The following is a 142,768-nucleotide window of genomic DNA, read 5'->3' on the forward strand; positions in this document are numbered from 1 at the left end:
CGGTCCCTATATACCCCACTTATACTATCCACATCTATATCCACCTCTATATACCCCACTATATACTATCCACATCTATATCCACCTCTATATACCCCACTATATACTATACACATCTATATCCACCTCTATATACCCACTATATACTATACACATCTATATCCACCTCTATATACCCCACTATATACTATACACATCTATATCCACCTCTATATACCCCACTATATACTATACACATCTATATCCACCTCTATATACCCCACTATATACTATACACATCTATATCCACCTCTATATACCCCACTATATACTATCCACATCTATATCCACCTCTATATATACCACTATATACTATACACATCTATATCCACCTCTATATACCCCACTATATACTATACACATCTATATCCACCTCTATATACCCCACTATATACTATACACATCTATATCCACCTCTATATACCCCACTATATACTATCCACATCTATATCCACCTCTATATATCCCCACTATATACTATCCACATCTATATCCACCTCTATATACCCCACTATATACTATCCACATCTATATCCACCTCTATATACCCCACTATATACTATCCACATCTATATCCACCTCTATATACCCCACTATATACTATCCACATCTATATCCACCTCTATATACCCCACTATATACTATCCACATCTATATCCACCTCTATATACCCCACTATATACTATCCACATCTATATCCACCTCTATATACCCACTATATACTATCCACATCTATATCCACCTCTATATACCCCACTATATACTATCCACATCTATATCCACCTCTATATACCCCACTATATACTATCCACATCTATATCCACCTCTATATACCCCACTATATACTATCCACATCTATATCCACCTCTATATACCCCACTATATACTATACACATCTATATCCACCTCTATATACCCCACTATATACTATACACATCTATATCCACCTCTATATACCCCACTATATACTATACACATCTATATCCACCTCTATATACCCCACTATATACTATACACATCTATATCCACCTCTATATACCCCACTATATACTATACACATCTATATCCACCTCTATATACCCAAATATATACTATACACATCTAGATCCACCTCTATATACCCCACTGCATACTGTACACACAGGAGAGGATGAGATACACTGCAGACTGTATCACACAGGAGAGGATGAGATACACTGCAGACTGTATCACACAGGAGAGGATGAGATACACAGCAGACTGTATCACACAGGAGAGGATGAGATACACAGCAGACTGTATCACACAGGAGAGGATGAGATACACAGCAGACTGTATCACACAGGAGAGGATGAGATACACAGCAGACTGTATCACACAGGAGAGGATGAAATACACTGCAGACTGTATCACACAGAAGAGGATGAGATACACTACAGCCTGTATCACACAGAAGAGGATGAGATACACGGCAGACTGTATCACACAGAAGAGGATGAGATACACGACAGACTGTATCACACAGGAGAGGATGAGATACACAGCAGCCTGTATCACACAGGAGAGGATGAGATACACTGCAGACTGTATCACACAGAAGAGGATGAGATACACTACAGCCTGTATCACACAGAAGAGGATGAGATACACTGCAGACTGTATCACACAGAAGAGGATGAGATACACGACAGACTGTATCACACAGGAGAGGATGAGATACACTGCAGACTGTATCACACAGGAGAGGATGAGATACACTGCAGACTGTATCACACAGAAGAGGATGAGATACACGGCAGACTGTATCACACAGAAGAGGATGAGATACACGGCAGACTGTATCACACAGAAGAGGATGAGATACACAGCAGACTGTATCACACAGGAGAGGATGAGATACACTTCTGTATCACACAGAGAGGATGAGATACACTGCAGACTGTATCACACAGGAGAGGATGAGATACACTGCAGACTGTATCACACAGGAGAGGATGAGATACACTTCTGTATCACACAGGAGAGGATGAGATACACAGCAGCCTGTATCACACAGGAGAGGATGAGATACACTGCAGACTGTATCACACAGGAAGAGGATGAGATACACTGCAGCCTGTATCACACAGGAGAAGATGAGATACACTTCTGTATCACATAGGAGAGGATGAGATACACAGCAGACTGTATCACACAGGAGAGGATGAGATACACTGCAGACTGTATCACACAGGAAAGGATGAGATACACTGCAGACTGTATCACACAGGAGAGGATGAGATACACTGCAGACTGTATCACACAGGAGAGGATGAGATACACTGCAGCCTGTATCACACAGGAGAGGATGAGATACACAGCAGACTGTATCACACAGGAGAGGATGAGATACACTTCTGTATCACATAGGAGAGGATGAGATACACGGCAGACTGTATCACACAGGAGAGGATGAGATACACGGCAGACTGTATCACACAGGAGAGGATGAGATACACGGCAGACTGTATCACACAGGATTGGATGCGGCAGTCGGTATCACACAGGATTGGATACAGCCGTCAGTGTAGCACAGGATTGGATACAGCAGTCAGTATCACACCGAATTGGATACAGCAGTCAGTATCACACAGGATTGGATACAGCAGTCAGTATCACACAGGATTGGATACAGCAGTCAGTATCACACAGGATTGGATACAGCAGTCAGTATCACACAGAATTGGATACAGCAGTCAGTATCACACAGAATTGGATACAGCAGTCAGTGTAGCACAGGATTGGATACAGCAGTCAGTGTAGCACAGGATTGGATACAGCAGTCAGTGTAGCACAGGATTGGATACAGCAGTCAGTGTAGCACAGGATTGGATACAGCAGTCAGTATAGCACAGGATTGGATACAGCAGTCAGTATCACACAGGATTGGATACAGCAGTCAGTATCACACAGGATTGGATACAGCAGTCAGTATCACACAGGATTGGATACAGCAGTCAGTATCACACAGGATTGGATACAGCAGTCAGTATCACACAGGATTGGATACAGCAGTCAGTATCACACAGGATTGGATACAGCAGTCAGTATCACACAGGATTGGATACAGCAGTCAGTATCACACAGGATTGGATACAGCCGTCAGTATCACACAGGATTGGATACAGCAGTCAGTGTAGCACAGGATTGGATACAGCAGTCAGTATCACACAGGATTGGATACAGCCGTCAGTATCACACAGGATTGGATACAGCCGTCAGTATCACACAGGATTGGATACAGCAGTCAGTATCAAAACAGGATTGGATACAGCAGTCAGTATCACACAGGATTGGATACAGCAGTCAGTGTAGCACAGGATTGGATACAGCAGTCAGTATCACACAGGATTGGATACAGCAGTCAGTATCACACAGGATTGGATACAGCAGTCAGTATCACACAGGATTGGATACAGCAGTCAGTATCACACAGGATTAGGTACAGCAGTCAGTGTAGCACAGGATTGGATACAGCAGTCAGTGTAGCACAGGATTGGATACAGCAGTCAGTATCACACAGGATTGGATACAGCAGTCAGTATCACACAGGATTGGATACAGCAGTCAGTATCACACAGGATTGGATACAGCAGTCAGTGCAGCACAGAATTGGATACAGCAGTCAGTGTAGCACAGGATTGGATACAGCAGTCAGTATCACACAGGATTGGATACAGCAGTCAGTATCACACAGGATTGGATACAGCAGTCAGTATCACACAGGATTGGATACAGCAGTCAGTATCACACAGGATTGGATACAGCAGTCAGTATCACACAGATTGGATACAGCAGTCAGTGCAGCACAGGATTGGATACAGCAGTCAGTGCAGCACAGGATTGGATACAGCAGTCAGTGTAGCACAGGATTTAATACAGCAGTCAGTATCACACAGGATTGGATACAGCAGTCAGTATCACACAGGATTGGATACAGCAGTCTGTAGCACAGGATTGGATACAGCAGTCAGTATCACACAGAATTGGATACAGCAGTCAGTATCACACAGGATTGGATACAGCAGTCAGTGTAGCACAGGATTGGATACAGCAGTCAGTATCACACAGGATTGGATACAGCAGTCAGTATCACACAGGATTGGATACAGCAGTCAGTATCACACAGGATTGGATACAGCAGTCAGTATCACACAGGATTGGATACAGCAGTCAGTATCACACAGGATTGGATACAGCAGTCAGTATCACACAGGATTGGATACAGCAGTCAGTATCACACAGAATTGGATACAGCAGTCAGTGTAGCACAGGATTGGATACAGCAGTCAGTATCACACCGATTGGATACAGCAGTCAGTATCACACAGGATTGGATACAGCAGTCAGTATCACACAGGATTGGATACAGCAGTCAGTATCACACAGGATTGGATACAGCAGTCAGTATCACACAGGATTGGATACAGCAGTCAGTATCACACAGGATTGGATACAGCAGTCAGTATCACACAGAATTGGATACAGCAGTCGGTATCACACAGGATTGGATACAGCAATCAGTATCACACAGGATTGGATAAAGCAGTCAGTATCACACAGGATTGGATACAGCAGTCAGTATCACACAGGATTGGATACAGCAGTCAGTATCACACAGGATTGGATACAGCAATCAGTATCACACAGGATTGGATACAGCAGTCAGTATCACACAGGATTGGATACAGCAGTCAGTATCACACAGGATTGGATACAGCAATCAGTATCACACAGGATTGGATACAGCAGTCAGTATCACACAGGATTGGATACAGCAGTCAGTATCACACAGGATTGGATACAGCAATCAGTATCACACAGGATTGGATACAGCAGTCAGTATCACACAGGATTGGATACAGCAGTCAGTGTAGCACAGGATTGGATACAGCAGTCAGTATCACACAGGATTGGATACAGCAGTCAGTATCACACAGGATTGGATACAGCAATCAGTATCACACAGGATTGGATACAGCAGTCAGTATCACACAGGATTGGATACAGCAGTCAGTATCACACAGGATTGGATACAGCAATCAGTATCACACAGGATTGGATACAGCAGTCAGTATCACACAGAATTGGATACAGCAGTCAGTATCACACAGGATTGGATACAGCAATCAGTATCACACAGGATTGGATACAGCAGTCAGTATCACACAGGATTGGATACAGCAGTCAGTGTAGCACAGGATTGGATACAGCAGTCAGTATCACACAGGATTGGATACAGCAGTCAGTATCACACAGGATTGGATACAGCAGTCAGTGTAGCACAGGATTGGATACAGCAATCAGTATCACACAGGATTGGATACAGCAATCAGTATCACACAGGATTGGATACAGCAGTCAGTATCACACAGGATTGGATACAGCAGTCAGTGTAGCACAGGATTGGATACAGCAGTCAGTATCACACAGGATTGGATACAGCAGTCAGTATCACACAGGATTGGATACAGCAGTCGGTATCGCACAGGATTGGATACAGCAATCAGTATCACACAGGATTGGATACAGCAGTCAGTATCACACAGGATTGGATACAGCAGTCAGTGTAGCACAGGATTGGATACAGCAGTCAGTATCACACAGGATTGGATACAGCAGTCAGTATCACACACATGAAGCAGAGTATTCGGTCATGTGACCTTGTGACGTTGTGACGTGGCGTTGGTGGGCCTGGCGGCCATGTGACGTGGCGTTGGTGGGCGTGGCGGGACACGTGGTACAGATGGCGGCCCGGGGCTCCGGTGATGTCGGGAGGAGCGGGCACCTGGCGGCGCTGGTCCTGGCCCGGGGGCGGGAGTAAGGGGATCCCCCTGAAGAACATCCGGAGACTGGCGGGGAGACCCCTTATAGCCTGGGTGCTGCGCGCCGCCATAGACAGTGGCGCCTTCTCCAGGTGACCCCCGGGACTGCACCACAGAGACCCCCCCAATATATCACACACAGACCCCCTCAATATATCACACAGAGACCCCCCTCAATATATCACACAGAGACCCCCCTCAATATATCACACAGAGACCCCCCTCAATATATCACACAGAGACCCCCCCCGATATATCACACAGAGACCCCCAATATATCACACAGAGACCCCCAATATATCACACAGAGACCCCCTCAATATATCACACAGAGACCCCCCCCCCCCGATATATCACACAGAGACCCCCAATATATCACACAGAGACCCCCAATATATCACACAGAGACCCCCCATATATCACACAGAGACCCCCCCCGATATATCACACAGAGACCCCCCCGATATATCACACAGAGACCCCCCGATATATCACACAGAGACCCCCCCCGATATATCACACAGAGACCCCCCCGATATATCACACAGAGACCCCCAATATATCACACAGAGACCCCCAATATATCACACAGAGACCCCCCCGATATATCACACAGAGACCCCCCGATATATCACACAGAGACCCCCCCGATATATCACACAGAGACCCCCCCCGATATATCACACAGAGACCCCCCCCGATATATCACACAGAGACCCCCCCGATATATCACACAGAGACCCCCCCGATATATCACACAGAGACCCCCCCGATATATCACACAGAGACCCCCCCCGATATATCACACAGAGACCCCCCCGATATATCACACAGAGACCCCCCCGATATATCACACAGAGACCCCCCCGATATATCACACAGAGACCCCCCCCGATATATCACACAGAGACCCCCCCGATATATCACACAGAGACCCCCCCCGATATATCACACAGAGACCCCCCCCCGATATATCACACAGAGACCCCCCCCGATATATCACACAGAGACCCCCCCCGATATATCACACAGAGACCCCCCCGATATATCACACAGAGACCCCCCCCGATATATCACACAGAGACCCCCCCGATATATCACACAGAGACCCCCCCGATATATCACACAGAGACCCCCCCCGATATATCACACAGAGACCCCCCCCGATATATCACACAGAGACCCCCCCCGATATATCACACAGAGACCCCCCGATATATCACACAGAGACCCCCCCGATATATCACACAGAGACCCCCCCCGATATATCACACAGAGACCCCCCCCGATATATCACACAGAGACCCCCCCCGATATATCACACAGAGACCCCCCCGATATATCACACAGAGACCCCCCCCCGATATATCACACAGAGACCCCCCCCGATATATCACACAGAGACCCCCCCGATATATCACACAGAGACCCCCCCCGATATATCACACAGAGACCCCCCCGATATATCACACAGAGACCCCCCCGATATATCACACAGAGACCCCCCCCGATATATCACACAGAGACCCCCCCCGATATATCACACAGAGACCCCCCCGATATATCACACAGAGACCCCCCCCGATATATCACACAGAGACCCCCCCCGATATATCACACAGAGACCCCCCCGATATATCACACAGAGACCCCCCCCGATATATCACACAGAGACCCCCCCCGATATATCACACAGAGACCCCCCCCGATATATCACACAGAGACCCCCGATATATCACACAGAGACCCCCCCCCGATATATCACACAGAGACCCCCCCGATATATCACACAGAGACCCCCCGATATATCACACACAGACCCCCCCGATATATCACACAGAGACCCCCCTCAATATATCACACAGAGACCCCCCTCAATATATCACACAGAGACCCCCCCCGATATATCACACAGAGACCCCCCCGATATATCACACAGAGACCCCCCCCGATATATCACACAGAGACCCCCCCCGATATATCACCCCGATATACTCACAGAACCCCCTCCCCACCGATATATCACTACAGAGACCACCGCCCCGATATATTCACACAGAGACTTATCACACAGAGCCGTATCACACACCACGGATATTCCCCGATATATCACTCAAAACCCCTCCCGATATATCACACAGAGACCCCCCTCGATATATCACACAGAGACCCCCCCCCCGATATATCACACAGAGACCCCCCCGTATATCACACAGAGACCCCCCCCGATATATCACACAGAGACCCCCCCGATATATCACACAGAGACCCCCCCCGATATATCACACACAGAGACACCCCCATAATCACACAGAGACCCCCCCCGATATATCACACAGAGACCCCCCCGATATATCACACAGAGACCCCCCCCCGATATATCACACAGAGACCCCCCCCGATATTTCACACAGAGACCCCCCCGATATATCACACAGAGACCCCTCCCCGATATATCACACAGAGACCCCCCCCGATATATCACACAGAGACCCCCCCCCGATATATCACACAGAGACCCCCCCGATATATCAACAGAGACCCCCCCCATATATCACACAGAGACCCCCCCCGATATATCACACAGAGACCCCCCCCGGATATATCACACAGAGACCCCCCCCGATATATCACACAGAGACCCCCCCCGATATATCACACAGAGACCCCCCGATATATCACACAGAGACCCCCCGATATATCACACAGCAGAACCCCCCCCGATATATCACACAGAGACCCCCCCCGATATATCACACAGAGACCCCCCCCCGATATATCACACAGAGACCCCCCCCGATATATCACACAGAGACCCCCCCCGATATATCACACAGAGACCCCCCCGATATATCACACAGAGACCCCCCGATATATCACACAGAGACCCCCCACGATATATCACACAGAGACCCCCCCGATATATCACACAGAGACCCCCCCCGATATATCACACAGAGACCCCCCCGATATATCACACAGAGACCCCCCCGATATATCACACAGAGACCCACCCCCCGATATATCACACAGAGACCCCCCCCGATATATCACACAGAGAACCCCCCCGATATATCACACAGAGACCCCCCCCGATATATCACACAGAGACCCCCCCCGATATATCACACAGAGACCCCCCCCGATATATCACACAGAGACCCCCCCCGATATATCACACAGAGGACCCCCCCGATATATCACACAGAGACCCCCCCCGATATATCACACAGAGACCCCCCCCGATATATCACACAGAGACCCCCCCGATATATCACACAGAGACCCCCCCCGATATATCACACAGAGACCCCCCCCGATATATCACACAGAGACCCCCCCCCGATATATCACACAGAGACCCCCCGCCCCCCCCGATATATCACACAGAGACCCCCCCCGATATCTCACACAGAGACCCCCCCCGATATATCACACAGAGACCCCCCCCCGATATATCACACAGAGACCCCCCGATATATCACACAGAGAGACCCCCCCCGATATATCACACAGAGACCCCCCCCGATATATCACACAGAGACCCCCCCGATATATCACACAGAGACCCCCCACGATATATCACACAGAGACCCCCCCCGATATATCACACAGAGACCCCCCCCGATATATGCACACAGAGACCCCCCCCGATATATCACACAGAGACCCCCCCCGATATATCACACAGAGGACCCCCCCGATATATCACACAGAGACCCCCCCCGATATATCCCAAAGAGACCCCCCCGATATATCACACAGAGACCCCCCCCGATATATCACACAGAGACCCCCCCGTTATATCACACAGAGACCCCCCCCGATATATCACACAGGAGACCCCCCCCGATATATCACACAGAGACCCCCCCCGATATATCACACAGAGACCCCCCCGAGTATATCACACAGAGACCCCCCCCGATATATCACACAGAGACCCCCCGATATATCACACAGAGACCCCCCCGATATATCACACAGAGACCCCCCCCGATATATCACACAGAGACCCCCCCGATATATCACACAGAGACCCCCCCCGATATATCACACAGAGACCCCCCCGATATATCACACAGAGACCCCCCCCGATATATCACACAGAGACCCCCCCCCGATATATCACACAGAGACCCCCCCCGATATATCACACAGAGACCCCCCCCGATATATCACACAGAGACCCCCCCCGATATATCACACAGAGACCCCCCCCGATATATCACACAGAGACCCCCCCCGATATATCACACAGAGACCCCCCCCGATATATCACACAGAGACCCCCCCCGATATATCACACAGAGACCCCCCCCCGATATATCACACAGAGACCCCCCCCGATATATCACACAGAGACCCCCCCGATATATCACACAGAGACCCCCCCCGATATATCACACAGAGACCCCCCCCGATATATCACACAGAGACCCCCCCCGATATATCACACAGAGACCCCCCCCGATATATCACACAGAGACCCCCCCCCGATATATCACACAGAGACCCCCCCCGATATATCACACAGAGACCCCCCCCGATATATCACACAGAGACCCCCCCGATATATCACACAGAGACCCCCCCCGATATATCACACAGAGACCCCCCCCGATATATCACACAGAGACCCCCCCCGATATATCACACAGAGACCCCCCCCGATATATCACACAGAGACCCCCCCCGATATATCACACAGAGACCCCCCCCGATATATCACACAGAGACCCCCCCCGATATATCACACAGAGACCCCCCCCGATATATCACACAGAGACCCCCCCCGATATATCACACAGAGACCCCCCCCGATATATCACACAGAGACCCCCCCCCGATATATCACACAGAGACCCCCCCCGATATATCACACAGAGACCCCCCCGATATATCACACAGAGACCCCCCCGATATATCACACAGAGACCCCCCCCGATATATCACACAGAGACCCCCCCCCGATATATCACACAGAGACCCCCCCCGATATATCACACAGAGACCCCCCCCGATATATCACACAGAGACCCCCCCCGATATATCACACAGAGACCCCCCCCGATATATCACACAGAGACCCCCCCGATATATCACACAGAGACCCCCCCCGATATATCACACAGAGACCCCCCCGATATATCACACAGAGACCCCCCCCGATATATCACACAGAGACCCCCCCCGATATATCACACAGAGACCCCCCCGATATATCACACAGAGACCCCCCCCGATATATCACACAGAGACCCCCCCCGATATATCACACAGAGACCCCCCCGATATATCACACAGAGACCCCCCCCGATATATCACACAGAGACCCCCCCGATATATCACACAGAGACCCCCCCCGATATATCACACAGAGACCCCCCCCGATATATCACACAGAGACCCCCCCCGATATATCACACAGAGACCCCCCCCGATATATCACACAGAGACCCCCCCCGATATATCACACAGAGACCCCCCCCGATATATCACACAGAGACCCCCCCCGATATATCACACAGAGACCCCCCCGATATATCACACAGAGACCCCCCCCGATATATCACACAGAGACCCCCCCCGATATATCACACAGAGACCCCCCCCGATATATCACACAGAGACCCCCCCCGATATATCACACAGAGACCCCCCCCGATATATCACACAGAGACCCCCCCCCGATATATCACACAGAGACCCCCCCCGATATATCACACAGAGACCCCCCCTGATATATCACACAGAGACCCCCCCCGATATATCACACAGAGACCCCCCCCGATATATCACACAGAGACCCCCCCCGATATATCACACAGAGACCCCCCCCGATATATCACACAGAGACCCCCCCGATATATCACACAGAGACCCCCCCCGATATATCACACAGAGACCCCCCCCGATATATCACACAGAGACCCCCCCCGATATATCACACAGAGACCCCCCCCCGATATATCACACAGAGACCCCCCGATATATCACACAGAGACCCCCCCCGATATATCACACAGAGACCCCCCCCGATATATCACGAGACAAGACCCCCCGATATATCACACAGAGACCCCCCCCGATATATCACACAGAGACCCCCCCCGATATATCACACAGAGACCCCCCCCGATATATCACACAGAGACCCCCCCGATATATCACACAGAGACCCCCCCCGATATATCACACAGAGACCCCCCCCGATATATCACACAGAGACCCCCCCCGATATATCACACAGAGACCCCCCCCCGATATATCACACAGAGACCCCCCCCGATATATCACACAGAGACCCCCCCCGATATATCACACAGAGACCCCCCCGATATATCACACAGAGACCCCCCCCGATATATCACACAGAGACCCCCCCCGATATATCACACAGAGACCCCCCCCGATATATCACACAGAGACCCCCCCCGATATATCACACAGAGACCCCCCCCGATATATCACACAGAGACCCCCCCCGATATATCACACAGAGACCCCCCCCGATATATCACACAGAGACCCCCCCCGATATATCACACAGAGACCCCCCCCGATATATCACACAGAGACCCCCCCGATATATCACACAGAGACCCCCCCCGATATATCACACAGAGACCCCCCCCGATATATCACACAGAGACCCCCCCGATATATCACACAGAGACCCCCCCCGATATATCACACAGAGACCCCCCCCGATATATCACACAGAGACCCCCCCCCGATATATCACACAGAGACCCCCCCCGATATATCACACAGAGACCCCCCCGATATATCACACAGAGACCCCCCCCGATATATCACACAGAGACCCCCCCGATATATCACACAGAGACCCCCCCCGATATATCACACAGAGACCCCCCCCGATATATCACACAGAGACCCCCCCGATATATCACACAGAGACCCCCCCCGATATATCACACAGAGACCCCCCCCGATATATCACACAGAGACCCCCCCCCGATATATCACACAGAGACCCCCCCCGATATATCACACAGAGACCCCCCCCGATATATCACACAGAGACCCCCCCCGATATATCACACAGAGACCCCCCCCGATATATCACACAGAGACCCCCCCCGATATATCACACAGAGACCCCCCCGATATATCACACAGAGACCCCCCCCGATATATCACACAGAGACCCCCCCCGATATATCACACAGAGACCCCCCCCGATATATCACACAGAGACCCCCCCCGATATATCACACAGAGACCCCCCCGATATATCACACAGAGACCCCCCCCGATATATCACACAGAGACCCCCCCCGATATATCACACAGAGACCCCCCCCGATATATCACACAGAGACCCCCCCCGATATATCACACAGAGACCCCCCCCGATATATCACACAGAGACCCCCCCGATATATCACACAGAGACCCCCCCCGATATATCACACAGAGACCCCCCCCGATATATCACACAGAGACCCCCCCCGATATATCACACAGAGACCCCCCCCGATATATCACACAGAGACCCCCCCCGATATATCACACAGAGACCCCCCCCGATATATCACACAGAGACCCCCCCGATATATCACACAGAGACCCCCCCCGATATATCACACAGAGACCCCCCCCGATATATCACACAGAGACCCCCCCCGATATATCACACAGAGACCCCCCCCGATATATCACACAGAGACCCCCCCCGATATATCACACAGAGACCCCCCCCGATATATCACACAGAGACCCCCCCCGATATATCACACAGAGACCCCCCCCGATATATCACACAGAGACCCCCCCCGATATATCACACAGAGACCCCCCCCGATATATCACACAGAGACCCCCCCGATATATCACACAGAGACCCCCCCGATATATCACACAGAGACCCCCCCCGATATATCACACAGAGACCCCCCCCGATATATCACACAGAGACCCCCCCCGATATATCACACAGAGACCCCCCCCGATATATCACACAGAGACCCCCCCCGATATATCACACAGAGACCCCCCCCGATATATCACACAGAGACCCCCCCCGATATATCACACAGAGACCCCCCCCGATATATCACACAGAGACCCCCCCCGATATATCACACAGAGACCCCCCCCGATATATCACACAGAGACCCCCCCCGATATATCACACAGAGACCCCCCCCGATATATCACACAGAGACCCCCCCCGATATATCACACAGAGACCCCCCCCGATATATCACACAGAGACCCCCCCCGATATATCACACAGAGACCCCCCCCGATATATCACACAGAGACCCCCCCCGATATATCACACAGAGACCCCCCCCGATATATCACACAGAGACCCACCCCGATATATCACACAGAGACCCCCCCCGATATATCACACAGAGACCCCCCCCGATATATCACACAGAGACCCCCCCCGATATATCACACAGAGACCCCCCCCGATATATCACACAGAGACCCCCCCCGATATATCACACAGAGACCCCCCCCGATATATCACACAGAGACCCCCCCCGATATATCACACAGAGACCCCCCCGATATATCACACAGAGACCCCCCCCGATATATCACACAGAGACCCCCCCCGATATATCACACAGAGACCCCCCCCGATATATCACACAGAGACCCCCCCCCGATATATCACACAGAGACCCCCCCCGATATATCACACAGAGACCCCCCCCGATATATCACACAGAGACCCCCCCCGATATATCACACAGAGACCCCCCCCGATATATCACACAGAGACCCCCCCCGATATATCACACAGAGACCCCCCCCGATATATCACACAGAGACCCCCCCCGATATATCACACAGAGACCCCCCCCGATATATCACACAGAGACCCCCCCCGATATATCACACAGAGACCCCCCCCCGATATATCACACAGAGACCCCCCCCGATATATCACACAGAGACCCCCCCCGATATATCACACAGAGACCCCCCCCGATATATCACACAGAGACCCCCCCCCGATATATCACACAGAGACCCCCCCCGATATATCACACAGAGACCCCCCCGATATATCACACAGAGACCCCCCCCGATATATCACACAGAGACCCCCCCCCCGATATATCACACAGAGACCCCCCCCGATATATCACACAGAGACCCCCCCCCGATATATCACACAGAGACCCCCCCCCCGATATATCACACAGAGACCCCCCCCCGATATATCACACAGAGACCCCCCCCGATATATCACACAGAGACCCCCCCCCGATATATCACACAGAGACCCCCCCCCGATATATCACACAGAGACCCCCCCCCGATATATCACACAGAGACCCCCCCCGATATATCACACAGAGACCCCCCCCCGATATATCACACAGAGACCCCCCCCGATATATCACACAGAGACCCCCCCCCGATATATCACACAGAGACCCCCCCCCGATATATCACACAGAGACCCCCCCCCGATATATCACACAGAGACCCCCCCCCGATATATCACACAGAGACCCCCCCCCGATATATCACACAGAGACCCCCCCCCGATATATCACACAGAGACCCCCCCCGATATATCACACAGAGACCCCCCCCCGATATATCACACAGAGACCCCCCCCCGATATATCACACAGAGACCCCCCCCGATATATCACACAGAGACCCCCCCCCGATATATCACACAGAGACCCCCCCCCGATATATCACACAGAGACCCCCCCCCGATATATCACACAGAGACCCCCCCCCGATATATCACACAGAGACCCCCCCCCGATATATCACACAGAGACCCCCCCCCGATATATCACACAGAGACCCCCCCCGATATATCACACAGAGACCCCCCCCCGATATATCACACAGAGACCCCCCCCCGATATATCACACAGAGACCCCCCCCCGATATATCACACAGAGACCCCCCCCGATATATCACACAGAGACCCCCCCCCGATATATCACACAGAGACCCCCCCCCGATATATCACACAGAGACCCCCCCCCGATATATCACACAGAGACCCCCCCCCGATATATCACACAGAGACCCCCCCCCGATATATCACACAGAGACCCCCCCCCGATATATCACACAGAGACCCCCCCCCGATATATCACACAGAGACCCCCCCCCGATATATCACACAGAGACCCCCCCCGATATATCACACAGAGACCCCCCCCCGATATATCACACAGAGACCCCCCCCGATATATCACACAGAGACCCCCCCCCGATATATCACACAGAGACCCCCCCCCGATATATCACACAGAGACCCCCCCCCGATATATCACACAGAGACCCCCCCCCGATATATCACACAGAGACCCCCCCCGATATATCACACAGAGACCCCCCCCCGATATATCACACAGAGACCCCCCCCCGATATATCACACAGAGACCCCCCCCGATATATTCACACAGAGACCCCCCCCCCGATATATCACACAGAGACCCCCCCCCGATATATCACACAGAGACCCCCCCCCGATATATCACACAGAGACCCCCCCCCGATATATCACACAGAGACCCCCCCCCGATATATCACACAGAGACCCCCCCCCGATATATCACACAGAGACCCCCCCCCGATATATCACACAGAGACCCCCCCCCGATATATCACACAGAGACCCCCCCCCGATATATCACACAGAGACCCCCCCCCGATATATCACACAGAGACCCCCCCCGATATATCACACAGAGACCCCCCCCCGATATATCACACAGAGACCCCCCCCCGATATATCACACAGAGACCCCCCCCCGATATATCACACAGAGACCCCCCCCGATATATCACACAGAGACCCCCCCCCGATATATCACACAGAGACCCCCCCCCGATATATCACACAGAGACCCCCCCCGATATATCACACAGAGACCCCCCCCCGATATATCACACAGAGACCCCCCCCCGATATATCACACAGAGACCCCCCCCCGATATATCACACAGAGACCCCCCCCCGATATATCACACAGAGACCCCCCCCCGATATATCACACAGAGACCCCCCCCCGATATATCACACAGAGACCCCCCCCCGATATATCACACAGAGACCCCCCCCCGATATATCACACAGAGACCCCCCCCCGATATATCACACAGAGACCCCCCCCCGATATATCACACAGAGACCCCCCCCCGATATATCACACAGAGACCCCCCCCCGATATATCACACAGAGACCCCCCCCCGATATATCACACAGAGACCCCCCCCCGATATATCACACAGAGACCCCCCCCCGATATATCACACAGAGACCCCCCCCCGATATATCACACAGAGACCCCCCCCCGATATATCACACAGAGACCCCCCCCCGATATATCACACAGAGACCCCCCCCCGATATATCACACAGAGACCCCCCCCCGATATATCACACAGAGACCCCCCCCCGATATATCACACAGAGACCCCCCCCCGATATATCACACAGAGACCCCCCCCCGATATATCACACAGAGACCCCCCCCCCGATATATCACACAGAGACCCCCCCCCGATATATCACACAGAGACCCCCCCCGATATATCACACAGAGACCCCCCCCCGATATATCACACAGAGACCCCCCCCCCGATATATCACACAGAGACCCCCCCCCGATATATCACACAGAGACCCCCCCCCGATATATCACACAGAGACCCCCCCCCGATATATCACACAGAGACCCCCCCCCGATATATCACACAGAGACCCCCCCCCGATATATCACACAGAGACCCCCCCCCGATATATCACACAGAGACCCCCCCCCGATATATCACACAGAGACCCCCCCCCGATATATCACACAGAGACCCCCCCCCGATATATCACACAGAGACCCCCCCCCGATATATCACACAGAGACCCCCCCCCGATATATCACACAGAGACCCCCCCCCGATATATCACACAGAGACCCCCCCCCGATATATCACACAGAGACCCCCCCCCGATATATCACACAGAGACCCCCCCCCGATATATCACACAGAGACCCCCCCCCGATATATCACACAGAGACCCCCCCCCGATATATCACACAGAGACCCCCCCCCGATATATCACACAGAGACCCCCCCCCGATATATCACACAGAGACCCCCCCCGATATATCACACAGAGACCCCCCCCCGATATATCACACAGAGACCCCCCCCCGATATATCACACAGAGACCCCCCCCCGATATATCACACAGAGACCCCCCCCCGATATATCACACAGAGACCCCCCCCCGATATATCACACAGAGACCCCCCCCCGATATATCACACAGAGACCCCCCCCCGATATATCACACAGAGACCCCCCCCCGATATATCACACAGAGACCCCCCCCCGATATATCACACAGAGACCCCCCCCCGATATATCACACAGAGACCCCCCCCCGATATATCACACAGAGACCCCCCCCCGATATATCACACAGAGACCCCCCCCCGATATATCACACAGAGACCCCCCCCCGATATATCACACAGAGACCCCCCCCCGATATATCACACAGAGACCCCCCCCCGATATATCACACAGAGACCCCCCCCGATATATCACACAGAGACCCCCCCCCGATATATCACACAGAGACCCCCCCCCGATATATCACACAGAGACCCCCCCCCGATATATCACACAGAGACCCCCCCCCGATATATCACACAGAGACCCCCCCCGATATATCACACAGAGACCCCCCCCCGATATATCACACAGAGACCCCCCCCCGATATATCACACAGAGACCCCCCCCCGATATATCACACAGAGACCCCCCCCCGATATATCACACAGAGACCCCCCCCCGATATATCACACAGAGACCCCCCCCCGATATATCACACAGAGACCCCCCCCCGATATATCACACAGAGACCCCCCCCCGATATATCACACAGAGACCCCCCCCCGATATATCACACAGAGACCCCCCCCCGATATATCACACAGAGACCCCCCCCCGATATATCACACAGAGACCCCCCCCCGATATATCACACAGAGACCCCCCCCCGATATATCACACAGAGACCCCCCCCGATATATCACACAGAGACCCCCCCCCCGATATATCACACAGAGACCCCCCCCCGATATATCACACAGAGACCCCCCCCCGATATATCACACAGAGACCCCCCCCGATATATCACACAGAGACCCCCCCCGATATATCACACAGAGACCCCCCCCCGATATATCACACAGAGACCCCCCCCCGATATATCACACAGAGACCCCCCCCCGATATATCACACAGAGACCCCCCCCCGATATATCACACAGAGACCCCCCCCCGATATATCACACAGAGACCCCCCCGATATATCACACAGAGACCCCCCCGATATATCACACAGAGACCCCCCCCCGATATATCACACAGAGACCCCCCCCCGATATATCACACAGAGACCCCCCCCCGATATATCACACAGAGACCCCCCCCCGATATATCACACAGAGACCCCCCCCCGATATATCACACAGAGACCCCCCCCCGATATATCACACAGAGACCCCCCCCCGATATATCACACAGAGACCCCCCCCCGATATATCACACAGAGACCCCCCCCCGATATATCACACAGAGACCCCCCCCCGATATATCACACAGAGACCCCCCCCCGATATATCACACAGAGACCCCCCCCCGATATATCACACAGAGACCCCCCCCCCGATATATCACACAGAGACCCCCCCCGATATATCACACAGAGACCCCCCCCCCGATATATCACACAGAGACCCCCCCCCGATATATCACACAGAGACCCCCCCCCGATATATCACACAGAGACCCCCCCCCGATATATCACACAGAGACCCCCCCCCCGATATATCACACAGAGACCCCCCCCCCGATATATCACACAGAGACCCCCCCCCGATATATCACACAGAGACCCCCCCCCGATATATCACACAGAGACCCCCCCCCGATATATCACACAGAGACCCCCCCCCCGATATATCACACAGAGACCCCCCCCCGATATATCACACAGAGACCCCCCCCGATATATCACACAGAGACCCCCCCCCGATATATCACACAGAGACCCCCCCCCGATATATCACACAGAGACCCCCCCCCGATATATCACACAGAGACCCCCCCTATATATCCCCCCCCCGATATATCACACAGAGACCCCCCCCCGTATATATCACACAGAGACCCCCCCCCGATATATCACACAGAGACCCCCCCCGATATATATCACACAGAGACCCCCCCCGATATATATCACACAGAGACCCCCCCCCGATATATATCACACAGAGACCCCCCCCCGATATATATCACACAGAGACCCCCCCCGATATATATCACACAGAGACCCCCCCCGATATATATCACACAGAGACCCCCCCCCGATATATATCACACAGAGACCCCCCCCGATATATATCACACAGAGACCCCCCCCCGATATATATCACATTATACAGACCCCCCCCGAATATATCACATTATACACACCCCCCCCCCCGATATATCACATTATACACACCCCCCCCCGATATATCACATTATACACACCCCCCCCCCCGATATATCACATTATACACACCCCCCCCCCGATATATCACATTATACACACCCCCCCCCGATATATCACATTTATACACACCCCCCCCCGATATATCACATTATACACACACCCCCCCCCGATATATCACATTATACACACCCCCCCCCCCCCCCGATATATCACATTATACACACCCCCCCCCCCGATATATCACATTATACACACCCCCCCGATATATCACATTATACACACCCCCCCCCGATATATCACATTATACACCCCCCCCCCCGATATATCACATTATACACACCCCCCCCCCCGATATATCACATTATACACACCCCCCCCCGATATATCACATTATACACACCCCCCCCCCCGATATATCACATTATATTACCCCCCCCCCATATTACATCACACAGACCCCCCCCCCCCCTCTCGCTGTGACTCCTCCTCCTGTCTCTTCCTCAGTGTTTGGGTTTCCACGGATAACGATGAGATAGAGAAGGTGGCGCAGGAGTGCGGGGCGCAGGTGCACCGGAGGAGCGCGGAGGTCTCCAGAGACTCGTCCTCCTCCCTGGAGACCATCCAGGAGTTCCTGCAGCATCACCCAGGTCTGTCACATCGGCGCTCGGCTTATCAGCCTGTGCCCCCTGCACCTTGTATCGGCGCTCGGCTTATCAGCCTGTGCCCCCTGCACCTTGTATCGGCGCTCGGCTTATCAGCCTGTGCCCCCTGCACCTTGTATCGGCGCTCGGCTTATCAGCCTGTGCCCCTGCACCTTGTAGCATCCTCTACGGTCAGCATCAGCGCTCGGCTTATAATCCTGTGCCCCCTGCAACTTGTATCGGCGCTCGGCTTATATTCCTGTGCCCCTGCACCTTGTAGCATCCTCTACGGTCAGCATCGGCGCTCGGCTTATAATCCTATGCCCCCTGCACCTTGTATCGGCGCTCGGCTTATCACCCTGTGCCCCCTGCACTTTGTATCGGCGCTCGGCTTATCACCCTGTGCCCCCTGCACCTTGTATCCCCGCTCGGCTCATCACCCTGTGCCCCCTGCAGCTTGTATCGGCGCTCGGCTTATCCCCCTGTGCCCCCTGCACCTAGTATCGGCGCTCGGCTTATCACCCTGTGCCCCCTGCACCTTTTTATCGGCGCTCACCTTATCCTCCTGTGCCCCCTGCACTTTGTATCGACGCTCGGCTTATCACCCTGTGCCCCCTGCACCTAGTATCGGCGCTCGGCTTATCCCCCTGTGCCCCCTGCAGCTTGTATCGGCGCTCGGCTTATCCCCCTGTGCCCCCTGCACCTAGTATCGGCGCTCGGCTTATCACCCTGTGCCCCCTGCACCTTTTTATCGGCGCTCACCTTATCCTCCTGTGCCCCCTGCACTTTGTATCGGCGCTCGGCTTATCCCCCTGTGCCCCCTGCACTTTGTATCGGCGCTCGGCTTATCCCCCTGTGCCCCCGGCACCTTGTATCGGCGCTCGGCTTATCACCCTGTGCCCCCGGCACCTTGTATCGGCGCTCGGCTTATCACCCTGTGCCCCCGGCACCTTGTATCGGCGCTAGGCTTATCACCCTGTGCCCCCTGCACCTTGTTATAGCGCCCTCTAGTGTGGGCTGTGTGTGATTACGGATCTGTGTGTCGCCATGTGGTGCCCTGACGCTCTTCTCCTCCCTAGAGGTGGACATTGTGGGGAACATCCAGGCCACGTCCCCGTGTCTCCACCCCAGGGACCTCATCCAGGTGGTGGACATGATCCGCTCTCAGGGCTACGACTCGGTTTTCTCCGTGGTGCGACATCACCTCTTCCGGTGGCGGGAGATGAAGGCGCCAGGTGAGGGGGTGGAGTTATGTTGCAGAGGGGCGGTCCTGGGTGAGTGGGAGGTGACGTTGTAGGTGACCCCTGATGTCCCCCAGGTGAGGATACGGTGCCGGAGAACCTGGACCCCGCTCATCGACCGCGCCGCCAGGACTGGAGGGGGGAGCTGTACGAGAACGGATCCTTCTACTTCGCCACCCGAGAGCTGATTGTGCGCGGCCTCCTGCAGGTAGGTGCCTCCCCTGTCCCCGGGCCTCCTGCAGGTAGGTGCCTCCCCTGTCCGCGGCCCTCCTGCAGGTAGGTGCCTCCCCTGTCCGCGGCCCTCCTGCAGGTAGGTGCCTCCCCTGTCCGCGGCCCTCCTGCAGGTAGGTGCCTCCCCTGTCCGCGTCCCTCCTGCAGGTAGGTGCCTCCCCTGTCCGCGGCCCTCCTGCAGGTAGGTGCCTCCCCTGTCCGCGGCCCTCCTGCAGGTAGGTGCCTCCCCTGTCCGCGGCCCTCCTGCAGGTAGGTGCCTCCCCTGTCCGCGGCCCTCCTGCAGGTAGGTGCCTCCCCTGTCCGCGGCCCTCCTGCAGGTAGGTGCCTCCCCTGTCCGCGGCCCTCCTGCAGGTAGGTGCCTCCCCTGTCCGCGGCCCTCCTGCAGGTAGGTGCCTCCCCTGTCCGCGGCCTCCTGCAGGTAGGTGCCTCCCCTGTCCCCGGCCCTCCTGCAGGTAGGTGCCTCCCCTGTCCGCGGCCTCCTGCAGGTAGGTGCCTCCCCTGTCCCCGGCCCTCCTGCAGGTAGGTGCCTCCCCTGTCCGCGGCCCTCCTGCAGGTAGGTGCCTCCCCTGTCCGCGGCCCTCCTGCAGGTAGGTGCCTCCCCTGTCCGCGGCCCTCCTGCAGGTAGGTGCCTCCCCTGTCCGCGGCCCTCCTGCAGGTAGGTGCCTCCCCTGTCCGCGGCCCTCCTGCAGGTAGGTGCCTCCCCTGTCCGCGGCCCTCCTGCAGGTAGGTGCCTCCCCTGTCCGCGGCCCTCCTGCAGGTAGGTGCCTCCCCTGTCCGCGGCCCTCCTGCAGGTAGGTGCCTCCCCTGTCCGCGGCCCTCCTGCAGGTAGGTGCCTCCCCTGTCCGCGGCCCTCCTGCAGGTAGGTGCCTCCCCTGTCCGCGGCCCTCCTGCAGGTAGGTGCCTCCCCTGTCCGCGGCCTCCTGCAGGTAGGTGCCTCCCCTGTCCGCGGCCCTCCTGCAGGTAGGTGCCTCCCCTGTCCCCGGCCCTCCTGCAGGTAGGTGCCTCCCCTGTCCCCGGCCCTCCTGCAGGTAGGTGCCTCCCCTGTCCCCGGCCCTCCTGCAGGTAGGTGCCTCCCCTGTCCCCGGCCCTCCTGCAGGTAGGTGCCTCCCCTGTCCCCGGCCCTCCTGCAGGTAGGTGCCTCCCCTGACCCCGGGCCTCCTGCAGGTAGGTGCCTCCCATGTGCGCGGCCTCCTGCAGGTAGGTGCCTCCCCTGTCCCCGGGCCTCCTGCAGGTAGGTGCCTCCCATGTGCGCGGCCTCCTGCAGGTAGGTGCCTCCCCTGTCCCCGGGCCTCCTGCAGGTAGGTGCCTCCCATGTGCGCGGCCTCCTGCAGGTAGGTGCCTCCCCTGTCCCCGGCCCTCCTGCAGGTAGGTGCCTCCCCTGTCCCCGGGCCTCCTGCAGGTAGGTGCCTCCCCTGTCCCCGGGCCTCCTGCAGGTAGGTGCCTCCCCTGTCCCCGGGCCTCCTGCAGGTAGGTGCCTCCCCTGTCCCCGGGCCTCCTGCAGGTAGGTGCCTCCCCTGTCCCCGGGCCTCCTGCAGGTAGGTGCCTCCCCTGTCCCCGGGCCTCCTGCAGGTAGGTGCCTCCCCTGTCCCCGGGCCTCCTGCAGGTAGGTGCCTCCCCTGTCCCCGGCCCTCCTGCAGGTAGGTGCCTCCCCTGTCCCCGGGCCTCCTGCAGGTAGGTGCCTCCCCTGTCCCCGGCCCTCCTGCAGGTAGGTGCCTCCCCTGTCCCCGGCCCTCCTGCAGGTAGGTGCCTCCCCTGTCCGCGGCCCTCCTGCAGGTAGGTGCCTCCCCTGTCCGCGGGCCTCCTGCAGGTAGGTGCCTCCCCTGTCCGCGGCCCTCCTGCAGGTAGGTGCCTCCCCTGTCCGCGGCCCTCCTGCAGGTAGGTGCCTCCCCTGTCCGCGGCCCTCCTGCAGGTAGGTGCCTCCCCTGTCCGCGGCCCTCCTGCAGGTAGGTGCCTCCCCTGTCCGCGGCCCTCCTGCAGGTAGGTGCCTCCCCTGTCCGCGGCCCTCCTGCAGGTAGGTGCCTCCCCTGTCCGCGGCCCTCCTGCAGGTAGGTGCCTCCCCTGTCCGCGGCCCTCCTGCAGGTAGGTGCCTCCCCTGTCCCCGCCCTCTGATGGTGCCCCCTGCCGGACCCCAGGAGTCTCGTCTCTTACAGGGCGGGAAGATGGCGTACTACGAGATGAAGCCGGAGCACAGCATAGACATCGACATCGATCTGGACTGGCCCATCGCAGAACAAAAGGGTTAAAAGGTCAGCAGAGACCACGCCCCCCCCCCTGACATGATGGGAGAGGAGACCACGCCCACCACCCCCCCTGACATGATGGGAGAGGAGACCACGCCCCCCCCCTGACATGATGGGAGAGGAGACCACGCCCCCCCCCCCCCTGACATGATGGGAGAGGAGACCACGCCCCCCCCCCCCCCCTGACATGATGGGAGAGGAGACCACGCCCACCACCCCCCCTGACATGATGGGAGAGGAGACCACGCCCCCCCCCTGACATGATGGGAGAGGAGACCACGCCCCCCCCCCTGACATGATGGGAGAGGAGACCACGCCCCCCCCCCCCCCTGACATGATGGGAGAGGAGACCACGCCCCCCCCCCCCCTGACATGATGGGAGAGGAGACCACGCCCCCCCCCCCTGACCTGATGGGAGAGGAGACCACGCCCCCCCCCCCCCTGACATGATGGGAGAGGAGACCACGCCCCCCCCTGACATGATGGGAGAGGAGACCACGCCCCCCCCCCCTGACATGATGGGAGAGGAGACCACGCCCCCCCCCCCTGACATGATGGGAGAGGAGACCACGCCCCCCCCCCCCCCCCCCCTGACATGATGGGAGAGGAGACCACGCGCCCCCCCCCCCCCTGACATGATGGGAGAGGAGACCACGCCCCCCCTGACATGATGGGAGAGGAGACCACGCCCCCCCCCCTGACATGATGGGAGAGGAGACCACGCCCCCCCCCTGACATGATGGGAGAGGAGACCACGCCCCCCCCCTGACATGATGGAGAGGAGACCACGCCCCCCCCCCCCCCTGACATGATGGGAGAGGAGACCACGCCCCCCCCCCCCCTGACATGATGATAGATCGGGGCCCCCTGGTGATGAGATGACCCCTCTGGCTTCCTGCTCCCCAGGTTCGGGTATTTCGGTAGAGGGGCGCCCACCGTGGTGAAGCTGCTGGTGTGTAACATCGATGGCTGCCTCACCGACGGCCGCGTCTACGTCAACCGGGACCACGAGCTCCTGTCCTACAGCCTGCGGGACCTGGACGGGATCCGGAGGCTGCTGGAGCGTGGGGTCAAGGTCAGTGCCGGGCCTAGGGGGAGGGGTCATCTCCTAGTGCTGGAGCGCGGGTCAAGGTCAGTGCGGGGCCTAGGGGGAGGGGTCAGCTCCTAGTGCTGGAGCGCGGGGTCAAGGTCAGTGCCGGGCCTAGGGGGAGGGGTCAGCTCCTAGTGCTGGAGCGTGGGGTCAAGGTCAGTGCCGGGCCTAGGGGGAGGGGTCATCTCCTAGTGCTGGAGCGCGGGGTCAAGGTCAGTGCGGGGCCTAGGGGGAGGGGTCATCTCCTAGTGCTGGAGCGCGGGGTCAAGGTCAGTGCGGGGCCTAGGGGGAGGGGTCAGCTCCTAGTGCTGGAGCGCGGGGTCAAGGTCAGTGCCGGGCCTAGGGGGAGGGGTCATCTCCTAGTGCTGGAGCGCGGGGTCAAGGTCAGTGCGGGGCCTAGGGGAAGGGGTCAGCTCCTAGTGCCGGAGTGCGGGGTCAAGGTCAGTGCCGGGCCTAGGGGGAGGGGTCAGCTCCTAGTGCTGGAGCGCGGGGTCAAGGTCAGTGCCGGCTTAGGGGGAGGGGCCATCTCCAAGTGCTGGAGCGTGGGGTCAAGGTCAGTGCCGGCCTAGGGGGAGGGGTCAGCTCCTAGTGCTGGAGTGCGGGGTCAAGGTCAGTGCGGGGCCTAGGGGGAGGGGTCAGCTCCTAGTGCTGGAGCGCGGGGTCAAGGTCAGTGCCGGGCCCTAGGGTCAGGGGTCCTAGTGCTGGAGTGCGGGGTCACGGGTTAGGGGTCAGCTCTTAGGTTGTCCTCACTGTCTCTTTGTGTCTCTTTGTCCTCGCTGTCTCTCTGACTGTCTCGCCGCCCTCCTCTTTGCCGTCTCTCTGACTGTCTCGCCGCCCTCCTCTTTGCCGTCTCTCTGACTGTCTCGCCGCCCTCCTCTTTGCCGTCTCTCTGACTGTCTCTCTCTCTCCTCTTTGCTGTCTCTCTGACTGTCTCGCCGCCCTCCTCTTTGCTGTCTCTCTGACTGTCTCGCCGCCCTCCTCTTTGCTGTCTCTCTGACCGTCTCTCTCTCCTCTTTGCCGTCTCTCTGACTGTCTCGCCGCCCTCCTCTTTGCCGTCTCTCTGACTGTCTCGCCGCCCTCCTCTTTGCCGTCTCTCTGACTGTCTCGCCGCCCTCCTCTTTGCCGTCTCTCTGACTGTCTCGCCGCCCTCCTCTTTGCCGTCTCTCTGACTGTCTCGCCGCCCTCCTCTTTGCCGTCTCTCTGACTGTCTCGCCGCCCTCCTCTTTGCCGTCTCTCTGACTGTCTCGCCGCCCTCCTCTTTGCCGTCTCTCTGACTGTCTCGCCGCCCTCCTCTTTGCCGTCTCTCTGACTGTCTCGCCGCCCTCCTCTTTGCCGTCTCTCTGACTGTCTCGCCGCCCTCCTCTTTGCCGTCTCTCTGACTGTCTCGCCGCCCTCCTCTTTGCCGTCTCTCTGACTGTCTCGCCGCCCTCCTCTTTGCTGTCTCTCTGACCGTCTCTCTCTCCTCTTTGCCGTCTCTCTGACTGTCTCGCCGCCCTCCTCTTTGCTGTCTCTCTGACCGTCTCTCTCTCCTCTTTGCCGTCTCTCTGACTGTCTCGCCGCCCTCCTCTTTGCTGTCTCTCTGCCCTCCTCTTTGCCGTCTCTCTGACTGTCTCGCCGCCCTCCTCTTTGCCGTCTCTCTGGCTGTCTCTCTCTCCTCTTTGCCGTCTCTCTGACTGTCTCGCCGCCCTCCTCTTTGCCGTCTCTCTGACTGTCTCGCCGCCCTCCTCTTTGCTGTCTCTCTGACTGTCTCGCCGCCCTCCTCTTTGCTGTCTCTCTGACCGTCTCTCTCTCCTCTTTGCCGTCTCTCTGGCTGTCTCTCTCTCCTCTTTGCCGTCTCTCTGACTGTCTCGCCGCCCTCCTCTTTGCCGTCTCTCTGACTGTCTCGCCGCCCTCCTCTTTGCCGTCTCTCTGACTGTCTCGCCGCCCTCCTCTTTGCCGTCTCTCTGACTGTCTCGCCGCCCTCCTCTTTGCCGTCTCTCTGACTGTCTCGCCGCCCTCCTCTTTGCCGTCTCTCTGACTGTCTCGCCGCCGTCTCTCTGACTGTCTCTCTGTGTCTCAGGTTGTGCTGATCTCGGAGAGGGCCATCGGGGCGGCGCTGATCTCCACCCTGAATCTTCCGTGTGAGGTGGAGGCGAATGTCACCAACAAGAGGGAGGCGCTGCAGCGGCGGATGAGCGTCCTGGGGCTGTCCTGGAGCCAGACCGCATACATGGGTCAGTGTCACATCATGGGGGGGGGGGGTGGAAGTGACCCCGACCCTTCTCTGGGCCCCCTGACCCCTTTTCTCTCCTCTCTGGGCCCCCCTGACCCCTTTCTCTTCTCTGGGCCCCCCTGACCCCTTTCTCTCTCCTCTCTGGGCCCCCCTGACCCCTTTTCTCTCCTCTGGGCCCCCCTGACCCCTCTCTCTCTCCTCTGGGCCCCCCTGACCCCTCTCTCTGCCCCCGCAGGATGTGGTGACTCTGACGTGGAGTGCCTGAAGCTGGCGGGAACGTGTGGGGTCCCTGCGGACGCATCCACCGCCGCCAAGATGACGGACAGCTTCCCCTGCAGCCTGGCCGGGGGCTACGGCGCCATCCAGGAATTCGCTGAACACGTTATATCCCTGATGGAGAGCGGGAGGTAACCGGGCCCCCCCCCCCCCCCTCCGGGCCCCCATGAGATGTTTACATTCCCTTACGGCGTCTCCTGCGCTGCAGAATTTTTCTTTTTAGGTTCTTTGTCTTTTAAGCGGAGGCCGCGCGGCGATTGGCGTCCGGCGGTTTTTATCAGGAAGGAGGCGGGAAGTTTTATGTGATGTTTTACCCTATAGGATGATGGGATGATGGGATGATGGGGGTTGTGGCTGGTAATTTGTCGCCCTGTCACTTTTATGTTTACAGATTTGGGGTAAATCGGGTTATTTATACGATTTCTTGAGATTTTTATTTATCTGTTTCTGTCGGCCGAGACCTGATGTCGCCGAAATAAAAGTCACATGATCATGATGATGTCACGTGTGGGCGGGGCTTATGTCCATATAGGGTGGAACTCATTCCTCTATTGGTGTGTGATGTCACTGTGATGTCATATGTGGCCTCACTGGAGGGAGGAGCATTGGGGTGATGGCGCCCCCAGGTTATTCAGCGCCCCCCGATATAGATGAGGGGTCGGAGGCAGATTACAGCAGAAAGAGTTTATTCACAGTGGATATATATATATATATACAGAGAGGCCTAGGGTAGGGGGCAGAGTACAGGAGCCAGGAGGAGCCCCCCCCAGGTGCGATGCTCTTCAGGAGTGTGACCCCATCACACCGCCATCATGGAAGATCTCATCCCTGGAGCGTCCTCTATGGCATTGTCTTGTACTGACGCGTTTCAAGCTTTATTCTCCAAAGCGGCAGAAGAGCAGACACGTGCTGCAACGCCCCAAGCAGACATAACGCTCTCACCAACGCGTTTCAGAGCTACAAGTGTCCTGACCGGGGGCTGATTGTGTAAGGTAAGTGTCCTGCAGCTTGTACTGACGCGTTTCGGTGCACTGTATTGGTTGTGTTGGGGTAAGGTAAGTGTCTATCGTGTATGTATCCCTGTGTCCAGCAGGTTGCACTGACGCGTTTCGTGTACTCTATTGATTATGTTATTGTACGTATTCCGGTGTGGGGTCCCTGCAGGTTGCACTGACGCGTTTCGGTGCACTGTATTGGTTGTGTTGGTGTAAGGTAAGTGTCTAGCGTGTGTGTATCCCTGTGTCCTGCAGGTCGCACTGACGCGTTTCGGTGCACTGTATTGGTTGTGTTGGTGTAAGGTAAGTGTCTAGCGTGTATGTATCCCTGTGTCCTGCAGGTCGCACTGACGCGTTTCGGTGCACTGTATTGGTTGTGTTGGTGTAAGGTAAGTGTCTAGCGTGTATGTATCCCTGTGTGGGCTCTTGCAGGTTGTACTGACGCGTTTCGGTGCACTGTATTGGTTGTGTTGGTGTAAGGTAAGTGTCTAGCGTGTATGTATCCCTGTGTCCTGCAGGTCGCATTGACGCGTTTCGGTGCACTGTATTGGTTGTGTTGGTGTAAGGTAAGTGTCTAGCGTGTATGTATCCCTGTGTCCTGCAGGTCGCATTGACGCGTTTCGGTGCACTGTATTGGTTGTGTTGGTGTAAGGTAAGTGTCTAGCGTGTGTGTATCCCTGTGTCCTGCAGGTGGCACTGACGCGTTTCGGTGCACTGTATTGGTTGTGTTGGTGTAAGGTAAGTGTCTATAGTGTATGTATCCCAGTGTCCTGCAGGTCGCACTGACGCGTTTCGGTGCACTGTATTGCTTGTGTTGGTGTAAGGTAAGTGTCTAGCGTGTGTGTATCCCTGTGTCCTGCAGGTCGCACTGACGCGTTTCGGTGCACTGTATTGCTTGTGTTGGTGTAAGGTAAGTGTCTAGCGTGTGTGTATCCCTGTGTGGGCTCTTGCAGGTCGCACTGACGCGTTTCGGTGCACTGTATTGGTTGTGTTGGTGTAAGGTAAGTGTCTAGCGTGTATGTATCCCTGTGTGGGGTCCTGCAGGTCGCACTGACGCGTTTCAGAGCTGTAAGTACACATTATGCAGCTCGCTCCAGTGTTTACAGCTGTGGACGGCTCATAATGCGTCAGCACATGGAGTGTAGTAATGGAAGGACATGGAAGATGCTGGATTGTGCCTGCGCCCTCTCGAGGGCACAGTGACCCCTGAGCCCCCCCACTAAGTGCCCCCCAGAATTGGCTTGTCCTGCAGTGAACCCCCCGTACATCCCCCTGGGGGGCAGTGGGGCGGCTGTGCACCCTCCGTGGTGTATGTAACATTGATCCAGGGCGCGGCGTGGGCTCAGTTTTCGTAGTGGATGTGTTTGGCGAGGCCGCTGGCGTCCATCTTGGTCCGGTACATCTCGTCGAAGAGGCGGTTCTGCTTGTTGGTGAAGTAATGTTTCCAGTCACCCACAGTCCCTGCAGAGGAGAAGGGGAGACCTGTCAGCGCACGGCGGGGGCCCTCCCTGTTACCACTAACCCCACAACCAAATCCAGCCCCCCAAACATGGCCGCCGCTGGAGGTGACAGCAGGATCGGGGGCACTTACCCCATAACCCCACAACCAAATCCAGCCCCCCAAACATGGCCGCCGCTGGAGGTGACAGCAGGATCGGGGTGTACCACCCTGGGGGGGGCACTTACCTTTGCGGAATACCAGCTTCCTGTTGGAGGTGAGGGAGCAGACGGTGTGGCTCGGCTCGTACTTCTCCTTCTCCACGTTACTCTTCATCTCGGAGAACGACGTCTTCTTGCAGATCTCGTGGATCTCGTTTTCGCTGATGTTGATCCCTAAATAATTGCAGATCCTCCGCACTGACTGGAAGGGATCCTGCAGGGAGAAGGAGCAGCACAGCGGGTGTCACTACTACTCCCAGCATCCCCTGGTACAGGGTGTCACTACTACTCCCAGCATCCCCTGGTACAGGGTGTCACTACTACTCCCAGCATCCCCTGGTACAGGGTGTGACTACTGCTCCCAGCAGGCCCCGGTACAGGGTGTCACTACTACTCCCAGCATCCCCTGGTACAGGGTGTGACTACTGCTCCCAGCAGGCCCCGGTACAGGGTGTCACTACTACTCCCAGCATCCCCTGGTACAGGGTGTGACTACTGCTCCCAGCATGGCCCTGGTACAGGGTGCGACTACTACTCCCAGCATGGCCCTGGTACAGGGTGCGACTACTACTCCCAGCATCCCCCTGGTACAGGGTGTGACTACTACTCCCAGCAGGCTCTGGTACAGGGTGTGACTACTACTCCCAGCATCCCCTGGTACAGGGTGTGACTACTACTCCCAGCATCCCCCGGTAGAGGGTGCGACTACTGCTCCCAGCATCCCCCGGTAGAGGGTGCGACTACTACTCCCAGCATGGCTCTGGTACAGGGTGCGACTACTACTCCCAGCATCCCCCTGGTACAGGGTGTGACTACTGCTCCCAGCATCCCCCTGGTACAGGGTGTGACTACTGCTCCCAGCATCCCCCGGTAGAGGGTGCGACTACTGCTCCCAGCATCCCCCGGTAGAGGGTGCGACTACTGCTCCCAGCATCCCCCGGTAGAGGGTGCGACTACTACTCCCAGCATGGCTCTGGTACAGGGTGCGACTACTACTCCCAGCATCCCCCTGGTACAGGGTGTGACTACTGCTCCCAGCATCCCCCGGTAGAGGGTGCGACTACTGCTCCCAGCATCCCCCGGTAGAGGGTGCGACTACTACTCCCAGCATGGCTCTGGTACAGGGTGCGACTACTACTCCCAGCATCCCCTGGTACAGGGTGTGACTACTACTCCCAGCATGGCCCTGGTACAGGGTGTGACTACTGCTCCCAGCATGGCCCTGGTACAGGGTGCGACTACTACTCCCAGCATGGCCCTGGTACAGGGTGCGACTACAACTCCCAGCATGGCCCTGGTACAGGGTGCGACTACAACTCCCAGCATGGCCCTGGTACAGGGTGCGACTACTACTCCCAGCAGGCCCTGGTACAGGGTGCGACTACTACTCCCAGCATGGCCCTGGTACAGGGTGTAACTACTGCTCCCAGCAGGCTCTGGTACAGGGTGTGACTACTACTCCCAGCATGGCCCTGGTACAGGGTGTGACTACTACTCCCAGCATGGCCCTGGTACAGGGTGTAACTACTGCTCCCAGCAGGCTCTGGTACAGGGTGTGACTACTACTCCCAGCATGGCCCTGGTACAGGGTGTGACTACTACTCCCAGCAGGCCCTGGTACAGGGTGTAACTACTGCTTCCAGCAGGCCCTGGTACAGGGTGTGACTACTACTCCCAGCAGGCCCCGGTACAGGGTGCGACTACTGCTTCCAGCAGGCCCTGGTACAGGGTGCGACTACTGCTTCCAGCAGGCCCTGGTACAGGGTGCGACTACTACTCCCAGCATCCCCTGGCAGCAGGAGGCGACTACTACTCCCAGCATCCCCTGGCAGCAGGAGTGCTGGAGCCTATGAGCCGGGTCTCACCTTTTTCATGGCTTCGTAGTAGAGGAAGAGCGTCCCCATCTCATTGCGATGCTTCTCCCAACTCAGGATGTGATCGAACCAAGAGCCGCAGACAACTGCGCACAGAGGATTATCACAGAGAGACATCAGCAGGGTGCACAGAGACATCAGCAGGGTGCACAGAGACATCAGCAGGGTGCACAGAGACATCAGCAGGGTGCACAGAGACATCAGCAGGGTGTACAGAGACATCAGCAGGGTGTACAGAGACATCAGCAGGGTGTACAGAGACATCAGCAGGGTGTACAGAGACATCAGCAGGGTGTACAGAGACATCAGCAGGGTGTACAGAGACATCAGCAGGGTGTACAGAGACATCAGCAGGGTGTACAGAGACATCAGCAGGGTGTACAGAGACATCAGCAGGGTGTACAGAGACATCAGCAGGGTGTACAGAGACATCAGCAGGGTGTACAGAGACATCAGCAGGGTGTACAGAGACATCAGCAGGGTGTACAGAGACATCAGCAGGGTGTACAGAGACATCAGCAGGGTGTACAGAGACATCAGCAGGGTGTACAGAGACATCAGCAGGGTGTACAGAGACATCAGCAGGGTGTACAGAGATACAGAGAGACATCAGCAGGGTGTACAGAGACATCAGCAGGGTGTACAGAGACATCAGCAGGGTGTACAGAGACATCAGCAGGGTGTACAGAGACATCAGCAGGGTGTACAGAGACATCAGCAGGGTGTACAGAGACATCAGCAGGGTGTACAGAGACATCAGCAGGGTGTACAGAGACATCAGCAGGGTGTACAGAGACATCAGCAGGGTGTACAGAGACATCAGCAGGGTGTACAGAGACATCAGCAGGGTGTACAGAGACATCAGCAGGGTGTACAGAGACATCAGCAGGGTGTACAGAGACATCAGCAGGGTGTACAGAGACATCAGCAGGGTGTACAGAGACAGCAGGGTGTACAGAGACAGCAGGGTGTACAGAGACATCAGCAGGGTGTACAGAGACATCAGCAGGGTGTACAGAGACATCAGCAGGGTGTACAGAGACATCAGCAGGGTGTACAGAGACATCAGCAGGGTGTACAGAGACATCAGCAGGGTGTACAGAGACATCAGCAGGGTGTACAGAGATACAGAGACATCAGCACGGTGTACAGAGACATCAGGAGGGTGTACAGAGACATCAGCAGGGTGTACAGAGACATCAGCAGGGTGTACAGAGATACAGAGACATCAGCAGGGTGTACAGAGACATCAGCAGGGTGTACAGAGACATCAGCAGGGTGTACAGAGACATCAGCAGGGTGTACAAGAGATACAGAGAGACTGGAAGAGTCACACGGAGACATCAGCAGGTTGTACCAGAGATACAGAGACTGGAAGAATCACAGAGAGACATCAGCAGGTTGTATCAGAGATACAGAGACTGGAAGAGTCACAGAGAGACATCAGCAGGGTGTACAGAGACATCAGCAGGGTGTACAGAGACATCAGCAGGTTGTACCAGAGATTCAGAGACTGGACGAGTCACAGAGAGACATCAGCAGGTTGTACCAGAGATACAGAGACTGGAAGAATCACAGAGAGACATCAGCAGGTTGTATCAGAGATACAGAGACTGGACGAGTCACACAGAGACATCAGCAGTTTGTACCAGAGATACAGAGACTGGAAGAGTCACAGAGAGACATCAGCAGGTTGTACCGGAGATTACAGAGACTGGAGGAGTCACAGAGACATCAGCAGGTTGTACCAGAGATACAGAGACTGGAAGAGTCACACAGAGAGACATCAGCAGGTTGTACCAGAGATACAGAGACTGGACGAGTCACACAGAGACATCAGCAGGTTGTATCAGAGATACAGAGACTGGAAGAGTCACAGAGAGACATCAGCAGGGTGTACAGAGACATCAGCAGGGTGTACAGAGACATCAGCAGGTTGTACCAGAGATTCAGAGACTGGACGAGTCACACAGAGACATCAGCAGGTTGTACCAGAGATTCAGAGACTGGACGAGTCACACAGAGACATCAGCAGGTTGTACCAGAGATTCAGAGACTGGACGAGTCACACAGAGACATCAGCAGGTTGTACCGGAGATACAGAGACTGGAAGAGTCACAGAGACATCAGCAGGTTGTACCAGAGATACAGAGACTGGAAGAGTCACACAGAGACATCAGCAGGTTGTACCAGAGATACAGAGACTGGATGTAGCGGGAGGCAGAGATACAGAGACTGGATGTAGCGGGAGGCAGAGATACTGATGTTGATCTCCTGTTCTGTTACAATGTATCAGCCACAAGTGTTATGTAACCAGAGACAGGCACAGGAGCAGCCTCGTCTCTTCTCTACTACTCTCTGTTATCAGCCCTGCTTTATGTCACCTTCTCCGTGCAGGAACATGTCCAGGTAGGTGTTCCAGCCCTCGATGGTCGGCAGGTTGGGGTTCTCCCTGTAGTAGTGATATAACGATACGGCCGTGTCCTTAGGATTGCGGATGATGTAGATCGCCTGTGGGGAGGTGGCATGAGCTTAGATACACCGTATCCACCAGTTTTTGAGATACAATCCCACTGTTCCTAAGATCTCTGCCTGCTGTCAGTGAATGGAAACTCAGCAGAAATGAGAGATTAGTGATTCTGCTGTTTGGACCCATCCTTGGAGAGACCCCTCGTCCCCTGTCTGGTTCAGCCGTGGTGCTCCCCCCCCTCCCCTCCCCGCCACGCCCTTCGTCTTCACGGCCGTGCCCCCTTGACCCCCCGCCGCCTCCCCCTGTCTCCTGGTCACGCCCCCCTGCCTCTGTCTCCCGCCGGGCCCCCACCTTGCACTTCTTGGCCTTGAAGTCCTTGGGTAGCATGTGGTAGTTGAGGTGGGTGGGGATGATCCTCTTCGTCGTCAGGTTGTTCAGTTCCTCCAGTTTGGTCGTTTCTCCAAACTCGATGGCGGAGGTGAGGGTGACCTTGGAGGAGTACAGAAGCTTCATAATCTCTGCCAACCAGTGCGTTCCTACAGAGGGGCGACAGATGAGAGGGGTGAGGGGCACAGAAGGGGCTGACGGACCCTATTCCCCCCCCCCCCGCCCCTTCATCTCTGCTGGATCCCACTGACAACCCCACCCTCATCTCTGCTGGATCCTGCTGACACCCCCCCCCCCCCCCGCCTCATCTCTGCTGGATCCCGCTGACACCCCCCGCCCCCTCATCTCTGCTGGATCCCACTGAAGCCCCCCTTAATATCTGCTGGATCCCGCTGACACCCCCCCACCTCATCTCTGCTGGATCCTGCTGACACCGCCCCCCCCCCTCATCTCTGCTGGATCCCGCTGACACCCCCGCCTCATCTCTGCTGGATCCCACCGCCACCCTCTGCTTCACCTGTGCTGGATCCCACCAGCACCCCCCTCCTCATCACTGACTATCAGGTTGCTTATAGCTGCACCTAGTGAGGGTTTGCAGATGCTCCACTTACCGGATTTTGGATAAGATACGAGCAGCAGATCGTCGTCCCGGGCCTGGAATTGGTCCAGAGATTGGAGCAGGTCTGCGGAGGAGCGGGTGGTGAAGGGGATCCCATTGTAGATGTGAATGAGGTTGCTCTGCTGAGACATGGCGGGTGGGTCTGGGTGCTGTTGGGTGCCTGTGGGGATGCAGCAGTGAAGGTGGCACAGATGCCAAGGTTTATATAGCCAGGAGGGGGCGGAGCTCTCGGCTCCTTGGATCCAATTGATTATAAACAGAAGTTTTATCATTGAGGATTTTATGGCCTGTAATGACTGATACATTGTTACAGTGATTGATTATGTAACGAGTTGTCCGAATACAGTAAACCCGCTGACACCACGGGACACCCTTATCACCCTCTCGTGATGCTGAGGGTCACTGATAGCGAAGACTAATCAATAAGATTATATAAGTATCGGAAGCCAATAATAATGTTATGATGATGCTGTGTCACCGTGACTCCTCACATTGTGGACACTTATTAGGCCCCTTCCCATGGGGGTCGTAAATCTGAAAAATACTGCAGCTCCCGGGGGGGATTAGTCCTGAAGGGACCCTTAGCAGCACTTAGGACCAGCTCTAAGGGCAGTGGTTGGTCCAAGGGAAACTCTCATGAAGTCTATATTCTGGAGAAACCAGGAGAAAACCTGCTTCTGGTGCCTTACAGAAAGAGATGTGGTCATTCACACCAGTGAGAAAGATAAGGGGAATCAAAAAAGGGGATGGCATGACTGGGTCATGAAGGATCAGAAACTGGGTCACGAGGAACCAGAAACTGCATCACTGGATCATGAGGGTCCGGAAACTGCATCACTGGATCATGAGGGTCCGGAAACTGCATCACTGGGTCACGAGCGACCAGAATCTGGATCACTGGGTCACGAGGGTTCGGAAACTGCATCACTGGGTCATGAGGGACCGGAAACTGCATCACTGGATCGTGAGGGTCCGGAAACTGCATCACTGGGTCATGAGGGTCCGGAAACTGCATCACTGGGTCACGAGCGACCAGAATCTGGGTCACGAGGGTCCGGAAACTGCATCACTGGGTCATGAGGGTCCAGAAACTGAATCACTGGGTCACGAGGGGCTGTATACTGCATCACTGGGTCATGAGGGTTCAGAAACTGCATCACTGGGTCATGAGGGACCAGAAACTGCATCCCTGGGTCATGAGGGACCAGAAACTGCATCACTGGGTCATGAGGGTCCAGAAACTGCATCACTGGGTCACAAGGGGCTGTATACTGCATCACTGGGTCATGAGGGTTCAGAAACGGCATCCGTGGGTCACGAGGGTCCGGAAACTGCATCACTGGGTCACAAGGGACCAGAAACTTCATCACTGGGTCACGACGGGCTGTATACTGCATCACTGGGTCATGAGGTTCCGGAAACTGCGTCACTGTGTCATGAGGATCTGAAAACTGGGTCACGAGGGTCCAGAAACTGCATCACTGCCACTGCTGTGGGGGTCTTCTGGGGGTCCCAGAGGGGATCTGCTATGACACAGGAGGACCTTTATTATATATTGTAGTGACACATCCCGGAGCGCGGGGGGGGGGGGGGGCAGGTTACATCACACCGGAAAATATCATCCAGGAAACAAGGAATGCTCCAGACGGTAATAAAGTGTCCAACACAAATAATCAGGATCTAATATGCAAATATCCCGCAAGGACGAGGGGCGGAGCCCGTCACCATGGATCAATACATCACCCATTGTCCACAACTACCCCCAGGCGGGGGCTACCCCCCCCCCCCCCCCCCCGAGGGTAGACAAGGCAGGACATAGAGAGTAATACAGAGAGAGGCTGTGTCACACAATGCACACGGCGACGCATCCAGCAGCTTAGGACGACGCATTTCATACTCTAAAGTCCAGGATTCTCCTGTGATAGGAGGATGCACTGCCATATACTGAACTTACTGGGTCACGAGGGTCCAGAAACTGCATCACTGGGTCATGGGGGTCCAGAAACTGCATCTGTGGGTCACGAAGGACTGGAAACTGCATCACTGGGTCACGAGGGACCAGAAACTGCGCCACTGGGTCACGGGGTCCAGAAACAGCATCACTGGGTCACAAGGGACCAGAAACTGGATCACTGGGTCATGAGGGTCCAGAAACTGCATCACTGGGTCACGAGGGACCGGAAACTGCATCACTGGGTCATGAGGGGCCAGAAACTGCATCCGTGGGTCACGAGGGTCCGGAAACTGCATCACTGGGTCATGAGGGTCCAGAAACTGCAACACTGGGTCACAAGGGACCAGAAACTGCATCACTGTGTCATGAGCATCAAGAAACTGCAAAACTGGGTCACAAGGATCCGGAAACTGCATCACTGGGTCATGAGAGACCGGAAACTGCATCACTGGGTCACGAGGGACAAGAAACTGGGTTACAAGGGACCAGAAACTGCATCACTGGGTCACAGGGGACCCGAAACTGCATCACTGGGTCATGAGGGTCCAGAAACTGCATCACTGGGTCAAAAGGGTTCAGAAACTGCATAACTGGGTCATGAGGGACCAGAATCTGCATCACTGGGTCATGAGGGTCCAGAAACTGCATTACTGGGTCATGAGGGACCAGAAACTGCATCCCTGGGTCACAAGGGACCAGAAACTGCATCACTGGGTCACGAGGGTCCGGAAACTGCATCACTGGGTCAAGAGGGACCAGAAAATGCATCCCTCGGTCACGAGGGTCCGGAAACTTCATCCCTGGGTCACGAGGGACCAGAAACTGCATAACTGGGTCACAAGGGACCAGAAATTGTATCACTGGGTCATGAGGGACCAGGAACAGCATCACTGGGTCATGAGGGTCCAGAAACTGCATCACTGGGTCACAAGGGTCCGGAAACTGCATCACTGGGTCATGAGGGACCAGAAACTGCATCACTGGGTCACGAGGGACCAGAAACTGCATCACTGGATCATGAGGGTCCGGAAACTGCATCACTGGGTCACAAGGGACCAGAAACAGCATCACTGCGTCATGAAGGTCCAGAAACTGCATCACTGGGTCATGAGCGTCAAGAAACTGCAACACTGGGTCACAAGGGACCAGAAACTGCATCACTGGTTCACAAGGATCCGAAAACTGCATCACTGGGTCATGAGGGACCAGAAACTGCATCCCTGGGTCACGAGGGACCAGAAACTGGGTTACAAGGGACCAGAAACTGGGTCACAGGGGACCAGAAACTGCATCACTGCGTCATGAGGGTCCAGAAACTGCATCACTGGGTCAAAAGGGTTCAGAAACTGCATAACTGGGTCATGAGGGACCAGAATCTGCATCACTGGGTCATGAGGGTCCAGAAACTGCATTACTGGGTCATGAGGGACCAGAAACTGCATCCTTTGGTCACAAGGGACCAGAAACTGCATCACTGGGTCACGAGGGTCTGGAAACTGCATCACTGGGTCACGAGGGACCAGAAACTGGGTTACAAGGGACCAGAAACTGCATCACTGGGTCACAGGGGACCCGAAACTGCATCACTGGGTCATGAGGGTCCAGAAACTGCATCACTGGGTCAAAAGGGTTCAGAAACTGCATAACTGGGTCATGAGGGACCAGATTCTGAATCACTGGGTCATGAGGGTCCAGAAACTGCATTACTGGGTCATGAGGGACCAGAAACTGCATCCCTGGGTCACAAGGGACCAGAAACTGCATCACTGGGTCACGAGGGTCCGGAAACTGCATCACTGGGTCAAGAGGGACCAGAAATTGCATCCCTTGGTCATGAGGGTCCGGAAACTTCATCCCTGGGTCATGAGGGACCAGAAACTGCATCACTGGGTCACGGGGTCCAGAAACAGCATCACTGGGTCACAAGGGACCAGGAACTGTATCACTGGGTCACGAGGGACCAGTAACAGCATCACTGGGTCATGAGGGTCCAGAAACTGCATCACTGGGTCACAAGGGTCCGGAAACTGCATCACTGGGTCACAAGGGACCAGAAACTGCATCACTGGGTCATGAGGGACCAGAAACAGCTTCACTGGGTCATGAGGGTCCAGAAACTGCAACACTGGGTCACAAGGGACCAGAAACTGCATCACTGCGTCATGAAGGTCCAGAAACTGCATCACTGGGTCATGAGCGTCAAGAAACTGCAACACTGGGTCACAAGGGACCAGAAACTGCATCACTGGGTCACAAGGATCCGAAAACTGCATCACTGGGTCATGAGGGACCAAAAACTGCATCCCTGGGTCACGAGGGACCAGAAACTGGGTTACAAGGGACGAGAAACTGCATCACTGGGTCACAGGGGACCAGAAACTGCATCACTGGGTCATGAGGGTCCAGAAACTGCATTACTGGGTCATGAGGGACCAGAAACTGCATCCCTTGGTCACAAGGGACCAGAAACTGCATCACTGGGTCACGAGGGTCTGGAAACTGCATCACTGGGTCACGAGGGACCAGAAACTGGGTTACAAGGGACCAGAAACTGCATCACTGGGTCACAGGGGACCAGAAACAGCATCACTGCGTCATGAAGGTCCAGAAACTGCATCACTGGGTCACAGGGGACCAGAAACAGCATCACTGCGTCATGAAGGTCAAGAAACTGCAACACTGGGTCACAAGGAACCAGAAACTGCATCACTGGTTCACAAGGATCCGAAAACTGCATCACTGGGTCATGAGGGACCAGAAACTGCATCCCTGGGTCACGAGGGACCAGAAACTGGGTTACAAGGGACCAGAAACTGGGTCACAGGGGACCAGAAACTGCATCACTGCGTCATGAGGGTCCGGAAACTGCATCACTGGGTCACAAGGGACCAGAAACAGCATCACTGCGTCATGAAGGTCCAGAAACTGCATCACTGGGTCATGAGCGTCAAGAAACTGCAACACTGGGTCACAAGGGACCAGAAACTACATCACTGGTTCACAAGGATCCGAAAACTGCATCACTGGGTCATGAGGGACCAGAAACTGCATCCCTGGGTCACGAGGGACCAGAAACTGGGTTACAAGGGACCAGAAACTGGGTCACAGGGGACCAGAAACTGCATCACTGCGTCATGAGGGTCCAGAAACTGCATCACTGGGTCAAAAGGGTTCAGAAACTGCATAACTGGGTCATGAGGGACCAGAATCTGCATCACTGGGTCATGAGGGTCCAGAAACTGCATTACTGGGTCATGAGGGACCAGAAACTGCATCCCTTGGTCACAAGGGACCAGAAACTGCATCACTGGGTCACGAGGGTCTGGAAACTGCATCACTGGGTCACGAGGGACCAGAAACTGGGTTACAAGGGACCAGAAACTGCATCACTGGGTCACAGGGGACCCGAAACTGCATCACTGGGTCATGAGGGTCCAGAAACTGCATCACTGGGTCAAAAGGGTTCAGAAACTGCATAACTGGGTCATGAGGGACCAGATTCTGAATCACTGGGTCATGAGGGTCCAGAAACTGCATTACTGGGTCATGAGGGACCAGAAACTGCATCCCTGGGTCACAAGGGACCAGAAACTGCATCACTGGGTCACGAGGGTCCGGAAACTGCATCACTGGGTCAAGAGGGACCAGAAATTGCATCCCTTGGTCATGAGGGTCCGGAAACTTCATCCCTGGGTCACGAGGGACCAGAAACTGCATCACTGGGTCACGGGGTCCAGAAACAGCATCACTGGGTCACAAGGGACCAGGAACAGCATCACTGGGTCATGAGGGTCCAGAAACTGCATCACTGGGTCACAAGGGTCCGGAAACTGCATCACTGGGTCACAAGGGACCAGAAACTGCATCACTGGGTCATGAGGGACCAGAAACAGCTTCACTGGGTCATGAGGGTCCAGAAACTGCAACACTGGGTCACAAGGGACCAGAAACTGCATCACTGCGTCATGAAGGTCCAGAAACTGCATCACTGGGTCATGAGCGTCAAGAAACTGCAACACTGGGTCACAAGGGACCAGAAACTGCATCACTGGGTCACAAGGATCCGAAAACTGCATCACTGGGTCATGAGGGACCAAAAACTGCATCCCTGGGTCACGAGGGACCAGAAACTGGGTTACAAGGGACGAGAAACTGCATCACTGGGTCACAGGGGACCAGAAACTGCATCACTGGGTCATGAGGGTCCAGAAACTGCATCACTGGGTCATGAGGGTCCAGAAACTGCATTACTGGGTCATGAGGGACCAGAAACTGCATCCCTTGGTCACAAGGGACCAGAAACTGCATCACTGGGTCACGAGGGTCTGGAAACTGCATCACTGGGTCACGAGGGACCAGAAACTGGGTTACAAGGGACCAGAAACTGCATCACTGGGTCACAGGGGACCCGAAACTGCATCACTGGGTCATGAGGGTCCAGAAACTGCATCACTGGGTCAAAAGGGTTCAGAAACTGCATAACTGGGTCATGAGGGACCAGATTCTGAATCACTGGGTCATGAGGGTCCAGAAACTGCATTACTGGGTCATGAGGGACCAGAAACTGCATCCCTGGGTCACAAGGGACCAGAAACTGCATCACTGGGTCACGAGGGTCCGGAAACTGCATCACTGGGTCAAGAGGGACCAGAAATTGCATTCCTTGGTCATGAGGGTCCGGAAACTTCATCCCTGGGTCACGAGGGACCAGAAACTGCATCACTGGGTCACGGGGTCCAGAAACAGCATCACTGGGTCACAAGGGACCAGGAACTGTATCACTGGGTCACGAGGGACCAGGAACAGCATCACTGGGTCATGAGGGTCCAGAAACTGCATCACTGGGTCACAAGGGTCCGGAAACTGCATCACTGGGTCACAAGGGACCAGAAACTGCATTACTGGGTCATGAAGGTCCAGAAACTGCATAACTGGGTCATGAGCGTCAAGAAACTGCAACACTGGGTCACAAGGGACCAGAAACTGCATCACTGCGTCATGAAGGTCCAGAAACTGCATAACTGGGTCATGAGCGTCAAGAAACTGCAACACTGGGTCACAAGGGACCAGAAACTGCATCACTGGGTCACAAGGATCCGAAAACTGCATCACTGGGTCATGAGGGACCAAAAACTGCATCCCTGGGTCACGAGGGACCAGAAACTGGGTTACAAGGGACGAGAAACTGCATCACTGGGTCACAGGGGACCAGAAACTGCATCACTGGGTCATGAGGGTCCAGAAACTGCATCACTGGGTCAAAAGGGTTCAGAAACTGCATAACTGGGTCATGAGGGACCAGAATCTGCATCACTGGGTCATGAGGTTCCAGAAACTGCATTACTGGGTCATGAGGGACCAGAAACTGTATCCCTGGGTCACAAGGGTCCAGAAACTGCATCACTGGGTCACGAGGGTCTGGAAACTGCATCACTGGGTCAAGAGGGACCAGAAAATGCATCCCTCGGTCATGAGGGTCTGGAAACTTCATCCCTGGGTCACGAGGGACCGGAAACTGCATCACTGGGTCACGGGGTCCAGAAACAGCATCACTGGGTCACAAGGGACCAGAAACTGTATCACTGGGTAACGAGGGAACAGAAACAGCATAACAGGGTCAAGAGGGACCAGAAAATGCATCCCTCGGTCATGAGGGTCCGGAAACTTCATCCCTGGGTCACGAGGGACTAGAAACTGCATCACTTGGTCACGGGGTCCAGAAACAGCATCACTGGGTCACAAGGGGCCAGAAATTGCATCACTGGGTCACAAGGGTCCAGAAACAGCATAACTGGGTCAAGAGGATCCAGAAACTGCAACACTGGGTCACAAGGGACCAGAAACAGCATCACTGGGTCATGAAGGTCCAGAAACTGCATCACTGGGCATGAGCGGCAAGAAACTGCAACACTGGGTCACAAGGGACCAGAAACTGCATCACTGGGTCACAAGGATCTGGAAACTGCATCACTGGGTCATGAGGGACCGGAAACTGCATCACTGGGTCACGAGGGACCAGAGACTGGGTTACAAGGGACCAGAAACTGCATCAATGGGTCACAGGGCACCCGAAACTGCATCACTGGGTCATGAGGGTCCAAAAACTGCATTACTGGGTCATGAGGGACCAGAAACTGCATCCCTGGGTCACAAGGGACCAGAAAATGCATCACTGGGTCACAAGGGTCCGGAAACTTCATCACTCGGTCAAGAGGGTCCAGAAAATGCATCCCTCGGTCATGAGGGTCCGGAAACTTCATCCCTGGGTCACGAGGGACCAGAAACTGCATCACTGGGTCACGGGGTCCAGAAACAGCATCACTGGGTCACAAGGGTCCAGAAACTGCATCACTGGGCATGAGCGGCAAGAAACTGCAACAATGGGTCACAAGGGACCAGAAACTGCATCACTGGGTCACAAGGATCTGGAAACTGCATCACTGGGGACCCGAAACTGCATCACTGGGTCATGAGGGTCCAGAAACTGCATCACTGGGTCAAAAGGGTTCAGAAACTGCATAAGTGGGTCATGAGGGACCAGAATCTGAATCACTGGGTCATGAGGGTCCAGAAACTGCATTACTGGGTCATGAGGGACCAGAAACTGCATCCCTGGGTCACAAGGGACCACAAACTGCATCACTGGGTCACGAGGGTCTGGAAACTGCATCACTGGGTCACGAGGGACCAGAAACTGGGTTACAAGGGACCAGAAACTGCATCACTGGGTCACAGGGGACCTGAAACTGCATCACTGGGTCATGAGGGTCCAGAAACTGCATCACTGGGTCAAAAGGGTTCAGAAACTGCATAACTGGGTCATGAGGGACCAGATTCTGAATCACTGGGTCATGAGGGTCCAGAAACTGCATTACTGGGTCATGAGGGACCAGAAACTGCATCCCTGGGTCACAAGGGACCAGAAACTGCATCACTGGGTCACGAGGGTCCGGAAACTGCATCACTGGGTCAAGAGGGACCAGAAATTGCATTCCTTGGTCATGAGGGTCCGGAAACTTCATCCCTGGGTCACGAGGGACCAGAAACTGCATCACTGGGTCACGGGGTCCAGAAACAGCATCACTGGGTCACAAGGGACCAGGAACTGTATCACTGGGTCACGAGGGACCAGGAACAGCATCACTGGGTCATGAGGGTCCAGAAACTGCATCACTGGGTCACAAGGGTCCGGAAACTGCATCACTGGGTCACAAGGGACCAGAAACTGCATTACTGAGTCATGAAGGTCCAGAAACTGCATAACTGGGTCATGAGCGTCAAGAAACTGCAACACTGGGTCACAAGGGACCAGAAACTGCATCACTGCGTCATGAAGGTCCAGAAACTGCATAACTGGGTCATGAGCGTCAAGAAACTGCAACACTGGGTCACAAGGGACCAGAAACTGCATCACTGGGTCACAAGGATCCGAAAACTGCATCACTGGGTCATGAGGGACCAAAAACTGCATCCCTGGGTCACGAGGGACCAGAAACTGGGTTACAAGGGACGAGAAACTGCATCACTGGGTCACAGGGGACCAGAAACTGCATTACTGGGTCATGAGGGTCCAGAAACTGCATCACTGGGTCAAAAGGGTTCAGAAACTGCATAACTGGGTCATGAGGGACCAGAATCTGCATCACTGGGTCATGAGGTTCCAGAAACTGCATTACTGGGTCATGAGGGACCAGAAACTGTATCCCTGGGTCACAAGGGTCCAGAAACTGCATCACTGGGTCACGAGGGTCTGGAAACTGCATCACTGGGTCAAGAGGGACCAGAAAATGCATCCCTCGGTCATGAGGGTCCGGAAACTTCATCCCTGGGTCACGAGGGACCGGAAACTGCATCACTGGGTCACGGGGTCCAGAAACAGCATCACTGGGTCACAAGGGACCAGAAACTGTATCACTGGGTCACGAGGGACCAGAAACAGCATAACTGGGTCAAGAGGGACCAGAAAATGCATCCCTCGGTCATTAGGGTCCGGAAACTTCATCCCTGGGTCACGAGGGACTAGAAACTGCATCACTTGGTCACGGGGTCCAGAAACAGCATCACTGGGTCACAAGGGACCAGAAATTGCATCACTGGGTCACAAGGGTCCAGAAAACGCATCACTGGGTCAAGAGGATCCAGAAACTGCAACACTGGGTCACAAGGGACCAGAAACAGCATCACTGGGTCATGAAGGTCCAGAAACTGCATCACTGGGCATGAGCGGCAAGAAACTGCAACACTGGGTCACAAGGGACCAGAAACTGCATCACTGGGTCACAAGGATCTGGAAACTGCATCACTGGGTCATGAGGGACCGGAAACTGCATCACTGGGTCACGAGGGACCAGAAACTGGGTTACAAGGGACCAGAAACTGCATCAATGGGTCACAGGGCACCCGAAACTGCATCACTGGGTCATGAGGGTCCAAAAACTGCATTACTGGGTCATGAGGGACCAGAAACTGCATCCCTGGGTCACAAGGGACCAGAAAATGCATCACTGGGTCACAAGGGTCCGGAAACTTCATCACTGGGTCAAGAGGGACCAGAAAATGCATCCCTCGGTCATGAGGGTCCGGAAACTTCATCCCTGGGTCACAAGGGACCAGAAACTGCATCACTGGGTCACGGGGTCCAGAAACAGCATCACTGGGTCACAAGGGTCCAGAAACTGCATCACTGGGCAAGAGCGGCAAGAAACTGCAACAATGGGTCACAAGGGACCAGAAACTGCATCACTGGGTCACAAGGATCTGGAAACTGCATCACTGGGGACCCGAAACTGCATCACTGGGTCATGAGGGTCCAGAAACTGCATCACTGGGTCAAAAGGGTTCAGAAACTGCATAAGTGGGTCATGAGGGACCAGAATCTGAATCACTGGGTCATGAGGGTCCAGAAACTGCATTACTGGGTCATGAGGGACCAGAAACTGCATCCCTGGGTCACAAGGGACCAGAAACTGCATCACTGGGTCACGAGGGTCCGGAAACTTCATCACTGGGTCAAGAGGGACCAGAAAATGCATCCCTCGGTCATGAGGGTCCGGAAACTTCATCCCTGGGTCACGAGGAACCAGAAACTGCATCACTGGGTCACGGGGTCCAGAAACAGCATCACTGGGTCACAAGGGACCAGAAACTGCATTACTGGGTCACGAGGGACCAGAAACAGCATCACTGCGTCAAGAGGGACCAGAAAATGCATCCCTCGGTCATGAGGGTCCGGAAACTTCTTCCCTGGGTCACGAGGGACTAGAAACTGCATCACTTGGTCACGGGGTCCAGAAACAGCATCACTGGGTCACAAGGGACCAGAAACTGCATCACTGGGTCACGAGGGTCTAGAAACTGCATCACTGGGTCATGAGGATCCAGAAACTGCAACACTGGGTCACAAGGGACCAGAAACAGCATCACTGGGTCATGAAGGTCCAGAAACTGCATCACTGGGTCATGAGCGTCAAGAAACTGCAACAATGGGTCACAAGGGACCAGAAACTGCATCACTGGGTCACAAGGATCCGGAAACTGCATCACTGGGTCATGAGGGACCAGAAACTGCATCCCTGGGTCACGAGGGACCAGAAACTGGGTTACAAGGGACCAGAAACTGCATCACTGGGTCACAGTGGACCAGAAACTGCATCACTGGGTCATGAGGGTCCAGAAACTGCATAACTGGGTCAAAAGGGTTCAGAAACTGCATAACTGGGTCATGAGGGACCAGAATCTGCATCACTGGGTCATGAGGGTCCAGAAACTGCATTACTAGGTCATGAGGGACCAGAAACTGTATCCCTGGGTCACAAGGAACCAGAAACTGCATCACTGGGTCACGAGGGTCCGGAAACTGCATCACTGGGTCAAGAGGGACCAGAAAATGCATCCCTCGGTCATGAGGGACCAGAAACTGCATCACTGGGTCATAGGGTCCAGAAACAGCATTACTGGGTCACAAGGGACCAGAAACTGTATCACTGGGTCACGAGGGACCAGAAACAGCATCACGGGGTCAATAGGGACCAGAAAATGCATCCCTCAGTCATGAGGGACCAGAAACTGCATCACTGGGTCATGGGGTCCAGAAACAGCATTACTGGGTCACAAGGGACCAGAAACTGTATCACTGGGTCACGAGGGACCAGAAACAGCATCACGGGGTCAATAGGGACCAGAAAATGCATCCCTCGGTCATGAGGGTCCGGAAACTTCATCCCTGGGTCACGAGGGACCAGAAACTGCATCACTGTGTCACGGGGTCTAGAAACAGCATCACTGGGTCACAAGGGACCAGAAACTGTATCACTGGGTCACGAGGGACCAGAAACAGCATCACTGGGTCATGAGGGACCAGAAACTGCATCACTGGGTCACAAGGGTCCGGAAACTGCATCACTGGGTCATGAGGGACCAGAAACTGCATCACTGGGTCACGAGGGACCAGAAACTGCATCACTGGGTCACGGGGTCCAGAAACAGCATCACTGGGTCACAAGGGACCAGAAACTGCATCACTGGGTCACGAGGGTCCAGAAACTGCATCACTGGGTCTAGAGGATCCAGAAACTGCAACAGTGGGTCACAAGGGACCAGAAACAGCATCACTGGGTCATGAAGGTCCGGAAACTGCATCACTGGGTCTTGAGCGTCAAGAAACTGCAACACTGGGTCACAAGGGACCAGAAACTGCATCACTGGGTCACAAGGATCTGGAAACTGCATCACTGGGTCATGAGGGACCGGAAACTGGGTTACAAGGGACCAGAAACTGCATCACTGGGTCACAGGGGACCCCAAACTGCATCACTGGGTCATGAGGGTCCAGAAACTGCATCACTGGGTCAAAAGGGTTCAGAAACTGCATCACTGGGTCATGAGGGTCCAGAAACTGTATTACTGGGTCATGAGGGACCAGAAACTGCATCCCTGGGTCACAAGGGACCAGAAACTGCATCACTGGGTCACGAGGGTCCGGAAACTGCATCACTGGGTCAAGAGGGACCAGAAAATGCATCCCTCGGTCATGAGGGTCCGGAAACTTCATCCCTGGGTCACGAGGGACCAGAAACTGCATCACTGGGTCACGGGGTCCAGAAACAGCATCACTGGGTCACAAGGGACCAGAAACTGTATCACTGGGTCATGAGGGACCAGAAACAGAATCACTGGGTCACGAGGGACCAGAAACTGCATCACTGGGTCACGGGGTCCAGAAACAGCATCACTGGGTCACAAGGGACCAGAAACTGCATCACTGGGTCACGAGGGTCCAGAAACTGCATCACTGGGTCAAGAGGATCCAGAAACTGCAACAGTGGGTCACAAGGGACCAGAAACAGCATCACTGGGTCATGAAGGTCCAGAAACTGCATCACTGGGTCTTGAGCGTCAAGAAACTGCAACACTGGGTCACAAGGGACCAGAAACTGCATCACTGGGTCACAAGGATCTGGAAACTGCATCACTGGGTCATGAGGGACCGGAAACTGGGTTACAAGGGACCAGAAACTGCATCACTGGGTCACAGGGGACCCCAAACTGCATCACTGGGTCATGAGGGTCCAGAAACTGCATCACTGGGTCAAAAGGGTTCAGAAACTGCATCATTGGGTCATGAGGGTCCAGAAACGGTATTACTGGGTCATGAGGGACCAGAAACTGCATCCCTGGGTCACAAGGGACCAGAAACTGCATCACTGGGTCACGAGGGTCCGGAAACTGCATCACTGGGTCAAGAGGGACCAGAAAATGCATCCCTCGGTCATGAGGGTCCGGAAACTTCATCCCTGGGTCACGAGGGACCAGAAACTGCATCACTGGGTCACGGGGTCCAGAAACAGCATCACTGGGTCACAAGGGACCAGAAACTGTATCACTGGGTCATGAGGGACCAGAAACAGAATCACTGGGTCATGAGGGTCCAGAAACTGCATCACTGGGTCACAAGGGTCCGAAAACTGCATCACTGGGTCATGAGGGACCAGAAACTGCATCACTGGGTCACGAGGGACCAGAAACAGCATCACTGGGTCATGAGGGTCCAGAAACTGCAACACTGGGTCACAAGGGACCAGAAACTGCATCACTGGGTCACGAGGATCCAGAAACTGCAACATTGGGTCACAAGGGACCAGAAACAGCATCACTGGGTCATGAAGGTCCAGAAACTGCATCACTGGGTCATGAGCGTCAAGAAACTGCAACACTGGGTCACAAGGGACCAGAAACTGCATCACTGGTCATGAGGGTCCAGAAACTGCATCACTGGGTCAAAAGGGTTCAGAAACTGCATAACTGGGTCATGAGGGACCAGAATCTGCATCACTGGGTCATGAGGGTCCAGAAACTGTATTACTGGGTCATGAGGGACCAGAAACTGCATCCCTGGATCACAAGGGACCAGAAACTGCATCACTGGGTCACGAGGGTCCGGAAACTGCATCACTGGGTCAAGAGGGACCAGAAAATGCATCCCTCGGTCATGAGGGTCCGGAAACTTCATCCCTGGGTCACGAGGGACCAGAAACTGCATCACTGGGTCACGGGGTCCAGAAACAGCATCACTGGGTCACAAGGGACCAGAAACTGTATCACTGGGTCATGAGGGACCAGAAAAAGAATCACTGGGTCATGAGGGTCCAGAAACTGCATCACTGGGTCACAAGGGTCCGAAAACTGCATCACTGGGTCATGAGGGACCAGAAACTGCATCACTGGGTCACGAGGGATTAGAAACAGCATCACTGGGTCATGAGGGTCCAGAAACTGCAACACTGGGTCACAAGGGACCAGAAACAGCATCACTGCGTCATGAAGGTCCAGAAACTGCATCACTGGGTTATGAGCGTCAAGAAACTGCAACACTGGGTCACAAGGGACCAGAAACTGCATCACTGGGTCACAAGGATCCGAAAACTGCATCACTGGGACATGAGGGACCAGAAACTGCATCACTGGGTCACGAGTGATGCAGTTTCCAGATCCTTGTGACCCAGTGATGCAGTTTCTGGTCCCTTATGACCCAGTGATGCAGTTTCTGGTCCCTCATGACCCAGTGATGCAGTTTCCGGACCCTTGTGACCCAGTGATGCAGTTTCTGGTCCCTCATGACCCAGTGATGCTGTTTCTGGTCCCTCGTGACCCAGTGATACAGTTTCTGGTCCCTTGTGACCCAGTGATGCTGTTTCTGGACCCCGTGACCCAGTGATGCAGTTTCTGGTCCCTCGTGACCCAGGGATGAAGTTTCCGGACCCTCATGACCGAGGGATGCTGTTTCTGGACCCCTTGACACAGTGATGTAGTTTCTGGTACCTCGTGACCCAGTAATGCAGTTTCTGGAACCTCATGACCCAGTGATGCAGATTCTGGTCCCTCATGACCCAGTTATGCAGTTTCTGAACCCTTTTGACCCAGTTATGCCGTTTCTGGACCCTCATGACCCAGTGATGCAGTTTCCGGACCCTTGTGACCCAGTGATGCAGTTTCTGGTCCCTCATGACCCAGTGATGCTGTTTCTGGTCCCTCTTGACCCAGGGATGCAGTTTCTGGTCCCACATGACCCAGTGATGCAGTTTCCGGATCCTTGTGACCCAGTGATGCAGTTTCTGGTCCCTTGTGACCCAGTGTTGAAGTTTCTTGACGCTCATGACCCAGTGATGCAGTTTCTGGACCTTCATGACCCAGGAATGCTGTTTCTGGTCCCTTGTGACCCAGTGTTGCAGTTTCTGGATCCTCATGACCCAGTGATGCAGTTTCTGGTCCCCTGTGACCCAGTGATGCCGTTTCTGGTCCCTTGTATCCCAGTTTCTGGTCCCTCGTGACCCAGTGGTGCAGTTTGGGGTCCCCTGTGACCCAGTGATGCAGTTTCTGGTCCTTTGTAACCCAGTTTCCGGTCCCTCATGACCCAGTGATGCAGTTTCCGGTCCCTCATGACCCAGTGATGCAGTTTCCAGATCCTTGTGACCCAGTGATGCAGTTTCTGGTCCCTCATGACCCAGTGATGCAGTTACTGGTCCCTCATGACCCAGTGATGCAGTTTCCGGACCCTTGTGACCCAGTGATGCAGTTTCTGGTCCCTCATGACCCAGTGATGCTGTTTCTGGTCCCTCGTGACCCAGGGATGCAGTTTCTGGTCCCTCATGACCCAGTGATGCAGTTTCCGGATCCTTGTGACCCAGTGATGCAGTTTCTGGTCCCTCATGACCCAGTGATGCAGTTTCCGGATCCTTGTGACCCAGTGATGCAGTTTCTGGTCTCTTGTGACCCAGTGTTGCAGTTTCTTGACGCTCATGACCCAGTGATGCAGTTTCTGGTCCCTTGTGACCCAGTGTTGCAGTTTCTGGATCCTCATGACCCAGTGATGCAGTTTCTGGACCCTAGTGACCTAGTGATGCAGGTTCTGGTCCCCTGTGACCCAGTGATGCAGTTTCTGGTCCCTTGTATTCCAGTTTCTGGTCCCTCATGACCCAGTGATGCAGTTTGGGGTCCCCTGTGACCCAGTGATGCAGTTTCTGGTCCCTTGTAACCCAGTTTCCGGTCCCTCATGACCCAGTGATGCAGTTTCCAGATCCTTGTGACCCAGTGATGCAGTTTCTGGTCCCTCGTGACCCAGTGATGCAGTTTCTGGTCCCTCATGACCCAGTGATGCAGTTTCTGGTCCCTCATGACCCAGTGATGCTGTTTCTGGTCCCACTTGACCCAGTGATACAGTTTCTGGTCCCTTGTGACCCAGTGATGCTGTTTCTGGACCCCGTGACACAGTGATGCAGTTTCTGATCCCTCGTGACCCAGGGATGAAGTTTCCAGACCCTCATGACCGAGGGATGCATTTTCTGGTCCCTATTGACCCCGTGATGCTGTTTCTGGTCCCTCGTGACCCAGTGATACAGTTTCTGGTCCCTTGTGACCCAGTGATGCTGTTTCTGGACCCCATGACCCAGTGATGCAGTTTCTGGTCCCTCATGACCGAGGGATGCATTTTCTGGTCCCTCTTAACCCAGTGATGCAGTTTCCGGACCCTCGTGACCCAGTGATGCAGTTTCTGGTCCCTTGTGACACAGGGATGCAGTTTCTGGTCCCTTGTAACCCAGTTTCCGGTCCCTCATGACCCAGTGATGCAGTTTCCAGATCCTTGTGACCCAGTGATGCAGTTTCTGGTCCCTCGTGACTCAGTGATGCAGTTTCTGGTCCCTCGTGACCCAGAAACTGCATCACTGGGTCACAGGGGACCCGAAACTGCATCACTGGGTCATGAGGGTCCAGAAACTGCATCACTGGGTCAAAAGGGTCCAGAAACTGCATCACTGGGTCAAAAGGGTTCAGAAACTGCATAACTGGGTCATGAGGGACCAGAATCTGCATCACTGGGTCACAAGGGACCAGAAACTGCATCACTGGGTCACGAGGGTCCGAAAACTGTATCACTGGGTCAAGAGGGACCAGAAAATGCATCCCTCGATCATGAGGGTCCGGAAACTTCATCACAGGGTCACGAGGGACCAGAAACTGCATCACTGGGTCACAGGGGTCCGGAAACTGCATCACTGGGTCATGAGGGACCAGAAACTGCATCACTGGGTCACGAGGGACCAGAAACAGCATCACTGGGTCATAAGGGTCCAGAAATTGCAACACTGGGTCACAAGGGACCAGAAACAGCATCACTGGGTCATGAAGGTCCAGAAACTGCATCACTGGGTCATGAGCGGCAAGAAACTGCAACACTAGGTTACAAGGGACCAGAAACTGCATCACTGGGTCACAAGGATCCGGAAACTGCATCACTGGGTCATGAGGGACGGGAAACTGCATCACTGGGTCACAAGGATCCGGAAACTGCATCACTGGGTCATGAGGGACGGGAAACTGCATCACTGGGTCATGAGGGACCAGAAACTGCATCCCTGGGTCACAAGGGACCAGAATCTGCATCACTGGGTCATGAGGGTCCAGAAACTGCATTACTGGGTCATGAGGGACCAGAAAATGCATCACTGGGTCACGAGGGTCCGGAAACTGCATCACTGGGTCACAAGGGACCAGAAACTGCATTACTGGGTCACAAGGGACCGGAAACTGCATCACTGGGTCATGAGGGTCCAGAAACTACATTACTGGGTCATGAGGGTGCGGAAACTGCATCACTGGGTCATGAGGGTCCGGAAACTGCAACACTGGGTCATGAGGGTCCGGAAACTGCATCACTGGGTCATGAGGGACCAGAAACTGCATCCCTGGGTCATGAGGGACCAGAAACTGCATCACTGGGTCATGAGGGACCAGAAACTGCATCCCTGGGTCATGAGGGACCAGAAACTGCATCACTGGGTCACGAGGGTCCGGAAACTGCATCACTGGGTCAAGAGGGACCAGAAACTGCATCACTAGGTCATGAGGGTTCAGAAACTGCATCACTGGGTCATGAGGGACCAGAAACTGCATCCCTGGGTCATGAGGGACCAGAAACTGCATCACTGGGTCACGAGGGTCCGGAAACTGCATCACTGGGTCAAGAGGGACCAGAAACTGCATCACTAGGTCATGAGGGTTCAGAAACTGCATCACTGGGTCATGAGGGACCAGAAACTGCATCACTGGGTCATGAGGGTCCAGAAACTGCATCACTGGGTCATGAGGGTCCAGAAACTGCATCACTGGGTCATGAGGGACCAGAAACTGCATCACTGGGTCATGAGGGACCAGAAACTGCATCACTAGGTCATGAGGGTCCAGAAACTGCATCACTGGGTCACATAGGACCAGAAACTGCATCACTGGGTCACGAGGGTCCGGAAACTGCATCACTGGGTCACAAGGGACCAGAAACTGCATCACTGGGTCACGAGGGTCCGGAAACTGCAACACTGGGTCATGAGGGTCCGGAAACTGCAACACTGGGTCATGAGGGACCAGAAACTGCATCACTGGGTCATGAGGGACCTGAAACTGCATCACTGGGTCATGAGGGACCTGAAACTGCATCACTGGGTCACAAGGGACCAGAAACTGCATCACTGGGTCACGAGGGTCCGGAAACTGCATCCCTGGGTCATGAGGGACCAGAAACTGCATCCCAGGGTTATGGAGGGGCCGATATTGGGTCATGATGGACTGTGCATCACTGGGTCATATGGTTCCGGGCACTCCATCACTGCCACTGCTCTGGGGGTCTTCTGGGGGTCCCAGAGGGATGACACAGGAGGACCTTTATTATTATATATTGTAGTGACACATCCCGGAGCGCGGGGGGGCAGGGGGGGGGGCAGGTTACATCACACCGGAAAATATCATCCAGGAAACAAGGAATGTATTATACTCCAGACCGTAATAAAGTGTCCAACACAAATAATCAGGATCTAATATGCAAATATCCCGCAAGGACAGGGGGCGGAGCCTGTCACCAGGGATCAATACATCACCCATTGTCCACAACTACCCCCCAGAGGGTAGACAAGGCAGGACATAGAGCGGCTGCATCACACAATGCACATAGCGCCGCGTCCAGCAGTTTAGGACGACGCATTTCAGACTCTAAAGTCCAGGATTCTCCTGTGATAGGAGGATGCGCTGCCAGATACTGCACAGATTGTGACCTGAAGTGTGAACTGTTACTTATCACTTCCTTCCTGTGCACCTTGAGCCCTCACTGACACTGCAGCTCCTCTAATTGCTATGACACAGTGACCATGAGATAACCCGGGGTGTGATAGTCATGCTGCAGGGCGAGGGGGGCCCCAATAATGGAACCAGCGGGGTCCACATCAGCAGTCATCACAGAACCTCAGCACATAAGAAACTGCACAAAGTGACCTCACCATCTCATTAACCCTCTAGCCCACCAGGGGTGTCATATAAAAGCCCTGTACATCACCAGAAGTGCCATGTATTAACCCTCTATCCCTCCAGGGGTATCATGTATTAACCCTGTATCCCACCAGGGGTGTCATGTATTAATAACCCTCTAGCCCACCAGGGGTGTCATATATCCACCCTCTATCCCACCAGGGGTGCCATGTATTAGCCCTCTTGTCCACCAGGGGTGCCATGTATTAGCCCTCTAGTCCACCAGGGGTGCCATGTATTAGCCCTCTAGCCCACCAGGGGTGCCATGTATTAACCCTCTAGCCCACCAGGGGTGCCATGTGTTAGCCCTCTAGTCTGGTCCTGCACTATAGCGGCTTATGAATAGCATCATGCAGACCTCTACAGTGCCCTAAAAAGGCAATTATTTCAGATTTCCACCTGTCCTTCTGTCCTTACCCAAGTGCCCTGAAAAGGGCAATGATTGCTATGAGAGGAGCCCTCATGAAGAGCAGGAACCTCTCGCTAGCTCTGTCTCCTGTGTGTAATGACATGGGGCCCCGCTCTTACACCCCAGAGTCACATGTCCAGCCTGACCAATCACAGGACACGCCTGTACTTGTTAGGGGGTTGTTTGGTTTCAGGGTCAGGGGTGCAGTTTGCGTTGCTGACCACAGATACATATAGATATATGGGTAACACATGTCAGGGGGGATGACATAAGGGGATGTATTCCATGTTTATGATATATTTTTTTTTGGCACAATAAATTTTTGCATCAGTTTCATTTATTTTTGAGCACTTTTTTCAATGGTATCGAGCTGTAGGGTTTCCGCCCGAACTCTCGGGGTATCTCCGCCCACATTTTTTTTCGGGTCACTTCACTGTAATTTTCATTTTTCATAGATTTTTGTATTTTTTTTCTTAGTGATGTATTTATAAACTAATTGCTGTACTAATATCATGTAATGATGCTTCTGCAATGACCACATATATCCCACGTATATATTCTCCACCCGCTGCTACCACTCATGTCATCTAGACGCGTCCAATGATGGATTTTGTCCCATCCAAGATGGCCGCTCTGTACCATTGAATGGGCTTCTAAAAAATGGCCGCCGCAAGGTGCCGTGCGCATGTCTGGAGTCCTGTGGTCCCTTCCGCTTCCGGCGGGTGTCAATCAGGACCTCGCGATACCCTCTTGGAGTCGCGGATTCGGTGACGCTGACGGCCGGAGGCGGGACAGCCGTGGTCTCCGCACATGCGCCGGCTTAGCACTAATTGCGGTTTGTAGTTCGCCTGTCCACTTTAGATTTAAGGTTGAGGGCGCGGTCACACGTGGCGTTTACTGCATGCGTTTAAAAAACGGATTGCTACAACTGAAGGGAGATTTGCCTAATTAAACAGCTGTTAACACCTGCGTTTACTAAATGTTAACACGTGTGTTAACAGCTGTTTAATTAGGGAAATCTCCCTTCAGCTGTAGCAATGCGTTTTTAAACGCATGCAGTAAACGCGACATGTGACCGCGCGCTGAGTGTTACACACGTGACCGCGCGCTGAGTGTTACACACGTGACCGCGCGCTGAGTGTTACACACGTGACCGCGCGCTGAGTGTTACACACGTGACCGCGCGCTGAGTGTTACACACGTGACCGCGCGCTGAGTGTTACACACGGACCGCGCCCCCCCTGATGAAGCCGGTGCGGCGCGTGCGTTGGGGCGTGGGACAGGGTGCACTGCTGGGGCTGTCATGGCGTCTGGTGGCTGCTGATACATTGTATAACATTAATCTTGTGCATTGGTGTATGTGGCAGTAGCCGCGCCTGTCGGGATAGCCACGTATATACCCCCCCTGATGAAGCCGGTGCGGCGCGTGCGCTGGGGCGTGGGACAGGGTGCACTGCTGGGGCTGTCATGGCGTCTGGTGGCTGCTGATACATTGTATAACATTAATCTTGTGCATTGGTGTATGTGGCAGTAGCCGCGCCTGTCGGGATAGCCTCGTATATACCCCCCCTGATGAAGCCGGTGCGGCGCGTGCGTTGGGGCGTGGGACAGGGTGCACTGCTGGGGCTGTCATGGCGTCTGGTGGCTGCTGATACATTGTATTACATTAATCTTGTGCATTGGTGTATGTGGCAGTAGCCGCGCCTGTCGGGATAGCCTCGTATATACCCCCCCTGATGAAGCCGGTGCGGCGCGTGCGTTGGGGCGTGGGACAGGGTGCACTGCTGGGGCTGTCATGGCGTCTGGTGGCTGCTGATACATTGTATTACATTAATCTTGTGCATTGGTGTATGTGGCAGTAGCCGCGCCTGTCGGGATAGCCTCGTATATACCCCCCCTGATGAAGCCGGTGCGGCGCGTGCGTTGGGGCGTGGGACAGGGTGCACTGCTGGGGCTGTCATGGCGTCTGGTGGCTGCTGATACATTGTATAACATTAATCTTGTGCATTGGTGTATGTGGCAGTAGCCGCGCCTGTCGGGATAGCCTCGTATATACCCCCCCTGATGAAGCCGGTGCGGCGCGTGCGTTGGGGCGTGGGACAGGGTGCACTGCTGGGGCTGTCATGGCGTCTGGTGGCTGCTGATACATTGTATAACATTAATCTTGTGCATTGGTGTATGTGGCAGTAGCCGCGCCTGTCGGGATAGCCTCGTATATACCCCCCCTGATGAAGCCGGTGCGGCGCGTGCGTTGGGGCGTGGGACAGGGTGCACTCCTGGGGCTGTCATGGCGTCTGGTGGCTGCTGATACATTGTATAACATTAATCTTGTGCACTGGTGTATGTGGCAGTAGCCGCGCCTGTCGGGATAGCCTCGTATATACCCCCCCTGATGAAGCCGGTGCGGCGCGTGCGTTGGGGCGTGGGACAGGGTGCACTGCTGGGGCTGTCATGGCGTCTGGTGGCTGCTGATACATTGTATAACATTAATCTTGTGCATTGGTGTATGTGGCAGTAGCCGCGCCTGTCGGGATAGCCTCGTATATACCCCCCCTGATGAAGCCGGTGCGGCGCGTGCGTTGGGGCGTGGGACAGGGTGCACTCCTGGGGCTGTCATGGCGTCTGGTGGCTGCTGATACATTGTATTACATTAATCTTGTGCATTGGTGTATGTGGCAGTAGCCGCGCCTGTCGGGATAGCCTCGTATATACCCCCCCTGATGAAGCCGGTGCGGCGCGTGCGTTGGGGCGTGGGACAGGGTGCACTGCTGGGGCTGTCATGGCGTCTGGTGGCTGCTGATACATTGTATAACATTAATCTTGTGCATTGGTGTATGTGGCAGTAGCCGCGCCTGTCGGGATAGCCTCGTATATACCCCCCCTGATGAAGCCGGTGCGGCGCGTGCGCTGGGGCGTGGGACAGGGTGCACTCCTGGGGCTGTCATGGCGTCTGGTGGCTGCTGATACATTGTATTACATTAATCTTGTGCATTGGTGTATGTGGCAGTAGCCGCGCCTGTCGGGAGAGCCTCGTATATACCCCCCCTGATGAAGCCGGTGCGGCGCGTGCGCTGGGGCGTGGGACAGGGTGCACTGCTGGGGCTGTCATGGCGTCTGGTGGCTGCTGATACATTGTATAACATTAATCTTGTGCATTGGTGTATGTGGCAGTAGCCGCGCCTGTCGGGATAGCCTCGTATATACCCCCCCTGATGAAGCCGGTGCGGCGCGTGCGTTGGGGCGTGGGACAGGGTGCACTGCTGGGGCTGTCATGGCGTCTGGTGGCTGCTGATACATTGTATAACATTAATCTTGTGCATTGGTGTATGTGGCAGTAGCCGCGCCTGTCGGGATAGCCTCGTATATACCCCCCCTGATGAAGCCGGTGCGGCGCGTGCGCTGGGGCGTGGGACAGGGTGCACTGCTGGGGCTGTCATGGCGTCTGGTGGCTGCTGATACATTGTATTACATTAATCTTGTGCATTGGTGTATGTGGCAGTAGCCGCGCCTGTCGGGATAGCCTCGTATATACCCCCCCTGATGAAGCCGGTGCGGCGCGTGCGCTGGGGCGTGGGACAGGGTGCACTGCTGGGGCTGTCATGGCGTCTGGTGGCTGCTGATACATTGTATTACATTAATCTTGTGCATTGGTGACTGTGGCAGTAGCCGCGCCTGTCGGGATAGCCTCGTATATACCCCCCCTGATGAAGCCGGTGCGGCGCGTGCGTTGGGGCGTGGGACAGGGTGCACTCCTGGGGCTGTCATGGCGTCTGGTGGCTGCTGATACATTGTATTACATTAATCTTGTGCATTGGTGTATGTGGCAGTAGCCGCGCCTGTCGGGAGAGCCTCGTATATACCCCCCCTGATGAAGCCGGTGCGGCGCGTGCGTTGGGGCGTGGGACAGGGTGCACTGCTGGGGCTGTCATGGCGTCTGGTGGCTGCTGATACATTGTATAACATTAATCTTGTGCATTGGTATATGTGGCAGTAGCCGCGCCTGTCGGGATAGCCTCGTATATACCCCCCCTGATGAAGCCGGTGCGGCGCGTGCGCTGGGGCGTGGGACAGGGTGCACTCCTGGGGCTGTCATGGCGTCTGGTGGCTGCTGATACATTGTATTACATTAATCTTGTGCATTGGTGTATGTGGCAGTAGCCGCGCCTGTCGGGAGAGCCTCGTATATACCCCCCCTGATGAAGCCGGTGCGGCGCGTGCGCTGGGGCGTGGGACAGGGTGCACTGCTGGGGCTGTCATGGCGTCTGGTGGCTGCTGATACATTGTATAACATTAATCTTGTGCATTGGTGTATGTGGCAGTAGCCGCGCCTGTCGGGATAGCCTCGTATATACCCCCCCTGATGAAGCCGGTGCGGCGCGTGCGTTGGGGCGTGGGACAGGGTGCACTGCTGGGGCTGTCATGGCGTCTGGTGGCTGCTGATACATTGTATAACATTAATCTTGTGCATTGGTGTATGTGGCAGTAGCCGCGCCTGTCGGGATAGCCTCGTATATACCCCCCCTGATGAAGCCGGTGCGGCGCGTGCGCTGGGGCGTGGGACAGGGTGCACTGCTGGGGCTGTCATGGCGTCTGGTGGCTGCTGATACATTGTATAACATTAATCTTGTGCATTGGTGTATGTGGCAGTAGCCGCGCCTGTCGGGATAGCCTCGTATATACCCCCCCTGATGAAGCCGGTGCGGCGCGTGCGCTGGGGCGTGGGACAGGGTGCACTGCTGGGGCTGTCATGGCGTCTGGTGGCTGCTGATACATTGTATTACATTAATCTTGTGCATTGGTGTATGTGGCAGTAGCCGCGCCTGTCGGGAGAGCCTCGTATATACCCCCCCTGATGAAGCCGGTGCGGCGCGTGCGCTGGGGCGTGGGACAGGGTGCACTGCTGGGGCTGTCATGGCGTCTGGTGGCTGCTGATACATTGTATTACATTAATCTTGTGCATTGGTGTATGTGGCAGTAGCCGCGCCTGTCGGGATAGCCTCGTATATACCCCCCCTGATGAAGCCGGTGCGGCGCGTGCGCTGGGGCGTGGGACAGGGTGCACTGCTGGGGCTGTCATGGCGTCTGGTGGCTGCTGATACATTGTATAACATTAATCTTGTGCATTGGTGTATGTGGCAGTAGCCGCGCCTGTCGGGAGAGCCTCGTATATACCCCCCCTGATGAAGCCGGTGCGGCGCGTGCGCTGGGGCGTGGGACAGGGTGCACTGCTGGGGCTGTCATGGCGTCTGGTGGCTGCTGATACATTGTATTACATTAATCTTGTGCATTGGTGTATGTGGCAGTAGCCGCGCCTGTCGGGATAGCCTCGTATATACCCCCCCTGATGAAGCCGGTGCGGCGCGTGCGCTGGGGCGTGGGACAGGGTGCACTGCTGGGGCTGTCATGGCGTCTGGTGGCTGCTGATACATTGTATAACATTAATCTTGTGCATTGGTGTATGTGGCAGTAGCCGCGCCTGTCGGGAGAGCCTCGTATATACCCCTCCGGCTGCCCCACACTGTCCGTATTTGCGTTTGTTTTTAGGTGTCCTTTTTTTTAATGGGGTTTTTTTTTAGTATTTATGTATTTGCTGTAATATACCGCCGATGGAAATTACAATAAAGATTCTGATTTATTTATGGATTGAGGCATATCTGTGCTCTTCTATGGAAGCTTGAGAGGGGCTATTTCTGTTACAGTGTGTCAGGGCAGGAGGGCTGTAGCAGGTTCTGTATTGCGCTGTGTATAGTCAGTGTAGACCTATTTCTGTTACAGTGTGTCAGTGCAGAAGGACTGTAGCAGGTTCTGTATTGCGCTGTGTATAGTCAGTGTAGACCTATTTCTGTTACAGTGTGTCAGTGCAGAAGGACTGTAGCAGGTTCTGTATTGCGCTGTGTATAGTCAGTGTAGACCTATTTCTGTTACAGTGTGTCAGTGCAGAAGGACTGTAGCAGGTTCTGTATTGTGCTGTGTATAGTCAGTGTATATCTATTTCTGTTACAGTGTGTCAGTGCAGAAGGACTGTAGCAGGTTCTGTGTCGTGCTGTGCATAGTCAGTGTAGACCTATTTCTGTTACAGTGTGTTAGTGCAGGAGGGCTGTAGCAGGTTCTGTCTGTACACACTATGCATAGTCAGTGTAGGCCTCTTTCTGTTACAGTGTGTTAGTGCAGGAGGGCTGTAGCAGGTTCTGTCTGTACACACTGTGCATAGTCAGTGTAGGCCTCTTTCTGTTACAGTGTGTTAGTGCAGGAGGGCTGTAGCAGGTTCTGTCTGTACACACTGTGCATAGTCAGTGTAGGCCTCTTTCTGTTACAGTGTGTCAGTGCAGAAGGGCTGTAGCAGGTTCTGTGTCAGTACATGCTGTGCATAGTCAGTGTAGGCCTCTTTCTGTTTCAGTGTGTTAGTGCAGAAGGGCTGTAGCAGGTTCTGTGTCGCGCTGTGCATAGTCAGTGTAGGCCTCTTTCTGTTACAATGTGTCAATGCAGGAGGGCTGTAGCAGGTTCTGTGTCGCGCTGTGCATAGTCAGCGTAGGCTTCTTTCTGTTACAGTGTGTCAGTGCAGGAGGGCTGTAGCAGGTTCTGTGTCAGTACATGCTGTGCATAGTCAGTGTAGGCCTCTTTCTGTTACAGTGTGTCAGTGCAGAAGGGCTGTAGCAGGTCCTGTGTCGCGCTGTGCATTGTCAGTGTAGGCTTCTTTCTGTTACAGTGTGTCAGTGTGCACTGTGCATAATCTGGGACAATTTCCTCTCCATGAATTCACTTTCTCAGAAGAGTTTTATGGCGGCAGATTATTGGTATCAGCGATCGATGCGCTAATCTCTGGGCGCGTCTTATCATCAGACCCACAGGACTGTTATATAAACTTTACTTTCTGCAGGGGGAGGGGCTACAAGCAGAGAGGCGGGGCCTCCAGGACTGTCTGCTCTGGGGTCTGTTTGGTTTCAGGGGTCTTTAGTTATTAAGGAGTCGGGTCTATGGTCCATTTATGGATCTGTACTGGGGTCTTCATTATTTTCAGGGGTCTCTAGTTATTTTGTAGTTTTTAGGGGTCTGGTGAATCCCCTCACATGTAAATCTAGTAGAAATAACAAAGGTTTCTGCCTCCGGATGATTGATTTCATGTGGGAGAATAAAAGGACCTGCTGGTATATATTATATATGAAGAGTGAGGTTAGTAAACCTTACAGGAATCGGCATAGTGTGGGGTGGAGCTGGTGCCCATGGCGGTACCTGAGCCCTGGAGGTAAAAGGACCTGCTGGTATATATTATATATGAAGAGTGAGGTTAGTAAACCTTACAGGAATCGGCATAGTGTGGGGTGGAGCTGGTGCCCATGGCGGTACCTGAGCCCTGGAGGTAAAAGGACCTGCTGGTATATATTATATATCAAGAGTGAGATTAGTAAACCTTACAGGCATCGGCATAGTGTGGGGTGGAGCTGGTGCGCATGGAAGTACCTGAGCCCTGGAGGTAAAAGGACCTGCTGGTATATATTATATATGAAGAGTGAGGTTAGTAAACCTTACAGGAATCGGCATAGTGTGGGGTGGAGCTGGTGCCCATGGCGGTACCTGAGCACGGGAGGTAAAAGGACCTGCTGGTATATATTATTATATATGAAGAGTGAGGTTAGTAAACCTTACAGGAATCGGCATAGCGTGGGGTGGAGCTGGTGCCCATGGCAGTACCTGAGCCCTGGAGGTAAAAGGACCTGCTGGTATATATTATATATGAAGAGTGAGGTTAGTAAACCTTACAGGAATCGGCATAGTGTGGGGTGGAGCTGGTGCCCATGGCAGTACCTGACCACGGGAGGTATAAGGACCTGCTGGTATATATTATATATTATATATGAAGAGTGAGGTTAGTAAACCTTACAGGAATCGGCATAGTGTGGGGTGTAGCTGGTGCCCATGGCGGTACCTGAGGACGGGAGGTAAAAGGACCTGCTGGTATATATTATATATGAAGAGTGAGGTTAGTAAACCTTACAGGAATGGGCATAGTGTGGGGTGGAGCTGGTGCCCATGGCGGTACCTGACCACGGGAGGTATAAGGACCTGCTGGTATATATTATATATGAAGAGTGAGGTTAGTAAACCTTACAGGAATCGGCATAGTGTGGGGTGGAGCTGGTGCCCATGGCGGTACCTGACCACGGGAGGTATAAGGACCTGCTGGTATATATTATATATGAAGAGTGAGGTTAGTAAACCTTACAGGAATCGGCATAGTGTGGGGTGCAGCTGGTGCCCATGGCAGTACCTGAGCATGGGAGGTAAAAGGACCTGCTGGTATATATTATATATGAAGAGTGAGGTTAGTAAACCTTACAGGAATCGGCATAGTGTGGGGTGGAGCTGGTGCCCATGGCGGTACCTGAGCACGAGAGGTAAAAGGACCTGCTGGTATATATTATATATGAAGAGTGAGGTTAGTAAACCTTACAGGAATGGGCATAGTGTGGGGTGGAGCTGGTGCCCATGGCGGTACCTGACCACGGGAGGTATAAGGACCTGCTGGTATATATTATATATGAAGAGTGAGGTTAGTAAACCTTACAGGAATCGGCATAGTGTGGGGTGGAGCTGGTGCCCATGGCAGTACCTGAGCACGGGAGGTAAAAGGACCTGCTGGTATATATTATATATGAAGAGTGCGGTTAGTAAACCTTACAGGAATCGGCATAGTGTGGGGTGCAGCTGGTGCCCATGGCGGTACCTGAGGACGGGAGGTAAAAGGACCTGCTGGTATATATTATATATGAAGAGTGAGGTTAGTAAACCTTACAGGAATCGGCATAGTGTGGGGTGGAGCTGGTGCCCATGGCGGTACCTGAGGACGGGAGGTAAAAGGACCTGCTGGTATATATTATATATGAAGAGTGAGGTTAGTAAACCTTACAGGAATCAGCATAGTGTGGGGTGGAGCTGGTGCCCATGGCAGTACCTGAGCCCTGGAGGTAAAAGGACCTGCTGGTATATATTATATATGAAGAGTGAGGTTAGTAAACCTTACAGGAATCGGCATAGTGTGGGGTGGAGCTGGTGCCCATGGCGGTACCTGAGCACGGGAGGTAAAAGGACCTGCTGGTATATATTATATATGAAGAGTGAGATTAGTAAACCTTACAGGAATCGGCATAGTGTGGGGTGGAGCTGGTGCCCATGGCGGTACCTGAGCACGGGAGGTAAAAGGACCTGCTGGTATATATTATATATGAAGAGTGAGGTTAGTAAACCTTACAGGAATCGGCATAGTGTGGGGTGGAGCTGGTGCCCATGGCGGTACCTGACCAGGGAGGTAAAAGGACCTGCTGGTATATATTATATATGAAGAGTGAGACTAGTAAGCCTTACAGGAATCGGCATAGTGTGGGGTGGAGCTGGTGCCCATGGCGGTACCTGAGGACGGGAGGTAAAAGGACCTGCTGGTATATATTATATATGAAGAGTGAGGTTAGTAAACCTTACAGGAATCGGCATAGTGTGGGGTGGAGCTGATGCCCATGGCAGTACCTGACCATGGGAGGTATAAGGACCTGCTGGTATATATTATATATGAATAGTGAGGCTAGTAAACCTTACAGGAATCGGCATAGCGTGGGGTGGAGCTGGTGCCCATGGCGCTACCTGAGCACGGGAGGTAAAAGGACCTGCTGGTATATATTATATATGAAGAGTGAGGTTAGTAAACCTTACAGGAATCGGCATAGTGTGGGGTGGAGCTGGTGCCCATGGCGGTACCTGAGGACGGGAGGTAAAAGGACCTGCTGGTATATATTATATATGAAGAGTGAGGTAGGGGGAGTGCAGAGAGAGGATCAGGAGAGGTAGGGGGAGTGCAGAGAGCAGCTCAGGAGAGGGTAGGGGGAGTGCAGAGAGAGGATCAGGAGAGGGAGGGGGAGTGCAGAGAGAGGATCAGGAGAGGTAGGGGGAGTGCAGAGAGCAGCTCAGGAGAGGGTAGGGGGAGTGCAGAGAGAGGATCAGGAGAGGTAGGGGGAGTGCAGAGAGAGGATCAGGAGATGTAGGGGGAGTGCAGAGAGCAGCTCAGGAGAGGGTAGGGGGAGTGCAGAGAGAGGATCAGGAGATGTAGGGGGAGTGCAGAGAGCAGCTCAGGAGAGGGTAGGGGGAGTGCAGAGAGCAGCTCAGGAGAGGGAGGGGGAGTGCAGAGAGAGGATCAGGAGATGTAGGGGGAGTGCAGAGAGCAGCTCAGGAGAGGGTAGGGGGAGTGCAGAGAGAGGATCAGGAGAGGTAGGGGGAGTGCAGAGAGCAGCTCAGGAGATGTAGGGGGAGTGCAGAGAGCAGCTCAGGAGAGGGAGGGGGAGTGCAGAGAGCGGCTAAGGAGAGGGTAGGGGGAGTGCAGAGAGCGGCTCAGGAGAGGGTAGGGGGAGTGCAGAGAGCGGCTCAGGAGAGGGTAGGGGGAGTGCAGAGAGAGGCTCAGGAGAGGGTAGGGGGAGTGCAGAGAGAGGATCAGGAGATGTAGGGGGAGTGCAGAGAGCAGCTCAGGAGAGGTAGGGGGAGTGCAGAGAGAGGATCAGGAGATGTAGGGGGAGTGCAGAGAGCAGCTCAGGAGATGTAGGGGGAGTGCAGAGAGCAGCTCAGGAGAGGGTAGGGGGAGTGGAGAGAGCAGCTCAGGAGAGGGAGGGGGAGTGCAGAGAGCAGCTCAGGAGAGGGAGGGGGAGTGCAGAGAGAGGCTCAGGAGAGGGTAGGGGGAGTGCAGAGAGCAGCTCAGGAGAGGGAGGGGGAGTGCAGAGAGCAGCTCAGGAGAGGGAGGGGGAGTGCAGAGAGCAGCTCAGGAGAGGGAGGGGGAGTGCAGAGAGAGGCTCAGGAGAGGGTAGGGGGAGTGCAGAGAGCAGCTCAGGAGAGGGAGGGGGAGTGCAGAGAGAGGCTCAGGAGATGTAGGGGGAGTGCAGAGGAGCTGAGGTTGCAGTGTGCGATGTGTGGGGTGTAGCTGTACTTCTATATTGGTGTATGTGCGCTCTTTTCAGTAAGACCCCTCCCCCAAGTCTGGACCCTCTGTGTCTGTGTCTGGGGGTCCGCACAGTAATTACATCTCATTAACCCTTATAAGTGTAGGACGTACATTTAACACAAATCAGCCCCCAAGGTATCAATGTCAGGACTACAAGACCACCACTAGGGGGAGCTGAGAACCTATACAATGGGGCAGATTTACTTACCCGGCCCATTCGCGATCCAGCGGCGCGTTCTCTGCACTGGATTCGGGTCCGGCCGGGATTCATCAAAGCAGTTCCTCCGATGTCCACCAGGTGGCGCTGCTGCGCTGAAGTCCGCTGGAATGCCTCGAAATACACCGGCCTATCCAGGATGAAGGTGAGTGAAATTTTCGCGACACAATTTTTTTAAAAATGTGGTGGTTTTTCTGAATACGTCGGGTTTTCGTTCGGCCACGCCCCCCGATTTCCGTCGCGTGCATGCCGGCGCCGATGCGCCACAATCCGATCGCGTGCACCAAAAACCCGGGGCAATTCAGGTACAATCGGCGCAAATCGGAAATATTCGGGTAACACGGCGGGAAAACGCGAATCGGGCCCTTAGTAAATGACCCCCAATGTGTCAGGACCTACTCCTGCAGAGTATTACACCCCTGCCTTCTCTAGAGATCTGCAGAGCATCGCTCCTCTACCTCCTCACTGATATATAGTGATATATCCTGCAGATTGCTCCGCTGCAGGGCTCTCTGCAGAGCGTTGCTCTGCCCCTTTGGCCTTTGTGATTACTCAGCAGTGGATGATGGGGGTTGTGTTCCTCTGGGGTCTCATATATCACCCTGCTGATGTTATTGGCTTCCTGACTGATCATTGATGTGGGAGACATCCGGATTTATAGGGATTCGATGTCGGATGCTGCGCTCCCTGCACTTCATGTGATCACATCCGACCTGCACTAACAACAGCGTCAGGTGACCCCCATGACCCTAATGACCCCTATGACTTCTGTGACCCCTGTGATCTGCATATTCTTATTCCTGCCCCTGTCAGTAGGGGGCGAGCCCTTAAAAATGTTTTGCTCTTTGTTTCTTTGCAGCCAGGTGGTCAGACCAATAAAGTTTGAGCCCAGGAACTACTTATTAACAGCGTCATTCCTCACTACCGGTCCCTGTATACCAACAGGAAGTGTCCCCAGAAGTTTGATCGCATCTGGTCCAGATGGTGCGCGACTCCCCATACAGCCTTATAATCACATGTGATTTATATTCCTCTCCATGATGAAGGAGACTGAGCGTGCTGGTGTGTGTGTGTGTGTGACTGATTGTCTATGTGTCAATAGTTGTTTGTGTTGTATCAAGATGTCTGGCTGCAGTATCCTGCTGTTATCTATTGTGTAATATCCCTCAGGTAGTTTTGTAACACAGCAAGAACCTGATTGTTACCATGGCTGTTGTATAATAATCCTGTAATGGGGGGAAGGAAATATGTGGCAGACAATCTTGTTTTCTGGTTTTGTTTATTGTAATTGTATAAAATTTCAAAAATTGCAAAAATAAATACTTTTAAAAAAAAAAAGTTTGAGCCCAGGAATAAGCCCCCTGCCCCCCCAGTAATGGGCACTCAGCCCCCCAGTAATATACCCTCTGCCCCCCCCCCCCCAGTAATGGGCACTCAGCCCCCCAGTAATATACCCTCTGCCCCCCCAGTAATGTGCACTCTGCCTCCCAGTAATGTGCCCTCCCCCCAGTAATGTGCACTCTGCCCCCCAGTAATGGGCCCTCTACTCCCCCAGTAATGGGCCCTCTACTCCCCCAGTAATGGGCCCTCTACTCCCCCAGTAATGGACCCTCTGCTCCCCCAGTAATGTGCCCTCTGCCCCCCAGTAATGTGCCCTCTGCCCTCCCCCAGTAATGTGCCCTCCCCCCAGTAATGTGCCCTCTGTCCCCCCCAGGTAATGTGCCCTGTGCCCCCCAGTAATGTGCCCTCTGCCCCCCAGTAATGTGCCCTCTGCCCCCCCAGTAATGTGCCCTCTGCCCCCCCAGTAATGTGCCCTCTGTCCCCCCCAGGTAATGTGCCCTCTGTCCCCCCCAGGTAATGTGCCTCTGTCCCCCCCAGGTAATGTGCCTCTGCCCCCCCCAGTAATGTGCCCTCTGTCCCCCCCAGTAATGTGCCCTCTGTCCCCCCCAGGTAATGTGCCTCTGCCCCCTCAGTAATGTGCCCTCTGCCCCTCCAGTAATGAGCCCTCTGCCCCCCAGTAATGTGCCCCCTGCCCCCCCAGTAATGGGCACTCTGCCCCCCAGTAATGTGCCCTCTGCCCTCCCCCAGTAATGTGCCCTCTGCCCTCCCCCAGTGATGTGCCCTCTGCCCTCCCCCAGTGATGTGCCCTCTGCCCTCCCCCAGTAATGTGCCATCTGCCCCCTACCCCAGTAATGTGCCCTCTGCCCCCTAGTAATGTGCCCTCTGCCTCCCTCCCCAATAATGTGCTCTCTGCCCCCCCAGTAATGTGCACTCTGCCTCCCTCCCCAGTAATGTGCTCTCTGCCCCCCCAGTAATGTGCTCTCTGCCCCCCCAGTAATGTGTACTCTGCCCCCCCAGTAATGTGCACTCTGTCCCCCCAGTAATGTGCCTCTGCCCCCCCCCCCAGTAATGTGCCCTCTGTCCCCCCAGTAATGTGTACTCTGCCCCCCCCCCCCAGTAATGTGCCTCTGCCCCCCCAGTAATGTGCCCTCTGTCCCCCCAGTAATGTGTACTCTGCCCCCTCCCCAGTAATGTGCCCTCTGTCCCCCCAGTAATGTGCAGATGGTCTCTTCTTCTAATGATGGTCTCCGGTTGCAGTGGTGGTGGAAGCTTGGGGCCTGCAAGGAGCATAGGGTGTAGGCCTGGGGGGATGGAGGAGGCCTGGGGCCTAGGAAGGGGGGGAAGCCTGGGGGGATGGAGGAGGCCTGGGGCCTAGGAAGGGGGGGAAGCCTGGGGGGATGGAGGAGGCCTGGGGCCTAGGAAGGGGGGGAAGCCTGGGGGGATGGAGGAGGCCTGGGGCCTAGGGGGGGAGGCCTGGGGGGATGGAGGAGGCCTGGGGCCTAGGGGGGGAGGCCTGGGGGGGTGGAGGAGGCCTAGGGCCTAGGGGGGGGGCTATGGGGGGGGGGCCTGGGGCCTGAGGGGGGGGGGGGTGGAGGCCTGGAGCCTGCTGATGGCCTGGGTGGGTGTAGGCCTGGGGATTGCTGGTTAGGGGCTAGGGGACCACGGGGGGCATGGGGGGAGGTGCTGCACTACTTACCAAGGTGAGGGGCGTCAGTCCCTGTCCCACGCTGCTCCTCCGCTGCAGGAACCGACAGAGTAATCCGGCGTCGTGGTGATATCCGGGGAGCGCCGCCCATTAACTGACGGGGGCTGGGCCTAATCGCGGGGCCCACGGCCTTCTGGGACGTACAGGGGGTGAGCGGGCGGGGAAGCTGGAGGTAGGGGGGGGGGGGGGGTTCAGGGCCTGATGAAGGCCCGAGGCCTACAATGGCATACTGGGATGAGCGGCGGGGGAGCGATGCGCATGGAGCGAGAGGAGGGTCTGAGGCCTGTTGAAGGCCCGGGGCCTACAGGAAGCCCGAGGCCTACTATAGGCCGCGGAGGACGTCTTCTTCTGCCCAGGGAAGCAGGAGAACCAGGGTTGAGGTGGTCCGGTGGGAAGTCTTCTTGCTGGCCTGCCATGCTCGGCCTCCAGCTCGGCCTCCAGCTGCTCTCCTGCTGGACCGGACTTCTGGAGCTCTCCGGTCAGGTGAGGAGCACTGGCTCGGGGGAGGGTATGTAGTGGCGTCTCAGTGGCCGGACGCTTCAGGTGAGACCTCCTGAGTGGGTTGCAGTGGGGGGTCTGATGTAGCAGTGCTCCAGCTCCTCTGCAGCACCTGAGCCTCAAGAGAGGACATTATGATGGTAGGTGGCGGACAGTAGCAAGGAGGGGGCCCCTCTGATGGCAGAAGGGAAACAGGCCCCTCCACGTGCCCCAATAGCTTTTAAAACCACGGGACGGGCCCCAATAAGCCTGCCCAATCCAGACCCTTCTCTATGCGATTTGGGGCTAATGATTCTTCCAGCTGTTATGGCGGAATAGGCTGAACCTTATCAGGAGGGAGGTTACTTACCGCACGAGGAGACAAGGAGGGTTGTGTATGGTCAACCCTGTGGTGTTCCTAGTGAATACCTTTCTTAAGATCAATGTAGCAAACCTCTGGAAAGAGAGGGCTCCTACCGTGGGTATACTCCTGCAGGGGATGGGCTCCTCCGTGGGTATACTCCTGTAGGGGATGGGCTCCTCCGTGGGTATACTCCTGTAGGGGATGGGCTCCTCCGTGGGTATACTCCTGCAGGGGATGGGCTCCTCCGTGGGTATACTCCTGCAGGGGATGGGGTCCTCCGTGGGTATACCCCTGTAGGGGATGGGCTCCTCCGTGGGTATACTCCTGTAGGGGATGGGCTCCTCCGTGGGTATACTCCTGTAAGGGATGGGCTCCTCCGTGGGTATACTCCTGTAGGGGATGGGCTCCTCCGTGGGTATACTCCTGTAGGGGATGGGCTCCTCCGTGGGTATACTCCTGCAGGGGATGGGCTCCTCCGTGGGTATACTCCTGCAGGGGATGGGCTCCTCCGTGGGTATACCCCTGTAGGGGATGGGCTCCTCCGTGGGTATACTCCTGTAGGGGATGGGCTCCTCCGTGGGTATACTCCTGTAGGGGATGGGCTCCTCCGTGGGTATACTCCTGTAGGGGATGGGCTCCTCCGTGGGTATACTCCTGCAGGGGATGGTTTCGGCCTTTCTTCCAGGAATGGGAGACAGGAGGACAAGTGAAGGATCTTCGTACACCGCATGGGCATCTTCCGGCTTACGCTACCCCGGTTCTGAAGGTGATTCACCGGTGGGGTCTGGGAATGTGGGAGATCAGGACCATGTCGAGGAAAGTCCTTGACAAGAGGGTTCTGTTGACCCATTTCCAGAAGCCTCTGGCCCTCAGGGATTGCCCAAGTCGGGATCTGGGGGTGGGTTTGAGTTTATTGAATTCCATCAGGATCCCCTTGAAGTTTTGGGACTTGACTTGGCGCTGCTTCCATGGAAAGCTGTGTGTGAGGGACAATCTGAAGTGTAGGAGCTCTGAGGAAAGGGGTTGTCCCCGGGAGGAGTGCGGTGGCCTGCTGGAGAGCATGGACCACTTCCTGCTTCAATGCCCCTTTAACATAGAGGTGTACAACCGGGTGGGCGCTTCCATCCATTGGCCCGGGTTGGCCGGTCTCTCCTATGCGGAGTGGGCCTATGGAGCATTCAGAGGCCTGGGTGGCCGGGACGTTATTCCTAGTTAGCCTAGTGGTCAGGTACCACACGTGGAACGCACGGTGTTTAGTATCGACGCAGCGTAAAATCCTCCCGGTGGATGAGGTGGTTAGGAACATTCTGGGTGACCTGGTGAAGGTGCGCTCTCTGGAGTATGAGAGGCTGGGCACGGGGAGGGCCTCTCTCCTTAGTGTCCCTTAGTCTGTCCTCTCCCCTCCTGGTGAAGGTGCGCTCTCTGGAGTATGAGAGGCTGGGCACGGGGAGGGCCTATCTCCTTAGTGTCCCTTAGTCTGTCCTCTCCCTCTGGTGAAGGTGTGCTCTCTGGAGTATGAGAGGCTGGGCACGGGGAGGACCTCTCTCCTTAGTGTCCCTTAGTCTCTCCTTTCCCCCCCTGGTAAAGGTGCGCTCTCTGGAGTATGAGAGGCTGGGCACGGGGAGGGCCTCTCTCCTTAGTGTCCCTTAGTCTGTCCTCTCCCTCCTGGTGAAGGTGTGCTCTCTGGAGTATGAGAGGCTGGGCACGGGAGGGCCTCTCTCCTTAGTGTCCCTTAGTCTGTCCTCTCCCCTCCTGGTGAAGGTGCGCTCTCTGGAGTATGAGAGGCTGGGCACGGGAGGGCCTCTCTCCTTAGTGTCCCTTAGTCTGTCCTCTCCCCTCCTGGTGAAGGTGCGCTCTCTGGAGTATGAGAGGCTGGGCACAGGAGGGCCTCTCTCCTTAGTTTCCCTTAGTCTGTCCTCTCCCTCTGGTGAAGGTGCGCTCTCTTAAGTATGAGGGGCTGGGCACGGGGAGGGCCTCTCTCCTTAGTGTCCCTTAGTCTGTCCTTTCCCTCCTGGTGAAGGTGCGCTCTCTGGAGTATGAGAGGCTGGGCACAGGGAGGGCCTCTCTCCTTAGTGTCCCTTAGTCTGTCCTTTCCCCCCCTGGTGAAGGTGCGCTCTCTGGAGTATGAGAGGCTGGGCACGGGGAGGACCTCTCTCCTTAGTGCCCCTTAGTCTGTCCTCTACCTCCTGGTGAAGGTGCGCTCTCTGGAGTATGAGAGGCTGGGCACGGGGAGGGCCTCTCTCATTAGTGTCTCTTAGTCTGTCCTCTCCTGGTGAAGGTGTGCTCTCTGGAGTATGAGAGGCTGGGCACGGGGAGGACCTCTCTCCTTAGTGCCCCTTAGTCTGTCCTCTCCCTCCTGGTGAAGGTGCGCTCTCTGGAGTATGAGAGGCTGAGCACGGGGAGGACCTCTCTCCTTAGTGTCCCTTAGTCTGTCCTCTCCCCTCCTGGTGAAGGTGCGCTCTCTGGAGTATGAAAGGCTGGGCACGGGGAGGACCTCTCTCCTTAGTGCCCCTTAGTCTGTCCTCTCCCCTCCTGGTGAAGGTGCGCTCTCTGGAGTATGAGAGGCTGGGCATGGGGAGGGCCTCTCTCCTTAGTGTCCCTTAGTCTGTCCTCTCCCTTGTGGTGAAGGTGCATTCTTTTGAGTATGAGAGGCTGAGCACGGGGAGGACCTCTCTCCTTAGTGTCCCTTAGTCTCTCCTCTCCCTCCTGGTGAAGGTGTGCTCTCTGGAGTATGAGAGGCTGGGCACGGGGAGGGCCTCTCTCCTTAGTGTCCCTTAGTCTGTCCTCTCCTCTCCTGGTGAAGGTGTTCTCTCTGGAGTATGAGAGGCTGGGCACGGGGAGGGCCTCTCTCCTTCGTATCCCTTAGTCTGTCCTCTCCCTCCTCGTGAAGGTGCACTCTCTGGAGTATGAGAGGCTGGGCATGGGGAGGGTCTCTCTCCTTAGTGCCCCTTAGTCTCTCCTCTCCCCCCTGGTGAAGGTGCGCTCTCTGGAGTATGAGAGGCTGGGCATGGGGAGGACCTCTCTCCTTTGTGTCCCTTAGTCTGTCCTCTCCCCTCCTGGTGAAGGTGCGCTCTCTGGAGTATGAGGGGCTGGGCACAGGGAGGGCCTCTCTCCTTAGTGTCCCTTAGTCTGTCCTCTCCTCCTGGTGAAGGTGCGCTCTCTGGAGTATGAGAGGCTGGGCACGGGGAGGACCTCTCTCCTTAGTGTCCCTTAGTCTGTCCTCTCCTGGTGAAGGTGTTCTCTCTGGAGTATGAGAGGCTGGGCACGGGCAGGGCCTCTCTCTTTAGTGCCCCTTAGTCTGTCCTCTCCCTCCTGGTGAAGGTGCACTCTCTGGAGTATGAGAGGCTGGGCACGGGGAGGACCTCTCTCCTTAGTGTCCCTTAGTCTGTCCTCTCCTGGTGAAGGTGTTCTCTCTGGAGTATGAGAGGCTGGGCACGGGCAGGGCCTCTCTCTTTAGTGCCCCTTAGTCTGTCCTCTCCCTCCTGGTGAAGGTGCACTCTCTGGAGTATGAGAGGCTGGGCACGGGGAGGACCTCTCTCCTTAGTGTCCCTTAGTCTGTCCTCTCCCCCCTGGTGAAGGTGCGCTCTCTGGAGTATGAGAGGATGGGCACGGGGAGGACCTCTCTCCTTAGTGTCCCTTAGTCTGTCCTCTCCTGGTGAAGGTGTTCTCTCTGGAGTATGAGAGGCTGGGCACGGGCAGGGCCTCTTTCTTTAGTGCCCCTTAGTCTGTCCTCTCCCTCCTGGTGAAGGTGCACTCTCTGGAGTATGAGAGGCTGGGCACGGGGAGGACCTCTCTCCTTAGTGTCCCTTAGTCTGTCCTCTCCCCCCTGGTGAAGGTGCGCTCTCTGGAGTATGAGAGGATGGGCACGGGGAGGACCTCTCTCCTTAGTGTCCCTTAGTCTGTCCTCTCCCCCCTGGTGAAGGTGCGCTCTCTGGAGTATGAGAGGCTGGGCACGGGGAGGACCTCTCTCCTTAGTGTCCCTTAGTCTGTCCTCTCCCTCCTGGTGAAGGTGCACTCTCTGGAGTATGAGAGGCTGGGCACGGGGAGGACCTCTCTCCTTAGTGTCCCTTAGTCTGTCCTCTCCCTCCTGGTGAAGGTGCGCTCTCTGGAGTATGAGAGGCTGAGCACAGGGAGGGCCTCTCTCCTTCGTGTCCCTTAGTCTGTCCTCTCCTCTCCTGGTGAAGGTGCGCTCTTTGGAGTATGAGAGGCTGGGCACAGGGAGGACCTCTCTCCTTAGTGTCCCTTAGTCTGTCCTCTCCCCCCCTGGTGAAGGTGCGCTCTCTGGAGTATGAGGGGCTGGGCACGGGGAGGGCCTCTCTCCTTAGTGTTCCTTAGTCTGTCCTCTCCCCCCTGGTGAAGGTGCGCTCTCAGGAGTATGAGGGGTTGGACACGGGGAGGGCCTCTCTCCTTAGTGTCCCTTAGTCTGTCCTCTCCCCCTGGTGAAGGTGCGCTTTCTGGAGTATGAGAGGCTGGGCACGGGGAGGGCCTCTCTCCTTAGTGCCCCTTAGTCTGTCCTCTCCCCTCCTGGTGAAGGTGCGCTCTCTGGAGTATGAGAGGCTGGGCACGGGAGGGCCTCTCTCCTTAGTGTCCCTTAGTCTGTCCTCTCCCCTCCTGGTGAAGGTGCGCTCTCTGGAGTATGAGAGGCTGGGCACGGGAGGGCCTCTCTCCTTAGTTTCCCTTAGTCTGTCCTTTCCCTCCTGGTGAAGGTGCGCTCTCTGGAGTATGAGAGGCTGGGCACAGGGAGGGCCTCTCTCCTTAGTGTCCCTTAGTCTGTCCTTTCCCCCCCTGGTGAAGGTGCGCTCTCTGGAGTATGAGAGGCTGGGCACGGGGAGGACCTCTCTCCTTAGTGTCCCTTAGTCTGTCCTCTCCCTCCTGGTGAAGGTGCGCTCTCTGGAGTATGAGAGGCTGGGCACGGGGAGGACCTCTCTCCTTAGTGTCCCTTAGTCTGTCCTCTCCCCCCTGGTGAAGGTGCGCTATCTGGAGTATGAGAGGCTGGGCACAGGGAGGGCCTCTCTCCTTAGTGTCCCTTAGTCTGTCCTTTCCCCCCCTGGTGAAGGTGCGCTCTCTGGAGTATGAGAGGCTGGGCACGGGGAGGACCTCTCTCCTTAGTGTCCTTTAGTCTGTCCTCTCCCTCCTTGTGAAGGTGCGCTCTCTGGAGTATGAGAGGCTGGGCACAGGGAGGACCTCTCTCCTTAGTGTCCCTTAGTCTGTCCTCTCCCCCTTGGTGAAGGTGCGCTATCTGGAGTATGAGAGGCTGGGCACGGGGAGGACCTCTCTCCTTAGTGTCCCTTAGTCTGTCCTCTCCCTCCTGGTGAAGGTGCGCTCTCTGGAGTATGAGAGGCTGGGCACAGGGAGGGCCTCTCTCCTTAGTGTCCCTTAGTCTGTCCTCTCCCCTCCTGGTGAAGGTGCGCTCTCTGGAGTATGAGAGGCTGGGCATGGGGAGGGCCTCTCTCCTTAGTGTCCCTTAGTCTGTCCTCTCCTCTCCTGGTGAAGGTGTTCTCTCTGGAGTATGAGAGGCTGGGCACAGGGAGGGCCTCTCTCCTTCATATCCCTTAGTCTGTCCTCTCCCTCCTCGTGAAGGTGCACTCTCTGGAGTATGAGAGGCTGGGCACGGGGAGGGTCTCTCTCCTTAGTGCCCCTTAGTCTCTTCTCTCCCCCCTGGTGAAGGTGCGCTCTCTGGAGTATGAGAGGCTGGGCATGGGGAGGACCTCTCTCCTTTGTGTCCCTTAGTCTGTCCTCTCCCCCCTGGTGAAGGTGCGCTCTCTGGAGTATGAGGGGCTGGGCACGGGGAGGACCTCTCTCCTTAGTGTCCCTTAGTCTGTCCTCTCCCCTCCTGGTGAAGGTGCGCTCTCTGGAGTATGAGAGGCTGGGCACGGGAGGGCCTCTCTCCTTAGTGTCCCTTAGTCTGTCCTCTCCTCTCCTGGTGAAGGTGCGCTCTCTGGAGTATGAGAGGCTGGGCACGGGAGGGCCTCTCTCCTTAGTGTCCCTTAGTCTGTCCTCTCCCCTCCTGGTGAAGGTGCGCTCTCTGGAGTATGAGAGGCTGGGCACGGGAGGGCCTCTCTCCTTAGTTTCCCTTAGTCTGTCCTCTCCCTCTGGTGAAGGTGCGCTCTTTTAAGTATGAGGGGCTGGGCACGGGGAGGGCCTCTCTCCTTAGTGTCCCTTAGTCTGTCCTTTCCCTCCTGGTGAAGGTGCGCTCTCTGGAGTATGAGAGGCTGGGCACAGGGAGGGCCTCTCTCCTTAGTGTCCCTTAGTCTGTCCTTTCCCCCCCTGGTGAAGGTGCGCTCTCTGGAGTATGAGAGGCTGGGCACGAGGAGGACCTCTCTCCTTAGTGCCCCTTAGTCTGTCCTCTACCTCCTGGTGAAGGTGCGCTCTCTGGAGTATGAGAGGCTGGGCACGGGGAGGGCCTCTCTCATTAGTGTCTCTTAGTCTGTCCTCTCCTGGTGAAGGTGCACTCTCTGGAGTATGAGAGGCTGGGCACGGGGAGGACCTCTCTCCTTAGTGCCCCTTAGTCTGTCCTCTCCCTCCTGGTGAAGGTGCGCTCTCTGGAGTATGAGAGGCTGAGCACGGGGAGGACCTCTCTCCTTAGTGTCCCTTAGTCTGTCCTCTCCCCTCCTGGTGAAGGTGCGCTCTCTGGAGTATGAGAGGCTGGGCACGGGGAGGACCTCTCTCCTTAGTGCCCCTTAGTCTGTCCTCTCCCCTCCTGGTGAAGGTGCGCTCTCTGGAGTATGAGAGGCTGGGCATGGGGAGGGCCTCTCTCCTTAGTGTCCCTTAGTCTGTCCTCTCCTCTCCTGGTGAAGGTGTTCTCTCTGGAGTATGAGAGGCTGGGCACGGGGAGGGCCTCTCTCCTTCGTATCCCTTAGTCTGTCCTCTCCCTCCTCGTGAAGGTGCACTCTCTGGAGTATGAGAGGCTGGGCACGGGGAGGGTCTCTCTCCTTAGTGCCCCTTAGTCTGTCCTCTCCCCCCTGGTGAAGGTGCGCTCTCTGGAGTATGAGAGGCTGGGCATGGGGAGGACCTCTCTCCTTTGTGTCCCTTAGTCTGTCCTCTCCCCCCTGGTGAAGGTGCGCTCTCTGGAGTATGAGGGGCTGGGCACGGGGAGGACCTCTCTCCTTAGTGTCCCTTAGTCTGTCCTCTCCCCTCCTGGTGAAGGTGCGCTCTCTGGAGTATGAGAGGCTGGGCACGGGGAGGACCTCTCTCCTTAGTGTCCCTTAGTCTGTCCTCTCCTGGTGAAGGTGTTCTCTCTGGAGTATGAGAGGCTGGGCACGGGCAGGGCCTCTCTCTTTAGTGTCCCTTAGTCTGTCCTCTCCCTCCTGGTGAAGGTGCACTCTCTGGAGTATGAGAGGCTGGGCACGGGGAGGACCTCTCTCCTTAGTGTCCCTTAGTCTGTCCTCTCCCCCCTGGTGAAGGTGCACTCTCTGGAGTATGAGAGGCTGGGCACGGGGAGGACCTCTCTCCTTAGTGTCCCTTAGTCTGTCCTCTCCCTCCTGGTGAAGGTGCGCTCTCTGGAGTATGAGAGGCTGAGCACAGGGAGGGCCTCTCTCCTTCGTGTCCCTTAGTCTGTCCTCTCCTCTCCTGGTGAAGGTGCGCTCTTTGGAGTATGAGAGGCTGGGCACAGGGAGGACCTCTCTCCTTAGTGTCCCTTAGTCTGTCCTCTCCCCCCCTGGTGAAGGTGCGCACCTCTCCCCCGTGGTGAAGGTGCGCTCTCAGGAGTATGAGGGGCTGGGCACGGGGAGGGCCTCTCCTTAGTGTTCCTTAGTCTGTCCTCTCCCCTCCTGGTGAAGGTGCGCTCTCAGGAGTATGAGGGGTTGGACACGGGGAGGGCCTCTCTCCTTAGTGTCCCTTAGTCTGTCCTCTACTTCTGGTGAAGGTGCGCTCTCTGGAGTATGAGAGGCTGGGCACGGGGAAGGACCTCTCTCCTTAGTGTCCCTTAGCCTGTCTTCTCCCCCCTGGTGAAGGTGCGCTCTCTGGAGTATATGAGGCTGGGCACGGGGAGGACCTCTCTCCATAGTGTCCCTTAGTCTGTCCTCTCACTCCTGGTGAAGGTGCGCTCTCTGGAGTATGAGAGGCTGGGTACGGGAGGGCCTCTCTCCTTAGTTTCCCTTAGTCTGTCTTCTCCCCCCTGGTGAAGGTGCGCTCTCTGGAGTATATGAGACTGGGCACGGGGAGGACCTCTCTCCTTAGTGTCCCTTAGTCTGTCCTCTCACTCCTGGTGAAGGTGCGCTCTCTGGAGTATGAGAGGCTGGGTACGGGGAGGGCCTCTCTCCTTAGTGTCCCTTAGTCTGTCCTCTCCCCCCTGGTGAAGGTGCACTCTCTGGAGTATGAGAGGCTGGGCACGGGGAGGGCCTCTCTCCTTAATGTCCCTTAGTCTGTCCTCTCCTCTCCGGGTGAAGGTGCGCTCTCTGGAGTATGAGAGGATGGGCACAGGGAGGACCTCTCTCCTTAGTGTCCCTTAGTCTGTCCTCTCCCTCCTGGTTAAGGTGCGCTCTCTGGAGTATGAGAGGCTGGGCATGGGGAGGACCTCTCTCCTTAGTGTCCCTTAGTCTGTCCTCTCCTCTCCTGGTGAAGGTGCGCTCTCTGGAGTATGAGAGGCTGGGCACAGGGAGGACCTCTCTCCTTAGTGTCCCTTAGTCTGTCCTCTCCCCCCCTGGTGAAGGTGCGCTCTCTGGAGTATGAGGGGCTGGGCACGGGGAGGGCCTCTCTCCTTAGTGTCCCTTAGTCTGTCCTCTCCCCACCTGGTGAAGGTGCGCTCTCTGGAGTATGAGAGGCTGGGCACAGGGAGGACCTCTCTCCTTAGTGTCCCTTAGTCTGTCCTCTCCCCCCTGGTGAAGGTGCGCTCTCTGGAGTATGAGAGGCTGGGCACAGGGAGGACCTCTCTCCTTAGTGTCCCTTAGTCTGTCCTCTCCCCCCCTGGTGAAGGTGCGCTCTCTGGAGTATGAGAGGCTGGGCACGGGGAGGACCTCTCTCCTTAGTGTCCCTTAGTCTGTCCTCTCCCCCCTGGTGAAGGTGCGCTCTCTGGAGTATGAGAGGCTGGGCACAGGGAGGACCTCTCTCCTTAGTTTCCTTTAGTCTGTCCTCTCTCCTCCTAGTGAAGGTGCGCTCTCTGGAGTATGAGAGGCTGGGCATGGGGAGGACCTCTCTCCTTAGTGTCCCTTAGTCTGTCCTCTCCTCTCCTGGTGAAGGTGCGCTCTCTGGAGTATAAGAGGCTGGGCACAGGGAGGACCTCTCTCCTTAGTGTCCCTTAGTCTGTCCTTTCCCCCCCTGGTGAAGGTGCGCTCTCTGGAGTATGAGGGGCTGGGCACGGGGAGGGCCTCTCTCCTTAGTGTCCCTTAGTCTGTCCTCTCCCCCCCTGGTGAAGGTGCGCTCTCTGGAGTATGAGAGGCTGGGCACGGGGAGGACCTCTCTCCTTAGTGTCCCTTAGTCTGTCCTCTCCCTCTGGTGAAGGTGCGCTCTCTGGAGTATGAGAGGCTGAGCACAGGGAGGGCCTCTCTCCTTCGTGTCCCTTAGTCTGTCCTCTCCTCTCCTGGTGAAGGTGCGCTCTTTGGAGTATGAGAGGCTGGGCACAGGGAGGACCTCTTTCCTTAGTGTCCCTTAGTCTGTCCTCTCCCCCCCTGGTGAAGGTGCGCTCTCTGGAGTATGAGGGGCTGGGCACGGGGAGGGCCTCTCTCCTTAGTGTTCCTTAGTCTGTCCTCTCCCCCCTGGTGAAGGTGCGCTCTCAGGAGTATGAGGGGTTGGACACGGGGAGGGCCTCTCTGCTTAGTGTCCCTTAGTCTGTCCTCTCCCCCTGGTGAAGGTGCGCTCTCTGGAGTATGAGAGGCTGGGCACGGGGAGGGCCTCTCTCCTTAGTGCCCCTTAGTCTGTCCTCTCCCCTCCTGGTGAAGGTGCGCTCTCTGGAGTATGAGAGGCTGGGCATGGGAGGGCCTCTCTCCTTAGTGTCCCTTAGTCTGTCCTCTCCCCTCCTGGTGAAGGTGCGCTCTATGGAGTATGAGAGGCTGGGCACGGGAGGGCCTCTCTCCTTAGTTTCCCTTAGTCTGTCCTCTCCCCTCCTGGTGAAGGTGCGCTCTCTGGAGTATGAGGGGCTGGGCACGGGGAGGGCCTCTCTCCTTAGTGTCCCTTAGTCTGTCCTTTCCCTCCTGGTGAAGGTGCGCTCTCTGGAGTATGAGAGGCTGGGCACGGGGAGGACCTCTCTCCTTAGTGTCCCTTAGTCTGTCCTCTCCCCCCTGGTGAAGGTGCGCTCTCTGGAGTATGAGAGGCTTGGCACGGGGAGGACCTCTCTCCTTAGTGTCCCTTAGTCTGTCCTCTCCCTCCTGGTGAAGGTGCGCTCTCTGGAGTATGAGAGGCTGGGCACGGGGAGGACCTCTCTCCTTAGTGTCCCTTAGTCTGTCCTCTCCCCCCTGGTGAAGGTGCGCTATCTGGAGTATGAGAGGCTGGGCACAGGGAGGGCCTCTCTCCTTAGTGTCCCTTAGTCTGTCCTTTCCCCCCCTGGTGAAGGTGCGCTCTCTGGAGTATGAGAGTCTGGGCACAGGGAGGGCCTCTCTCCTTAGTGTCCTTTAGTCTGTCCTCTCCCTCCTGGTGAAGGTGCGCTCTCTGGAGTATGAGAGGCTTGGCACAGGGAGGACCTCTCTCCTTAGTGTCCCTTAGTCTGTCCTCTCCCCCTTGGTTAAGGTGCGCTATCTGGAGTATGAGAGGCTGGGCACGGGGAGGACCTTTCTCCTTAGTGTCCCTTAGTCTGTCCTCTCCCTCCTGGTGAAGGTGCGCTCTCTGGAGTATGAGAGGCTGGGCACAGGGAGGGCCTCTCTCCTTAGTGTCCCTTAGTCTGTCCTCTCCCCTCCTGGTGAAGGTGCGCTCTCTGGAGTATGAGAGGCTGGGCATGGGGAGGGCCTCTCTCCTTAGTGTCCCTTAGTCTGTCCTCTCCTCTCCTGGTGAAGGTGTTCTCTCTGGAGTATGAGAGGCTGGGCATGGGGAGAGCCTCTCTCCTTAGTGTCCCTTAGTCTGTCCTCTCCTCTCCTGGTGAAGGTGTTCTCTCTGGAGTATGAGAGGCTTGGCACAGGGAGGGCCTCTCTCCTTCATATCCCTTAGTCTGTCCTCTCCCTCCTCGTGAAGGTGCACTCTCTGGAGTATGAGAGGCTGGGCATGGGGAGGACCTCTCTCCTTTGTGTCCCTTAGTCTGTCCTCTCCCCCCTGGTGAAGGTGCGCTCTCTGGAGTATGAGGGGCTGGGCACGGGGAGGACCTCTCTCCTTAGTGTCCCTTAGTCTGTCCTCTCCCCTCCTGGTGAAGGTGCGCTCTCTGGAGTATGAGAGGCTGAGCACAGGGAGGGCCTCTCTCCTTCGTGTCCCTTAGTCTGTCCTCTCCTCTCCTGGTGAAGGTGCGCTCTTTGGAGTATGAGAGGCTGGGCACAGGGAGGACCTCTCTCCTTAGTGTCCCTTAGTCTGTCCTCTCCCCCCCTGGTGAAGGTGCGCTCTCTGGAGTATGAGGGGCTGGGCTCGGGGAGGGCCTCTCCTTAGTGTTCCTTAGTCTGTCCTCTCCCCCGTGGTGAAGGTGCGCTCTCAGGAGTATGAGGGGTTGGACACGGGGAGGGCCTCTCTCCTTAGTGTCCCTTAGTCTGTCCTCTACTTCTGGTGAAGGTGCGCTCTCTGGAGTATGAGAGGCTGGGCACGGGGAAGGACCTCTCTCCTTAGTGTCCCTTAGCCTGTCTTCTCCCCCCTGGTGAAGGTGCGCTCTCTGGAGTATATGAGGCTGGGCACGGGGAGGACCTCTCTCCATAGTGTCCCTTAGTCTGTCCTCTCACTCCTGGTGAAGGTGCGCTCTCTGGAGTATGAGAGGCTGGGTACGTGGAGGGCCTCTCTCCTTAGTGTCCCTTAGTCTGTCCTCTCCCCCCTGGTGAAGGTGCGCTCTCTGGAGTATGAGAGGCTGGGCACGGGGAGGGCCTCTCTCCTTAATGTCCCTTAGTCTGTCCTCTCCTCTCCTGGTGAAGGTGCGCTCTCTGGAGTATGAGAGGATGGGCACAGGGAGGACCTCTCTCCTTAGTGTCCCTTAGTCTGTCCTATCCCTCCTGGTTAAGGTGCGCTCTCTGGAGTATGAGAGGCTGGGCATGGGGAGGACCTCTCTCCTTAGTGTCCCTTAGTCTGTCCTCTCCTCTCCTGGTGAAGGTGCGCTCTCTGGAGTATGAGGGGCTGGGCACGGGGAGGGCCTCTCTCCTTAGTGTCCCTTAGTCTGTCCTATCCCTCCTGGTTAAGGTGCGCTCTCTGGAGTATGAGAGGCTGGGCACAGGGAGGACCTCTCTCCTTAGTGTCCCTTAGTCTGTCCTCTCCCCCCCTGGTGAAGGTGCGCTCTCTGGAGTATGAGGGGCTGGGCACGGGGAGGGCCTCTCTCCTTAGTGTCCCTTAGTCTGTCCTCTCCCCCCCTGGTGAAGGTGCGCTCTCTGGAGTATGAGAGGCTGGGCACGGGGAGGACCTCTCTCCTTAGTGTCCCTTAATCTGTCCTCTCCCCCCTGGTGAAGGTGCGCTCTCTGGAGTATGAGAGGCTGGGCACAGGGAGGACCTCTCTCCTTAGTTTCCTTTAGTCTGTCCTCTCTCCTCCTAGTGAAGGTGCGCTCTCTGGAGTATGAGAGGCTGGGCATGGGGAGGACCTCTCTCCTTAGTGTCCCTTAGTCTGTCCTCTCCTCTCCTGGTGAAGGTGCGCTCTCTGGAGTATGAGAGGCTGGGCACAGGGAGGACCTCTCTCCTTAGTGTCCCTTAGTCTGTCCTTTCCCTCCCTGGTGAAGGTGCGCTCTCTGGAGTATGAGGGGCTTGGCACGGGGAGGGCCTCTCTCCTTAGTGTCCCTTAGTCTGTCCTCTCCCCCCCTGGTGAAGGTGCGCTCTCTGGAGTATGAGAGGCTGGGCACGGGGAGGACCTCTCTCCTTAGTGTCCCTTAGTCTGTCCTCTCCCCCCTGGTGAAGGTGCGCTCTCTGGAGTATGAGAGGCTGGGCACAGGGAGGACCTCTCTCCTTAGTTTCCTTTAGTCTGTCCTCTCTCCTCCTAGTGAAGATGCGCTCTCTGGAGTATGAGAGGCTGGGCACGGGGAGGACCTCTCTCCTTAGTGTCCCTTAGTCTGTCCTCTCCTCCTGGTGAAGGTGCGCTCTCTGGAGTATGAGAGGCTGGGCACGGGGAGGACCTCTCTCCTTAGTGTCCCTTAGTCTGTCCTCTCCCCCCTGGTGAAGGTGCGCTCTCTGGAGTATGAGAGGCTGGGCACAGGGAGGACCTCTCTCCTTAGTGTCCCTTAGTCTGTCCTCTCCCCCCCTGGTGAAGGTGCGCTCTCTGGAGTATGAGAGGCTGGGCACGGGGAGGACCTCTCTCCTTAGTGTCCCTTAGTCTGTCCTCTCCCCCCTGGTGAAGGTGCGCTCTCTGGAGTATGAGAGGCTGGGCACAGGGAGGACCTCTCTCCTTAGTTTCCTTTAGTCTGTCCTCTCTCCTCCTAGTGAAGGTGCGCTCTCTGGAGTATGAGAGGCTGGGCACGGGGAGGACCTCTCTCCTTAGTGTCCCTTAGTCTGTCCTCTCCCTCCTGGTGAAGGTGCGCTCTCTGGAGTATGAGAGGCTGGGCACGGGGAGGACCTCTCTCCTTAGTGTCCCTTAGTCTGTCCTCTCCTCCTGGTGAAGGTGCGCTCTCTGGAGTATGAGAGGCTGGGCACGGGGAGGACCTCTCTCCTTAGTGTCCCTTAGTCTGTCCTCTCCCCCCTGGTGAAGGTGCGCTCTCTGGAGTATGAGAGGCTGGGCACAGGGAGGACCTCTCTCCTTAGTTTCCTTTAGTCTGTCCTCTCCTTCCTGGTGAAGGTGCGCTCTCTGGAGTATGAGAGGCTGGGCACGGGGAGGACCTCTCTCCTTAGTTTCCTTTAGTCTGTCCTCTCCCTCCTGGTGAAGGTGCTCTCTCTGGAGTATGAGAGGCTGGGCACGGGGAGGGCCTCTCTCCTTAGTGTCCCTTAGTCTGTCCTCTCCCCTCCTGGTGAAAGTGCGCTCTCTGGAGTATGAGAGGCTGGGCACGGGGAGGGCCTCTCTCCTTAGTGTCCCTTAGTCTGTCCTCTCCCCCTGGTGAAGGTGCACTCTCTGGAGTATGAGAGGTTGGGCACGGGGAGGACCTCTCTCCTTAGTGTCCCTTAGTCTGTCCTCTCCCCCCTGGTGAAGATGCGCTCTCTGGAGTATGAGAGGCTGGGCACGGGGAGGGCCTCTCTCCTTAGTGTCCCTTAGTCTGTCCTCTCCCTCCTGGTGAAGGTGCACTCTCTGGAGTATGAGAGGTTGGGCACGGGGAGGACCTCTCTCCTTAGTGTCCCTTAGTCTGTCCTCTCCCCCTGGTGAAGGAGCACTCTCTGGAGTATGAGAGGTTGGGCACGGGGAGGACCTCTCTCCTTAGTGTCCCTTAGTCTGTCCTCTCCCCCCTGGTGAAGGTGCGCTCTCTGGAGTATGAGAGGCTGGGCACGGGGAGGACCTCTCTCCGTAGTGTCCCTTAGCCTGTCTTCTCCCCCCTGGTGAAGGTGCGCTCTCTGGAGTATATGAGGCTGGGCACGGGGAGGACCTCTCTCCTTAGTGTCCCTTAGTCTGTCCTCTCACTCCTGGTGAAGGTGCGCTCTCTGGAGTATGAGAGGCTGGGCACGGGGAGGGCCTCTCTCCTTAGTGTCCCTTAGTCTGTCCTCTCCCCCCTGGTGAAGGTGCACTCTCTGGAGTATGAGAGGCTGGGCACGGGGAGGGCCTCTCTCCTTAATGTCCCTTAGTCTGTCCTCTCCTCTCCTGGTGAAGGTGCGCTCTCTGGAGTATGAGAGGCTGGGCACGGGGAGGACCTCTCTCCTTAGTGTCCCTTAGTCTGTCCTCTCCCTCCTGGTGAAGGTGCGCTCTCTGGAGTATAAGAGGCTGGGCACGGGGAGGACCTCTCCCCTTAGTGTCCCTTAGTCTGTCCTCTCCCTCCTGGTTAAGGTGCGCTCTCTGGAGTATGAGAGGCTGGGCATGGGGAGGACCTCTCTCCTTAGTGTCCCTTAGTCTGTCCTCTCCTCTCCTGTTGAAGGTGCGCTCTCTGGAGTATGAGAGGCTGGGCACAGGGAGGACCTCTCTCCTTAGTGTCCCTTAGTCTGTCCTCTCCCCCCCTGGTGAAGGTGCGCTCTCTGGAGTATGAGGGGCTGGGCATGGGGAGGGCCTCTCTCCTTAGTGTCCCTTAGTCTGTCCTCTCCCCCCCTGGTGAAGGTGCGCTCTCTGGAGTATGAGAGGCTGGGCACGGGGAGGACCTCTCTCCTTAGTGTCCCTTAGTCTGTCCTCTCCCCCCTGGTGAAGGTGCGCTCTCTGGAGTATGAGAGGCTGGGCACAGGGAGGACCTCTCTCCTTAGTTTCCTTTAGTCTGTCCTCTCTCCTCCTGGTGAAGGTGCGCTCTCTGGAGTATGAGAGGCTGGGCACGGGGAGGACCTCTCTCCTTAGTGTCCCTTAGTCTGTCCTCTCCTCCTGGTGAAGGTGCGCTCTCTGGAGTATGAGAGGCTGGGCACGGGAAGGACCTCTCTCCTTAGTGTCCCTTAGTCTGTCCTCTCCCCCCTGGTGAAGGTGCGCTCTCTGGAGTATGAGAGGCTGGGCACAGGGAGGACCTCTCTCCTTAGTTTCCCTTAGTCTGTCCTCTCCTTCCTGGTGAAGGTGCGCTCTCTGGAGTATGAGAGGCTGGGCACGGGGAGGACCTCTCTCCTTAGTGCCCCTTAGTCTGTCCTCTCCCTCCTGGTGAAGGTGCGCTCTCTGGAGTATGAGAGGCTGGGCACGGGGAGGACCTCTCTCCTTAGTGTCCCTTAGTCTGTCCTCTCCCTCCTGGTGAAGGTGCGCTCTCTGGAGTATGAGAGGCTGGGCACGGGGAGGGCCTCTCTCCTTAGTGTCTCTTAGTCTGTCCTCTCCCTCCTGGTGAAGGTGCGCTCTCTGGAGTATGAGAGGCTGGGCACGGGGAGGACCTCTCTCCTTAGTGTCACTTAGTCTGTCCTCTCCCCCCTGGTGAAGGTGCGCTCTCTGGAGTATGAGAGGCTGGGCACGGGGAGGGCTTCTCTCCTTAGTGTCCCTTAGTCTGTCCTCTCCCCCCTGGTGAAAGTGCCCTCTCTGGAGTATGAGAGGCTGGGCACGGGGAGGACCTCTCTCCTTAGTGTCCCTTAGTCTGTCCTCTCCCTCCTGGTGAAGGTGCGCTCTCTGGAGTATGAGAGGCTGGGCACGGGGAGGACCTCTCTCCTTAGTGTCCCTTAGTCTGTCCTCTCCCCCCTGGTGAAGGTGCGCTCTCTGGAGTATGAGAGGCTGGGCACGGGGAGGGCCTCTCTCCTTAGTGTCCCTTAGTCTGTCCTCTCCCCCCTGGTGAAGGTGCGCTCTCTGGAGTATGAGAGGCTGGGCACGGGGAGGGCCTCTCTCCTTAGTGTCCTTTAGTCTGTCCTCTCCCTCCTGGTGAAGGTGCGCTCTCTGGAGTATGAGAGGCAGGGCACGGGGAGGGCCTCTCTCCTTAGTGTCTCTTAGTCTGTCCTCTCCCCTCCTGGTGAAGGTGCGCTCTCTGGAGTATGAGGGGCTGGGCACGGGGAGGACCTCTCTCCTTAGTGTCCCTTAGTCTGTCCTCTCCCTCCTGGTGAAGGTGCGCTCTCTGGAGTATGAGAGGCTGGGCACGGGGAGGACCTCTCTCCTTAGTGTCCCTTAGTCTGTCCTCTCCCCCCTGGTGAAGGTGCGCTCTCTGGAGTATGAGAGGCTGGGCACGGGGAGGACCTCTCTCCTTAGTATCCCTTAGTCTGTCCTCTCCCTCCTGGTGAAAGTGCGCTCTCTGGAGTATGAGAGGCTAAGCACGGGGAGGACCTCTCTCCTTAGTGTCCCTTAGTCCGTCCTCTCCCTCCTGGTGAAAGTGCGCTCTCTGGAGTATGAGAGGCTGGGCACGGGGAGGACCTCTCTCCTTAGTGTCCCTTAGTCTGTCCTCTCCCTCCTGGTGAAGGTGCGCTCTTTGGAGTATGAGAGGCTGGGCACGGGGAGGGCCTCTCTCCTTAGTGTCCCTTAGTCTGTCCTCTCTCCTCCTGGTGAAGGTGCGCTCTCTGGAGTATGAGAGGCTGGGCACGGGGAGGGCCTCTCTCCTTAGTGTCCCTTAGTCTGTCCTCTCCCTCCTGGTGAAGGTGCCCTCTCTGGAGTATGAGAGGCTGGGCACGGGGAGAACCTCTCTCCTTAGTATCCCTTAGTCTGTCCTCTCCCTCCTGGTGAAAGTGCGCTCTCTGGAGTATGAGAGGCTAAGCACGGGGAGGACCTCTCTCCTTAGTGTCCCTTAGTCTGTCCTCTCCCTCCTGGTGAAGGTGCGCTCTCTGGAGTATGAGAGGCTGGGCACGGGGAGGGCCTCTCTCCTTAGTGTCCCTTAGTCTCTCCTCTCCCTCCTGGTGAAGGTGCGCTCTCTGGAGTATGAGAGGCTGGGCACGGGGAGGGCCTCTCTCCTTAGTGTTCCTTAGTCTGTCCTCTCCCTCCTGGTGAAGGTGCGCTCTCTGGAGTATGAGAGGCTGGGCACGGGGAGGACCTCTCTCCTTAGTGTCCCTTAGTCTGTCCTCTCCTCTCCTGGTGAAGGTGCGCTCTCTGGAGTATGAGAGGCTGGGCACGGGGAGGGCCTCTCTCCTTAGTGCCCCTTAGTCTGTCCTCCCCCCTCTGGTGAAGGTGCGCTCTCTGGAGTATGAGAGGCTGGGCACGGGGAGGGCCTCTCTCCTTAGTGTCCCTTAGTCTGTCCTCTTCCCTCCTGGTGAAGGTGCGCTCTCTGGAGTATGAGAGGCTGGGCACGGGGAGGGCCTCTCTCCTCAGCGTCACTTAGTCTGTCCTCTCTCCTCCTGGTGAAGGTGCACTCTCTGGAGTATGGGAGGCTGGGCACGGGGAGGACCTCTCTCCTTAGTGTCCCTTAGTCTGTCCTCTCCTCCTGGTGAAGGTGCGCTCTCTGGAGTATGAGAGGCTGGGCACAGGGAGGACCTCTCTCCTTAGTGTCCCTTAGTCTGTCCCCTCCCCTCCTGGTGAAGGTGCTCTCTCTGGAGTATGAGAGGCTGGGCACGGGGAGGACCTCTCTCCTTAGTGTCCCTTAGTCTGTCCTCTCACTCCTGGTGAAGGTGCGCTCTCTGGAGTATGAGAGGCTGGGTACGGGGAGGGCCTCTCTCCTTAGTGTCCCTTAGTCTGTCCTCTCCCCCCTGGTGAAGGTGCGCTCTCTGGAGTATGAGAGGCTGGGCACGGGGAGGGCCTCTCTCCTTAATGTCCCTTAGTCTGTCCTCTCCTCTCCTGGTGAAGGTGCGCTCTCTGGAGTATGAGAGGATGGGCACAGGGAGGACCTCTCTCCTTAGTGTCCCTTAGTCTGTCCTCTCCCCCCCTGGTGAAGGTGCCCTCTCTGGAGTATGAGGGGCTGGGCACGGGGAGGGCCTCTCTCCTTAGTGTCCCTTAGTCTGTCCTCTCCCCCCCTGGTGAAGGTGCGCTCTCTGGAGTATGAGAGGCTGGGCACGGGGAGGACCTCTCTCCTTAGTGTCCCTTTATCTGTCCTCTCCCCCCTGGTGAAGGTGCGCTCTCTGGAGTATGAGAGGCTGGGCACGGGGAGGACCTCTCTCCTTAGTGTCCCTTAGTCTGTCCTCTCCTCTCCTGGTGAAGGTGCGCTCTCTGGAGTATGAGAGGCTGGGCACGGGGAGGACCTCTCTCCTTAGTGTCCCTTAGTCTGTCCCCTCCCCTCCTGGTGAAGGTGCGCTCTCTGGAGTATGAGGGGCTGGGCACAGGGAGGACCTCTCTCCTTAGTTTCCTTTAGTCTGTCCTCTCTCCTCCTAGTGAAGGTGCGCTCTCTGGAGTATGAGAGGCTGGGCATGGGGAGGACCTCTCTCCTTAGTGTCCCTTAGTCTGTCCTCTCCTCTCCTGGTGAAGGTGCGCTCTCTGGAGTATGAGAGGCTGGGCACAGGGAGGACCTCTCTCCTTAGTGTCCCTTAGTCTGTCCTCTCCCCCCCTGGTGAAGGTGCGCTCTCTGGAGTATGAGAGGCTGGGCACGGGGAGGACCTCTCTCCTTAGTGTCCCTTAGTCTGTCCTCTCCCCCCTGGTGAAGGTGCGCTCTCTGGAGTATGAGAGGCTGGGCACAGGGAGGACCTCTCTCCTTAGTTTCCTTTAGTCTGTCCTCTCTCCTCCTAGTGAAGGTGCGCTCTCTGGAGTATGAGAGGCTGGGCATGGGGAGGACCTCTCTCCTTAGTGTCCCTTAGTCTGTCCTCTCCTCTCCTGGTGAAGGTGCGCTCTCTGGAGTATAAGAGGCTGGGCACAGGGAGGACCTCTCTCCTTAGTGTCCCTTAGTCTGTCCTTTCCCCCCCTGGTGAAGGTGCGCTCTCTGGAGTATGAGGGGCTGGGCACGGGGAGGGCCTCTCTCCTTAGTGTCCCTTAGTCTGTCCTCTCCCCCCCTGGTGAAGGTGCGCTCTCTGGAGTATGAGAGGCTGGGCACGGGGAGGACCTCTCTCCTTAGTGTCCCTTAGTCTGTCCTCTCCCTCTGGTGAAGGTGCGCTCTCTGGAGTATGAGAGGCTGAGCACAGGGAGGGCCTCTCTCCTTCGTGTCCCTTAGTCTGTCCTCTCCTCTCCTGGTGAAGGTGCGCTCTTTGGAGTATGAGAGGCTGGGCACAGGGAGGACCTCTTTCCTTAGTGTCCCTTAGTCTGTCCTCTCCCCCCCTGGTGAAGGTGCGCTCTCTGGAGTATGAGGGGCTGGGCACGGGGAGGGCCTCTCTCCTTAGTGTTCCTTAGTCTGTCCTCTCCCCCCTGGTGAAGGTGCGCTCTCAGGAGTATGAGGGGTTGGACACGGGGAGGGCCTCTCTGCTTAGTGTCCCTTAGTCTGTCCTCTCCCCCTGGTGAAGGTGCGCTCTCTGGAGTATGAGAGGCTGGGCACGGGGAGGGCCTCTCTCCTTAGTGCCCCTTAGTCTGTCCTCTCCCCTCCTGGTGAAGGTGCGCTCTCTGGAGTATGAGAGGCTGGGCATGGGAGGGCCTCTCTCCTTAGTGTCCCTTAGTCTGTCCTTTCCCTCCCTGGTGAAGGTGCGCTCTCTGGAGTATGAGGGGCTTGGCACGGGGAGGGCCTCTCTCCTTAGTGTCCCTTAGTCTGTCCTCTCCCCCCCTGGTGAAGGTGCGCTCTCTGGAGTATGAGAGGCTGGGCACGGGGAGGACCTCTCTCCTTAGTGTCCCTTAGTCTGTCCTCTCCCCCCTGGTGAAGGTGCGCTCTCTGGAGTATGAGAGGCTGGGCACAGGGAGGACCTCTCTCCTTAGTTTCCTTTAGTCTGTCCTCTCTCCTCCTAGTGAAGATGCGCTCTCTGGAGTATGAGAGGCTGGGCACGGGGAGGACCTCTCTCCTTAGTGTCCCTTAGTCTGTCCTCTCCTCCTGGTGAAGGTGCGCTCTCTGGAGTATGAGAGGCTGGGCACGGGGAGGACCTCTCTCCTTAGTGTCCCTTAGTCTGTCCTCTCCCCCCTGGTGAAGGTGCGCTCTCTGGAGTATGAGAGGCTGGGCACAGGGAGGACCTCTCTCCTTAGTGTCCCTTAGTCTGTCCTCTCCCCCCCTGGTGAAGGTGCGCTCTCTGGAGTATGAGAGGCTGGGCACGGGGAGGACCTCTCTCCTTAGTGTCCCTTAGTCTGTCCTCTCCCCCCTGGTGAAGGTGCGCTCTCTGGAGTATGAGAGGCTGGGCACAGGGAGGACCTCTCTCCTTAGTTTCCTTTAGTCTGTCCTCTCTCCTCCTAGTGAAGGTGCGCTCTCTGGAGTATGAGAGGCTGGGCACGGGGAGGACCTCTCTCCTTAGTGTCCCTTAGTCTGTCCTCTCCCTCCTGGTGAAGGTGCGCTCTCTGGAGTATGAGAGGCTGGGCACGGGGAGGACCTCTCTCCTTAGTGTCCCTTAGTCTGTCCTCTCCTCCTGGTGAAGGTGCGCTCTCTGGAGTATGAGAGGCTGGGCACGGGGAGGACCTCTCTCCTTAGTGTCCCTTAGTCTGTCCTCTCCCCCCTGGTGAAGGTGCGCTCTCTGGAGTATGAGAGGCTGGGCACAGGGAGGACCTCTCTCCTTAGTTTCCTTTAGTCTGTCCTCTCCTTCCTGGTGAAGGTGCGCTCTCTGGAGTATGAGAGGCTGGGCACGGGGAGGACCTCTCTCCTTAGTTTCCTTTAGTCTGTCCTCTCCCTCCTGGTGAAGGTGCTCTCTCTGGAGTATGAGAGGCTGGGCACGGGGAGGGCCTCTCTCCTTAGTGTCCCTTAGTCTGTCCTCTCCCCTCCTGGTGAAAGTGCGCTCTCTGGAGTATGAGAGGCTGGGCACGGGGAGGGCCTCTCTCCTTAGTGTCCCTTAGTCTGTCCTCTCCCCCTGGTGAAGGTGCACTCTCTGGAGTATGAGAGGTTGGGCACGGGGAGGACCTCTCTCCTTAGTGTCCCTTAGTCTGTCCTCTCCCCCCTGGTGAAGATGCGCTCTCTGGAGTATGAGAGGCTGGGCACGGGGAGGGCCTCTCTCCTTAGTGTCCCTTAGTCTGTCCTCTCCCTCCTGGTGAAGGTGCACTCTCTGGAGTATGAGAGGTTGGGCACGGGGAGGACCTCTCTCCTTAGTGTCCCTTAGTCTGTCCTCTCCCCCTGGTGAAGGAGCACTCTCTGGAGTATGAGAGGTTGGGCACGGGGAGGACCTCTCTCCTTAGTGTCCCTTAGTCTGTCCTCTCCCCCCTGGTGAAGGTGCGCTCTCTGGAGTATGAGAGGCTGGGCACGGGGAGGACCTCTCTCCGTAGTGTCCCTTAGCCTGTCTTCTCCCCCCTGGTGAAGGTGCGCTCTCTGGAGTATATGAGGCTGGGCACGGGGAGGACCTCTCTCCTTAGTGTCCCTTAGTCTGTCCTCTCACTCCTGGTGAAGGTGCGCTCTCTGGAGTATGAGAGGCTGGGCACGGGGAGGGCCTCTCTCCTTAGTGTCCCTTAGTCTGTCCTCTCCCCCCTGGTGAAGGTGCACTCTCTGGAGTATGAGAGGCTGGGCACGGGGAGGGCCTCTCTCCTTAATGTCCCTTAGTCTGTCCTCTCCTCTCCTGGTGAAGGTGCGCTCTCTGGAGTATGAGAGGCTGGGCACGGGGAGGACCTCTCTCCTTAGTGTCCCTTAGTCTGTCCTCTCCCTCCTGGTGAAGGTGCGCTCTCTGGAGTATAAGAGGCTGGGCACGGGGAGGACCTCTCCCCTTAGTGTCCCTTAGTCTGTCCTCTCCCTCCTGGTTAAGGTGCGCTCTCTGGAGTATGAGAGGCTGGGCATGGGGAGGACCTCTCTCCTTAGTGTCCCTTAGTCTGTCCTCTCCTCTCCTGTTGAAGGTGCGCTCTCTGGAGTATGAGAGGCTGGGCACAGGGAGGACCTCTCTCCTTAGTGTCCTTTAGTCTGTCCTCTCCCCCCCTGGTGAAGGTGCGCTCTCTGGAGTATGAGGGGCTGGGCATGGGGAGGGCCTCTCTCCTTAGTGTCCCTTAGTCTGTCCTCTCCCCCCCTGGTGAAGGTGCGCTCTCTGGAGTATGAGAGGCTGGGCACGGGGAGGACCTCTCTCCTTAGTGTCCCTTAGTCTGTCCTCTCCCCCCTGGTGAAGGTGCGCTCTCTGGAGTATGAGAGGCTGGGCACAGGGAGGACCTCTCTCCTTAGTTTCCTTTAGTCTGTCCTCTCTCCTCCTGGTGAAGGTGCGCTCTCTGGAGTATGAGAGGCTGGGCACGGGGAGGACCTCTCTCCTTAGTGTCCCTTAGTCTGTCCTCTCCTCCTGGTGAAGGTGCGCTCTCTGGAGTATGAGAGGCTGGGCACGGGAAGGACCTCTCTCCTTAGTGTCCCTTAGTCTGTCCTCTCCCCCCTGGTGAAGGTGCGCTCTCTGGAGTATGAGAGGCTGGGCACAGGGAGGACCTCTCTCCTTAGTTTCCCTTAGTCTGTCCTCTCCTTCCTGGTGAAGGTGCGCTCTCTGGAGTATGAGAGGCTGGGCACGGGGAGGACCTCTCTCCTTAGTGCCCCTTAGTCTGTCCTCTCCCTCCTGGTGAAGGTGCGCTCTCTGGAGTATGAGAGGCTGGGCACGGGGAGGACCTCTCTCCTTAGTGTCCCTTAGTCTGTCCTCTCCCTCCTGGTGAAGGTGCGCTCTCTGGAGTATGAGAGGCTGGGCACGGGGAGGGCCTCTCTCCTTAGTGTCTCTTAGTCTGTCCTCTCCCTCCTGGTGAAGGTGCGCTCTCTGGAGTATGAGAGGCTGGGCACGGGGAGGACCTCTCTCCTTAGTGTCACTTAGTCTGTCCTCTCCCCCCTGGTGAAGGTGCGCTCTCTGGAGTATGAGAGGCTGGGCACGGGGAGGGCTTCTCTCCTTAGTGTCCCTTAGTCTGTCCTTTCCCTCCTGGTGAAGGTGCGCTCTCTGGAGTATGAGAGGCTGGGCACGGGGAGGGCTTCTCTCCTTAGTGCCCCTTAGTCTGTCCTCTCCCCCCTGGTGAAAGTGCCCTCTCTGGAGTATGAGAGGCTGGGCACGGGGAGGACCTCTCTCCTTAGTGTCCCTTAGTCTGTCCTCTCCCTCCTGGTGAAGGTGCGCTCTCTGGAGTATGAGAGGCTGGGCACGGGGAGGACCTCTCTCCTTAGTGTCCCTTAGTCTGTCCTCTCCCCCCTGGTGAAGGTGCGCTCTCTGGAGTATGAGAGGCTGGGCACGGGGAGGGCCTCTCTCCTTAGTGTCCCTTAGTCTGTCCTCTCCCCCCTGGTGAAGGTGCGCTCTCTGGAGTATGAGAGGCTGGGCACGGGGAGGGCCTCTCTCCTTAGTGTCCTTTAGTCTGTCCTCTCCCTCCTGGTGAAGGTGCGCTCTCTGGAGTATGAGAGGCAGGGCACGGGGAGGGCCTCTCTCCTTAGTGTCTCTTAGTCTGTCCTCTCCCCTCCTGGTGAAGGTGCGCTCTCTGGAGTATGAGGGGCTGGGCACGGGGAGGACCTCTCTCCTTAGTGTCCCTTAGTCTGTCCTCTCCCTCCTGGTGAAGGTGCGCTCTCTGGAGTATGAGAGGCTGGGCACGGGGAGGACCTCTCTCCTTAGTGTCCCTTAGTCTGTCCTCTCCCCCCTGGTGAAGGTGCGCTCTCTGGAGTATGAGAGGCTGGGCACGGGGAGGACCTCTCTCCTTAGTATCCCTTAGTCTGTCCTCTCCCTCCTGGTGAAAGTGCGCTCTCTGGAGTATGAGAGGCTAAGCACGGGGAGGACCTCTCTCCTTAGTGTCCCTTAGTCCGTCCTCTCCCTCCTGGTGAAAGTGCGCTCTCTGGAGTATGAGAGGCTGGGCACGGGGAGGACCTCTCTCCTTAGTGTCCCTTAGTCTGTCCTCTCCCTCCTGGTGAAGGTGCGCTCTTTGGAGTATGAGAGGCTGGGCATGGGGAGGGCCTCTCTCCTTAGTGTCCCTTAGTCTGTCCTCTCTCCTCCTGGTGAAGGTGCGCTCTCTGGAGTATGAGAGGCTGGGCACGGGGAGGGCCTCTCTCCTTAGTGTCCCTTAGTCTGTCCTCTCCCTCCTGGTGAAGGTGCCCTCTCTGGAGTATGAGAGGCTGGGCACGGGGAGAACCTCTCTCCTTAGTATCCCTTAGTCTGTCCTCTCCCTCCTGGTGAAAGTGCGCTCTCTGGAGTATGAGAGGCTAAGCACGGGGAGGACCTCTCTCCTTAGTGTCCCTTAGTCTGTCCTCTCCCTCCTGGTGAAGGTGCGCTCTCTGGAGTATGAGAGGCTGGGCACGGGGAGGGCCTCTCTCCTTAGTGTCCCTTAGTCTCTCCTCTCCCTCCTGGTGAAGGTGCGCTCTCTGGAGTATGAGAGGCTGGGCACGGGGAGGGCCTCTCTCCTTAGTGTTCCTTAGTCTGTCCTCTCCCTCCTGGTGAAGGTGCGCTCTCTGGAGTATGAGAGGCTGGGCACGGGGAGGACCTCTCTCCTTAGTGTCCCTTAGTCTGTCCTCTCCTCTCCTGGTGAAGGTGCGCTCTCTGGAGTATGAGAGGCTGGGCACGGGGAGGGCCTCTCTCCTTAGTGCCCCTTAGTCTGTCCTCCCCCCTCTGGTGAAGGTGCGCTCTCTGGAGTATGAGAGGCTGGGCACGGGGAGGGCCTCTCTCCTTAGTGTCCCTTAGTCTGTCCTCTTCCCTCCTGGTGAAGGTGCGCTCTCTGGAGTATGAGAGGCTGGGCACGGGGAGGGCCTCTCTCCTCAGCGTCACTTAGTCTGTCCTCTCTCCTCCTGGTGAAGGTGCACTCTCTGGAGTATGGGAGGCTTGGCACGGGGAGGACCTCTCTCCTTAGTGTCCCTTAGTCTGTCCTCTCCTGGTGAAGGTGCTCTCTCTGGAGTATGAGAGGCTGGGCACGGGGAGGGCCTCTCTCCTTAGTGTCCCTTAGTCTGTCCTCTCCTCCTGGTGAAGGTGCGCTCTCTGGAGTATGAGAGGCTGGGCACAGGGAGGACCTCTCTCCTTAGTGTCCCTTAGTCTGTCCCCTCCCCTCCTGGTGAAGGTGCTCTCTCTGGAGTATGAGAGGCTGGGCACGGGGAGGACCTCTCTCCTTAGTGTCCCTTAGTCTGTCCTCTCACTCCTGGTGAAGGTGCGCTCTCTGGAGTATGAGAGGCTGGGTACGGGGAGGGCCTCTCTCCTTAGTGTCCCTTAGTCTGTCCTCTCCCCCCTGGTGAAGGTGCGCTCTCTGGAGTATGAGAGGCTGGGCACGGGGAGGGCCTCTCTCCTTAATGTCCCTTAGTCTGTCCTCTCCTCTCCTGGTGAAGGTGCGCTCTCTGGAGTATGAGAGGATGGGCACAGGGAGGACCTCTCTCCTTAGTGTCCCTTAGTCTGTCCTCTCCCCCCCTGGTGAAGGTGCCCTCTCTGGAGTATGAGGGGCTGGGCACGGGGAGGGCCTCTCTCCTTAGTGTCCCTTAGTCTGTCCTCTCCCCCCCTGGTGAAGGTGCGCTCTCTGGAGTATGAGAGGCTGGGCACGGGGAGGACCTCTCTCCTTAGTGTCCCTTTATCTGTCCTCTCCCCCCTGGTGAAGGTGCGCTCTCTGGAGTATGAGAGGCTGGGCACGGGGAGGACCTCTCTCCTTAGTGTCCCTTAGTCTGTCCTCTCCTCTCCTGGTGAAGGTGCGCTCTCTGGAGTATGAGAGGCTGGGCACGGGGAGGACCTCTCTCCTTAGTGTCCCTTAGTCTGTCCCCTCCCCTCCTGGTGAAGGTGCGCTCTCTGGAGTATGAGAGGCTGGGCACAGGGAGGACCTCTCTCCTTAGTTTCCTTTAGTCTGTCCTCTCTCCTCCTAGTGAAGGTGCGCTCTCTGGAGTATGAGAGGCTGGGCATGGGGAGGACCTCTCTCCTTAGTGTCCCTTAGTCTGTCCTCTCCTCTCCTGGTGAAGGTGCGCTCTCTGGAGTATGAGAGGCTGGGCACAGGGAGGACCTCTCTCCTTAGTGTCCCTTAGTCTGTCCTTTCCCTCCCTGGTGAAGGTGCGCTCTCTGGAGTATGAGGGGCTGGGCACGGGGAGGGCCTCTCTCCTTAGTGTCCCTTAGTCTGTCCTCTCCCCCCCTGGTGAAGGTGCGCTCTCTGGAGTATGAGAGGCTGGGCACGGGGAGGACCTCTCTCCTTAGTGTCCCTTAGTCTGTCCTCTCCCTCCTGGTGAAGGTGCGCTCTCTGGAGTATGAGAGGCTGGGCACGGGGAGGACCTCTCTCCTTAGTGTCTCTTAGTCTGTCCTCTCACTCCTGGTGAAGGTGCGCTCTCTGGAGTATGAGAGGCTGGGCACGGGGAGGGCCTCTCTCCTTAGTGTCCCTTAGTCTGTCCTCTCCCCCCTGGTGAAGGTGCACTCTCTGGAGTATGAGAGGCTGGGCACGGGGAGGGCCTCTCTCCTTAATGTCCCTTAGTCTGTCCTCTCCTCTCCTGGTGAAGGTGCGCTCTCTGGAGTATGAGAGGCTGGGCACGGGGAGGACCTCTCTCCTTAGTGTCCCTTAGTCTGTCCTCTCCCTCCTGGTGAAGGTGCGCTCTCTGGAGTATAAGAGGCTGGGCACGGGGAGGACCTCTCTCCTTAGTGTCCCTTAGTGTGTCCTCTCCCTCCTGGTGAAGGTGTTCTCTCTGGAGTATGAGAGGCTGAGCACGGGGAGGGCCTCTCTCCTTAGTGTCCCTTAGTCTGTCCTCTCCCTCCTGGTGAAGGTGCGCTCTCTGGAGTATCATAGTATATAAGGCTGGAAGGAGACGCAAGTCCATCAAGTCCAACCTTCAAGAATTAAATAAATGTTTTATCCCCATAACCCGTGATATTTTTTCTCTCCAGAAAGTCATCCAGGCCTCTCTTGAACATGTACATAGAGTCGGCCATAACAACCTCCTGCGGCAGAGAGTTCCATAGTCTCACTGCTCTTACAGTAAAGAACCTTTGTCTATGGTGATGGTAGAACCTCCTCTCCTCTAGGCGTAGAGGATGTCCCCTTGTCCTGGTCACAGGCCTAGGTATAAAAAGATCTTTGGAGAGATCCTTGTACTGTCCGTTCAGGTATTTGTACATTGTAATGAGGTCTCCCCTCAGTCGTCTTTTTTCTAAACTGAATAATCCCAAATTTTGTAATCTGTCAGTGTATTCTAATCCCCCCATTCCCCTAATAATCCTGGTTGCTCTCCTTTGCACCCGTTCCAGCTCTATTATATCCTTTTTATACACTGGTGCCCAAAACTGTACACAATATTCCATGTGTGGTCTGACCAGGGATTTGTATAAGGGCAAAACTATGTCTTTATCATGAGAATCTATTCCTCTCTTGATACATCCCATTATTTTATTTGCTTTAGCAGCAGCCGCCTGGCTCTGGTCACTAAAATTAAGTTTACCATCCACCAATACCCCCAAGTCCTTTTCAGCTTCAGTTTTACTAAGTAATTGACCGTTTAGAACATAATTATACTTTTTGTTTCCATGGCCCAAGTGCATAACTTTACATTTATCTACATTAAACCTCATCAACCATTTCTCTGCCCATCCCTCAAGCTTCCACAAATCCCTCTGTAATGCTAAACTATCGACCTCAGTATTTATTACTTTACACAGCTTAGTATCATCTGCAAATATTGAAACTTGACTGTGTAAACCCACTACAAGGTCATTAATAAAAATATTAAAAAGAAGTGGCCCCAATACTGACCCCTGTGGCCTCCTCTGGTAACATCAACCCAATCTGAGAATGTGCCATTAATGACCACCCTCTGTTTTCTATCACTAAGCCAATTACTTACCCAGATACACAGATTTTCTCCTATTCCCAGCAGTCTCATTTTATATACCAACCTTTTATGTGGCACGGTGTCAAATGCCTTTGAGAAGTCCAGATATACAACATCCACAGCGTCCCCCAGATCCAGTCTTGAACTTACCTCCTCGTAGAAACCAATCAGGTTAGTCTGACAGGAGCGATCTCTCATAAACCCGATGCTGACGCTGGGTTATAAGGTTGTGCACAGTGAGATACTCCAGGATAGCATCTCTAACAAACCCCTCAAATATTTTCCCCACCACAGCAGTTAGACTTACGGGTCTGTAGTTTCCAGGATCGCTATCTGATCCTTTTTTGTATATTGGTACCACATTTGCTATGCGCCATTCCTGTGGAACATAACCAGTCCTCAGTGAATCTTCAAATATTAAAAATAACGGTCTGTCTATCACCGTACATAATTCATGCAGAACCCGGGGGTGTATGCCATCTGGCCCAGGTGATTTATCTATCTTAGTGGTTGCGAGGCGGCGCCGTACCTCTTCCTGGTTTAAACTGTTGACATTATAAAAAGAATTAACATTATTCCTCATTGTGTCTTCCACCAGGGGATTTTCCTGGGTAAAGACAGTTGAGAAGGCGACATTCAGTAGATTGGCCCTTTCCTCATCTCCTTCCACCATGACCCCCATGTTATTTCTAAGGGGACCCACACTCTCTGTTTTTAGTTTCTTATCATTTATATACTTGAAAAATAATTTGGGATTATTTTTGCTCTCCCTGGCAATATTTCTCTCAGTCTCTATTTTTGCGGCCTTTATCTGCTTTTTACAGGATTTATTTTTCTCTCTATAATCCTGTAATGCCTCATCACTACCATCACGTTTTAGCACCTTAAACGCTTTATCTTTCTCGCTTATTGCTTTCCTTACAAGACTAGTTAGCCACATAGGGTTTTTCTTGTTCCTTTTATGCTTTTTCCCATAAGGTATGTGTTTCTCACAGGACTTTTTCAGAATATATGAGAAAAAGTCCCATTTTTGGGGGGGGCTTTTGTCCTTGAGAGCATTATCCCAGTCTATGCCTTTAAGGTCTTCCCTTAGTTGCTGAAAATTTGCCCTCCTGAAGTTTAGAGTGTTGGTTGCCCCTTCACTAACGTGCTTAGTAAAGCGTAATACAAAATCAATGATATTATGATCACTATTCCCCAGGTTCCCCCCAACCTGTAGTTTTGATACCCTATCAGGTCTGTTGGTAAGGATAAGGTCCAGCAGTGCCCCCCCTCTTGTTGGCTCCAGGACTAGTTGCGACAGGTAATTGTCTTTTGTTGTTGACAAGAACCTGCTACCTTTGAAGGACCTGCAGGTTTCTGCCCCCCAGTCAATATCTGGGTAATTGAAGTCCCCCATGATAAGTCCTTCCCTGTGCTTTGAAGCCGCATCCATTTCACTTATCAGCATTTCCTCTGCTGCCTCCATTATATTTGGAGCCTTATAACAAACCCCTAGTAATATTTTATTATTCTTTTTCCCTCCTCTTATCTCCACCCATAGGGACTCCACATTTGCATTTGCGTTACTGATGTCATCTCGCAGGACGGGAATTCACATATAAACAAACCCCTCCCCCTTTTTTATTTATACGATCCTTTCTAAAAAGACTATAACCATCTATAGTAACAGCCCAGTCATAGCTACTGTCCAGCCATGTCTCGCTGATACCCACTATATCAGATTTCCGTTCCAACATCAAGAGTTCCAGTTCCTCCATTGTGTTTGTGAGGCTTCTGGCATTTGTGTACATACACTTTATATGGTTTTCCCTGTCCCTATTCCTTTTGTCCTTATTCCCCAATCTCATTCCAGCCCCCCTTCCTCCCCCATGGACTATGACTCTTCCCAGCTCTCTATGTACACCGTCTATTTGCCCTGCACAAGTGTAATTGCCCTCCCCCCAGGTCTCTAGTTTAAACACTCCTCCAACCTTCTAGCCATTTTTTCCCCTAAAACAGCGGCCCCCTCCCCATTGAGGTGCAGCCCATCCCTACTGTAGAGCCTGTAGCCCACAGAAAAGTCATCCCAGTTCTCCATGAACCCAAACCCCTCCTTCCTACACCAACTTTTGAGCCACTTATTTACCTCCTTGATCTCCCGCTGCCTTTCTGGTGTGGCACGTGGTACAGGCAGTATTTCGGAGAAAATAACCTTTGAGGTCCTTGCCCTGAGCTTATGGCCTAAATCTCTGAAGTCATTTTTAAGGACCTTCCACCTACCTGTTACTTTGTCATTAGTGCCAATGTGGACCATGACCGCTGGTTCCTCACCAGCCCCTCCCAGTAATCCGTCAACCCGATCCGCAACATGCCGAACCCGAGCACCCGGCAAACAACACACTGTTCGGTATGCACGGTCTTTGTGACAGATTGCCCTGTGTGTTCCCCTAATAATGGAATCTCCCACTACCAGCACCTGTCTGACCTTGCCTGTGCTCCCATTACCCTTCTTACTGGAGCAGACATTCCCCTGGTTGCTAGCGGCCACGTCTTTCTGCAGCATTGCTACCCCAGAGCTGATATCCCCCTCATCCGCCAGCCTGGCAAACTTATTGGGGTGCACCAGATCAGGACTAGACTCTCTACAACTCTTCCCTCTACCCCGCCTTCTACATGTTACCCAACTAGCTGCCCCCTCATTCTGCACCTCCATACTTCCCTCCCCACAACCATCTTCCCCAGAGAGTTTGTGCTCCAGGAGCAGCAAACTTCGTTCCATATTATCAATTGCCCGCAGCCTTGAAACTTGCTCATTTAGATCCAGAATCTGGGCTTCCAGATGAGCAATTTTCACACACCCCACACAGCAGTATTCCCCCTCGAACGGCTGTTCAAGGAAAGCATACATGGCACAGGATGTACACCTTGTAGCAATGCCACTTATGGAGTCCATAATTCTAATGGGGATTACAATATAAATATGCACAGAAAGAAGAATCTACAGTCAGAGTAACACAAAACACAGCAGTTACCTGCTAAAGCCCCTCAAACTTAAGTCCCTTAAACCTAAGTCACACTTATGACACTGCACACACTTGGGATCAGTGCACACTCGCTTTGCTAATGCTTTTTTTTTAAAGTTATCGGCCACAAAAATCTGCAGAGCTCACTGCACAAGATCTGGCTGCAAAACCAGTGTGAGAGGATGGGCACAGGGAGGACCTCTCTCCTTAGTGTCCCTTAGTCTGTCCTCTCCCTCCTGGTTAAGGTGCGCTCTCTGGAGTATGAGAGGCTGGGCATGGGGAGGACCTCTCTCCTTAGTGTCCCTTAGTCTGTCCTCTCCTCTCCTGGTGAAGGTGCGCTCTCTGGAGTATGAGAGGCTGGGCACAGGGAGGACCTCTCTCCTTAGTGTCCCTTAGTCTGTCCTCTCCCCCCCTGGTGAAGGTGCGCTCTCTGGAGTATGAGGGGCTGGGCACGGGGAGGACCTCTCTCCTTAGTGTCCCTTAGTCTGTCCTCTCCCCCCTGGTGAAGGTGCGCTCTCTGGAGTATGAGAGGCTGGGCACAGGGAGGACCTCTCTCCTTAGTTTCCTTTAGTCTGTCCTCTCTCCTCCTGGTGAAGGTGCGCTCTCTGGAGTATGAGAGGCTGGGCACGGGGAGGACCTCTCTCCTTAGTGTCCCTTAGTCTGTCCTCTCCTCCTGGTGAAGGTGCGCTCTCTGGAGTATGAGAGGCTGGGCACGGGGAGGACCTCTCTCCTTAGTGTCCCTTAGTCTGTCCTCTCCCCCCTGGTGAAGGTGCGCTCTCTGGAGTATGAGAGGCTGGGCACAGGGAGGACCTCTCTCCTTAGTTTCCTTTAGTCTGTCCTCTCTCCTCCTGGTGAAGGTGCGCTCTCTGGAGTATGAGAGGCTGGGCACGGGGAGGACCTCTCTCCTTAGTGCCCCTTAGTCTGTCCTCTCCCCTCCTGGTGAAGGTGCGCTCTCTGGAGTATGAGAGGCTGGGCACGGGGAGGGCCTCTCTCCTTAGTGTCCCTTAGTCTCTCCTCTCCCTCCTGGTGAAGGTGCGCTCTCTGGAGTATGAGAGGCTGGGCACGGGGAGGACCTCTCTCCTTAGTGTCCCTTAGTCTGTCCTCTCCCTCCTGGTGAAGGTGCGCTCTCTGGAGTATGAGAGGCTGGGCACGGGGAGGGCCTCTCTCCTTAGTGTCTCTTAGTCTGTCCTCTCCCTCCTGGTGAAGGTGCGCTCTCTGGAGTATGAGAGGCTGGGCACGGGGAGGACCTCTCTCCTTAGTGTCCCTTAGTCTGTCCTCTCCCCCCTGGTGAAGGTGCGCTCTCTGGAGTATGAGAGGCTGGGCACGGGGAGGGCTTCTCTCCTTAGTGTCCCTTAGTCTGTCCTCTCCCCCCTGGTGAAAGTGCCCTCTCTGGAGTATGAGAGGCTGGGCACGGGGAGGACCTCTCTCCTTAGTGTCCCTTAGTCTGTCCTCTCCCTCCTGGTGAAGGTGCGCTCTCTGGAGTATGAGAGGCTGGGCACGGGGAGGACCTCTCTCCTTAGTGTCCCTTAGTCTGTCCTCTCCCCCCTGGTGAAGGTGCGCTCTCTGGAGTATGAGAGGCTGGGCACGGGGAGGACCTCTCTCCTTAGTGTCCCTTAGTCTGTCCTCTCCCTCCTGGTGAAGGTGCGCTCTCTGGAGTATGAGAGGCTGGGCACGGGGAGGGCCTCTCTCCTTAGTGTCCCTTAGTCTGTCCTCTCCCTCCTGGTGAAGGTGCGCTCTCTGGAGTATGAGAGGCTGGGCACGGGAGGGCCTCTCTCCTTAGTGTCCCTTAGTCTGTCCTCTCCCCCCTGGTGAAGGTGCGCTCTCTGGAGTATGAGAGGCTGGGCACGGGGAGGGCCTCTCTCCTTAGTGTCCTTTAGTCTGTCCTCTCCCTCCTGGTGAAGGTGCGCTCTCTGGAGTATGAGAGGCTGGGCACGGGGAGGGCCTCTCTCCTTCGTGTCTCTTAGTCTGTCCTCTCCCCTCCTGGTGAAGGTGCGCTCTCTGGAGTATGAGGGGCTGGGCACGGGGAGGACCTCTCTCCTTAGTGTCCCTTAGTCTGTCCTCTCCCTCCTGGTGAAGGTGCGCTCTCTGGAGTATGAGAGGCTGGGCACGGGGAGGACCTCTCTCCTTAGTGTCCCTTAGTCTGTCCTCTCCCCCCTGGTGAAGGTGCGCTCTCTGGAGTATGAGAGGCTGGGCACGGGGAGGACCTCTCTCCTTAGTATCCCTTAGTCTGTCCTCTCCCTCCTGGTGAAAGTGCGCTCTCTGGAGTATGAGAGGCTAAGCACGGGGAGGACCTCTCTCCTTAGTGTCCCTTAGTCTGTCCTCTCCCTCCTGGTGAAAGTGCGCTCTCTGGAGTATGAGAGGCTGGGCACGGGGAGGACCTCTCTCCTTAGTGTCCCTTAGTCTGTCCTCTCCCTCCTGGTGAAGGTGCGCTCTTTGGAGTATCAGAGGCTGGGCACGGGGAGGGCCTCTCTCCTTAGTGTCCCTTAGTCTGTCCTCTCTCCTCCTGGTGAAGGTGCGCTCTCTGGAGTATGAGAGGCTGGGCACGGGGAGGGCCTCTCTCCTTAGTGTCCCTTAGTCTGTCCTCTCCCTCCTGGTGAAGGTGCCCTCTCTGGAGTATGAGAGGCTGGGCACGGGGAGGGCCTCTCTCCTTAGTGTCCCTTAGTCTGTCCTCTCCCTCCTGGTGAAAGTGCGCTCTCTGGAGTATGAGAGGCTAAGCACGGGGAGGACCTCTCTCCTTAGTGTCCCTTAGTCTGTCCCCTCCCTCCTGGTGAAGGTGCGCTCTCTGGAGTATGAGAGGCTGGGCACGGGGAGGGCCTCTCTCCTTAGTGTCCCGTAGTCTCTCCTCTCCCTCCTGGTGAAGGTGCGCTCTCTGGAGTATGAGAGGCTGGGCACGGGGAGGGCCTCTCTCCTTAGTGTTCCTTAGTCTGTCCTCTCCCTCCTGGTGAAGGTGCGCTCTCTGGAGTATGAGAGGCTGGGCACGGGGAGGACCTCTCTCCTTAGTGTCCCTTAGTCTGTCCTCTCCTCTCCTGGTGAAGGTGCGCTCTCTGGAGTATGAGAGGCTGGGCACGGGGAGGACCTCTCTCCTTAGTGTCCCTTAGTCTGTCCTCTCTCCTCCTGGTGAAGGTGCTCTCTCTGGAGTATGAGAGGCTGGGCACGGGGAGGGCCTCTCTCCTTAGTGTCCCTTAGTCTGTCCTCTCCTCCTGGTGAAGGTGCGCTCTCTGGAGTATGAGAGGCTGGGCACAGGGAGGACCTCTCTCCTTAGTGTCCCTTAGTCTGTCCCCTCCCCTCCTGGTGAAGGTGCTCTCTCTGGAGTATGAGAGGCTGGGCACGGGGAGGGCCTCTCTCCTTAGTGTCCCTTAGTCTGTCCCCTCCCCTCCTGGTGAAGGTGCGCTCTCTGGAGTATGAGAGGCTGGGCACGGTGAGGACCTCTCTCCTTAGTGTCCCTTAGTCTGTCCTCTCTCCCCTGGTGAAGGTGCGCTCTCTGGAGTATGAGAGGCTGGGCACGGGGAGGACCTCTCTCCTTAGTGTCCCTTAGTCTGTCCTCTCCCCTCCTGGTGAAGGTGCGCTCTCTGGAGTATGAGAGGCTGGGCACGGGGAGGACCTCTCTCCTTAGTGTCCCTTAGTCTGTCCTCTCCCCTCCTGGTGAAGGTGCGCTCTCTGGAGTATGAGAGGCTGGGCACGGGGAGGGCCTCTCTCCTTAGTGTCCCTTAGTCTGTCCTCTCCCCTCCTGGTGAAGGTGCTCTCTCTGGAGTATGAGAGGCTGGGCACGGGGAGGACCTCTCTCCTTAGTATCCCTTAGTCTGTCCTCTCCCTCCTGGTGAAAGTGCGCTCTCTGGAGTATGAGAGGCTAAGCACGGGGAGGACCTCTCTCCTTAGTGTCCCTTAGTCTGTCCTCTCCCTCCTGGTGAAGGTGCGCTCTCTGGAGTATGAGAGGCTGGGCACGGGGAGGGCCTCTCTCCTTAGTGTCCCTTAGTCTCTCCTCTCCCTCCTGGTGAAGGTGCGCTCTCTGGAGTATGAGAGGCTGGGCACGGGGAGGGCCTCTCTCCTTAGTGTTCCTTAGTCTGTCCTCTCCCTCCTGGTGAAGGTGCGCTCTCTGGAGTATGAGAGGCTGGGCACGGGGAGGACCTCTCTCCTTAGTGTCCCTTAGTCTGTCCTCTCCTCTCCTGGTGAAGGTGCGCTCTCTGGAGTATGAGAGGCTGGGCACGGGGAGGGCCTCTCTCCTTAGTGCCCCTTAGTCTGTCCTCCCCCCTCTGGTGAAGGTGAGCACTCTGGAGTATGAGAGGCTGGGCACGGGGAGGGCCTCTCTCCTTAGTGTCCCTTAGTCTGTCCTCTTCCCTCCTGGTGAAGGTGCGCTCTCTGGAGTATGAGAGGCTGGGCACGGGGAGGGCCTCTCTCCTCAGCGTCACTTAGTCTGTCCTCTCTCCTCCTGGTGAAGGTGCACTCTCTGGAGTATGGGAGGCTTGGCACGGGGAGGACCTCTCTCCTTAGTGTCCCTTAGTCTGTCCTCTCCTGGTGAAGGTGCTCTCTCTGGAGTATGAGAGGCTGGGCACGGGGAGGGCCTCTCTCCTTAGTGTCCCTTAGTCTGTCCTCTCCTCCTGGTGAAGGTGCGCTCTCTGGAGTATGAGAGGCTGGGCACAGGGAGGACCTCTCTCCTTAGTGTCCCTTAGTCTGTCCCCTCCCCTCCTGGTGAAGGTGCTCTCTCTGGAGTATGAGAGGCTGGGCACGGGGAGGACCTCTCTCCTTAGTGTCCCTTAGTCTGTCCTCTCACTCCTGGTGAAGGTGCGCTCTCTGGAGTATGAGAGGCTGGGTACGGGGAGGGCCTCTCTCCTTAGTGTCCCTTAGTCTGTCCTCTCCCCCCTGGTGAAGGTGCGCTCTCTGGAGTATGAGAGGCTGGGCACGGGGAGGGCCTCTCTCCTTAATGTCCCTTAGTCTGTCCTCTCCTCTCCTGGTGAAGGTGCGCTCTCTGGAGTATGAGAGGATGGGCACAGGGAGGACCTCTCTCCTTAGTGTCCCTTAGTCTGTCCTATCCCTCCTGGTTAAGGTGCGCTCTCTGGAGTATGAGAGGCTGGGCATGGGGAGGACCTCTCTCCTTAGTGTCCCTTAGTCTGTCCTCTCCTCTCCTGGTGAAGGTGCCCTCTCTGGAGTATGAGAGGCTGGGCACAGGGAGGACCTCTCTCCTTAGTGTCCCTTAGTCTGTCCTCTCCCCCCCTGGTGAAGGTGCGCTCTCTGGAGTATGAGGGGCTGGGCACGGGGAGGGCCTCTCTCCTTAGTGTCCCTTAGTCTGTCCTCTCCCCCCCTGGTGAAGGTGCGCTCTCTGGAGTATGAGAGGCTGGGCACGGGGAGGACCTCTCTCCTTAGTGTCCCTTAATCTGTCCTCTCCCCCTTGGTGAAGGTGCGCTCTCTGGAGTATGAGAGGCTGGGCACAGGGAGGACCTCTCTCCTTAGTTTCCTTTAGTCTGTCCTCTCTCCTCCTAGTGAAGGTGCGCTCTCTGGAGTATGAGAGGCTGGGCATGGGGAGGACCTCTCTCCTTAGTGTCCCTTAGTCTGTCCTCTCCTCTCCTGGTGAAGGTGCGCTCTCTGGAGTATGAGAGGCTGGGCACAGGGAGGACCTCTCTCCTTAGTGTCCCTTAGTCTGTCCTTTCCCTCCCTGGTGAAGGTGCGCTCTCTGGAGTATGAGGGGCTGGGCACGGGGAGGACCTCTCTCCTTAGTGTCCCTTAGTCTGTCCTCTCACTCCTGGTGAAGGTGCGCTCTCTGGAGTATGAGAGGCTGGGCACGGGGAGGGCCTCTCTCCTTAGTGTCCCTTAGTCTGTCCTCTCCCCCCTGGTGAAGGTGCACTCTCTGGAGTATGAGAGGCTGGGCACGGGGAGGGCCTCTCTCCTTAATGTCCCTTAGTCTGTCCTCTCCTCTCCTGGTGAAGGTGCGCTCTCTGGAGTATGAGAGGCTGGGCACGGGGAGGACCTCTCTCCTTAGTGTCCCTTAGTCTGTCCTCTCCCTCCTGGTGAAGGTGCGCTCTCTGGAGTATAAGAGGCTGGGCACGGGGAGGACCTCTCTCCTTAGTGTCCCTTAGTCTGTCCTCTCCCTCCTGGTGAAGGTGCGCTCTCTGGAGTATGAGAGGATGGGCACAGGGAGGACCTCTCTCCTTAGTGTCCCTTAGTCTGTCCTCTCCCTCCTGGTTAAGGTGCGCTCTCTGGAGTATGAGAGGCTGGGCATGGGGAGGACCTCTCTCCTTAGTGTCCCTTAGTCTGTCCTCTCCTCTCCTGGTGAAGGTGCGCTCTCTGGAGTATGAGAGGCTGGGCACAGGGAGGACCTCTCTCCTTAGTGTCCCTTAGTCTGTCCTCTCCCCCCCTGGTGAAGGTGCGCTCTCTGGAGTATGAGGGGCTGGGCACGGGGAGGGCCTCTCTCCTTAGTGTCCCTTAGTCTGTCCTCTCCCCCCCTGGTGAAGGTGCGCTCTCTGGAGTATGAGAGGCTGGGCACGGGGAGGACCTCTCTCCTTAGTGTCCCTTAGTCTGTCCTCTCCCCCCTGGTGAAGGTGCGCTCTCTGGAGTATGAGAGGCTGGGCACAGGGAGGACCTCTCTCCTTAGTTTCCTTTAGTCTGTCCTCTCTCCTCCTGGTGAAGGTGCGCTCTCTGGAGTATGAGAGGCTGGGCACAGGGAGGACCTCTCTCCTTAGTGTCCCTTAGTCTGTCCTCTCCCCTCCTGGTGAAGGTGCGCTCTCTGGAGTATGAGAGGCTGGGCACGGGGAGGACCTCTCTCCTTAGTGTCCCTTAGTCTGTCCTCTCCCCCCTGGTGAAGGTGCGCTCTCTGGAGTATGAGAGGCTGGGCACGGGGAGGACCTCTCTCCTTAGTATCCCTTAGTCTGTCCTCTCCCTCCTGGTGAAAGTGCGCTCTCTGGAGTATGAGAGGCTAAGCACGGGGAGGACCTCTCTCCTTAGTGTCCCTTAGTCTGTCCTCTCCCTCCTGGTGAAAGTGCGCTCTCTGGAGTATGAGAGGCTGGGCACGGGGAGGACCTCTCTCCTTAGTGTCCCTTAGTCTGTCCTCTCCCTCCTGGTGAAGGTGCGCTCTTTGGAGTATGAGAGGCTGGGCACGGGGAGGGCCTCTCTCCTTAGTGTCCCTTAGTCTGTCCTCTCTCCTCCTGGTGAAGGTGCGCTCTCTGGAGTATGAGAGGCTGGGCACGGGGAGGGCCTCTCTCCTTAGTGTCCCTTAGTCTGTCCTCTCCCTCCTGGTGAAGGTGCCCTCTCTGGAGTATGAGAGGCTGGGCACGGGGAGGGCCTCTCTCCTTAGTGTCCCTTAGTCTGTCCTCTCCCTCCTGGTGAAAGTGCGCTCTCTGGAGTATGAGAGGCTAAGCACGGGGAGGACCTCTCTCCTTAGTGTCCCTTAGTCTGTCCCCTCCCTCCTGGTGAAGGTGCGCTCTCTGGAGTATGAGAGGCTGGGCACGGGGAGGGCCTCTCTCCTTAGTGTCCCGTAGTCTCTCCTCTCCCTCCTGGTGAAGGTGCGCTCTCTGGAGTATGAGAGGCTGGGCACGGGGAGGGCCTCTCTCCTTAGTGTTCCTTAGTCTGTCCTCTCCCTCCTGGTGAAGGTGCGCTCTCTGGAGTATGAGAGGCTGGGCACGGGGAGGACCTCTCTCCTTAGTGTCCCTTAGTCTGTCCTCTCCTCTCCTGGTGAAGGTGCGCTCTCTGGAGTATGAGAGGCTGGGCACGGGGAGGGCCTCTCTCCTTAGTGCCCCTTAGTCTGTCCTCCCCCCTCTGGTGAAGGTGAGCACTCTGGAGTATGAGAGGCTGGGCACGGGGAGGACCTCTCTCCTTAGTGTCCCTTAGTCTGTCCTCTTCCCTCCTGGTGAAGGTGCGCTCTCTGGAGTATGAGAGGCTGGGCACGGGGAGGGCCTCTCTCCTCAGCGTCACTTAGTCTGTCCTCTCTCCTCCTGGTGAAGGTGCTCTCTCTGGAGTATGAGAGGCTGGGCACGGGGAGGGCCTCTCTCCTTAGTGTCCCTTAGTCTGTCCTCTCCTCCTGGTGAAGGTGCGCTCTCTGGAGTATGAGAGGCTGGGCACAGGGAGGACCTCTCTCCTTAGTGTCCCTTAGTCTGTCCCCTCCCCTCCTGGTGAAGGTGCTCTCTCTGGAGTATGAGAGGCTGGGCACGGGGAGGGCCTCTCTCCTTAGTGTCCCTTAGTCTGTCCCCTCCCCTCCTGGTGAAGGTGCGCTCTCTGGAGTATGAGAGGCTGGGCACGGTGAGGACCTCTCTCCTTAGTGTCCCTTAGTCTGTCCTCTCTCCCCTGGTGAAGGTGCGCTCTCTGGAGTATGAGAGGCTGGGCACGGGGAGGACCTCTCTCCTTAGTGTCCCTTAGTCTGTCCTCTCCCCTCCTGGTGAAGGTGCGCTCTCTGGAGTATGAGAGGCTGGGCACGGGGAGGACCTCTTTCCTTAGTGTCCCTTAGTCTGTCCTCTCCCCTCCTGGTGAAGGTGCGCTCTCTGGAGTATGAGAGGCTGGGCACGGGGAGGACCTCTCTCCTTAGTGTCCCTTAGTCTGTCCTCTCCCCTCCTGGTGAAGGTGCGCTCTCTGGAGTATGAGAGGCTGGGCACGGGGAGGGCCTCTCTCCTTAGTGTCCCTTAGTCTGTCCTCTCCCCTCCTGGTGAAGGTGCTCTCTCTGGAGTATGAGAGGCTGGGCACGGGGAGGGCCTCTCTCCTTAGTGTCCCTTAGTCTGTCCTCTCCTCCTGGTGAAGGTGCACTCTCTGGAGTATGAGAGGCTGGGAACGGGGAGGACCTCTCTCCTTAGTGTCCCTTAGTCTGTCCTCTCCCTCCTGGTGAAGGTGCGCTCTCTGGAGTATGAGAGGCTGGGCACGGGGAGGGCCTCTCTCCTTAGTGTCCCTTAGTCTGTCCCCTCATCCCTGGTGAAGGTGCGCTCTCTGGAGTATGAGAGGCTGGGCACGGGGAGGACCTCTCTCCTTAGTGTCCCTTAGTCTGTCCTCTCCCTCCTGGTGAAGGTGCCCGCTCTGGAGTATGAGGGGTTGGACACGGGGAGGGCCTCTCTCCTTAGTGTCCCTTAGTCTGTCCTCTCCTCCTGGTGAAGGTGCACTCTCTGGAGTATGAGAGGCTGGGAACGGGGAGGACCTCTCTCCTTAGTGTCCCTTAGTCTGTCCTCTCCCTCCTGGTGAAGGTGCGCTCTCTGGAGTATGAGAGGCTGGGCACGGGGAGGGCCTCTCTCCTTAGTGTCCCTTAGTCTGTCCCCTCATCCCTGGTGAAGGTGCGCTCTCTGGAGTATGAGAGGCTGGGCACGGGGAGGGCCTCTCTCCTTAGTGTCCCTTAGTCTGTCCTCTCCCTCCGGGTGAAGGTGAGCTCTCTGGAGTATGAGAGGCTGGGCACGGGGAGGGCCTCTCTCCTTAGTGTCCCTTAGTCTCTCCTCTCCCTCCTGGTGAAGGTGCGCTCTCTGGAGTATGAGAGGCTGGGCACGGGGAGGACCTCTCTCCTTAGTGTCCCTTAGTCTCTCCTCTCCCCCCTGGTGAAGGTGCGCTCTCTGGAGTATGAGAGGCTGGGCACGGGGAGGACCTCTCTCCTTAGTGTCCCTTAGTCTGTCCTCTCCCCTCCTGGTGAAGGTGCGCTCTCTGGAGTATGAGAGGCTGGGCACGGGGAGGACCTCTTTCCTTAGTGTCCCTTAGTCTGTCCTCTCCCCTCCTGGTGAAGGTGCGCTCTCTGGAGTATGAGAGGCTGGGCACGGGGAGGACCTCTCTCCTTAGTGTCCCTTAGTCTGTCCTCTCCCCTCCTGGTGAAGGTGCGCTCTCTGGAGTATGAGAGGCTGGGCACGGGGAGGGCCTCTCTCCTTAGTGTCCCTTAGTCTGTCCTCTCCCCTCCTGGTGAAGGTGCTCTCTCTGGAGTATGAGAGGCTGGGCACGGGGAGGGCCTCTCTCCTTAGTGTCCCTTAGTCTGTCCTCTCCTCCTGGTGAAGGTGCACTCTCTGGAGTATGAGAGGCTGGGAACGGGGAGGACCTCTCTCCTTAGTGTCCCTTAGTCTGTCCTCTCCCTCCTGGTGAAGGTGCGCTCTCTGGAGTATGAGAGGCTGGGCACGGGGAGGGCCTCTCTCCTTAGTGTCCCTTAGTCTGTCCCCTCATCCCTGGTGAAGGTGCGCTCTCTGGAGTATGAGAGGCTGGGCACGGGGAGGACCTCTCTCCTTAGTGTCCCTTAGTCTGTCCTCTCCCTCCTGGTGAAGGTGCCCGCTCTGGAGTATGAGGGGTTGGACACGGGGAGGGCCTCTCTCCTTAGTGTCCCTTAGTCTGTCCTCTCCTCCTGGTGAAGGTGCACTCTCTGGAGTATGAGAGGCTGGGAACGGGGAGGACCTCTCTCCTTAGTGTCCCTTAGTCTGTCCTCTCCCTCCTGGTGAAGGTGCGCTCTCTGGAGTATGAGAGGCTGGGCACGGGGAGGGCCTCTCTCCTTAGTGTCCCTTAGTCTGTCCCCTCATCCCTGGTGAAGGTGCGCTCTCTGGAGTATGAGAGGCTGGGCACGGGGAGGGCCTCTCTCCTTAGTGCCCCTTAGTCTGTCCTCTCCCCTCCTGGTGAAGGTGCGCTCTCTGGAGTATGAGAGGCTGGGCACGGGGAGGGCCTCTCTCCTTAGTGTCCCTTAGTCTGTCCTCTCCCTCCGGGTGAAGGTGAGCTCTCTGGAGTATGAGAGGCTGGGCACGGGGAGGGCCTCTCTCCTTAGTGTCCCTTAGTCTCTCCTCTCCCTCCTGGTGAAGGTGCGCTCTCTGGAGTATGAGAGGCTGGGCACGGGGAGGACCTCTCTCCTTAGTGTCCCTTAGTCTCTCCTCTCCCCCCTGGTGAAGGTGCGCTCTCTGGAGTATGAGAGGCTGGGCACGGGGAGGACCTCTCTCCTTTGGAGGTTCTCCTTTAATGTCTGTCGTCTCCGTTCCTGGTGTTGGGCTGATGCTGCACTGTAGATGTTTTGTATAGTGAGTATATAGAGATGTGGGACTTGCAGGCGCTGGACTTGGGCTTTATGGTATTGATGTCTTTTAGTTTATCTTGTGCTTTTTATTATGTCTTGTTTGTATATAATGTGGTGTTGGGGGTCACCTGTATTTGGCAGTGGTTTTGGTCTATGTGACGTTATATCAGGTGAGATATTGATGGACTTGCGTCTCCTTCCAGCCTTATATACTATGATACTATGAGATATTGTATATAATAGGGGAGGGACGAGCCGTGTTTTTTGTGTATTTTCGGATTGTTGTGTTTTCTGTGCTGCAGGATGTGATGTGTACATGAGGATTTCCTCGCAGTTACACGGACACTTGTATTGTTCTCCTGTATCCGCAGTCGTGTGGTTGTATCTCTGGACACTTTCCTTGTGTGTAAGAAATCACTGCTGATACATTCGAGGTTGACAATGAATTCACATTTTAATATTCACATTGCCGCAGCTCTGGTTTGCGCCTAAATCCAGCTGAAGATTTTGGATTATTGCAGGATGAAGGCGGCGGAGTTACGTCTGCGAGGGATAGCGCTGATTATACTGTCATGCTGCGCACAATACACATCTCGTGCAGTAAGACCTAGGAGCTGCGAGTCCACGGCTGAGGAACCGTTACATTGTATCAGTGCATGGGAAGAGAGATGTAGCAGTAGCCACCAGTCGCTGTCCGCCCCCAGCCGCCCCCGTAGCGCGGACGCACCCAGCCGCCCCCGTAGCGCGGACGCACCCAGCCGCCCCCGTAGCGCGGACGCACCCAGCCGCCCCCGTAGCGCGGACGCACCCAGCCGCCCCCGTAGCGCGGACGCACCCAGCCGCCCCCGTAGCGCGGACGCACCCAACCGCCCCCGTAGCGCGGACGCACCCAACCGCCCCCGTAGCGCGGACGCACCAAGCCGCCCCCGTAGCGCGGACGCACCCAGCCGCCATCGCCCTGCGGCCTCAATAACCCTTCACAGTCGTCAGACACATAGGACACACATGCGGAGAAGAGGGATGCAGACGTGCAGTGACCGCAGACCCAACACACAACAAGACGAACAACCAACGCGGCGTCATGCAGCGCCTCGCTCGCCTCCCTCCCGGGTGTGCATGAGGTCTAAAAATGATCAGCTGGTTTGGTCAGAGGCCGCTTAAGGCATTGCAAATCATAGTCCCAGCGTCTGTACAGGAAATAAAAAAGCTGGTGTCGGACGCTCGCATCTCCACGATTTGTAAAAAAATTCTACATTCATCTCTAAAACAATCTAATCAGCAGCCAAAAAAATTGTTTAAAAAAGTTTGGCTCCCTCCCGGGGAGTCCTGGAGGCGGGAGGGGGCGGGGTTTGGCACTTTAGTCACCAGTCTTTGCATCCAGTGTGGAGGGTCGGGGGTCCCCGCAGTCACATTCATTGAGGTTCATTGGGGTCACACTGTCCCAGCTGCACCCGCAGGATCCCCGATTTGTGCAGTAACCAGAGCTGCAGGAACTCCTCGGGCATGGAGTGGAAGCCGCGGAGCGGTGGGACATCGTCGTAGTAGTGGTGCCGGATGGGGCTCCCCTTCAGGTCTATCTGGAAGGGCCAGAATCCGTAGACGGTGACCTCCTCGCACAGGCTCAGGGCGGCACTGACCATGAAGAGGCCGGTGGACAGCCGCTTGGAGTGGACTCCCTTGTTCTTCCAGAACTTGCCCACATTGCGCAGGAAGTTGGGGTTGGCAAAGAGCACGGACTGGTTGGCTCTGAAGTCGGTCAGGGTGTAGTAAGCCCTCAGCGACGGCCCGGTGCCGTGACGCATGGAGAACGCTGGCATGTACACAAAGCTGGACTTGTAGACCTTCAGACTCTCCACAAAGGACCTCCGCGACCACAGAAGATTCTGGAACCTAGAGAGAAGAAGAAAGTTACAATGTATCAGTCACAGCTGTGCTCACAGCGCCAGGGTGGGGGCTACAAGGATCTGCACTGTGAGGAGCAGAGGCCACGGGGATCTGCACTGTGAGGAGCAGAGGCCACGGGGATCTGTACCGGGAGGAGCGGAGGCCACGGGGATCTGTACCGGGAGGAGCGGAGGCCACGGGGATCTGTACCGGGAGGAGCGGAGACCACGGGGATCTGTACCGGGAGGAGCGGAGACCACGGGATCTGTACCGGGAGGAGCGGAGACCACGGGGATAACCACTATGATGACCTCTCTGTGCTCCCCTCTGTATGATGACCTCTCTGTGCTCCCTCTGTATGATGACCTCTCTGTGCTCCCCCCTGTATGATGACCTCTCTGAGCCCCCCATGTATGATGACCTCTCTGTGCTCCCCCCCTGTATGATGACCTCTGTGCCCCCCCCTGTATGATGACCTCTCTGTGCTCCCTCTGTATGATGACCTCTCTGTGCTCCCCCCCCCTGTATGATGACCTCTGTGCCCCCCCCTGTATGATGACCTCTCTGTGCTCCCCCCTGTATGATGACCTCTCTGTGCTCCCCCCTGTATGATGACCTCTCTGTGCCCTCCCCTGTATGATGACCTCTCTGTGCTCCCCCCTGTATGATGACCTCTCTGTGCTCCCCCCTGTATGATGACCTCTCTGTGCTCCCCCCTGTATGATGACCTCTCTGTGCTCCCCCCTGTATGATGACCTCTCTGTGCTCCCCCCTGTATGATGACCTCTCTGTGCCCTCCCCTGTATGATGACCTCTCTGTGCTCCCCCCTGTATGATGACCTCTCTGTGCTCCCCCCTGTATGATGACCTCTCTGTGCTCCCCCCCTGTATGATGACCTCTCTGTGCTCCCCCCTGTATGATGACCTCTCTGTGCTCCCCCCTGTATGATGACCTCTCTGTGCTCCCCCCCTGTATGATGACCTCTCTGTGCTCCCCCCTGTATGATGACCTCTCTGTGCTCCCCCCCTGTATGATGACCTCTCTGTGCTCCCCCCCTGTATGATGACCTCTCTGTGCTCCCCCCCTGTATGATGACCTCTCTGTGCTCCCCCCTGTATGATGATCTCTCTGTGCTCCCCCCTGTATGATGACCTCTCTGTGCCCCCCCTGTATGATGACCTCTCTGTGCTCCCCCCTGTATGATGACCTCTCTGTGCTCCCCCCTGTATGATGATCTCTCTGTGCTCCCCCCTGTATAATGACCTCTCTGTGCTCCCCCCTGTATGATGACCTCTCTGTGCTCCCCCCCTGTATGATGACCTCTCTGTGCTCCCCCCTGTATGATGACCTCTCTGTGCTCCCCCTGTATGATGACCTCTCTGTGACCCTGGTTATCGCCTCCTTCCTCCTTCATCTCCATTCTCTCCTTGGCTGCAGTTAACACCCGATCACCCCGAAACCCTGCACCCGTATCTGATGTCACCTTCCTGTTCTGCACCGATCATCCTCCTGATACACTGTGACGGAGACTCAGCTCTGCTCTCCCTGCAGTGCAGAGCAAGTAACACAAGCTGCAGCCCCACAGCCGTCATACAGAAGAAGGGGCCGAGGGGTGCGGGGGGACAACCTACCACTGACCCCAGAGCCCCCAGTACAGAGGAGAAGGGGACAGGACCTACCTCTTATCTATGATGGACGGATTCACAGTCACCAACTGCGTCTGTGTCCCCACATCAGGAGTGTAGTCACCGGTCAGAGGGGGGAGGTTACACCTAGAGGTCAGAGAGCATGGGGGAGGAATACCCAGGTTATAGCGGCTGTACATATATCACTATATACAGGAGATCCCCAGGTTATACCGGCTGTACATATATCATTATATACAGGAGATCCCCAGGTTATACCGGCTGTACATATATCACTATATACAGGAGATCCCCAGGTTATACCGGCTGTACATATATCATTATATACAGGAGATCCCCAGGTTATACCGGCTGTACATATATCATTATATACAGGAGATCCCCAGGTTATACCGGCTGTACATATATCATTATATACAGGAGATCCCCAGGTTATACCGGCTGTACATATATCATTATATACAGGAGATCCCCAGGTTATACCAGCTGTACATATATCATTATATATAGGAGATCCCCAGGTTATACCGGCTGTACATATATCACTATATACAGGAGATCCCCAGGTTATACCGGCTGTACATATATCATTATATACAGGAGATCCCCAGGTTATACCAGCTGTACATATATCATTATATACAGGAGACCCCCAGGTTATACCGGCTGTACATATATCACTATATACAGGAGATCCCCAGGTTATACCAGCTGTACATATATCATTATATACAGGAGATCCCCAGGTTATACCAGCCGTACATATATAATTATATACAGGAGATCCCCAGGTTATACCGGCTGTACATATATCATTATATACAGGAGATCCCCAGGTTATACCAGCTGTACATATATCATTATATACAGGAGATCCCCAGGTTATACCGGCTGTACATATATCATTATATACAGGAGATCCCCAGGTTATACCGGCTGTACATATATCATTATATACAGGAGATCCCCAGGTTATACCGGCTGTACATATATCATTATATACAGGAGATCCCCAGGTTATACCGGCTGTACATATATCATTATATACAGGAGATCCCCAGGTTATAGCGGCTGTACATATATCATTATATACAGGAGACCCCCAGGTTATACCGGCTGTACATATATCATTATATACAGGAGATCCCCGGGTTATACCGGCTGTACATATATCATTATATACAGGAGATCCCCAGGTCATACCGGCTGTACATATATCACTATATACAGGAGATCCCCAGGTTATACCGGCTGTACATATATCACTATATACAGGAGATCCCCGGGTTATACCGGCTGTACATATATCATTATATACAGGAGATCCCCGGGTTATACCGGCTGTACATATATCATTATATACAGGAGATCCCCAGGTTATACCGGCTGTACATATATCATTATATACAGGAGATCCCCAGGTTATACCGGCTGTACATATATCATTATATACAGGAGATCCCCAGGTTATACCGGCTGTACATATATCATTATATACAGGAGATCCCCAGGTTATACCGGCTGTACATATATCATTATATACAGGAGACCCCCAGGTTATAGCGGCTGTACATATATCATTATATACAGGAGATCCCCAGGTTATACCGGCTGTACATATATAATTATATACAGGAGATCCCCAGGTTATACCGGCTGTACATATATCACTATATACAGGAGATCCCCAGGTTATACCGGCTGTACATATATCATTATATACAGGAGATCCCCAGGTTATACCAGCTGTACATATATAATTATATACAGGAGATCCCCAGGTTATACCGGCTGTACATATATCATTATATACAGGAGATCCCCAGGTTATACCGGCTGTACATATATCATTATATACAGGAGATCCCCAGGTTATACCGGCTGTACATATATCATTATATACAGGAGATCCCCAGGTTATACCGGCTGTACATATATCATTATATACAGGAGATCCCCAGGTTATACCGGCTGTACATATATCATTATATACAGGAGATCCCCAGGTTATACCGGCTGTACATATATCATTATATACAGGAGATCCCCAGGTTATACCGGCTGTACATATATCATTATATACAGGAGATCCCCAGGTCATACCGGCTGTACATATATCATTATATACAGGAGATCCCCAGGTCATACCGGCTGTACATATATCATTATATACAGGAGATCCCCAGGTCATACCGGCTGTACATATATCATTATATACAGGAGATCCCCAGGTCATACCGGCTGTACATATATCACTATATACAGGAGATCCCCAGGTTATACCGGCTGTACATATATCACTATATACAGGAGATCCCCAGGTTATACCGGCTGTACATATATCACTATATACAGGAGATCCCCAGGTTATAGCGGCTGTACATATATCACTATACACAGGAGATCCCCAGGTTATACCGGCTGTACATATATCATTATACACAGGAGATCCACAGGTTATACCGGCTGTACATATATCATTATATACAGGAGATCCCCAGGTTATACCGGCTGTACATATATCATTATATACAGGAGATCCCCAGGTTATACCGGCTGTACATATATCACTATATACAGGAGATCCCCAGGTTATACCGGCTGTACATATATCATTATATACAGGAGATCCCCAGGTTATACCGGCTGTACATATATCATTATATACAGGAGATCCCCAGGTTATACCGGCTGTACATATATCATTATATACAGGAGATCCCCAGGTTATACCGGCTGTACATATATCATTATATACAGGAGATCCCCAGGTTATACCGGCTGTACATATATCATTATATACAGGAGATCCCCAGGTTATAGCGGCTGTACATATATCATTATATACAGGAGAGCCCCAGGTTATACCGGCTGTACATATATCATTATATACAGGAGATCCCCAGGTTATACCGGCTGTACATATATCATTATATACAGGAGATCCCCAGGTTATACCGGCTGTACATATATCATTATATACAGGAGAGCCCCAGGTTATACCGGCTGTACATATATCATTATATAAAGGAGATGCCCAGGTTATACCGGCTGTACATATATCACTATATACAGGAGATCCCCAGGTTATACCGGCTGTACATATATCATTATATACAGGAGATCCCCAGGTTATACCGGCTGTACATATATCATTATATACAGGGGATCCCCAGGTTATACCGGCTGTACATATATCATTATATACAGGAGATCCCCAGGTTATACCGGCTGTACATATATCATTATATACAGGAGATCCCCAGGTTATACCAGCTGTACATATATCATTATATACAGGAGATCCCCAGGTTATACCGGCTGTACATATATCATTATATACAGGAGATCCCCAGGTTATAGCGGCTGTACATATATCATTATATACAGGGGATCCCCAGGTTATACCGGCTGTACATATATCATTATATACAGGAGATCCCCAGGTTATACCAGCTGTACATATATCATTATATACAGGAGATCCCCAGGTTATACCGGCTGTACATATATCATTATATACAGGAGATCCCCAGGTTATACCGGCTGTACATATATCACTATATACAGGAGATCCCCAGGTTATACCAGCTGTACATATATCATTATATACAGGAGATCCCCAGGTTATACCGGCTGTACATATATCATTATATACAGGAGATCCCCAGGTTATACCGGCTGTACATATATCATTATATACAGGAGATCCCCAGGTTATAGCGGCTGTACATATATCATTATATACAGGGGATCCCCAGGTTATACCGGCTGTACATATATCATTATATACAGGAGATCCCCAGGTTATACCGGCTGTACATATATTACTATATACAGGAGATCCCCAGGTTATAGCGGCTGTACATATATCATTATATACAGGAGATCCCCAGGTTATACCGGCTGTACATATATCATTATATACAGGAGATCCCCAGGTTATACCGGCTGTACATATATCATTATATACAGGAGATCCCCAGGTTATACCAGCTGTACATATATCATTATATACAGGAGATCCCCAGGTTATACCAGCTGTACATATATCATTATATACAGGAGATCCCCAGGTTATACCGGCTGTACATATATCATTATATACAGGAGAGCCCCAGGTTATACCGGCTGTACATATATCATTATATACAGGAGATCCCCAGGTTATACCGGCTGTACATATATCATTATATACAGGAGATCCCCAGGTTATACCGGCTGTACATATATCACTATATACAGGAGATCCCCGGGTTATACCAGCTGTACATATATCATTATATACAGGAGATCCCCAGGTTATACCGGCTGTACATATATCATTATATACAGGAGATCCCCAGGTTATACCGGCTGTACATATATCATTATATACAGGAGATCCCCGGGTTATACCAGCTGTACATATATCATTATATACAGGGGATCCCCAGGTTATACCGGCTGTACATATATCATTATATACAGGAGATCCCCAGGTTATACCGGCTGTACATATATCATTATATACAGGAGATCCCCAGGTTATACCGGCTGTACATATATCATTATAAACAGGAGGTCCCCAGGTTATACCGGCTGTACATATATCATTATATACAGGAGATCCCCAGGTTATACCAGCTGTACATATATCACTATATACAGGAGATCCCCAGGTTATACCAGCTGTACAAATATCATTATATACAGGGGATCCCCAGGTTATACCGGCTGTACATATATCATTATATACAGGAGATCCCCAGGTTATACCGGCTGTACATGTATCATTATATACAGGAGATCTCCAGGTTATACCGGCTGTACATATATCACTATATACAGGAGATCCCCAGGTTATACCGGCTGTACATATATCATTATATACAGGAGATCCCCAGGTTATACCGGCTGTACATATATCATTATATACAGGAGATCTCCAGGTTATACCGGCTGTACATATATCACTATATACAGGAGATCCCCAGGTTATACCGGCTGTACATATATCACTATATACAGGAGATCCCCAGGTTATACCGGCTGTACATATATCATTATATACAGGAGATCCCCAGGTTATACCGGCTGTACATATATCATTATATACAGGAGATCCCCAGGTTATACCGGCTGTACATATATCATTATATACAGGAGATCCCCAGGTTATACCGGCTGTACATATATCATTATATACAGGAGATCCCCAGGTTATACCGGCTGTACATATATCATTATATACAGGAGATCCCCAGGTTATACCGGCTGTACATATATCATTATATACAGGAGACCCCCAGGTTATACCGGCTGTACATATATCATTATATACAGGAGATCCCCAGGTTATACCGACTGTACATATATCATTATATACAGGAGATCCCCAGGTTATACCGGCTGTACATATATCATTATATACAGGAGATCCCCAGGTTATACCAGCTGTACATATATCATTATATACAGGAGATCCCCAGGTTATACCGGCTGTACATATATCATTATATACAGGAGATCCCCAGGTTATACCGGCTGTACATATATCATTATATACAGGAGATCCCCAGGTTATACCGGCTGTACATATATCATTATATACAGGAGATCCCCAGGTTATACCGGCTGTACATATATCATTATATACAGGAGATCCCCAGGTTATACCGGCTGTACATATATCATTATATACAGGAGATCCCCAGGTTATACCGGCTGTACATATATCATTATATACAGGAGATCCCCAGGTTATACCGGCTGTACATATATCATTATATACAGGAGATCCCCAGGTTATACCGGCTGTACATATATCATTATATACAGGAGATCCCCAGGTTATAGCGGCTGTACATATATCATTATATACAGGAGATCCCCAGGTTATAGCGGCTGTACATATATCATTATATACAGGAGATCCCCAGGTTATACCGGCTGTACATATATCATTATATACAGGAGATCCCCAGGTTATACCGGCTGTACACATATCATTATATACAGAAGATCCCCAGGTTATACCGGCTGTACATATATCATTATATACAGGAGATCCCCAGGTTATACCGGCTGTACATATATCATTATATACAGGAGATCCCCAGGTTATACCGGCTGTACATATATCATTATATACAGGAGATCCCCAGGTTATACCGGCTGTACATATATCATTATATACAGGAGATCCCCAGGTTATACCGGCCGTACATATATCATTATAAACAGGAGATCCCCAGGTTATACCGGCTGTACATATATCATTATATACAGGAGATCCCCAGGTTATACCGGCTGTACATATATCATTATATACAGGAGATCCCCAGGTTATACCGGCTGTACATATATCACTATATACAGGAGATCCCCAGGTTATACCGGCTGTACATATATCATTATATACAGGAGATCCCCAGGTTATACCGGCTGTACATATATCATTATATACAGGAGATCCCCAGGTTATACCAGCTGTACATATATCATTATATACAGGAGATCCCCAGGTTATACCGGCTGTACATATATCATTATATACAGGAGATCCCCAGGTTATACCGGCTGTACATATATCATTATATACAGGAGATCCCCAGGTTATAGCGGCTGTACATATACCATTATATACAGGAGATCCCCAGGTTATACCGGCTGTACATATATCATTATATACAGGAGATCCCCAGGTTATACCGGCTGTACATATATCATTATATACAGGAGATCCCCAGGTTATACCGGCTGTACATATCACACAGCAGATGCTCGGGTTGTACAGACAGATGGATGTGAGTGGAGTCTCTGGGGGTCAGGTTGTTACTTACCGAATAACAAAATCTGCCTGATCGATCTGTCTCCCGCACCGGCTGCCCTTCAGGATCCCCCCATTCCCCACCACAGAGCAGCGCTTCAGGGGCAGCCTTATTGGCGTATCCTAGCAACAGAGAGAGAGGATAGTCAGTGACATCAGCCTTCAGGAGACGATACAATGGGCCGCATGCATCACAGTTGTGGTGCCTGAATTATCACAAGTTACAACCATCAGTGATTGGCTGAGCTCCGCCCTCTTATTAATCACTTGTGAGTCTCAGCAGGGGCTTCTCCTGGAGGGGATCCCCCAGTGCCGATCTACTGCTGCCCCCCTGTAATTCTGCCCAGTATCCTCCGCATACACCAGTGTGGTCATCCTGCTACACAGGACACTTCTCTGTACTGTCTCTCCCCCTCTCTCTGCTCTTCTATCCTGCTACACAGGACACTTCTCTGTACTGTCTCTCCCCCTCTCCCTGCTCTTCTATCCTGCTACACAGGACACTTCTCTGTACTGTCTCTCCCCCTCCCCCTGCTCTTCTATCCTGCTACACAGGACACTTCTCTGTACTGTCTCTCCCCCTCTCCCTGCTCTTCTATTCTGATACACAGGACACTTCTCTGCACTGTCTCTCCCCCTCTCCCTGCTCTTCTATCCTGCTACACAGGACACTTCTCTGCACTGTCTCTCCCCTCCCCCTACTCTTCTATCCTGCTACACAGGACACTTCTCTGTACTGTCTCTCCCCTCTCTCTGCTCTTCTATCCTGCTACACAGGACACTTCTCTGTACTGTCTCCCCCTCTCCCTGCTCTTCTATCCTGCTACACAGGACACTTCTCTGAACTGTCTCTCCTCCTCTCCCTGCTCTTCTCTCCTGCTACACAGGACACTTCTCTGAACTGTCTCTCCTCCTCTCCCTGCTCTTCTATCCTGCTACATGGGACACTTCTCTGTACTGTTTCTCCTCCTTTCCCTGCTCTTCAATCCTGCTACACGGGACACTTCTCTGAACTGTCTCTCCCCTCTCTCTGCTCTTCAATCCTGCTACACAGGACACTTCTCTGTACTGTCTCTCCCCTCTCTCTGCTCTTCAATCCTGCTACACGGGACACTTCTCTGTACTGTCTCTCCCCCTCTCCCTGCTCTTCTATCCTGATACACAGGACACTTCTCTGTACTGCCTCTCCCCTCTCTCTGCTCTTCTATCCTGCTACACAGGACACTTCTCTGTACTGCCTCTCCCCCTCTCCCTGCTCTTCTATCCTGCTACACAGGACACTTCTCTGTACTGCCTCTCCCCTCTCTCTGCTCTTCTATCCTGCTACACAGGACACTTCTCTGTACTGCCTCTCTCCCTCTCCCTGCTCTTCTATCCTGCTACACAGGACACTTCTCTGTACTGCCTCTCCCCTCTCTCTGCTCTTCTATCCTGATACACAGGACACTTCTCTGTACTGTCTCTCCCTGCTCTTCTATCCTGCTACACAGGACACTTCTCTGTACTGTCTCTCCCCCTCTCCCTGCTCTTCTATCCTGCTACACAGGACACTTCTCTGTACTGTCTCTCCCCCTCACCCTGCTCTTCTATCCTGCTACACAGGACACTTCTCTGTACTGCCTCTCCCCTCTCTCTGCTCTTCTATCCTGCTACACAGGACATTTCTCTGTACTGTCTCTCCTCCTCTCCCTGCTCTTCTATCCTGCTACACAGGACACTTCTCTGTACTGTCTCTCCCTGCTCTTCTATCCTGCTACACAGGACACTTCTCTGTACTGTCTCTCCCCTCTCTCTGCTCTTCTATCCTGCTACACAGGACACTTCTCTGTACTGTCTCTCCCCCTCTCTCTGCTCTTCTATCCTGCTACACAGGACACTTCTCTGTACTGTCTCTCCCCTCTCCCTGCTCTTCTATCCTGCTACACAGGACACTTCTCTGTACTGCCTCTCCCCTCTCTCTGCTCTTCTATCCTGATACACAGGACACTTCTCTGTACTGTCTCTCCCCTCTCCCTGCTCTTCTATCCTGATACACAGGACACTTCTCTGTACTGCCTCTCCCCCTTCCCTGCTCTTCTATCCTGATACACGGGACACTTCTCTGTACTGTCTCTCCCCCTCTCCCTGCTCTATTATCCTGCTACACAGAACACTTCTCTGTACTGTCTCTCTCCCTCTCCCTGTTCTTCTATCCTGCTACACAGGACACTTCTCTGTACTGTCTCTCCCCCTCCCCCTGCTCTTCTATCCTCCTACACAGGACACTTCTCTGTACTGTCTCTCCCCCTCTCCCTGCTCTTCTATCCTGCTACATGGGACACTTCTCTGTACTGTCTCTCCCACTCTCCCTGCTGTTCTGTCCTGATACACGGGGACACTTCTCTGTACTGCCTCTCCCCCTCCCCTTGCATTTCTATCCTGCTACACAGGACACTTCTCTGTACTGTCTCTCCCCCTCCCCCTGCTCTTCTATCCTGCTACACAGGACACTTCTCTGTACTGTCTCTCCCTGCTCTTCTATCCTGCTACACAGGACACTTCTCTGTACTGTCTCTCCCCTCTCTCTGCTCTTCTATCCTGCTACACAGGACACTTCTCTGTACTGTCTCTCCCCCTCTCTCTGCTCTTCTATCCTGCTACACAGGACACTTCTCTGTACTGTCTCTCCCCTCTCCCTGCTCTTCTATCCTGCTACACAGGACACTTCTCTGTACTGCCTCTCCCCTCTCTCTGCTCTTCTATCCTGATACACAGGACACTTCTCTGTACTGTCTCTCCCCTCTCCCTGCTCTTCTATCCTGATACACAGGACACTTCTCTGTACTGCCTCTCCCCCTTCCCTGCTCTTCTATCCTGATACACGGGACACTTCTCTGTACTGTCTCTCCCCCTCTCCCTGCTCTATTATCCTGCTACACAGAACACTTCTCTGTACTGTCTCTCTCCCTCTCCCTGTTCTTCTATCCTGCTACACAGGACACTTCTCTGTACTGTCTCTCCCCCTCCCCCTGCTCTTCTATCCTCCTACACAGGACACTTCTCTGTACTGTCTCTCCCCCTCTCCCTGCTCTTCTATCCTGCTACATGGGACACTTCTCTGTACTGTCTCTCCCCCTCTCCCTGCTGTTCTGTCCTGATACACGGGGACACTTCTCTGTACTGCCTCTCCCCCTCCCCTTGCATTTCTATCCTGCTACACAGGACACTTCTCTGTACTGTCTCTCCCCCTCCCCCTGCTCTTCTATCCTCCTACACAGGACACTTCTCTGTACTGTCTCTCCCCCTCTCCCTGCTCTTCTATCCTGCTACATGGGACACTTCTCTGTACTGTCTCTCCCCCTCTCCCTGCTGTTCTGTCCTGATACACGGGGACACTTCTCTGTACTGTCTCTCCTCCTCTCTATGCTTTTCTATCCTGATACACAGGACACTTCTCTGTACTGTCTCTCCCTGCTCTTCTATCCTGCTACACTGGACACTTCTCTGTACTGTCTCTCCCCCTCTCCCTGCTCTTCTATCTTGCTACACAGGACACTTCTCTGTACTGTCTCTCCCCCTCTCCCTGCTCTTCTATCCTGCTACACAGGGACACTTCTCTGTACTGTCTCTCCTCCTCTCCCTGCTCTTCTATCCTGCTACATGGGACACTTCTCTGTACTGTTTCTCCTCCTTTCCCTGCTCTTCAATCCTGCTACACAGGACACTTCTCTGTACTGTCTTTTCTCCTCTCCCTGTTCTTCTATCCTGCTACACAGGACACTTCTCTGTACTGTCTTTTCTCCTCTCCCTGTTCTTCTATCCTGCTACACAGGACACTTCTCTGTACTGTCTCTCCCCCTCTCTCTGCTCTTCTATCCTGCTACACAGGACACTTCTCTGTACTGTCTCTCCCCTCTCCCTGCTCTTCTATCCTGCTACACAGGACACTTCTCTGTACTGCCTCTCCCCTCTCTCTGCTCTTCTATCCTGATACACAGGACACTTCTCTGTACTGTCTCTCCCCTCTCCCTGCTCTTCTATCCTGATACACAGGACACTTCTCTGTACTGCCTCTCCCCCTTCCCTGCTCTTCTATCCTGATACACGGGACACTTCTCTGTACTGTCTCTCCCCCTCTCCCTGCTCTTCTATCCTGCTACACAGAACACTTCTCTGTACTGTCTCTCTCCCTCTCCCTGTTCTTCTATCCTGCTACACAGGACACTTCTCTGTACTGTCTCTCCCCCTCCCCCTGCTCTTCTATCCTCCTACACAGGACACTTCTCTGTACTGTCTCTCCCCCTCTCCCTGCTCTTCTATCCTGCTACATGGGACACTTCTCTGTACTGTCTCTCCCCCTCTCCCTGCTGTTCTGTCCTGATACACGGGGACACTTCTCTGTACTGCCTCTCCCCCTCCCCTTGCATTTCTATCCTGCTACACAGGACACTTCTCTGTACTGTCTCTCCCCCTCCCCCTGCTCTTCTATCCTCCTACACAGGACACTTCTCTGTACTGTCTCTCCCCCTCTCCCTGCTCTTCTATCCTGCTACATGGGACACTTCTCTGTACTGTCTCTCCTCCTCTCCCTGCTGTTCTGTCCTGATACACGGGGACACTTCTCTGTACTGTCTCTCCACCTCTCCCTGCTCTTCTATCCTGATACACAGGGACACTTCTCTGTACTGTCTCTCCTCCTCTCCCTGCTCTTCTATCCTGCTACATGGGACACTTCTCTGTACTGTTTCTCCTCCTCTCTATGCTTTTCTATCCTGATACACAGGACACTTCTCTGTACTGTCTCTCCCTGCTCTTCTATCCTGCTACACTGGACACTTCTCTGTACTGTCTCTCCCCCTCTCCCTGCTCTTCTATCTTGCTACACAGGACACTTCTCTGTACTGTCTCTCCCCCTCTCCCTGCTCTTCTATCCTGCTACACAGGGACACTTCTCTGTACTGTCTTTTCTCCTCTCCCTGTTCTTCTATCCTGCTACATGGGACACTTCTCTGTACTGTTTCGCCTCCTTTCCCTGCTCTTCAATCCTGCTACACAGGGACACTTCTCTGTACTGTCTCTCCTCCTCTCCCTGCTCTTCTATCCTGATACACAGGACACTTCTCTGTACTGTCTCTCCCCTCTCTCTGCTCTTCTATCCTGCTACACAGGACACTTCTCTGTACTGTCTCTCCCCCTCTCTCTGCTCTTCTATCCTGCTACACAGGACACTTCTCTGTACTGCCTCTCCCCCTTCCCTGCTCTTCTATCCTGATACACGGGACACTTCTCTGTACTGTCTCTCCCCCTCACCCTGCTCTTCTATCCTGCTACATGGGACACTTCTCTGTACTGTCTCTCCCCCTCTCCCTGCTGTTCTGTCCTGATACACGGGGACACTTCTCTGTACTGTCTCTCCACCTCTCCCTGCTCTTCTATCCTGATACACAGGGACACTTCTCTGTACTGTCTCTCCTCCTCTCCCTGCTCTTCTATCCTGCTACATGGGACACTTCTCTGTACTGTTTCTCCTCCTCTCTATGCTTTTCTATCCTGATACACAGGACACTTCTCTGTACTGTCTCTCCCTGCTCTTCTATCCTGCTACACTGGACACTTCTCTGTACTGTCTCTCCCCCTCTCCCTGCTCTTCTATCTTGCTACACAGGACACTTCTCTGTACTGTCTCTCCCCCTCTCCCTGCTCTTCTATCCTGCTACACAGGGACACTTCTCTGTACTGTCTCTCCCCCTCTCCCTGCTCTTCTATCCTGATACACAGGACACTTCTCTGTACTGTCTCTCCCCTCTCTCTGCTCTTCTATCCTGCTACACAGGACACTTCTCTGTACTGTCTCTCCCCCTCTCTCTGCTCTTCTATCCTGCTACACAGGACACTTCTCTGTACTGTCTCTCCCCTCTCCCTGCTCTTCTATCCTGCTACACAGGACACTTCTCTGTACTGCCTCTCCCCTCTCTCTGCTCTTCTATCCTGATACACAGGACACTTCTCTGTACTGTCTCTCCTCCTCTCCCTGCTCTTCTATCCTGCTACATGGGACACTTCTCTGTACTGTCTCTCCCCCTCTCCCTGCTGTTCTGTCCTGATACACGGGGACACTTCTCTGTACTGTCTCTCCACCTCTCCCTGCTCTTCTATCCTGCTACATGGGACACTTCTCTGTACTGTCTCTCCCCCTCTCCCTGCTGTTCTGTCCTGATACACGGGGACACTTCCCTGTACTGTCTCTCCACCTCTCCCTGCTCTTCTATCCTGATACACAGGACACTTCTCTGTACTGTCTCTCCTCCTCTCTATGCTTTTCTATCCTGATACACAGGACACTTCTCTGTACTGTCTCTCCCTGCTCTTCTATCCTGCTACACTGGACACTTCTCTGTACTGTCTCTCCCCCTCTCCCTGCTCTTCTATCTTGCTACACAGGACACTTCTCTGTACTGTCTCTCCCCCTCTCCCTGCTCTTCTATCCTGCTACACAGGGACACTTCTCTGTACTGTCTCTCCTCCTCTCCCTGCTCTTCTATCCTGCTACATGGGACACTTCTCTGTACTGTTTCTCCTCCTTTCCCTGCTCTTCAATCCTGCTACACAGGACACTTCTCTGTACTGTCTTTTCTCCTCTCCCTGTTCTTCTATCCTGCTACACAGGACACTTCTCTGTACTGTCTTTTCTCCTCTCTCTGCTCTTCTATCCTGCTACACAGGACACTTCTCTGTACTGTCTCTCCCCCTCTCTCTGCTCTTCTATCCTGCTACACAGGACACTTCTCTGTACTGTCTCTCCCCTCTCCCTGCTCTTCTATCCTGCTACACAGGACACTTCTCTGTACTGCCTCTCCCCTCTCTCTGCTCTTCTATCCTGATACACAGGACACTTCTCTGTACTGTCTCTCCCCTCTCCCTGCTCTTCTATCCTGATACACAGGACACTTCTCTGTACTGCCTCTCCCCCTTCCCTGCTCTTCTATCCTGATACACGGGACACTTCTCTGTACTGTCTCTCCCCCTCTCCCTGCTCTTCTATCCTGCTACACAGAACACTTCTCTGTACTGTCTCTCTCCCTCTCCCTGTTCTTCTATCCTGCTACACAGGACACTTCTCTGTACTGTCTCTCCCCCTCCCCCTGCTCTTCTATCCTCCTACACAGGACACTTCTCTGTACTGTCTCTCCCCCTCTCCCTGCTCTTCTATCCTGCTACATGGGACACTTCTCTGTACTGTCTCTCCCCCTCTCCCTGCTGTTCTGTCCTGATACACGGGGACACTTCTCTGTACTGCCTCTCCCCCTCCCCTTGCATTTCTATCCTGCTACACAGGACACTTCTCTGTACTGTCTCTCCCCCTCCCCCTGCTCTTCTATCCTCCTACACAGGACACTTTTCTGTACTGTCTCTCCCCCTCTCCCTGCTCTTCTATCCTGCTACATGGGACACTTCTCTGTACTGTCTCTCCCCCTCTCCCTGCTGTTCTGTCCTGATACACGGGGACACTTCTCTGTACTGTCTCTCCACCTCTCCCTGCTCTTCTATCCTGATACACAGGGACACTTCTCTGTACTGTCTCTCCTCCTCTCCCTGCTCTTCTATCCTGCTACATGGGACACTTCTCTGTACTGTTTCTCCTCCTCTCTATGCTTTTCTATCCTGATACACAGGACACTTCTCTGTACTGTCTCTCCCTGCTCTTCTATCCTGCTACACTGGACACTTCTCTGTACTGTCTCTCCCCCTCTCCCTGCTCTTCTATCTTGCTACACAGGACACTTCTCTGTACTGTCTCACCCCCTCTCCCTGCTCTTCTATCCTGCTACACAGGGACACTTCTCTGTACTGTCTTTTCTCCTCTCCCTGTTCTTCTATCCTGCTACATGGGACACTTCTCTGTACTGTTTCGCCTCCTTTCCCTGCTCTTCAATCCTGCTACACAGGGACACTTCTCTGTACTGTCTCTCCTCCTCTCCCTGCTCTTCAATCCTGATACACAGGACACTTCTCTGTACTGTCTCTCCCCTCTCTCTGCTCTTCTATCCTGCTACACAGGACACTTCTCTGTACTGTCTCTCCCCCTCTCTCTGCTCTTCTATCCTGCTACACAGGACACTTCTCTGTACTGTCTCTCACCCTCTCTATGCTTTTCTATCCTGATACACAGGACACTTCTCTGTACTGTCTCTCCCCCTCTCCCTGCTCTTCTATCCTGATACACAGGACACTTCTCTGTACTGTCTCTCCCCTCTCTCTGCTCTTCTATCCTGCTACACAGGACACTTCTCTGTACTGTCTCTCCCCCTCTCTCTGCTCTTCTATCCTGCTACACAGGACACTTCTCTGTACTGTCTCTCCCCTCTCCCTGCTCTTCTATCCTGCTACACAGGACACTTCTCTGTACTGCCTCTCCCCTCTCTCTGCTCTTCTATCCTGATACACAGGACACTTCTCTGTACTGTCTCTCCTCCTCTCCCTGCTCTTCTATCCTGCTACATGGGACACTTCTCTGTACTGTTTCTCCTCCTTTCCCTGCTCTTCAATCCTGCTACACAGGACACTTCTCTGTACTGTCTCTCCCCCTCTCTCTGCTCTTCTATCCTGCTACACAGGGACACTTCTCTGTACTCTCTCATCCTTTCCCTGCTCTTCAATCCTGCTACACAGGACAGTTCTCTGTACTGTCTCTCCTCCTCTCCCTGCTCTTCTATCCTGCTACACAGGACACTTCTCTGTACTGTCTTTTCTCCTCTCCCTGCTCTTCTATCCTGCTACATGGGGACACTTCTCTGTACTGTCTCCCCCCCTCTCCCTGCTCTTCTATCCTGCTACATGGGACACTTCTCTGTACTGTTTCTCCTCCTTTCCCTGCTCTTCAATCCTGCTACACAGGGACACTTCTCTGTACTGTCTCTCCTCCTTTCCCTGCTCTTCAATCCTGCTACACAGGACACTTCTCTGTACTGTCTCTCCTCCTCTCCCTGCTCTTCTATCCTGATACACAGGACACTTCTCTGTACTGTCTTTTCTCCTTTCCCTGCTCTTCAATCCTGCTACACAGGGACACTTCTCTGTACTGTCTCCCCTCTCCCTGCTCTTCTATCCTGCTACACAGGACACTTCTCTGTACTGTCTCTCCTCCTCTCCCTGCTCTTCTATCCTGATACACAGGACACTTCTCTGTACTGTCTCTCCCCCTCTCTATGCTTTTCTATCCTGCTACACAGGACACTTCTCTGTACTGTCTCCCCCCTCTCCATGCTCTTCTATCCTACTACACAGGACACTTCTCTGTACTGTCTCTCCCCCTCTCCCTGCTCTTCTATCCTGATACACGGGACACTTCTCTGTACTGTCTCTCCCCCTCTCTATGCTTTTCTATCCTGCTACACAGGACACTTCTCTGTACTGTCTCCCCCCTCTCCATGCTCTTCTATCCTACTACACAGGACACTTCTCTGTACTGTCTCTCCCCCTCTCCCTGCTCTTCTATCCTGATACACAGGACACTTCTCTGTACTGTCTCTCCCCCTCTCTATGCTTTTCTATCCTGCTACACAGGACACTTCTCTGTACTGTCTCCCCCCTCTCCATGCTCTTCTATCCTACTACACAGGACACTTCTCTGTACTGTCTCTCCCCCTCTCCCGGCTCTTCTATCCTGCTACACAGGACACTTCTCTGTACTGTCTCCCCCCCTCTCCCTGCTCTTCTATCCTGCTACACAGGACACTTCTCTGTACTGTCTCTCCCCTCTCCCTGCTCTTCTATCCTGCTACACAGGACACTTCTCTGTACTGTCTCTCCCCCTCTCCCTGCTCTTCTATCCTGCTACACAGGACACTTCTCTGTACTGTCTCTCCCCCTCTCCCTGCTCTTCTATCCTGCTACACAGGACACTTCTCTGTACTGTCTCTCCCCTCTCCCTGCTCTTCTATCCTGCTACACAGGACACTTCTCTGTACTGTCTCTCCCCCTCTCCCTGCTCTTCTATCCTGCTACACAGGACACTTCTCTGTACTGTCTCTCTCCTCTCCCTGCTCTTCTATCCTGCTACACAGGACACTTCTCTGTACTGTCTCTCCCTCTCTCCCTGCTCTTCTATTCTGCTACACAGGACACTTCTCTGTCCTCTCTGCAGTTCCCTCACCCTTCTCTCGTCTCCAGCAATCTGCTTTTGCAGATTATTTGTAAATAGAAGCTCATGAACTGTAAACAGATGCTGCATGTAGTGTAAACATTGGCTAAGCTCTGCTGCTGTACTATACAGGGGATACACTGCTCTGCTGCTGTACTATACAGGGGATACACTGCTCTGCTGCTGTACTATACAGGGGATACACTGCACTGCTGCTGTACTATACAGGGGATACACTGCTCTGCTGCTGTACTATACAGGGGATACACTGCTCTGCTGCTGTACTATACAGGGGATACACTGCTCTGCTGCTGTACTATATAGGGGGATACACTGCACTGCTGCTGTACTATACAGGGGATACACTGCTCTGCTGCTGTACTATACAGGGGATACACTGCTCTGCTGCTGTACTATACAGAGGATACACTGCTCTGCTGCTGTACTATACAGGGGATACACTGCTCTGCTGCTGTACTATACAGGGGATACACTGCACTGCTGCTGTACTATACAGGGGATACACTGCTCTGCTGCTGTACTATACAGGGGATACACTGCTCTGCTGCTGTACTATATAGGGGGATACACTGCACTGCTGCTGTACTATACAGGGGATACACTGCTCTGCTGCTGTACCATACAGGGGATACACTGCTCTGCTGCTGTACTATACAGAGGATACACTGCTCTGCTGCTGTACTATACAGGGGATACACCGCTCTGCTGCTGTACTATACAGGGGATACACCGCTCTGCTGCTGTACTATACAGGGGGATACACTGCTCTGCTGCTGTACTATACAGGGGATACACTGCTCTTCTGCTGTACTATACAGGGGATACACCGCTCTGCTGCTGTACTATACAGGGGATACACTGCTCTGCTGCTGTACTATACAGGGGATACACCGCTCAGCTGCTGTACTATACAGGGGATACACCGCTCTGCTGCTGTACTATACAGGGGATACACCGCTCTGCTGCTGTACTATACAGGGAATACACTGCTCTGCTGCTGTACTATACAAGGGGATACACCGCTCTGCTGCTGTACTATACAGGGGATACACTGCTCTGCTGCTGTACTATACAGGGGATACACTGCTCTGCTGCTGTACTATACAGGGGATACACTGCTCTGCCGCTATACTATACAGGGGATACACTGCTCTGCTGCTGTACTATACAGGGGATACACCGCTCTGCTGCTGTACTATACAAGGGGATACACTGCTCTGCTGCTGTACTATACAGGGGATACACCGCTCTGCTGCTGTACTATACAGGGGATACACCGCTCTGCTGCTGTACTATACAGGGGATACACCGCTCTGCTGCTGTACTATACAGGGGATACACTGCTCTGCTGCTGTACTATACAGGGGATACACCGCTCTGCTGCTGTACTATACAGGGGATACACCGCTCTGCTGCTGTACTATACAGGGGATACACTGCTCTGCTGCTGTACTATACAGGGGATACACTGCTCTGCTGCTGTACTATACAGGGGATACACTGCTCTGCTGCTGTACTATACAGGGGATACACTGCTCTGCTGCTGTACTATACAGGGGATACACTGCTCTGCTGTACTATACAGGGGATACACTGCTCTGCTGCTGTACTATACAGGGGATACACCGCTCTGCTGCTGTACTATACAGGGGATACACTGCTCTGCTGCTGTACTATACAGGATATACACTGCTCTGCTGCTGTACTATACAGGGGATACACTGCTCTGCTGCTGTACTATACAGGGGATACACCGCTCTGCTGCTGTACTATACAGGGGATACACTGCTCTGCTGCTGTACTATACAGGGGATACACTGCTCTGCCGCTATACTATACAGGGGATACACTGCTCTGCTGCTGTACTATACAGGGGATACACTGCTCTGCTGCTGTACTATACAGGGGTTACACCGCTCTGCTGCTGTACTATACAGGGGATACACCGCTCTGCTGCTGTACTATACAGGGGATACACTGCTCTGCTGCTGTACTATACAGGGGATACACTGCTCTGCTGCTGTACTATACAGGGGATACACTGCTCTGCTGTACTATACAGGGGATAAACTGCTCTGCTGCTGTACTATACAGAGGATACACTGCTCTGCTGCTGTACTATACAGGGGATACACTGCTCTGCTGCTGTACTATACAGAGGATACACCGCTCTGCTGCTGTACTGTACAGAGGATACACTGCTCCGCTGCTGTACTATACAGGGGATACACCGCTCTGCTGCTGTACTATACAGGGGATACACCGCTCTGCTGCTGTACTATACAGGGGATACACCGCTCTGCTGCTGTACTATACAGGGGATACACCGCTCTGCTGCTGTACTATACAGGGGATACACCGCTCTGCTGCTGTACTATACAGGGGATACACTGCTCTGCTGCTGTACTATACAGGGGATACACTGCTCTGCTGCTGTACTATACAGGGGATACACCGCTCTGCTGCTGTACTATACAGGGGATACACCGCTCTGCTGCTGTACTATACAGGGGATACACTGCTCTGCTGCTGTACTATACAGGGGATACACCGCTCTGCTGCTGTACTATACAGGGGATACACTGCTCTGCTGCTGTACTATACAGGGGATACACTGCTCTGCTGCTGTACTATACAGGGAATACACTGCTCTGCTGCTGTACTATACAGGGGATGCGCTGCTCTGCTGCTGTACTATACAGGGGATACACTGCTCTGCTGCTGTACTATACAGGGGATACACCGCTCTGCTGCTGTACTATACAGAGGATACACCGCTCTGCTGCTGTACTATACAGGGGATACACTGCTCTGCTGCTGTACTATACAGGGGATACACTGCTCTGCTGCTGTACTATACAGGGGATACACTGCTCTGCTGCTGTACTATACAGGGGATACACCGCTCTGCTGCTGTACTATACAGAGGATACACCGCTCTGCTGCTGTACTATACAGCGGATACACTGCTCTGCTGCTGTACTATACAGGGGATACACCGCTCTGCTGCTGTACTATACAGAGGATACACCGCTCTGCTGCTGTACTATACAGGGGATAATAGATAGATATCACCAGCCATTGATAACCTGCAGCAGATGGGCCCCACTATGGATTTGCATATTAACAAGCTCATTACAATATATGTAAATGAACAGGAAGAAATCTATAACGAGGTGCGGCCTCATTACTCCATCTGAATCTAGGAAAATTGGGTGATGTATAAGTGATTCTGATTGGCTGGTGATTCGCATGCAGCAGAGGGAGTCAGGGGGCACCCAGCTTTCCTGGGTCCTGGGAGACTGACCTGCGGGAAGAGGCTGTAGGTGGCGTTATCTATAGCCAGGGAGTAGAAGAACTCGCCATCAAACCAGAGGCTCTCCCCCGGCACAGCATTCGCCTTCGTCATGCAGAAGAGCCGCCCGGGATCACAGCAATCACTCAACTGCTTCCTGCAAGAGAGAGAGGGCATTATACTCCAGTCACTGCCAGAGCTGCTGCATCATGTGCTCCAGTCACTGCCAGAGCTGCTGCATCATGTGCTCCAGTCACTGCCAGAGCTGCTGCATCATGTGCTTCAGTCACTGCCAGAGCTGCTGCATCATGTGCTCCAGTCACTGCCAGAGCTGCTGCATCATGTGCTCCAGTCACTGCCAGAGCTGCTGCATCATGTGCTCCAGTCACTGCCAGAGCTGCTGCATCATGAGCTCCAGTCACTGCCAGAGCTGCTGCATCATGAGTTCCAGTCACTGCCAGAGCTGCTGCATCATGTGCTCCAGTCACTGCCAGAGCTGCTGCATCATGTGCTCCAGTCACTGCCAGAGCTGCTTCATCATGTGCTTCAGTCACTGCCAGAGCTGCTGCATCATGTGCTCCAGTCACTGCCAGAGCTGCTGCATCATGTGCTCCAGTCACTGCCAGAACTGCTGCATCATGTGCTCCAGTCACTACCAGAACTGCTGCATCATGAGCTCCAGTCACTGCCAGAGCTGCTGCATCATGAGTTCCAGTCACTGCCAGAGCTGCTGCATCATGTGCTCCAGTCACTGCCAGAGCTGCTGCATCATGTGCTCCAGTCACTGCCAGAGCTGCTGCATCATGTGCTTCAGTCACTGCCAGAGCTGCTGCATCATGTGCTCCAGTCACTGCCAGAGCTGCTGCATCATGTGCTCCAGTCACTGCCAGAGCTGCTGCATCATGTGCTCCAGTCACTGCCAGAGCTGCTGCATCATGTGCTCCAGTCACTGCCAGAGCTGCTGCATCATGTGCTCCAGTCACTGCCAGAGCTGCTGCATCATGTGCTCCAGTCACTGCCAGAGCTGCTTCATCATGTGCTTCAGTCACTGCCAGAGCTGCTGCATCATGTGCTCCAGTCACTGCCAGAGCTGCTGCATCATGTGCTCCAGTCACTGCCAGAACTGCTGCATCATGTGCTCCAGTCACTGCCAGAGCTGCTGCATCATGTGCTCCAGTCACTGCCAGAACTGCTGCATCATGTGCTCCAGTCACTGCCAGAGCTGCTGCATCATGTGCTCCAGTCACTGCCAGAGCTGCTGCATCATGTGCTCCAGTCACTGCCAGAGCTCCTGCATCATGTGCTCCAGTCACTGCCAGAGCTGCTGCATCATGTGCTCCAGTCACTGCCAGAGCTGCTTCATCATGTGCTTCAGTCACTGCCAGAGCTGCTGCATCATGTGCTCCAGTCACTGCCAGAACTGCTGCATCATGTGCTCCAGTCACTGCCAGAGCTGCTGCATCATGTGCTCCAGTCACTGCCAGAGCTGCTGCATCATGTGCTCCAGTCACTGCCAGAGCTGCTGCATCATGTGCTCCAGTCACTGCCAGAGCTGCTGCATCATGTGCTCCAGTCACTGCCAGAACTGCTGCATCATGTGCTCCAGTCACTGCCAGAGCTGCTGCATCATGTGCTCCACTCACTGCCAGAGCTGCTGCATCATGAGTTCCAGTCACTGCCAGAGCTGCTGCATCATGTGCTCCAGTCACTGCCAGAGCTGCTGCATCATGTGCTCCAGTCACTGCCAGAGCTGCTTCATCATGTGCTTCAGTCACTGCCAGAGCTGCTGCATCATGTGCTCCAGTCACTGCCAGAGCTGCTGCATCATGTGCTCCAGTCACTGCCAGAACTGCTGCATCATGTGCTTCAGTCACTGCCAGAGCTGCTGCATCATGTGCTCCAGTCACTGCCAGAGCTGCTGCATCATGTGCTTCAGTCACTGCCAGAGCTGCTGCATCATGTGCTCCAGTCACTGCCAGAGCTGCTGCATCATGTGCTCCAGTCACTGCCAGAGCTGCTGCATCATGTGCTCCAGTCACTGCCAGAGCTGCTGCATCATGTGCTCCAGTCACTGCCAGAGCTGCTGCATCATGTGCTCCAGTCACTGCCAGAGCTGCTGCATCATGTGCTCCAGTCACTGCCAGAGCTCCTGCATCATGTGCTTCAGTCACTGCCAGAGCTGCTGCATCATGTGCTCCAGTCACTGCCAGAGCTGCTGCATCATGTGCTCCAGTCACTGCCAGAGCTGCTGCATCATGTGCTCCAGTCACTGCCAGAACTGCTGCATCATGTGCTCCAGTCACTACCAGAACTGCTGCATCATGAGCTCCAGTCACTGCCAGAGCTGCTGCATCATGAGTTCCAGTCACTGCCAGAGCTGCTGCATCATGTGCTCCAGTCACTGCCAGAGCTGCTGCATCATGTGCTCCAGTCACTGCCAGAGCTGCTGCATCATGTGCTCCAGTCACTGCCAGAACTGCTGCATCATGTGCTCCAGTCACTGCCAGAGATGCTGCATCATGTGCTCCAGTCACTGCCAGAGCTGCTGCATCATGTGCTCCAGTCACTGCCAGAGCTGCTGCATCATGTGCTCCAGTCACTGCCAGAGCTGCTGCATCATGTACTCCAGTCACAGCCAGATCTGCTGCAATATGTCACACACTCCAGTCACTAACAAAGCTGCTGCATGATACACTTCATTGACTGCCACAGCCATAGCATGAAATACTCCAGTCAGAGCCAGAGCTGCAGCATCATACATATATACATCAGTCACATGCAGCTTGTCAGGTAACTGTAGTGAGGTCATCATATACCGCAGCGCTGTACACATCACAGTCATAGGGAGCGCCCCGGGCACAAGAGCTTACAGTCTGGGAGGAGGATGTGGTGACACTGGAGGAATAGGTACGACTACACAGATGTACAAGACAGGATGTGAGAGAAGAAGCATGACTGCAGCTCCGGATGTGAGTGGAGCATAAGACAGGATGTATTTACACTCCAGATGTCAGCACAGGAAGCGTCCAATCACAGGAGGACAAGACAGCCGCTGGAGACAAAGGGTTAACCTGCTGCAACATTATATCACTACAGCATCTCTCTGCTGGGATGAGGGTGGGGGTCTCACTCAGCCCGGTGCCTCATCCGTCCTGCCCGCAGCCCCGTGCCTCATCCGTCCTGCCCGCAGCCCCGTGCCTCATCCGTCCCGCCCGCAGCCCCGTGCCTCATCCGTCCTGCCCGCAGCCCCGTGCCTCATCCGTCCTGCCCGCAGCCCCGTGCCTCATCCGTCCCGCCCGCAGCCCCGTGCCTCATCCGTCCTGCCCGCAGCCCCGTGCCTCATCCGTCCCGCCCGCAGCCCCGTGCCTCATCCGTCCCGCCCGCAGCCCCGTGCCTCATCCGTTCCGCCCGCAGCCCCGTGCCTCATCCGTCCCGCCCGCAGCCCCGTGCCTCATCCGTCCTGCCCGCAGCCCCGTGCCTCATCCGTCCTGCCCGCAGCCCCGTGCCTCATCCGTCCCGCCCGCAGCCCCGTGCCTCATCCGTCCTGCCCGCAGCCCCGTGCCTCATCCGTCCCGCCCGCAGCCCCGTGCCTCGTCCGTCCTGGACGCAGCCCCGTGCCTCATCTGTCCTGCCCACAGCCCCGTGCCTCATCCGTCCTGCCCGCAGCCCCGTGCCTCATCCGTCCTGCCCGCAGCCCCGTGCGTCATCCGCCCTGACCGCAGCCCCGTGCGTCATCCGTCCTGACCGCAGCCCCGTGCCTCATCCGTCCTGACCGCAGCCCCGTGCCTCATCCGTCCCGCCCGCAGCCCTGTGCCTCATCCGTCCCGCCCGCAGCCCCGTGCCTCATCCGTCCCGCCCGCAGCCCCGTGCCTCATCCGTCCCGCCCGCAGCCCCGTGCCTCATCCGTCCCGCCCGCAGCCCCGTGCCTCATCCGTCCCGCCCGCAGCCCCGTGCCTCATCCGTCCCGCCCGCAGCCCCGTGCCTCATCCGTCCCGCCCGCAGCCCCGTGCCTCATCCGTCCTGCCCGCAGCCCCGTGCCTCATCCGTCCCGCCCGCAGCCCCGTGCCTCATCCGTCCCGCCCGCAGCCCCGTGCCTCGTCCGTCCCGCCCGCAGCCCCGTGCCTCGTCCGTCCTGGACGCAGCCCCGTGCCTCATCTGTCCTGGCCGCAGCCCCGTGCCTCATCCGTCCCGCCCGCAGCCCCGTGCCTCATCCGTCCCGCCCGCAGCCCCGTGCCTCGTCCGTCCCGCCCGCAGCCCCGTGCCTCGTCCGTCCTGGACGCAGCCCCGTGCCTCATCTGTCCTGGCCGCAGCCCCGTGCCTCATCCGTCCTGCCCGCAGCCCCGTGCCTCGTCCGTCCTGGCCGCAGCCTGGTGCCTCATCCGTCCTGCCCGCATCCCTGTGCCTCATCTGTCCTGGCCATAGCCCGGTGCCTCATCTGTCCTGGCCATAGCCTGGAACCTCGTGCCTCATCCGTCCTGCCCGCATCCCCGTGCCTCATCTGTCCTGGCCATAGCCAGGTGCCTCATCTGTCCTGGCCATAGCCTGGAACCTCGTGCCTCCCCCTCTGATAGATTTGTACCTCTGCCACTATCCAAGATATCTGCATCTTAAAGGGACAGTAGCTTCAATTCACAAACAAAGACGGGGAGGGGGCGGGTCTCTCCATGCTGGTCCTGACCACACCCACAATGACATCAGGCCAGGAGGGTAACCCCATCATTGTCATGTCTGGGGAGAGACCCTGCAGATGGGGCACCTGGGGTCTCCCCCGGCGTGTGACTGGTTAATAGCACAAGACACAATGTATCAGGTAACAAATCACAGATACAGCAGGATGTAGGGGGGCGTCAGGGGGGAGGGGGCCTAAGAGGGGGGCTGTATAATTGTCTCCCTGTATTATAAGATCTGGAGCATCTCATGAATGCAAAGCATTGTGTCAGGAAGAAGAGAGCAGAGGACATGGGGGAGGGGGATGGTACAGTCTGCAAGCCCCCCACAGACCCCTCTGTCCTCCTCCTCCTCCTCCTCCAAACCCTTCTGTCCTCCTCCTCCTCCTACAGACCCCTCTGTCCTCCTCCTCCTACAGACTCCTCTGTCCTCCTCCAGACTCCTCTGTCCTCCTCCTCCTCCTACAGACCCCTCTGTCCTCCTCCTCCTCCTACAGACTCCGCTGTCCTCCTACAGACTCCGCTGTCCTCCTACAGACTCCGCTGTCCTCCTACAGACTCCGCTGTCCTCCTACAGACTCCTCTGTCCTCCTCCTACAGACTCCTCTGTC

At 55.0% G+C, this 142,768-nt stretch overlaps 3 protein-coding genes across 3 annotated transcripts; 1 reads left to right on the forward strand and 2 right to left on the reverse strand.

Moving 5' to 3' along the window:
* The first annotated feature begins 5,729 nt into the window (after window positions 1-5,729).
* Window positions 5,730-28,859, forward strand: CMAS (cytidine monophosphate N-acetylneuraminic acid synthetase). The gene is given in 9 exon segments (XM_072132173.1): window positions 5,730-5,869; window positions 5,871-5,974; window positions 20,934-21,076; window positions 22,150-22,305; window positions 22,389-22,519; window positions 24,693-24,780; window positions 25,682-25,857; window positions 27,932-28,085; window positions 28,320-28,859. Coding segments are annotated over 9 exon segments (1,194 nt in total). The 5' UTR covers window positions 5,730-5,803; the 3' UTR covers window positions 28,496-28,859.
* Window positions 28,860-30,553: 1,694 nt separating this feature from the next.
* LOC140110328 (sulfotransferase 1C2-like) lies at window positions 30,554-70,895 on the reverse strand. The gene is made up of 7 exons (XM_072132171.1): window positions 70,804-70,895; window positions 36,357-36,524; window positions 35,710-35,894; window positions 35,273-35,399; window positions 32,880-32,974; window positions 31,042-31,228; window positions 30,554-30,816 (listed from the first exon to the last, which is right to left on the reverse strand). Exons 2-7 carry the CDS (start codon window positions 36,493-36,495, stop codon window positions 30,698-30,700), a joined length of 852 nt encoding a protein of 283 aa, XP_071988272.1. The 5' UTR covers window positions 36,496-36,524; window positions 70,804-70,895; the 3' UTR covers window positions 30,554-30,697.
* Window positions 70,896-114,147: 43,252 nt separating this feature from the next.
* ST8SIA1 (ST8 alpha-N-acetyl-neuraminide alpha-2,8-sialyltransferase 1) lies at window positions 114,148-137,645 on the reverse strand. Its single transcript, XM_072132172.1, has 4 exons — window positions 137,503-137,645; window positions 124,068-124,177; window positions 117,277-117,369; window positions 114,148-115,602 (listed from the first exon to the last, which is right to left on the reverse strand). Exons 1-4 carry the CDS (start codon window positions 137,602-137,604, stop codon window positions 115,125-115,127), a joined length of 783 nt encoding a protein of 260 aa, XP_071988273.1. The 5' UTR covers window positions 137,605-137,645; the 3' UTR covers window positions 114,148-115,124.
* Between the last annotated feature and the right edge of the window lie 5,123 nt (window positions 137,646-142,768).

This window comes from Engystomops pustulosus, unplaced genomic scaffold (assembly GCF_040894005.1).
Source record: "Engystomops pustulosus unplaced genomic scaffold, aEngPut4.maternal MAT_SCAFFOLD_251, whole genome shotgun sequence".
Lineage (NCBI taxonomy): Eukaryota > Metazoa > Chordata > Amphibia > Anura > Leptodactylidae > Engystomops > Engystomops pustulosus.

Bases quoted from the DNA above. Each gene is read 5' to 3' on its own strand.
- ST8SIA1 (XM_072132172.1), bottom strand. From the start codon at position 137,604: ATGACGAAGGCGAATGCTGTGCCGGGGGAGAGCCTCTGGTTTGATGGC. The intron at 124,178-137,502 runs GTCAGTCTCCCA...CTCTGTTGCTAG, and splicing joins CCTACAGCCTCTTCCCGCAG to GATACGCCAATAAGGCTGCC. The intron at 117,370-124,067 runs GTAAGTAACAAC...TCTGACCTCTAG, and splicing joins CAGGCAGATTTTGTTATTCG to GTGTAACCTCCCCCCTCTGA.
- LOC140110328 (XM_072132171.1), bottom strand. From the start codon at position 36,495: ATGTCTCAGCAGAGCAACCTCATTCACATCTACAATGGGATCCCCTTC. The intron at 35,895-36,356 runs GTAAGTGGAGCA...GCCCCTCTGTAG, and splicing joins CGTATCTTATCCAAAATCCG to GAACGCACTGGTTGGCAGAG. The intron at 32,975-35,272 runs GTGACATAAAGC...CTCTGTGCGCAG, and splicing joins CATGTTCCTGCACGGAGAAG to TTGTCTGCGGCTCTTGGTTC.